Source organism: Odontesthes bonariensis, chromosome 15 (genome assembly GCF_027942865.1).
Source record: "Odontesthes bonariensis isolate fOdoBon6 chromosome 15, fOdoBon6.hap1, whole genome shotgun sequence".
NCBI lineage: Eukaryota > Metazoa > Chordata > Actinopteri > Atheriniformes > Atherinopsidae > Odontesthes > Odontesthes bonariensis.
The window spans coordinates 17,631,315-17,766,786 of record NC_134520.1 but is presented as its reverse complement, the minus strand read 5'-3'; the positions used below and the strand labels follow the sequence as shown (position 1 = coordinate 17,766,786).

General features: G+C 41.6%; 10 protein-coding genes across 15 annotated transcripts; 5 read left to right on the top strand and 5 right to left on the bottom strand.

The window, feature by feature from the left end:
- Positions 1–11,426: 11,426 nt before the first annotated feature.
- On the bottom strand, positions 11,427–19,067 carry lpla (lipoprotein lipase a). The gene is made up of 10 exons (XM_075485291.1): positions 18,788–19,067; positions 17,743–17,948; positions 16,684–16,863; positions 15,984–16,095; positions 15,204–15,446; positions 14,345–14,587; positions 13,570–13,690; positions 13,192–13,374; positions 12,966–13,073; positions 11,427–12,779 (listed from the first exon to the last, which is right to left on the bottom strand). The coding sequence occupies exons 1-10, from the start codon at positions 18,888–18,890 to the stop codon at positions 12,728–12,730; spliced, it is 1,551 nt and encodes a 516-aa protein (XP_075341406.1). The 5' UTR covers positions 18,891–19,067; the 3' UTR covers positions 11,427–12,727.
- Positions 19,068–30,272: 11,205 nt separating this feature from the next.
- On the bottom strand, positions 30,273–40,844 carry safb (scaffold attachment factor B). The gene is made up of 21 exons (XM_075485289.1): positions 40,578–40,844; positions 40,149–40,245; positions 36,965–37,029; positions 36,658–36,861; positions 36,513–36,572; positions 36,391–36,424; positions 35,158–35,584; positions 34,761–34,804; positions 34,572–34,681; positions 34,310–34,459; positions 33,572–33,660; positions 33,363–33,406; positions 33,166–33,251; positions 32,899–33,041; positions 32,619–32,718; positions 32,197–32,393; positions 31,917–32,094; positions 31,600–31,673; positions 31,435–31,493; positions 31,253–31,310; positions 30,273–31,145 (listed from the first exon to the last, which is right to left on the bottom strand). The coding sequence occupies exons 1-21, from the start codon at positions 40,728–40,730 to the stop codon at positions 31,025–31,027; spliced, it is 2,493 nt and encodes an 830-aa protein (XP_075341404.1). The 5' UTR covers positions 40,731–40,844; the 3' UTR covers positions 30,273–31,024.
- Positions 40,845–41,046: 202 nt separating this feature from the next.
- Positions 41,047–50,878, bottom strand: malt2 (MALT paracaspase 2). Of its 2 annotated transcripts, none has more exons than XM_075485287.1 (17): positions 50,729–50,878; positions 50,137–50,322; positions 49,800–49,966; positions 48,010–48,134; positions 47,658–47,814; positions 47,382–47,569; positions 45,512–45,608; positions 45,249–45,299; positions 44,920–45,015; positions 44,632–44,835; positions 44,239–44,416; positions 44,059–44,133; positions 43,850–43,977; positions 43,614–43,763; positions 43,332–43,489; positions 42,026–42,163; positions 41,047–41,728 (listed from the first exon to the last, which is right to left on the bottom strand). In XM_075485287.1, exons 2-17 carry the CDS (start codon positions 50,271–50,273, stop codon positions 41,294–41,296), a joined length of 2,484 nt encoding a protein of 827 aa, XP_075341402.1. In that variant the 5' UTR covers positions 50,274–50,322; positions 50,729–50,878; the 3' UTR covers positions 41,047–41,293. The 2 variants fall into 2 exon arrangements, with proteins under 2 accessions (XP_075341402.1, XP_075341403.1); XM_075485288.1 differs by having other exon boundaries at positions 50,137–50,308.
- A 170-nt stretch (positions 50,879–51,048) lies between these two features.
- Positions 51,049–54,370, bottom strand: mrpl54 (mitochondrial ribosomal protein L54). Its single transcript, XM_075485285.1, has 3 exons — positions 54,142–54,370; positions 53,678–53,834; positions 51,049–51,750 (listed from the first exon to the last, which is right to left on the bottom strand). Exons 1-3 carry the CDS (start codon positions 54,266–54,268, stop codon positions 51,618–51,620), a joined length of 417 nt encoding a protein of 138 aa, XP_075341400.1. The 5' UTR covers positions 54,269–54,370; the 3' UTR covers positions 51,049–51,617.
- Positions 54,371–54,454: 84 nt separating this feature from the next.
- Positions 54,455–57,452, top strand: fam32a (family with sequence similarity 32 member A). The gene is made up of 4 exons (XM_075485286.1): positions 54,455–54,586; positions 55,834–55,978; positions 57,025–57,078; positions 57,207–57,452. The coding sequence occupies exons 1-4, from the start codon at positions 54,513–54,515 to the stop codon at positions 57,273–57,275; spliced, it is 342 nt and encodes a 113-aa protein (XP_075341401.1). The 5' UTR covers positions 54,455–54,512; the 3' UTR covers positions 57,276–57,452.
- Positions 57,453–57,536: 84 nt separating this feature from the next.
- fh (fumarate hydratase) lies at positions 57,537–59,568 on the bottom strand. The gene has a single exon (XM_075485284.1). It carries the CDS (start codon positions 59,495–59,497, stop codon positions 57,998–58,000), a length of 1,500 nt encoding a protein of 499 aa, XP_075341399.1. The 5' UTR covers positions 59,498–59,568; the 3' UTR covers positions 57,537–57,997.
- A 1,786-nt stretch (positions 59,569–61,354) lies between these two features.
- On the top strand, positions 61,355–67,938 carry hdgfl2 (HDGF like 2). The gene is made up of 16 exons (XM_075485278.1): positions 61,355–61,589; positions 62,101–62,177; positions 62,857–62,998; positions 63,297–63,482; positions 63,912–64,034; positions 64,121–64,189; positions 64,272–64,452; positions 64,573–64,654; positions 64,774–65,074; positions 65,178–65,302; positions 65,397–65,464; positions 65,567–65,637; positions 65,717–65,818; positions 66,605–66,761; positions 66,840–66,957; positions 67,095–67,938. The coding sequence occupies exons 1-16, from the start codon at positions 61,518–61,520 to the stop codon at positions 67,192–67,194; spliced, it is 1,974 nt and encodes a 657-aa protein (XP_075341393.1). The 5' UTR covers positions 61,355–61,517; the 3' UTR covers positions 67,195–67,938.
- Positions 67,939–69,135: 1,197 nt separating this feature from the next.
- On the top strand, positions 69,136–95,149 carry ap3d1 (adaptor related protein complex 3 subunit delta 1). Of its 5 annotated transcripts, XM_075485279.1 has the most exons (35): positions 69,136–69,440; positions 72,365–72,460; positions 73,835–73,915; positions 74,151–74,231; positions 74,365–74,472; positions 74,650–74,779; positions 76,338–76,477; positions 76,741–76,814; positions 76,929–76,978; positions 77,164–77,213; positions 77,577–77,625; positions 79,546–79,691; positions 80,061–80,209; positions 80,331–80,561; positions 81,369–81,600; positions 81,745–81,890; positions 82,101–82,242; positions 82,547–82,618; positions 82,707–82,782; positions 83,036–83,235; positions 83,462–83,535; positions 84,342–84,365; positions 86,422–86,587; positions 86,797–86,940; positions 87,401–87,454; positions 88,746–88,865; positions 89,146–89,307; positions 89,701–89,748; positions 90,222–90,242; positions 90,652–90,841; positions 91,066–91,154; positions 91,750–91,835; positions 91,971–92,092; positions 92,324–92,403; positions 92,487–95,149. In XM_075485279.1, the coding sequence occupies exons 1-35, from the start codon at positions 69,345–69,347 to the stop codon at positions 92,580–92,582; spliced, it is 3,825 nt and encodes a 1,274-aa protein (XP_075341394.1). In that variant the 5' UTR covers positions 69,136–69,344; the 3' UTR covers positions 92,583–95,149. The 5 variants fall into 5 exon arrangements, with proteins under 5 accessions (XP_075341394.1, XP_075341396.1, XP_075341397.1 ...); XM_075485281.1 differs by lacking the exon at positions 84,342–84,365; XM_075485282.1 differs by lacking the exon at positions 87,401–87,454.
- A 1,058-nt stretch (positions 95,150–96,207) lies between these two features.
- cdc34a (cell division cycle 34 homolog (S. cerevisiae) a) lies at positions 96,208–109,594 on the top strand. Its single transcript, XM_075485277.1, has 5 exons — positions 96,208–96,653; positions 104,391–104,477; positions 104,970–105,067; positions 106,534–106,668; positions 106,755–109,594. Exons 1-5 carry the CDS (start codon positions 96,471–96,473, stop codon positions 106,975–106,977), a joined length of 726 nt encoding a protein of 241 aa, XP_075341392.1. The 5' UTR covers positions 96,208–96,470; the 3' UTR covers positions 106,978–109,594.
- A 5,999-nt stretch (positions 109,595–115,593) lies between these two features.
- Positions 115,594–124,510, top strand: LOC142400414 (C2 calcium-dependent domain-containing protein 4C). The gene is made up of 2 exons (XM_075485276.1): positions 115,594–115,704; positions 116,587–124,510. The coding sequence occupies exon 2, from the start codon at positions 116,635–116,637 to the stop codon at positions 117,892–117,894; it is 1,260 nt and encodes a 419-aa protein (XP_075341391.1). The 5' UTR covers positions 115,594–115,704; positions 116,587–116,634; the 3' UTR covers positions 117,895–124,510.
- Positions 124,511–135,472: the final 10,962 nt, after the last annotated feature.

Sequence of the window (135,472 nt, the reverse complement as noted above, 5' to 3'; positions counted from 1 at the left end):
CGGCACACAATTGAAGATTGATTTAATACTTTAATCACAAAGTTCGTACCACCAGGGTTAATTAGATATAAAGTAAAAACACGAACCTTGCAGAATATGCAGACACACGGGTGGTGCAACACCACAAGAAACCTGACTTCATTCAAAATGAATGTGGGTATTATCAATAACCTGTTTGAAAAGATAAGTTTTGTTTTTTTCTTTATCGGGAGTGAGAGTGCTGCAGAGTCTTGCAGAAGAGGGAACTAAATGAATAAATGTTACTGTATCGACAGAAGTACACTATGTTTAGGTTCCAATTTTTAGGGCTGAACAACTCGGAGTTCTGGTTCAATCAGTAGGCTACATGCAGTCACTTTGTGGGAGGCAGGCTGGAGGCCATCATGTGTAGCAAATAAACTAATTTCGAGTCAGTCAACTACAGGTGGCCTTCCATAACGTTAAAAGATATGGGGGACCCAGTGAGGACATTTGGGGGGTCGTTTTCTCTGATGTTTACAGGACATTGGAGAGAATATGTAAAATTGAGACATGCTTTTACATCTATTTTTAAGAGAAAATTATAAAAATCATGCATTCTCCATTAACTTTCAGAAGCTGATCCGAGGTTATTGTAGAATGAACACAAATAGCCTTTTACTCTGTCAAAAGATGCCACTTACATTACCTATGATGAAGTTTAACTGCACCCAGTGAACCTATCTGGAACAGTCCAAGAGGCCTGACAAGTCAGAGGGCCCACACTTTTCTCCAAGATACTTAATATTGTTCATGGAAAGAGGAATAAAAAGAGAAATATAAGGTGCGAAATAGGCAGAAATTAATAGATGTGAAATGACCACAAAGCGTGAAAATTGTGACCATGTTATAACAAACATTTACAAAACAAAAAACAGCAACCAGGGACCATCAAAAAAGAGACTCAGTGGTACAAAAGGAGCAAATATGCAAAACAGCCAAACTGCAAAACAGCCCAAAGAGGGGGGGGGGTGTTCTAAAACCAACACATAGTCACAAAAAACAATCACTGATGACGCACCACTTTGGGACATTTTCCATGTCATTTTTATTCCAATAAGAATACTTGTGAAACTGTTATGGTTACATGCTATTTCATGAGAACAGACTGTAAACAAAGCACACAAAGAGGTGGAATAATAGTCAAAAAGATATCACATGACAAAAAACAACCTTAAAGAGACACAAAATGACCTTTTGAAAAGATCAAAATATCTCTGTGATGCATATAAAAGCCATAAATCATATCTGCACAGTTTGTGGTAATTTGTTGTTTCCCTCAGACACAAGTGGGAGCCTTTACTCATGTTAGGGTCTAATGTGTCATAAACCATTAGCATGCTTCAAAAACAGTTAAGTGACATTAAGGAAGGTGTTCAGATTTTTGATATCTTTCTTCAGACACAAAACGTTCTCTGGACCCTTTTTCACACATACTATCGTTGTTTCCAGCACCTCCAGCAAATTTGTGTAAAGTCCATTCAGTTGAAGGGCCCCTTTTTTATTATTATTATGGTGGTCAGACTTTTATGAATGTGCTCTGATGTGCTCTTTCCACTATTTTGCCACTTTGCTGAGACGTATCACAGAGTTGAAAGCAGGTTTTAAAGGCTTGAAATAGCTTTGCAATGAATATTACTTCATAGATATATGTGAATAGTTATTAATGTTAAAAGCTTCCTACTGGGATTAAGCTCCAGAGTTTACAGCCAGCAGTGACATGCTGGCAGCAGATCAGATCTATTTTTTCCACGTTTTTTTGTTGTCTTCATTGTAGTTAATTGAACGTTTGACAAAAAAATCTAATAAAATGCAGCAATGGTGAGTCTGACATAAGGTGTCTCTTTAAGACAAAGGAGAAATGTAAGTCTATAGTTCAGCAAACTTATAAATGTTCTTTTTTAAGAATTTTTCCTACTTTTATCTTTGGTCTGGAGCCTCAAAAGATAATCTGTTGAGGGTGCCTATATGGTTTCAACAGGGCTCTGCGTGCTAATTCATCAGGGGATTATGGGGGCAAAGTCATCCATAATGCCAACAGTAAATCTCTAGTAAAGAGGTTTCCCATCATTTTTGTTCTGCTTTTTTATGTTGCATGAAGAAAAAGTATATCTAAACCCCTCATCTTCAAAAAAGATTATCTGGTTGTTGTCCTCCTGTGTCCCTCTTGAGTGCTTGCATTCCTTTCTCAACACCCCTGGCTGTATAACAGGGTTTGTTTTTAACAGAGGCAGACAATGTTCCAGATCATCCAGCTATTTTGATATTGTTTTCACATGTTTGTAAAACTTCATCACCCAGAACATGTTCTCTTCTATCAATGATTCTGAACATTTGAGGAGATGATACTTTGCAACTCACAATTCCTGTAAATATGTGCATCAAAATGAGATATAATTCCCCTTACTTTGAGACTAGCAGCACACTGCTATTACAGCACTTTCTTAGTTTGCATTGCTTTAGAACTGTTGACCTTTGACCTATTCCAGGGGGGGCATTTTACCCTCCAGCCAAGCTGTGTGAAAGTACAGTTACATGCCGGCTGAAGATTATGTGCTCATAGTTAGAAGAGAGTTGGCTATGCAGCTGCTAATTTGGTGCCCAGAACTCAAGCACAGGATGCCAAGACAAACTGGGCAGGAAGCCGATGAGGTGATGGTTGAAATGCTACAAGATTGTTCTTGTGAAGGTCAGTTGAACAGTAACACTCTCATGATTACACTTAAACACTCCAAACAACTATCAGCTGACAGTGTGACAAATCCAGAAATATCACTGGATATGAAATGGAATAAACACCAAACTAAAATGCATTTTGATTGTTTAGGATAAAAACCCCTTTTGATGTAAATCCTGTAACTAAGTAAGTAGAACACGTTTTTCCTTTTTTGTGTCCATATCAACAATTGTTTTGAGCAGAAATTTAAACTGTGTCACTTGACAAAAATTCTCAAAACAGCTATCAGTGTTCAGTTTGTAGGTTGTAATATGGCTTCATGGGTGACATTGTGTCAGTGTATGGCAAAGGAGGACCCAGGTGCAGACACGGGACAAGAGCCAGAAGGAAACTTAAACGGGTCTATTATACATATAAATGAAAATCACAGCCAAGCTGGAACACTATAAACTAAACTTGTACAAACAAAAACACCTAAGAAATTACAAACCAGGCTGGAACAAGAACTGACAAGGGGAATCCATGGATGAAACAACGATGGGAAAAAATCAGGGACAGTTTGACAGAGGATCTGAACAAAGACTGAACGGAAGACTAAATACTGTGGGGAGAGTGATTGAATGGGAACAGCTGAGGATGATTGATACAGGTGAAGGGAGTGGAGCTGACGACCGGCAGCGACGAACTGAGGAAAGGTGAGGAAATGGGAAGGCTAGACTGAGGCCCCGTTTACACGATAGGAAGACGCAGATATTTTCCTGCGGTTTGGCCTCTCATTTACACCAAAACCCCATTTTTATCACAGAAAACAATTATTTCTAAAACCTCCGGCCAAAGTGGAGATTTCTGATAACGCCGGTTACGTGTTGCCGTGTCAACTGGGAGAAACGGCGTTTTAGGTTCTTAAACGTCACATTATGCGCCAGAAAATGCTTTCGTCATGTGAGCGCCTTATATTTACAGTTTGTTTGGCTACTGATCAGGATTATCATGGATGATGTTAAAGTTCTACTAATTTTTACGTTTGTGCAAACGATTTTGGCCTTATTGCATTTGCCACCCCAAACCTTCTTGCACAGTTCAAAATAGAGGAGCACCACTCTTCCGTGGCCGCTGTATCCACTGACTGTCTATATTTCCCTCTTATTGCCTTCAGTTTTGTTGTGATATTTGCTCGCGTTATCTCCTCCTTCACATGAGGAAAGTCCTCGATTCTGAGGATTTTGATTGGCTTGACGATTGATTGGCTTCGCGCTTGACGGCGTATTTATGCGGGTTGATGTAGGCTAAATGACAAGTTTTTTGAAAACGATGTTGTGTGCACGATGTTATTATTGAAAACGGGGGGGGGGTATTCGTTTCTCTAAATACCCGGCTATGTGTAAATGTGGCCTAAGAAAACTAAACAGACAAACCAGAAAAACACACAAAAATAACATGGATCATGACACATTGGCCCTCATTTATCAAGCCGTCGTAGAAAGCATCGTAGATATGAGCGGAGAACTCGTCGTACGCAGAGGCTCAAGTGAGAATCACAGAACATGCGTACCACACCAATCCCATCGTAAGACCGAGCGGCTGTTGATAAATCCGGCAGCCGAAATCCATCGTAATGATCCTAATCACGCCTTCTACAAAAGGGGACTGAGAGGCCGCACCTCTAGAATTTGCGACATGGATAGACGAAAGGCGGCAAAGAAACGCAACTACAACGAGGCCGAACTTGACACTCTCACAGCCCAGGTGGAGAAACACCGCCTGGTGCTGTTTGGAAGTATGAAAGCTGGCATAAAGAGCACCCAAAAAAAGCGCACTTGGAAGGAGATCGCCACGGCTGTCAACAGCGTTGGCGATGTAAATCGCAGACCGGACGAGGTATGTACTTTCCCCTACTGTGATGGTCAATAAAATGTGATAAACTCCAGATTAAATTAAATCTAAAATTGAACGATGTTTTTACTTTTTCTCCAATAAGATCAGGAAGAAGTGGTCCGATATGAAATTGGCCACAGAAAAGAAGGTCGCAGCTCTCCGATCCAGGTTTGGATTTGAGTGCCTTGGAGGAGAGGGTGGCTGGCCTGATCGGAGCTACGTCCTCATCGGGCGGGCCAGGGGGACTTGACACTGATGCAGCCATGCTAGAGCTCGAGAATGGTAAGAATGACTGCACACCCAAGACGTTTAAATAAAACAGTTGCTTTAATTTTCAACACAAATGAGGTTCCTAATCAAACTAATATTTTTCATTCACAGATGAATCTGAAGTGGCATCCGGGCAACCTGACCCGCGCGACGAAGACGCGGCCCCGTCAACATCCGAAGCCTCTGCCTCTGCCCCCGGTCTGCAGCGTCACAGTCTTTCCTAGAAAGACAAACAGAGATCGTGAAGTGGATGATGGCTTTAACACACATCATGCAATCTATCGACAGTACATTGAAAGACATAAATGAAACACTGAAGTCACAGAATAAATGCTGAAAGAAATCGTTGTTCTCCTTTCTTTTTTCCTTGAATAACAGAATGCTTACCAAAAGTCAGAATCGCTGAATAAGTTCCTCTCTCCTCCTGAGCGCTCTTGGCTGTGCAGGCTGGTGGTAGGGATCTCTGGGTACGGGGTCCTCTGGATGTACATCTGGAAATGGCACTCCCTTTTTTTGGGCAATGTTATGGAGAACCCCGCATGCAATAATAATATTGCATACCTTTTCGGGCGTATATAGAAGGGTTCCCCCCGCAGCCGAGAGACAGATCCACCTGCCCTTTAGGAGCCCTATACACCTCTCCACAGTGGCACGCGTGCGCGTATGCGCAGTGTTAAAGCACCTCTCCTGTTCGGTGTGAGGGTGCGCGGTTGAATAATGAGCCATCCCTCTTCCAATTACGGAGTTGTACTTGTTTAATTTTTTAATTTATTTAATTTGCGTTTATGTTTATGTTTATGTTGAAGTCAAATAAAACATGGGCCTTCTTTGAAGTGATAAGTCTGTAATTTTAACCTAGGGATTTGTTGCGACTTATGAGGCACGCACTAGTGACGCTGCTGTTTATGTATGCTATTGCAGTCACCGCAAGTCAAAATGGAAAAGTGCGTACACGGCCTCAGACCTGTCGTGGCGATTTCATCTTTCCTGCGCTCACGATGGATTTGATAAATGCCAACCTTTGCGCAGAAAAGAACGTACGCACGACCTACGCATGTTTTTCGTCTTACGCAAGTTTGATAAATGAGGGCCATTGTGACTCAAATAACAGATGACTTTGTTCCAGGTTAAAACATAGGTCCGTTTCACGTAGCAGGTTTAGTGAAAACTCTGAGTTGGTTAACCCTGAAATGAGGGAAACTGAGTTTTCCGTTTCACAAAGGGAGGTAACTCAACCCCGAGAAAGAGGGGTAACTCTAGCCTGTTTTACAAAGAGAGGTAACTTAACCTCTCGGTCAGTTACCGTAGTAACAGACTCTCTGAACCTAACCTGGTCGGGACCAGGTTTTATTCAAGAAACCTCGAGTTTCTTTCTGTCTCCGCCCTCTTTCAGCCACACACGCCATTTGATTTCCTCATTCATTCAGTCTTCAGTTCATTCAGTTCTTCTACTTCTAGAAGTCCATTAGGCACAGTAGGAGATGACTTTTTTCACGAACATGTCCTTTTGACAACGATCCCGTGGATGAAGGTGCAGCATTATTGCGCAGAGAAATAAATATTCGTCGGAGATGGTTATCAGACCGCGCATAGATTTTTGCATTTACAGACGATTATCTTTTTGAGCGGCACTATCAGAATGTGTTGGGACAAAAGAAAAAAAAGACATAAAAGACAAATAAATATTTGTATGAATAGGCTTAAAAAAGATATATGTAGGCCTATTATATTTTATAAAGACACTCGTGTCTTGGAGGTGGATTCCCTCCAGGGATTCCCTCAGCCACTTCCCTCCCGGAGGTGGTGGTGCTGGCCACCACCCGTTTTACGGGCATCTGCCTTCTTTCTGTTGGCTCAGTAGAAGTCTGTGTTAGTTTAAATAGGCTTAATTATTTAACAGAACATGATATAAATGATGACTCTAAATTGTCCTTAGGAGTGAGTGTGAGTGTGCATGGTTGTTTGTCTTGTTTGTCTCTATGTGGCCCTGTGATGGACTGGCGGCCTGTCCAGGGTGTACCCCGCCTCTTGCCCATTGACCGCTGGGATAGGCTCCAGCCGCCCCGCGACCCGACTGACGGATTCAGCGGTATAGATAATGGATGGATGGATGATATAGATGAGAAGACATAGTTTATGTGTGTGAAAACAGCATTATGTTGGGAATAAAATAACTGCACAGTCAAATAGCCACTTAATATTTATTTTACAGTGTAAAACATGATGAAAATGAGGTACCTCCATGCCGAGGTCTCACCTGTTTGAACAATGTTTTTATATTTCATCTTAAACTGGTGCGAAGTGCGCTTCTCCCCCGCGGGATTGCACCTAAATTAAATAAATGAATGGGCTACCATTCAAGCAGTTTCCCTGTGATATTATTGGGATTGCAAAGGACTACATTTAAACTTACACTTTTGCTGCTGCAACGGTGCACTTATTTCTGAAAACGTATTGAAACTCGCCCTATGAGCGCATTAAGATTTCCAATTCGAGGTTGGTGAAAAACGTAGCCCCTCCTCTTCCCCGTTGCCAAGGTGACTCGTCGAATCGGGGCTCCATTGATGCTGGCTTTTTAAAGTTGTGGTGCACGCGCTAAACTCAAGGTGAACCTACTCAGACTTGATTAACCTCACTCAAATCAGCGTTTCTGGAACCGAAAACTCAGAGTTTTCTATCTCGTTGATGAGACTCATGGTTGTGTTGTAAATAGGATGTATTTTTTTCCTAACCCTGATGTTTTTTAACCCAAATTAAGCAGTTTTCTAACCCTAACCAATCTAAATTATTGCCTAAAATCCAACTAGGAAGTGCATGTTTCATGTAACATGTTCTGTTTATCACCAAGTCAACGGGCAAAATGGCAATCATGAGGATGACGTGGCCTTTTGAAAAGAATTTGAAAAAACAATTGCTTTCTAACACTAACAAAATAGTTTTGATTTTATTCTGTAACCAAGTAATTTTTATGCATAAACCCAACAAGGAAGTGACAAAAGTGCTTGAAAAAACTGTTTTTCTTACTTTAAACTTATTTATGTAGTTTTTGTATCAATTAGTAGTTTTACTGTCGATGTAAATAATAATAAAACTATCAATAGTTTTACTATTACTGTATACAGCTGTACACAACTTTTTGTTGACAGCTCACTCCTTACATTTCTATATTTATACCATCTCATGTAAAAAAAAAATGTGTAAATGAATTTCACACTACTCGATCGTCTTCCTTTCAAAATACAGCAGAACATTTAACAACAAACTTTAATATTTGACACAATGATACTATTGGCTGGTTGAAAAGAGGATTAACCAATTCACTGTCAACCAGTTTTCATCTAAACTGATGCTCACTAGCTAGGCTACTGTCTACAGTGGCTACATTAGCTATTTTGCTAGCATAACAGGCTAATACTGAATTGTCACATAGTTAGATTTATGACACAAACTGCAAAGCTAATGCTATTCCCATTGGCTTCACTTGCTCTTCGTGCTATTTACTTCTTTATCAGCAGCCCTTTAACATATTTGTGGATGTGAACATCTTAGCTTTGCTTAGCTGCTAGCATGGTGGTAGACTCATGATACACTATCGCTATTTGATTTTTGTAATAACATCATGTAGCTTTTTAATACATTTCTGGACCACTGGACTGTGTTGATCATGATGATTGCAAAAAGAAGTGCAGCATTTCCACCCACAATGTGGGTTGAGTGCTCCTCTCTCTCTTGTAGACGTGCGTACACAAAGTTAAGATGTTGCTGAAGAACAGCTGGCTTCATGAGCAGTTACTATTCTATGAACATGACAACATCTTCCTCGAAAAGCAGTGACAGCATTTGTTTTTCATCTCCTGCTGCTGCAGGTCAGATACGGTCGCTCTCATCGTTGCAGGGAAAGACTTTTCCTCGGTGGAGAGCTGAAGAAACGAGTGAATCCAATGCCAGAGCTCCACAGCAGAGTTTTACAGGCTCCAAGAGAGGATAAACAGTAACTCTTTCACCAAGTTTGTTGACAACAAAATTCCTTCAAATTTATATATTTCCAAGACTTATTTTCGAAGCTTATTTCTAGGAATGGCAGATGATATGGTGTTGCACACATCAGATCCAGTGAATACATGGAGAGAGTAAACATTGTTGTATTCTCCAGGCAAATCATTTACAGAGAAATACATTTCCAGCGTTTTTTTCTTTTTTTTTTGAACATTCAAACCTTTGTAGACTTTTGGCTTTCTTGAACTCATACAGAGCCAGATTGTACATTACAGTTAATGACAGTTCAGATCAAAACAAGTTTTAAAAGTGATCTTTGTGGCTTCAACTTGTTAACCAACACAAAGTCATGAGGTAAGGTTTCCACAACAATCCCAATGAAAGCAACATTTTCTATCCATTGCTCTTTACTTTACTGTTTTGCAAGAGGACACCATGTTCCTCAAGTAGTTTTGAAGCAGTACTGAAGCAGTACTCAATGGTAAGTTCAAATGGATCATTGCACCAAGGGTTTTTTCATCTCAAATTTAAATATTAATTCTGGAAAATCAAGTGAAACATAAAATAAAGTCCTGAAAGAAAGTGACTTTGCTGTTGACTAAAGGGAAATAATTGAATTATCTTGTGAAAGCTTTATGAATCATGCAATCTTTATTTGTACAGAACATAAAAAGCAGTTATGTCTACAAGAAACATTTCAGAGAGGAGGATGATATATATTATCAGATCCCTTGAAGCTTTTTAGAAAGACGAGTTAAAAGAGGTAATCAGGCGCTTTTGTTCAGTATCCAAAAAATCATGTGAGAAAAATTAACAATTTTGCCTGTATGACTCAATCACCAGAGGATCAGATCAGCTCTGAAAATCAGCAGTCAGCTGTAGGTGAATGTGTCCTTTGAGGTTTCAAACTATAAAGCCATTCCAAAATAAACAGGATTGCAAGATGAGATATCCATCAGTGAATTTACTTCATCCAGATCCCAAATGTTGCTTTCCAGCTTTTCCACAGGCAATTTGAACAGGAACTAATCTACACACTCAAGGAAGACAGACATGGCAGAGACACAACATGTTATCTTTCTCAGTCGTACTATGGATTGGTTCAGCATTATTTAATGTGTTTTGAACAGGAGGCAGTTACAGTCCTGTAGAAGTGACACATTATTGAACTACCAACGCAGATACATGCCTCAAGGGAAGACACCGGAGCATAACCGTGCTACATCAATAACAACATACTTAAAGTGTCAGACTGTGGAGCATTTGTGTCACTGCTCATCCAGAGCTCCATCTGTTTTTAATGAGAGCCAAAGATTTAGTCAAATAGGAGATATCTGTTGTCATTTACATCATTCGTTAACTTGATACACATCAATAGCAGATGTAGATCAGAAAAATATGGTTCAGATATTCGACTGAGTACGTTAGACTTAGTTCTAAATCAGCTCAGGCTTTGAACAGCACCTAAGATCATGCTATTGTTAACACGCTTACATACTTTGTTGGTATGATTTATACTTCTAGGTATAGATATTTTAGTATCATCGAAATTAAGAAGGCTACATTAATCTCATAACCGCTCATCAATATGAAATATGACCATAGTCACAGGAATTCATCCTCCATGGATGAATGCGTGTAAAAATATCACCTCTTAGATTTAAAATAGGATATAAAGAAGTGAATGTGAGCATGAAATATGCAGAACGCATGAAGGCAAGAGAGATGCAAAAGGCATTTAAGCAACCTGAAGATTCACACTGTTCTTTGTTCTCTGTTTCGGAAACATTGTGTTTTAATGAAGTTGTGTTTGCTTGCAGCAAATGCTCCACATGGTGCGTGTTACTCTGTGTGCTAGAGCCAAGCTGTGCAATATGGGATTGGTTGTGTATTTTTTTTATTGAAACGCTCCAACCACAAGCATAGCTCAACACCCATTTCTAACTTCATAAACTAACTTCATAAAGTGGCTGTGGTCTGATCATTTCTTTCTGTCATGTTCAATAAATTCCTTCAATTCAACCATGAAATTGGCAAAAGGCTGTGCCTGGAGTGAAGAAATGAATCTCCTAAACTAAATTAGGAGCAATACAATTGGTTGACTAGGTAATTGCATGAAAAAAACAGGTGGGCAGGTGTTTTTGTTTAGTTTTGCTCAAAAGGCTAAAATTGCACACTTTTTACTAGTACTGGCAATAATTTGGAACTAAAGAACTATTAATATTTCGTGGGAATCAAATCAGTAAAAGAAAGAAATGCTCAACTGACTGAAGTTTCTTCAGTTTTTTTGACAGTATCCATTAGCATTTCACCTTGGTGTTATTTATATTCATATGATTGCTGTAAAACATTCAGAAACAAGTTAGTTGGAAATCACACATTTATGTGGATACCTTGGAGAGAAATCTGCTATTGGTTTGGCTCAAAATAAAAACCAAAGGCAAAAGAGTTAAACGTCAAAGGGCTTATTGGTTGTGTTTATCGTTCGTGACATGATCAGAAGTGCCTCTAACCACAACACAGGGCCACAGTCCTGTTGATTTCTGTATTTAGTTATTATCTAAAAGCAACAGTAAGGGATATCTTGACATGGGGTATAACTCTTTATTAAACCATTCCTAGGCTCTTTCTTTCAACATTGCACTGCATTTCACTTCATAAAAGTCAATGCACTTGACAGCTGGCATGAAGTTCCATCTGACTGATACTTCCAAAGCCTTGTCCAAGAAAAACACAAAAGGCTTCCATCAGAAATACAATGACAATGGAAGCCTGCCAAAATATATTACAGCTTCATATACAAATATATAAATGTACAATCAATAAATATGGTTATTGAGCTGTATTATAGATGTGATTTTATCCAGTCCATTACAAATTTCAAAGGCTTGTGTGCTGTTTTTAATTCTTTAATGTTTCAAAATAAGGATATGTTGTAGGCTGAGCTTAGTCAATGAGGTAAATCGCCTCAGGTGAGACATTGTTGACAATTCATGAAACCTTTAAGGAGGGCTGCCATTTCTGTGTCATTAAAAGAGTGGCTGTCCTTCAAAAAGACCAACACTAAAGAATGCAAATCCCTGTCGGAGTGCAAACTTAAAAAACTTTGACATGAAAATGGCTGCAAGGGACAGAGACTCTTAAAGTGACCAGTGACACAAAAACCAATGCAGTCAATGAACAAGCAAGGCTTCAAGAGATCAGGTATTAACACTTAACTTATATTCGGAAAAGAAAAAAAAACAACACGGTTACAGGTTAAGGTATTTACAAAGAATGCTGTGATTCTCCGTTCAGTAGATTGTAAAGGTTTCTTTGGTCCCTGTCGATTGTTGGCAATTAGTGGTTAAATAAAGACAAACATTGGACACAAAATGATCATTTAAAAACAAACACTCAAAGATGTGCCTTATCTATGCCTATCACTATGAATCATGTATACACAGCAAATAATCCAAGTTCACGTAGGCACAGGAAACGCATCATTCAGAGGCTCAAAATATATATCAACGTCGGTATAAACAGTACATATGGGATATAAAAGCATAAACAATGATTACAAAGCAGCAGAGGCTACTGAAAGTGTAGATTTGTGAAAGTAAAAACTGTGAGGACATCATCAAACAGAAACCAGTTATAGTTTTAGCAGCAGAATTTGCAGGGAGACGTGAAAAGTCATGAGTGGACTGATTTATAGCACTGTGGATGAGGTTACGTTGGTTGCACAGAGAGTTCAGGGAAAATGCAGAAAGAATGAAAAAAAATAAAATCAGGATTCATCGGGTGTCCAGTTATTTGCAAAAACTTCCCTGGTGTTACTGTGTGCCATCCATCTTTGGCTAGGTGTGCCGGGATGGATGACATGCACGGTGGAGGGCATCAAGCGCAACTTCAAGCGTCGTTCTGACCAAAGAGACTGCCCTGCATTTTACGTCTGTGCATCCTAGAGAGACGAAACGACAGTGAGCATGAGAGATAATGCTTCTGCTAATTCTAAACAACAATAAAAGGACGGTCACCGTAGGGTTTTACTGTCGTCATTAAGCAAACAACTGTGCAGATTTTTGAATGAAGAATGAAGGATTTGAAATTTGACGTATGTGTTTGCATGAGTGACGGTAACTCGAACCTTCTTTCTTTACGGCTGATGTTGTCCTCTTTTGACTTCACAAAGACAGAATCTTCCCCTCCCCTGACAAGGTAAGCAAACTCTCCGTCCTTAGCTTTGAAGATCACCCTGAAATCACGCACACACAAAAAATAGAACATTTTCATCAGACGTTTAAAATCACAAGACATACATACACGTTACCAGGTCTAATCTGTGCTTCTGTATTGGGGGGGTGAGAACTCACTTGGACTGAGTCTCCCCAGACTTGATGCGAAGCTTTCGGATGTGAAACTTGCTGTTGCCCCACCAGTTGGACCAGCTGAGGATCGCATCCTTCTCCCACCGCAGTTTCACAATCATCAGTTCGCCTATGTCCACGTCGGTGGTGATAAGGAAGGACAAGGTGGAGTTCCCGTTCAAGACTGGTCTGAAGGGTTAAAGGAAAAGAGGTTTTCGGAGTTAGTCAGCTCAGACCAGGCTGTACTTTGTGTGTTTGTTCACAGAGATGTGATGTATGCATCTAGCCTTAATAGTCCTTATTTAAAATCAAGATAGTTGGAAACATGCTGACACTGTCTGTGTGATTGTGGTTTAAACGTGATAAGCCATTTTGTGCACGTACAAGACAAAGGAAATGTCCTCCTTCTCAGCGTGGGTTCCGTACAGGGAAACCTTCATGGGCTGCTCTGTGAAGCTAAGCTGCTCGTTGCTGAAGAAGTGTGCCTTCACTTGGTAGTGGAAAACTGTAGGATGGGACAAAACACGCAGTTTTATATTCACTCTTCCCAACAACTTTCACACCGCTGCTTAAAGTTTACTTAACATAGACAAGCCTTGTCACAGTGCTGCATTTAAATACAGATTTGTACGAGATCCTGGTTGGCTTCATTCATACTGTATATCTGCTAAAACATCGGAAGCTTTCGCTGCAGCTGTGCATCTCAAGCATATGAATGTCTAACAATAATGCAGTTGCCTAGTGCTGAATGGTAATTCTTAAAAAAAGAAAAATGTTTCCATTGCCTCTCTGGTGTATTACATGTGGCAGTGTCACATTACTTAAGCACACCCACTCCCACCAAAATACCCATGACCTCCTCTGCTTGTGACCCCCTGAATACACACTACTCTTCGTACATGTGTGCTTGCATTAAGTGTTCACAAACTGTGAGTAGTCTGTTAGTATCTCCACTAACGCCATTGATATTACTACCAGTTCCAAGCAGCCACATTCATATTAAGGTTGTTCACCTACAGTACGGCGTAAACCGAGGATTGCTTTAATCACTGTATGTGCATGGTTTAACTCTCAGTAAGCAGGCAACGCATAACCAACCGTAAAAAATTTTTTCCATCATATTCCTTTTGAGGTGCGTCTCCATTCTCCTGATATTTACCTTTGTATGGCATCATGTCGCGAGTCTTGAGGTACATCTTTGTGCTGCGGGCAGTGCGCACCTTGTTGACGTTGTAGCCCAGCTTGTTGCAGCGGTTCTTCCTGCAGCTGAGGCACATTCCCTTGTTAAAGGCCTCTTTGGAATTGCAACGGTACGCCATGCTCTGGAACTGAGTGTTCACCAGAGAGTCAATGAACAAGTGGATGGAGCGCTCGTGGGAACATTTGACAAGCTGGTCCATATCTGCAACGCACCAAGAAAAAAGAAAGATTGAAACCCTTGAACGTTCTCTCAGATGGCGTCATGTCAAGCTGGAAAATTACTCCCTGATGTCTGTGCTTTTTACATGTTCACACATCGTGACTGATGCTAACCTGGAAGCCATTTCTCACTTAGTTCTGCTTTGCTTGGTTAAAACACAACAGCTGAAGGCGTGAAGCAGCGAGACATCAAGCCAGACCTTGTTCTCTGTGGCACATTATGAGTCTGTAGTTGTGTTTTGAATGCAGGGAAGCTTTTATAGAGCCAGAGTGTCTGTTGACTCTGTGTACTAACATAAACTTGTTATGAATTACAACATTCTACACCACTATAATCTGGGCAGAGATGTGTATTTATGAAGTGCGCCACACAAAAAAAAACCCGGAGATAATCTGCACCATCTGGTCTAAGTAATTAACAATCACAATATATCCATGCATGTTCCTTACACCCCACAAAAAACACAGTTAGTCTTGAATTTAGCATTTTTGTATGATTAGGCATGAACTTTGACAGTATTCATATTGCAAGCTAGCCGAGGCACTTAAGAAATCAGCATTTTAACTAAAAGTGTAGATACAAACAAAAGGCGGCATACTTTGGAGGCCCTTGATCCCTTCCAATGCAATCCCCATCAAGGTGTTCTGGATGTCGCAACCCGGCTGGAAGGTGCCTCCATTTGGGTAGATGTCAATGTGACCCACAGGTCTCTGGATGCCAATGCTGCGGTCTGGGGACCCCCTGGTGTTGGTATGCAGGACGTCCACAAACTGGGCATCGCCTCGGGACAGAGTGCTTTGGTCGTCTGCGTTCTCAAAAGTGGGACCAGCAGGATCCAGACCTGGTTACAAAAACAAAAAGAGGATTTGTTTTTTAATCATTGCTGCCAGACTGAAGAAAGATTGCATGGCTGAAGGGACAATAACATAACGAGGATCACTTCTAAGGATTGATTTACGAATGAAAAAAAACTGAAGTGTGTGCTTGGCCCGGATCCTTTCAGCCCTGTGAGGCTATACAGAACCACTGAAGCTAAAAAAAGAACAATGCAAGGCAGTCATTGTGGGCTCCTAATGGGTCGCTGCTCTCAGATCACAGTAAACACTCCATTCTTCCAAGCAGGTCAGAGGGATTTCAAAGCTGGATAAACTTCGTAGTGGCAAAAAAAACAAGATTGGAACTGGCAAAGACTGGCTGTATGCAAATACACAATGCAGGTCTGGAATTAAGCTAAATACATGCTTCACTGGAGTCAGGCTCCAGATTTAGCATTGGCTAAAACATTGTTATAACTGTAATAGTGCAGTTGCGTGAAAATGCAAAGGTTTATCTATGTCGACTGTTTGAGGTTTGCAGGTCAGTCAAAACATGTTTTTACCTGTGATCCTGCTGATCTTATGGTCAGTGAGGTCTCCGGCAATTCCAGCAACGTGTGCTCCCAGACTGTAACCCAGCAGATGAAGCCTCTCCCATGGCAACTGCAGCTCTTTCTGTAAGAAAACAGACAGGTGAGATGTGTAAGAAGAGCATTTTTTTTTTGTCATAATGCATGTTTAAAGACAATTTACAGGCTGTACCTGGCAATGCTCTGCAACAGAGTTTGGGACATTATCCAAAATGAGAATTATTTTGTGTAACTCCTTATTTTGCCAAATCTTTTGCAAGCTTTTAAACTTGAAAGTTACACAAACAAAGGGCAAACACATGAAAGCATTAGTCATGCAAATGACCTTTTCTGTCTTGAAGTGCTTCAGACAAAAGTTGGGCTCCACTAAACACTGAACCATGCAACGAGGAGCTGCTTTGAGCCACAGACACAGCTATAAAACACCTTTATAGCTGTTCAAAATCAAAACCAGAAGGAAAACATATCCACAGCAGCTGGGTTGAGTACAGTACATTACGTCATGAGTAACAAATATCAGACATTGCTCGAATGTCTTTGCCAGCATATTTAATATCAGTGCTGTGATACTTTGGTAAAGTGGGCCAAATCCACAAAGAGGATGTAGAAAGTCTGAGCCAGCTCTTAGTGAGCCATCAACCGGCTTAGGCACCACTTCTTCCATAGTATTTACCTGCAACCAGGTGACAAACTTGGCCACGTCACGGCCCACTAGCTTGGTGTAGGCTGCAGAGGTTGGGTAGTGCTGGTTTGCACGAGTCAGCCAGTCCACCACAATCACATTGGCAGTTGGCTCACGCTCATACAGAGCGGACACCAGCTTAGGCACCCAGCTCTCGAACATCCCCGTTACCTACAGGAGCACACACAGACATTAGTGAAAAGTGGCCTATACTTAATAAAACAAGAGCTTTATGTTTAGTCAATTTAGCAAAACATTGCTCACGGTCCACTTATATTGTTTTTTCGCACAGTGATTCAAGTAGTTTGGTTATTCCTTTGCCAGTTTTTTGGGCAAACTTCTTAAACTACAAACAATTTTGAACCATAGCAGGAACGAAATGTTCCTGAATTTGCTCAACTAAACTTTATTATATTCGGCTTTAAATTTGTCGCATATATTGCTTCTTCTTTTTTTAACATATGAGAAGTGAGATATTCTAGAAGTAATCCTGCTCGATCCAACTCTCAGCTAAGAGTCTGACCAAAGCTCAAGTTCTTTGCATTATTCCATGAACTGTGGAGAAATGTCTACTTTTTGTATTACATTCTCTAAACGTTTTATACTACTTGTACTTTGTTCATTTTTCACCATGCAGATTGGACCTTTTTTTTTTCCAAGTGTGAAAGTGTCTGCGTTGTAGTTTAACACCCCGAACACGGCAAACTTTTGAGTGAAGCTCGCCTACATGGGCAGACACAGGTCAGCTACAGTATGGCGTGATTTACTTTGCCCTTGGCCCTCACTCTGTGTCTTGTTGTTGGAGAGGAGCCAATGCATCATCAGGTTCAGATTTTACTGCATGACTGGCTTTAAATCACATTATAGGGGAAGATGCATGGCCCTGCTATCTCCACACTCTCAGCCCATTTTTCTGAACAAATGTATTTCTTGTTGAGCCATAATGTTTGAACTTTTCCCAATATTTCTGATAGTTAGTTGCATGATCTTCTCTTTCTTTCTTTCTTTCTTTCTTTAACATTACATCTGAGGATGTTTAGTTTAACATACCGTCCATCCATGTATCACAATGAAGGTCTGGGATTCTGGTTTGAATTCGCACTCTTGGATGGTCTCTGGCCTGCCGGCCACGATGTAGCACATGTCATCATCTGGGATGTCCTCGGTGCGCAGGGAGAACTTGGACACGATGTCAGTGTAATCTGTGATCCATTCAGTGGTTGTCGGCAGAGAAGCGGTGGTGGCTGTAGTGTTTACTGTTTCAACACACACCCACACACACACACGCGCGCGCACACACAGAGTAGATCATTAAGTTGTTGTGGCATGACAGGAATGCAGAGGATTGTTGTCAGGTGGGATTCTAACAAAGAAACATCATTATCAAAGTTTCCGTCAGAGCCACACAGCCGCCGTGGATCCGTTAGTTGCTTTCAGTATAAATATGCTCAGTTCAGCTTTTTATAAACTAAACAGACCGCTCATCTCAACAGAGATGAAATATAAGGTATGGCAGTGTCGCCCCCTTTTGTCTTTTGCGATTTTTTTTTACCGGCACAAGTTTGATGAGGACGCACAATAAAGAAGCTGAGTTTACCAAAATAAAAACACGTGAACCATTTAAAAAGTCATATCGGAAGGAAGTTGGTTCTTTTTAACGAGTCACGCCACAAAACGTGAATAAACTAAAAAAAATTAAAGATTTTCCATGGCGAAAGCTCAACCAATCATTTTTTTGTTTTGTTTTGTTTTAGTTTTCTTATCTAATTAAACAATGTAAAGAAACTGTGTTTACTTTTTTTTTAAAGAAGAAAAGTACTCTGTTTTCCAGTGATAACTATATCGTCTTTTCTGGTCTTTCCTCTGAACAAAAAGCTTTTCTTCATACACACATGGAGCTGAATGGTATGAAATGGGATGTAGACCTGCAGCTCTGAAGTCTGAAAGCTTCTGAGGAGGTTATACACGGCCAACGTGGAACAGCATGCATTAATTAGCTCATTTCCTGCGGTCTGTTTTCTTAATCCCAGCTGCATCACTTTAAAAACAATCTAAAACGGTGTAACTCATTAGGCTGAACAGAGGTCGGTCTTACCAAATACAGTTGCAGTGGGGGCTTCAGGATCTGAAGAAAAAGTTGCAAAGATTTTTCCCAAAGTTATCCAAACAGCCAAAAAGCAAATATTTTCCTTTCCCATATTATTAATGAAGTTTTGTTTTGTTTTGTTTTTTCAAAACCTAAAATGCACTGAGAAAAAAGTTCTGTGGAAGTTGGTCGAGTAGTTGTAAATCCACTTAAACCCAATACACCGGTGACAAAGTGGTGTGGACCTGAGGTTTAAGGGTGAAGTTTAAGGGTGAAGTTTCTTGTGGTCTGTCACAGCTACGGCTCCAAGTCATCTTTATGGGTGCCTTATTTGAATATCCAAACATGATTGGCTGGGGGTTCGAGGGAGGAGACTAAACTTTATCCTGGCTCTGAATAACTAAGAGCACATCATTCATCCTCCCAGAAAAGCTGGCCCCTGGCTGCACAGCAGAAGGTTTCATTTACACGGTGCCATTAGAGTCAGCTACCAACTGTCAGTTTGCTCGATAGATGTTCAAGGGATTACCGAAGGGCTGTCCCTCCATTTCCGTAGCAAAAGTTTCTCACGTTAAATTGATTTCAAGATTAAAAAATGATATGTGAATTATTGTGGACCCCCACAATAATTCACATATCATTTTGTGCCACAGTGTTAAAAGCATCCAAAACACTATATTAACTACAATACATAACAGCTGTAAAATCCATTTATGGTGAGGAAACGTCTTATCAGGACAGGCATTCTTACATTTCACAGTGTGTTTCTTCTGTTCTTGCTTTTGCCAATGGTTGCTGGTTTATCGTTTTTAGAGTGTTCAGTTCTTAAGCCTGTGCCATGATGGTCTGTTTTTAAAATAAAGTCCTAACTTTTCTCCGTGAAAGTTATTAGGCAACCTTTAAAAACTTCATTCCAGCAAAAATTGAAAAGCTGCAGGACTTTTCCTGTTAACCACAAAGACAAGTCCAGCTCTGACTGCACCTTTTTTCAGACTGACCTTTTCTACATTTTGTTAAGTTTCAGACACCTTTTGAAATAGATTGAATTCTTTCTTTTATTTCATCTTATCAGTCACAAAATGACAAAGCTAAAACAGGTGAAGTATTAAAACATGAGGAAATTAAAATAATTAAATCATTTAAGTATTCAGACTCTCGTAATAGGTTCTCAGTGAAAGAACCGTTTGCTGGAGTTCTGTTTCTTTTCCATTATTTACACTTTAAAACAAAAAAAAATCCTTTTGGCAGAGATGTTCAAGCTCAATCAGGTTAATTGTGTTCAACTCTCTCCATGGACTGAAAAATGTTTTCACTTAGGACCATTTTTCTACATCATTCTTTCCCGCTAGCTTGACACGTCTCCAAGCTCTCATCATCGAAAATCACCCTCACATCAACATGTTTGACTGTAGAGATGGAATTAATGAGGTGATGCTCAGTGATCGCAGCCAGATGTAGGAAGTCCGTTAGTCTGCTCTTCCCTCTTATAATAATGATGGTGACTGTACCTCTGACCTCAGTTAAATGTAGACATTTTCTTAAATCAGTTATTTTTAGATGGATGGATGTACATGTTAATGCATCAGATTAAGTTTAGAAGGTATTGGATGAATGATATCAGTTTGTCAGTTCTTGAAATAACAACTCACATTACTGATTCTTACTGTAACGGAATCAAATTTTGGGGTGATTCCATAGGTGGTGTGGGGTGAAAAGCCCTTACAGAGGCAACTGTACAGAGGTGCTTGTGCCATCCAGGCATGGAGTGCATTATTGAACAAACATACTTTCCCCAGGAACATGTTTTACATTATATACTGCAGTATTTGGGACATCATTCTGGAGCTGCTTTGGCAGGGAGAGATAAACAGCAGTCAGACAATATATCTGCATCTCTTGTGAGGTTCAGCATCAGTTTGTGACAAAACAACAGCACTGGAAAGTTCTGCTCCACCTGCAAAATGACACTAAGAATGACTCAAAAGTGACTACACAAAGAGATAAACTGGCAACAAAGACACAAAATGTACAATGATAGGACAGGAACTAATAGACAGAACCAAAAAAAAAAAAAATAGCACAAAACTAGTACGATACGAGCTAAATTGACAGCAGGGAGATTAAAAATGAGAGCAAGGAAAGTCTTTCTTCTTTGTGTGAGGATGGCAATGGAGAGGGGGAGGTGTTTTCACCCAGGGGCCCACTGTCTGATAATCCATCCATGCATTCAATGTAAAGACAAATCTGAGCTGTGTGGGTGTGTTATAGGGCCCCTTCTCTCATTGGTGGACCTATAGTGAAACTCCAAAACAACCTCAAAGCATAACCGGATTTCAAATGATTCCCATTTGCCTTCTCCCATGCCCTCTGATTGGCTGAAAATTTAAATGCAAATGTGAAATATCAGGTCTTGTGAAAAACAAAAAAATATGTCGAAACACATTGTGCATATTAAGGGGTGGCAGTTCAACCCTTTTGTGACGTCCTTTGGGGCACGGGGGAAGCTTGAGAACAGCGAACAAATCAAACACATGTGTGGATTATGAGCAGGCATGAGAGAAATGCGTTTGCCTGAGTTTTATGACGAATTTCACGCAAAAGCACCTGTTTGAGAATATTGTACCCTCTGTTATCTCCCCAGACTGACGCCATCAAACAAAGACTGACCCATTACCCAGATATCTAGATATTCAATCACTACTGTATTGTCATTGTGTCAACATGTTTCCACTTAATATATATATCGTGTTTAATATTTAAGTCTCACTAAATGAGATCTGCAAATGAACACAGAGGGGTGGTATGAAAATCAAAAGAAAAAAATTGAAGCAGGGTTTTTGTTTTGAGAATTGCAAGGTCCTCAACATCAACACTCACAAACTCCCAATGCAGTACTCACCCCTCGACATCAGTGAGTAATATATCTATGGCAAACAGAATAAAGTGATGAAAAATAGGACTTTTTCTTGAAACACTGCAGCTACAAAACAATGGGACAGCCATCAGGCATCAACCCCACTGTGGTGTTAGAAAAGATCAGCAATAATTCCAATCTGGACTGCATTTAATAAATTATAATAACAAGAGAAAGTATAAAAGTAAACGTGTGCTCTGTCAAAAATGAAAAATACCACTTATGTTGTTCTTTCGGTCCTCAGAGATACACATCACAACCAGACAGAGACGAAGCAAGCAGGTGCTGCAACCATGGAGGCAAGACAGACACTAACTTCTTCTTTGTGTTGTTGTATATGAGTCTCGACTGACGTACACTGAGCCGACATGGATAAAACTTTCTCCACCACTCAACTCTAAAATGGGTTTCCTCAGTGATCAACTGCTGCTGGTTTTGATTTATCTCAAAACAGACCTCCGTTTCTTTTATCATGTGAGTCCAAGTGTATTTTTGTACACTGCCTATGACTGTGTGTGTTTGCTTATGTGGAAGTGATTGTCAGGAAGGTGATGCTTGTGGCCTGACCAGCAGGCCCAACCCAGTGATTAGACAGAAGAGCAACGCCTATCCCTCAGCCTGTGATCTCAGTTTGAATCTCTGCTCCCACTGCAGCTACAGTGCTTGACCCACAGTGATAAGCGACTGCGCGAAAATGAGTAAATATCCTCTGTAACACACACCCAGACAACATCATCAAAATGACATTTAGTTTCAGATTGAGCTTTCTCAGCAGCTCGGAAGTTGCCATGACTCAGCAAAATAAAGAATGGAGTGAGATAAAGATGAGAGGGTGTTTTCTTTTCTTTCTATCTTGTACACAACTTGGTATGGTTCTTCCTAGGAGGAAATTAAAAGATCACTTGGGTGGAATCTTGATTTCCTGCTGGGAAAAATCCTCGCTTTTTTTTTTCATAAGAAGCCTGCAAGACCATAAGGCTGCACATTTTCTTCCCATTTCTCCACAGTCCCCTCTGCGGACTGTGGCATGCAGAGGTGCAGCTCAGGGCCGAGCCACACGACTGCAAACATCCGCTGGATGTTTGGCGTCAGCATGGTGTCTCAAAACTAGCAGCAAATATTTAAATTAATGATAAATACTTTCCATCTGCTTCCTTATCTGTCTTGTTTTTTTTTTTTTCCTCTGTCTCGTGTCTGCAGTGTTTACACGTGTTTACAGGATGTAAAAGTGCACTGGACCTTTCACATTCTGCAGGTGTCGCTACAGGTGTGATTTATGTGGTTGTGATAACGACACGCAGTCGCTCTCGGCCTTTTAAAACCTCTAAAAGTAAAATGTAAACCTCATAAACATGGTTCTACAAACTGAATACACTCACTCAAGTGTAACTTGGATCGAGTCTTTAATATAAAGATTCATTATGATGAGTCAGAGAGAGGGCTGGTTCTAGGAAAAATGGAAAAGGGGGATCAATTTCACAAGAGGTAGCTGACTGGATTTTTTTTTTCCTTGTAATTGTGTTTGAGTGGTACACCATGTGCGTGCAGCGTGTGGCTTCCACACTGAAAGGTCCGTTTCATCCACAGCCAGCAAATAATGGATGTGGCCGCTGTTGGTTTTCTGGTTATACAGATGACCTTCCATCCTCTAAACACATTGCATGTCTTTATCTTCTTTCCTCTTTTCATTCTCTCCGTACATCCTCCTTTTGTGTCCTCACTGTATCCTCATGCCCATCTGCTTTGTGGCGGCATGTGTACACGCATATGCATTCTTTCTCGCTTGATGAAGAACACATTTCTGCGTGTGCAAGGTCGCTCTAGAACTATTTTCATTGCCTTGTTGACACTCTGTGTTCTCCTTAATCTGACTGTCTCCACCTACTTCCATTGGCGAATCTTCCCAGACACAACAGGAAATGAAAAGACCTTCAGGAAACGTGTACCAGCAGTCTTATTTCACTCTTTTCTTGTGGCTAAAAAGCTAAAGACAAAAAGGCTCTAATTGGCTGCGTGTAGTTATTTATTTCATTTGCCCATTCAGCCATCTCATTACAAGAGTTAAATTAGCTGCTGAGGAAAAAAAGAATAAAAGCCTCCTCAGTGGGAGTTAAGTCTTTTACTAGTGTCCAACGAAGGACCCAATAAGGCCATAAAAGAGTTGTAAAAGGCTGAGGGGGAGACGTGTGTTTGTGTGTGCGTGAGGACGGTTGTATTTTATTCCTCTATTCAGTGGTGACATGAAGAAGTTGTACCGGCAGTTTAACGACCAAACTAATTGATGCATGGATTATGTGGGTGTTTGCCTGTGTGTGCGCCAATGATTTGGAGTTTATATGCCATATAGTGGTGCGTGGCCCTTTTATGAACCTAACAGTCATCATTTTACAGAAGGCAAATTAGACAGTGATGTGCAAAACCTGGGAAACAAGTTTTGTCCAAATGTTGTTTTTTTTGCTGGGTACGCATGAGCTCTGAATAGATTTAAAGGGAAAAGGGTGATTAAAGTGGTCCAGCTGTGGCTTGTTGTTGTTGTTTTTTTTAGAATTCTTTTGCAGAGCCTTTTAGATCATGCCTGACATGAATGTAAAAATTTATGATATCTAAGATCATGCCAAACCGAATTTCTCATGGGTTTTTTTTCACGTAAAATTTACAATATACACGTGCGTACATTATATGGTGCACATGAGTGTCAAATGCATGTCCCAATGGCTGACTAACAATCCTGCCTTCGTGCTAAATGTTATACAAGAACAAACACACTGTGGGGTTGCAGGCTGCACATGTGTTGTTGCGACATCTGTTGGCAATGTGTACGTCAGGCCCTACAGAGCTCCCACTGTCCTGTGCATACTTTAACCAGTACACAAATGCTCACACATATGTACCATGTTCCCACTGACTGAAAGCAAAAATTTCATGGATATGGATTACAAAAGAGGTTTTGCACATGTGTGGCTGGTTTATCTATGTGAGCAGAATGCAGCAGATCAGAAGGCTGAATGAGGCCTATATTTCATCTATGGAGGCAGCTGGTCATGCTGGTGTTCAGCCGGTTTCGAGGAGACCCGGGGCGCCGCGCACGCAGTCTGGTCTGACTGGAGTTTCTCAAGCCAATGATGTCCCAACTCAAAAGCAAGAGGAGGTTTCATAACTATTTGATTTCATCTCCTTCAGGGGATGCCAGCATCTGGGAGGCAGTGGTCAGATGAGGTTGCACATGTGGACAAACGGGCGTGTAGTTGTTGGGATTTAAACAATTAATTCACGTTGAAACTCATCTTACCTGAACTGAAATTTCAAAATTAATTAATTTGTCATGGGGTTATAAGTTGTATGCTGTTACTGTTGAATTAGACAGGACTACAGGTCAATCGATTCATTCAGCTTTGATTTCTTGACTCATAGTGTTTGTGTCTGCAGCTCCTCTAACAAAGACTTTTTTAGAGAAAGTAACAGCGCGTTCAGTTCTTCATTCTCAGAGCCTGACGACCCAGTTTGGCTGAAGCGTGTTGTCATCACTGCCGTGTCAGGAGACATGATTTGCATCATTGTTCTTACACCACTGTCAGACGGCGTGCCATGAGGTCTGCACGTTCAGCTTGACTGACTGTGAGGAGCTCGTTGCAACACTTTAAAAGGCATCATCATGAGCAGACCTCACTCACCTTTCTCTGCTTTTGCTTAAATTCCCCAATTAAAACCGACTGGAACCCATTTTTGATACAAACAACCGCAGATCTAGTCAAATATTTTCACCTCGACGCTGCACGGGAGTTTGACTTTCTACACTAAACTCTGTTTGCAGATCTTGAAAATGAGAAAAAAATCAAAGGGTGTCAAGTTAAAAGTGGTGAGTTCAGACTCTTGGCCACTCTTTATCTCTGCCAGACCCCATGCAGCTGCTACTTACATGACACATGTGGACCTCTTGCCAAACTGTCAGCTGTCAAGTTGCATTGGGGGTGAAGTGACCAACACGAAGGGACAAATGAGAGAGATGACATATGTGGTTCAGCTGCAGCGAGTTTGGTCGTTTTTAAAAAAACTTTAGTTTCAGAATACTGACTTGGAGCAATAAATGAGTGTCACAATACTTATAGCTTTCCTTTTAAGTTTCTAGTAAAGAAACATTTTACTTCATATGGAACTTTTACAACCCTTTGGTTCCAGTGCTGTTTGCAGCCACTGTATAAGTTGGTGCTCCTGTTTGCAGAGCTCCGTCTCCTCCTTGCAGACTAAGCTGCTGCTCTGAACTCCACATCTCCTGAAACATAATCGGGATGTTGTCTCAGCTTTGTTTTTCCTCTGCTGGCAAAGGAAGCTCCTGGTGGATCCAGCTGTGGTGATCTCAAGTCTGGAGCCTCTCAGACTACAGTAACATATAGAAAGGCAGTATATTACATTATAGCCTGGCATCAGCTCTCCTGCTGCGGAGTCCTACATGCGCTGCTTCTGCGTCAGAGGAGAGAGTCAAACCAAAACACTGAGACTGCAGAAGATTGCAATGACACCCTACTGTGTGATACGATGAGAAGTCCAACATGTTTGTTTCTTTTCTCACATGTAGAACTGTGTGTGCCTCTGGGACCTGCTGAAGATTTCAGTTTACCTACTCTGCCTCCACTTATGATGATGAAAGGAGAGATTCTTGCTTTTTAAGATTGAAAACTGTCAATAAAAATGCATTCCAGGGGGGATCCAAATGTAAAGGCCAATCCGTTTACTGTTTGAAAATTCATAAAGTCAAATTGATAAAACAGGGAACACTTAATCTCTACCTCATTCACGACTCCGACTGATTTAATTACGATACGATACGATAATACTTTATTGTCAGTTTTCACTGAAATTCATTTTGCATCTCTGAACAAGGCTCGTTTAAGGAAGGACAAGACAAACATGTAACATCACAGGACTATTGCACAATATTGCACATTACATACATACATCGCATACATACAGACATACATAAAGTGAGGACAATTTTCCATGGGGTGATTGTACTACATACAGCTCTAAGACTGCAGATTCAACAAGAGAATAGATTGATGTATGAAGGAATGTTTAAGTCTGTTGCGGTTGTAGAAGGGAACTCTAAAACGCCTATTTGAAGGTAATAATCTATACTCTTGGTGTAGTATGTGTGTGATGTCAGTGGAGATGCATGTGGCCAGTCTGAGCATACTTTTGTTGTGAGCTTCCTGGAATAAGTGTGATATGGGCAGCCCAATGATCTTAGAGCAGATTTTGATTTGATGTTGAAGTTTAGCTTTATCTTTGACAGAGAGGCTGTTATACCAAGCTGTACTGCAGTAAAGCATGACGCTCTGGATCACAGATGTAAAAAATAAAAAGATTATTTGGGCACTGGCACCAAAGGATCGTAACCTTCGCAGGAAATAGATGCGCTGTTGAATTTTTTTGCATGTGAAGTCTATGTGGTCAGTCCATGTCAGATTTTGGTCAATCATTACACCTAGATATTTGTAGGTTGAGACCTGAGTGATGTCTGAGTCATGGATTTTAACTGGGGGTAGTTGGAGATTGGGTGGTTTTCCAAAAATTACCTCCTCTGTCTTCACTGTGTTGATGATGAGGTAGTTATCATCACACCATTTAATTAACCAGTCCACATTGCTTTGGTACAGAGTGTGGTCATCAGGTTTTGTTTTTGTTTTCGTAAAAAGAGTCACTAACGTGGAGTCGTCTGAGTATTTCAGAAGATATTGATTAGGCACATTGGTGGTGCAGTCAGAGGTATACATGGTAAACAACCTGGGGGAGCTTATGCAACCCTGGGGAACTCCAACATTGGTGGTAATGGGAGAAGATAGTGTGTTGTTTACCTTAACCAGCTGGACCCTGTTTGTGAGGAAAGAAAAGTACCAGCGAATAATATATGGGTTTATCTCAAATTAGTTAATCATGGAATATTTTTCACAAATTTATGCAGCTAAAACTCAAATAGAGTCAACATAAAGTCATTGTGACTTAATTTTCTTTTTAACAGTAAGCGACAGGAAGCCATGATACAGTGTGCATGAAGTAATATATTATTTGAGCATGACTTCAGTACATGATTTGTCATCAGATCGCCCTTTTGTGATTTTATTGTTGCGATTAAAACAGATCGAGGACTGCATGCGGCTACGTTAATTTACCTCAAAGATGACTTAACATGACACTGACGATTCACAAAAAAGTCGGCTTCATCTTTGCAGCTGCAGGCGGTGAGCAGTGCACCTCTGTTACAGATGTGAAAATGAATTCAAATATCAAGGAGAAAGAGAGGCACAAAAGGATACCCCGGTGAAACGACTAATCAGTACAGAAATCAGAGAAAATAAACACAGGCATCTCCCCGAGGCCAGGAATCTGGGTAAATGATGTTTCACAGCGAGGGGCGACACCAAGGATCAGTAGGGTGTGTTTGGGGTTCATCTCTTTTACACGTTGACCTCAGTGCGACTCTGTGAACGGGCCCTTGCATACACAAGTTTCTGCCTTGTGCTTATGAGGCCTCTGCAACCATCCTGAGGGTCTAGCTGGTGTTTTCCCCTTCCCAGCGGTCGTTGTCATGTTGATTCGTGTTGACTCTAGTTCTACATCTGGTGGACTATTTGTAGTTGAGGAGCGGTCAGTCAGGACGAAAAGGGGCCCCGGTGCATGCCCCGATTCAATCCTCGAACACTTTCTCACGCTCAAGTCGTGTCCTCTTTGCCCCTCTCTCCTGTCTCCTTCCTTTCCTGCAGCCTGTCACATCAGGATGGATCCATGAGTTTCTGACCCATCTGCAGCAAGGGACTGCAACCTTCGTTGTTCACTGATTTTTGTGACAGCTGATTTTTGAGTACTTTTTGTCATTCAGGGTGTTTTGTTTGCAGTTGTGCCCGTTGACAGCTGCCAAACAAGTTTAGATCAGACTCAAATTTTAAATCTGAATCAGCTGTGCGAGCCTCTATTTATGACTACGTGGTTCCCTCTAGTGGACAGAAATTAATTAGAAAAACTTTGATTTGTAGGCTCACGTTCAGCACATGTAGGTTTTAATGTTATTAATTGGGGTTGATGCTTCCAAATTAGATAAGAATACACCAGATATCGTGGTTTGGAATATTATTTATTCAACTGGGTGAAAAATAAAAGCTTTTCTTTAATCTGTTTGATGAAGAACAAAGACGGGAACACAACGGTTACTTTTAATTGGATGCATTAACAGCTTCTGTTGTATGATGTAATAAATTGAATGTAAACTTCCACTGTAAACTGTTTTCTCAATAAAAGAACAAACTTTTCTCGAATAGATATAAGCTCCCTGATATTGAGTATATCCTTGATGATGAATAACGTGTCATCCTTAACACATACTGACAAGTGATCTGCTGACTCTCAGGAAAAAAGTATCTGCTGAAATACAGGAACTCACCTTCTCGAAAAAGGAACTTGGAGCCAGTTATAGATATGACTAAATGAAGTCAAAGGTTCTCATTGTCTTTAAATTGGAATGAAGGATCTATATTTGCAAGTCATTACTGAGTCAGAACTGACAGCAGAGGTGAAAAAAAATAAATACATATATATATATGACTGAAAATAGCACAAAGAAAAATACAAAAGGCACAAATAGTTGTTGGCATCCAGATGAATCCATCACAATGATGGTGGCTTTCATTTTTCTCCACCTTATTCTAAAACTGAGAAATTATACACACACACACATACTGTGTATATACTCTTTTACACTTATGTGATTGTGCAGCAAAATAATGCTATTGCTGGATTGTTTAGAGCTGGTTTTCTGTCTGCAGGACTTTCTCATGTTTTATTGGGTTCTTTGCACGTCAGTCTCTTAAACCTGTGGGTCTGGCACACAGTGATTTCCCCAGAAATCTGAACCCTTTCACCTTGTTTCTCGCCACAGATGAGAGAATCACCTGTTCCTTTATATCCACACAGATAAAGTCTTTTTTTAAACTGAACTGCCCACTTTTACAGCAGTAAAAATGTCCTCGCTTTTTCTTGGCCCAGTACTAAATATCGCAAGCACTTTGAGACGTTGTGCTTTGGACTCGATTCATACATTCTGTTATTCACCTTTCCACACAGCACGCCAGTCTTTTTTTGACGACAGTGGTACCCTTCTGTGAAAAGTACATATAGGGAAAAACTTTAAATACAGAAGTCACTGCGATGTACGCAGAGAACCAGGCTAACTGATTCTGTTCCGCTGCCACGTGGTCGGTAGTCGGTGCTCGACACGAGGCCTCTTCCTCTGTGAAAAACTTCTCTAAACCTCAAAGAAGGCGTTTGTTTCTAGCTTTTATGAACCTAAGTGAAGCAGAACTGCTCGAAGATGGATCTTCATAAATAAGACATTTAAGTGCTTATACTTTCATTTCCAGCATATGACTCATTAGCTAAAACTTGGCCAGAAATTCTTGATGTCCAACTTACACACTGCACTTTAAAATGGTCACGAACTGATGCCAAAGACATCCTTTTTCGATAGGTGAGGGTTAGGATTTCTGATCAGTCTGAAAGCCTTTTGTTTTCCTCACCAAAACTACAGAAAAATGATGAAAAATCTTTTATTGTAATTTCACCCTGTGCATTTTACATGAGACCAGCTGAACTGAGCATTAAAGTAACCAAACACTTTCAACTGAAAAACAATAACCATTCAAACACTTTAATGCACAAAACTGAAAAAAAAAAAAAACACATTCGACTTATCATACATTTCAGAATTGATCACAAATCTTACCTGAAAATTAGGGAAAAGAAAAAAAAAAAGTGGTCTAACAAACACAGATGATCAACATGTGACATTTAATTTAAAAACCCTTTTATCTGCAGCAGAACACGAGCGTCTGATTTTTAAAATGAATATCGACAGGAGCCTGAAGCTCTGAACTAAAAATATATGCAACGAATGCTCATCTAACTTCTAAAAAAAAGCTCCCAACAGACTGGGATACGGAAAGGGGCCGTGAGGTTAGGTCCATCAACCCGGGCGTCCGATAAACATGTGAATTTATTACTTCAACACAACTCTCCAACACATGCGCAGATTCATGCACACAGACAGCTGAGTTATACAAATGATGCGGGACCAAATGATAAATACAGGGCAGGAGATCACTACATCACAAAAAAAAAAAAAAAAGCAGAAAAGTCGTTTCCTTCAAAAATTGAAGTAAAAAAAAAAAAAAAAAAAAAAACTTGTTTAGAAAAAGAAAGAAAAATAAACATACAAAAACCAAGATGGCCACATACGTCTGGAAATGACCACCTGAAACAGTCCCACCATCGCATCTTCAAAGTGATCAGTAGCGCCGACCAAATGCACCCCCCCCTTGCAGCCCGCCGCCCTGCATCAGCTGGTTCTGTCTGTTCAGCGCTCCAGAGAGAGACTGCGACGTTCCCGTGTTCATGTAGCCTCCGCGGCTGAAAGACACAAAACAGACGCTCAATGATCAACTGTAAAAACTCTGCTTTGGCCGCTCTCATGTCAGAAAAGAGGCAATACCAAAGATCTGATTTAACCCGCTTACCCTGCCATGCCTCCTCCACGTGCCATGTGGCTCTGGCCTGGGATGGCACCGTCTCGGCCTGGAATTGTAAAACGAGACATCAGGCACGTTGGCAAAGACCACAACACTTGCAGCTACATGTTGCTGATACTTTGACAATATAAAATGTTGTGAACTCTTCAAATGAAACAACCCCCATCTACCTTGCCATGGCCTGTCTCCATCCATCTTCCTGTTGGAGTCCCAGTCACGACCACCCTCCCTTTAAGAAAAAAGAAAGTCATTTTTACCTCCTTCTCTTACGAGAGAGGAATCCGTGTCAGAAAACTTTGTATACAAACTTGACCAGAAGCCAGTGTGCTATTCACCTGGGATTCATACGCTTGTCATATCCTCCACTCCAGGAGTCTCTGCCTTCTCTGCCGTGTCTTTCTGAGAAGTGCTGCAAGAAGAGGCACAAGACACGTAAAACTCTCAGCGTGTTCCCATAAAAAAAAAAAAAACGTTGAAATTTACGTAAAGCTGCATCTTTGCCAGCTGTGCAATACAACAATAAACAAGAAAAGAAACAACTGTGTGAACATTCGTTAACGTTGGTCTAAACCAAACCAGAGACCCCACAGTCATCTGCTTTCAGTTTTATTCTAAAGACCGGAACCTATGGGAAGAAAACCTCGGCGCTCACCTGTCCATCTCTGTCAGTGCCCATACCACGAGCGTTGTCTCGCCTGTCCAGCCCCACGTTGTCTTGGAAACGGCTTCGCTCTCTGTGATCAATGTCCTGATAACGATCTTGGCGACCAAAGTCTGATCGGCCGTAGCGGTCGTCCATGGCCATGCGCTTATCAGGCCAGTCATCTTTCCTATAAAGAGAAGAAGAAAAAAACAGAATGAGGATCATTCAGTGAGCTGTCCATCATTACCAATTACCACATTAACTCTCTCTACACTGTATCATTGTATACCTGCCATCCATGTCATAAGGCCTTTTAACCGGGCGTCGGTCCTGTTCATAGCGCAGCTGCTCCTGTTGCCTCCTCAGCTCGTCGCGCTCCCTGAGGATTCTTTCTTGCTCGCGTCGCCTCTCGTACTCTATACGAAGCCTTTCCCGCTCCAGGAACTGGCGCTCTATGCGGTCTGCTTCGAGGCGCTGCTTCTCAGCCTGACAACCAAATCAATCATGACGACCATCAGCTGATATTTCATGGCGGAAAGTACATCTGAAATGGTTCTATGTAGTGGCAATGAAAGAATAAAGACATCTCCATTATACAAACTGAAAACATTACACCTGTTCAGCTAACTAAGGTTTGTACCCAACGAAGTGCGATGCAGGACTGTGGGCAGAATCCCTGATGTGAGCGAGACGGAAATAACTTCACTGTACCTCCAGCCAGTGTCTCTTCTTCATCAAGTGCTTCCTTTCCTCTTTTTCACGGAACAGACGGATCCGCTCGCGCTCACGGTCCGGACGGTTGTCACGATCACTGAAATATGAGAACAAAGATAAATGCCTCTTCAGTAAGTGACTGTAAAAACAACTTGTTGTATCCAATGTGTGCCGATACAAAAGACGAGCGAATGAATGGTCGCTGAATGAATCCCACTGTATAACATATCTATTGGTAATCTTTTTAATTCAAGCCGCCTCATGGTGTGATCCTTACGGAAATCTGCGTCTCTCCACCTCTCTGATCTCCCTCTCTCGTTGCCTCTGCCTCTCCCTCTCCCTCTGCTCCTTGATCTGGTCAAATGTCAGGATGTCTTTCCGCTCTTTACTCGACGAGGTGCGATCGCGGCTCTTTGTGCTCTGAAGAAACAAGACAAGTAGCAACAATGAAAAACATAAAATCAAAAAGAGACTTTTTTTAAAGTACATTTAGCATTTAAAGGGACTTCACTGTCGTGCTGTTACAGCGTGGACATTTACTTACCCTGTCCCTGCTCTTGCTTTTGGTTTTGACGCTGATAACAGGCTCTCCCTTGGACTTGTCCATAACTACAGTCCTCTCGTTTGGCCCTGTAAAAACAAACAATGCTGAATTATGTAAGAAAACTCCAGCAGGTTGGCCAGTGACCCTTAATTCTACAAGTTAACTCAATTATATAAAAAAGAAAAAGTCTCCTTTACCATCTTTTCCTTCTCCCTCAGTCTTCTCATCCTTTCCATCAGACCTGCAAACATTTGAACACAGTGTAGTTAACTCCTGGAAAATAGCCCGTTCACACCTCTCAGGTTGATAGCTCAACCTCTCTTTAAGTATACAAGGCTTTTTAGGTTTTAATATACAAACAAATATGCAACGATGACATTTCAAAGCACTCTGAATTCAGTCTTACTTGGAGTCGGTGGAGTGTCTCCTCTCGCTGCCAGGCTTCTTGGTGTCGTTCTTGTCTGCTGGCTTTTTCCCAGCAGGCTCATTTTTAGCCTAAAATGTTTAAATAACAACATTTTTACTTATAAAGGGATGAGTGAGCAGGTTCAATGTGACACAGAAAATGAAAAAGGACAACTTCAGATTTAACAGAATCTTGCATTGAACAACATACTGGAAGTCTTTTGAGGTAAGATGAAAGAATGGGACAAATACAGATATGTTCAGCAGTGGAAAAACTGCTGTTTATGGAAATAAACCCTCATGTTATTCCTTTATCTGGTTGTGTTTAATGATCAAACGGTGCATTCTGATTAAGGCAGTATTTCCCACTCTGGTTCTGGGAGTCTCCTGCCCCGTTTCCCTGCTCCGACACTGCTGATTTGATTAATTGTCAGGCTTCCGCAGGTCCTGATGATGAGCAGTTTGAATCAGATATGTTGAAGCAGTGAAACATCCAAATCACGCATGGAGGGGTTTCCAGGACCAGGAACTACACATGTGCACAGAAAACTCATCTAGCTTTCTTAATGTTTTCTTTTTTACTGTACGGGTCTGATTAGTATTAAGTGCCATCTTTAATCAGTCAGGTTAGCAGACCTTTTTAAATTTCATTAAATCCGGCACGGTTCAGGCTTCATACAGGAAAAAAAAGCTCAGATTCTCAGACCAATAAGGTGACCATCTGGATGACGGCACTCACCCGCTCCACAGAGATCATCCTGCCATGCAGCTCAGTCCTGTGGAGGTGGCTGATACAGTTGGTGGCCTCCTCTGTGGACGACATGGTGACGAAGCCGTAGCAGCGAGCGCCGGGGCTCTTGGCATTGGTCACGACTTTAGCGCCAACAACCTGCAGGAATTGAGAAAATGTCCAACACCATTTAACAGCAGCATTTGAATTAAACTGAACAAACAAACACCAGCACTTGTGACATTGGCAAGTAATGACTTTAAGTCCTCACCTTGCCGTATTTGCTGAAGAGCGTTTTCAGATCAGTCGCTCTGGTGGTGGAAGCCAGACCACTGACCCACAGATTCCTGCTATTGCTTGCTGCAGCACCACTTCCAGCGGCTACACACATGCACACAAATGATTGAGCACTCATCTTGTGAATCTGAGACGGTAACGGAAAAGAAACCGATTAACTCACCCTTTTCATCTTTAGACTCGGTCTTGGCATCTTTTTCCTCAGGGCTAGAGAAAAAGAATAAAAGCCATGAACATACAATAATGAGAACAACTGGAATCTTTCTAAGATACACGTTTGTATGGTCATCTTCTGTGCTTTGAGCAACCAACCCATCATGTTCCACAGTGTAATGACTTAACAGCAGATATAAGAACTAAAACCCTCTTAAAATCCCAATGCATTACTCTTTAATGGATAAAGTTGGATAGGTGAGTGTAAGAAACGACAGGTGAAAAAACAAAAGGAAACAAATGCACACTGCATTTTTACCTTCAAAGAGCATCCAAATTTTGCTAGCACAAAGGGGCCAATGCAACAGATAACCATTTTGGTTTCTAGTATACAGAAAGCAACAAACCTCTTTTTCTGATCATCGCCCTCTACAGAAGAGGACTCTTTCAGTGTCGAGGCTGAATCCGCAGCAGCGTTCTCTTCTGTCTTCTCATCCTCCTCCCCCTTCTTAGACCCCATTTCTGAATCAACAGTTTCACCCATGCCGCCCTGTTCGCTTACACTAACAGCCTGCGAGCTTTCGTTTTCAGTGTCAAATGTCTCTTCTGGGACGTTCTGTGCGTCCCCAACCTCAGTGGCACCAGTCTCCACAACATCCCTGTCGCTCTCCACGTCTCCAGAGGTGGCGTTGTCGGACTTGGCACCAGTGTTGGACACACTGTCTTCCCCTCCGGCCGCGGCAGCTTGCTCTTCTTCAGGGCTCATCTCGTGGCTCCCGTGGGGATCTTCTTTAAGTGGCTCAGATAAACAAGACCCGGCTACTTTGTCATTTTCTACGGATTTAACAGGAATAGAATGGCACAGAGTTTAATCACTTCTGAAACACATCAATGGTTAACGAGGAACTGGCAAGGCCTGGATTAGGAACGTCATGACCACTGGCCTGTGCTCTTAAAACTATGTATTAAAACCATGAAGTAGACCCTAACGAAGAGACTGGAAGAGAACCCAAAGGCAAGATGACAACCAAGCAACTAAGGGGGCTAACACTTTGGCTCATTTCTCAAGCTGAACCACTTCACTCTATTCACCTGATCCAAAGCAGAGAAAGAGTTCAGTGCTGAAGAGAGCCACAAGACCAGCCACGCAGCAGAAGGGGCTCGCTGCAGTCCGTCTTCTTTCAGCCTTTGACATTTCCAGTGTCCATTTATATTGATCAGAACTTCAACTCAAGTCCAGTAGGTTCAATTCCAGCCGTTTGCTGCATCGGCGTCTTTAACAAGTGGTGGTAGCTGATAAATCTTGAGGGATCTTCTTTGACTTGATCTTCTTGTGGCAACCTAGAAACACTGTATTCACCTTCAACAGCTCAAAGCTCCCTGACCATGAAATGTAATTGCTGTCCATGTGCTTCAAAGCGTTAACCACAGTTACTGTAGCACATGAGAACACAAAGGGTCACTCGGATAATGGTAACGGATGGAAAAACGATCATTTATGGTTAACCTCATTTCAACACAAAGCCAGCAATTCCCTTTGGGTTTCCAGTCTCTCAATCTGCTTGTAACTAAACAACGTGTTTGCATTTCCAAGCTCAACACTGTAAAAAGATCCTTTCATCAACTTTTCTCTACAGTACCTGTTTGTTCTTTGACATCGCCTGCATCCGAATCCTGAAACAAAGAATAATAATGTCGTAATGAAGGCAACCGCAGGACACACTTTGTTACATACTTCACTCCCAGTTGTGAGCAGACGTACCATTTTGGTCGATGAATTCGTCATATCTTCATCTTTGTCAAATGTCTCACATTGGTCCAGCTGTCAAAACACGAGTGAAGTCAAATTCAAATGTTTCAGATTAAAAATACCCATTTCAGTCAGCAATTTGAGCGTACAGTCTAACCTCTAGGGCTCTCGCATCATCCTCCGAGTCAAAAGCTCTGAATTCATTTTCTTCATCCAGCAAGGCATCTTCGTCTCGGTCAAAATTCTCCTCGTCATCCATATGATCCTCGGCTGGTATTCCACTGTCGTTCTCCGTTTCGTCCAGCACGTTCATGTCAAGAATGTCCATGTCCTGCATGTTCTCCTGATCATCCAGTTCCTCCTGATGAGGAAAAGATTTATAGCAAAGATTAACATATCACCCCAAACTATTACAACAGTAGTTAAACCTGGGAGAAAATAAACACAGATTTCTGCAAACTTACATGTCCATCACGGGAATCCTCCTCCATAGCACCCTCCTCTGCCTCATCATTCTCTTGCCTTGTATCTGAAGAAGATGAGATTCAGATACAGTTAGAGCATCTTGCAGGCAGCAATGAAAACTGACCTGTGTGTGCTATCTGCAACCTACGAAACTATAAAACACTGGGCTCTTAAAAGTAGAATCACTCAAAACAATGCATATGTCAGGGAAAACATTTTCAAGATGTTACAGATAGTAACGGAAAGCCGATACAGACTTTTCCAATAGGAGATTAGCTAGAGAGCAGGATGAATGATGACTAACACTGAACACTGCTTTAAAAAGACACGTCTCTTTTTTTTAGGACAAATAAAAAGGCTAAATTTGACATTACTTTTAAAAGAGTTTTATTGAAATAGATCAGCTCTGCTCAGTCTGCACCTATTTTAAAGTCCAATGAGACAGAACATTACACTGTGTCACCCAACAAATGGTAACTTTTCAAACTGAACACAGTATCAGAACGGCCGCGTAATCAGAAGTTTCATGGTGGACCGCTGGACAACTGGGGTGATAAACCACCAAGATGTAAGATTCACAGAGGAAAAGAAAAGTGGTGTAAAGAAAACAACTGGTGTGTGCCTTGATGAACTGGTCCACTGAGTACGATTAGTGGCCCAGAAAGAGGAGGAGGAGTGATTCAATGGGACTGCCGATGGTCAAATTGTACAGGATCAATCATCTATAAACACTTAAATCACATATGCACTGTCGGAATACAACTAGCTTTCAGCTTCTATTGACTCAATTCATTCTGCTCAAAGAGTCTGGGGAAGCCATTACTTTACAAGAGAAGAGATTCAAAGCTATCAACAATAGCAGCGTCGGCATTAAGTGAATCTTTCAAGTTAAATTGTTCAAGCTCAAACTGTTCCTGCTGTTACATAATAACACTGGTACTTTTGGCCGCGATACAAGGATGATCTACCACGAGATGGAGTCACATCCATAGGCGTCGATTACGGGGGGGACGGTGGGGACATGTCCCCCCCACTATTTATGATTTGAATTTTGTCCCCACGACTTTTAAAAATGTGCTCTGATGCGACCGAAAAAAAAATCCCCACATTCTCAACCGAAATCGTCGAGTCTAAATCATGCGATAGGCGCGCACGAACATGTGAAAACCCCAATTTGGTATTTAGTCGTTTGATTTGCCGACTGTGAGCCACTGTAGAAACATGAAGTTGTAAAATGACAGCGGAGTCGGTGCATTCCAATGACGTCACACCAGAGGTCCGTTTCACGAAGCAGGTTTAGTGAAAACTCTGAGTTGATTAACCCTGAAATGAGAGAAACTTTTACTCAATAAACCTTGAGTTTCTCTCTGTCTCCACCCTCTTTCAGCCATTTGATTTCCTCATTCATTCAGTCAGCAGAGCGAGTTCTTCTACTTCTATAAGTTCATTAGGCACAGCAGGAGGCGACTGTTTCCACCAACATGTCCTTTTGACAACGATCCCGTGGATGAAGGTGCAGCATTATTGCGCAGAGAAATAAATATTCCTCAGGAGATGGTTATCAGACCGCGCATAGATTTTTGCATTTCCAGACAATTATCTTTTTGAGCGGCACCATCGGAATTTTGTTGGGACAAAAGAAAAAAAAGACATAAAATACAAATAAATATTTGGCTTAAAAAAAATTATATAGGCCTATTATATTTTATAAAGACACTCGTGTCTTGGGGGTGGATTCCCTCCGGGGATTCCCTCAGCCACTGCACTTATTTCTAAAAACGTATTGAAACTCGCCGTATGAGCGCATTAAGATTTCCAATTCGAGGTTGGTGAAAAACATAGCCCCTCCTCTTCCCCGTTGCCATGGTGACTCGTCGAATCAGGGCTCCATTGATGCTGGCTTTTTAAAGTTGTGGCGCACACGCTAAACTCAAGGTCCTACTCAGAGTTGATTAAACTCACTCAAATCAGCGTTTCTGGAACCGAAAACTCAGAATTTTCTATCTCAGAGTAGATCAACTCAGAGATCAGGAATAGACTCAGAGTTGGTGGAACCTGCTTTGTGAAACGGACCCCGGGTAAACCGCTTTCCCGGCGAAACTCATTTAGAGCTACTTCTACACAAACAAAAATGCAGCGTTTCTTTGCAACTTCGCTGGTGGTTCTTCCAAGGATAACTTTAGAGGATATACACAGGATCGTGGAGTCACACTCACCAACACCACAGTCCAGGCTGAGGAAAGGGTACAAGTTATTTGTGGAGGAGTATATACACAGTTATCAAGGTAAATTGTCTAACGTTTTATTTTTATCAGTAGGCTACTCAATAGCCTTCCACATTCATGTTTTGTAATGATAAGCAAACCATATACGATCCATAGAAATCATCTGAAATATTGTCTGTGTGTGAAATGTGTGTTAAATATTTGTCATGTGTAGACTATAATATTATGAATATAATTTGCCATGGTGGCTATGAAGTCTCCGTGTGCAGCGTTAGCATTTTAGTATTAGGTTAGCCAAGGAAACGTTAAGCTAGTTATTTGCTTGTTTTTTTTTTAGCAACTCCTGAAAATAACATTCTGTATATGCTCAGTGTCAAATGTAGTTGATGGAAAGGTGGTAGTGAGAGGCTCGATGAGGAGGAATGAGGAGCCCCACAGACTACAGGTTTCTGCTTAGTTATAGGGCCCGTTGGCCGAAGTCTGTGTTTGTTTTGATAGTCTGTCCGGACTAACAACTGCAGTTGCAGTTGCACTTTTCCCCTTTCTTACAAACAGTACAGTAGCGTAATTAATTAACAGTAATTAATTCATGAATAAATACATACTTTCGAATCATATCATAATGATATAGAAACATGAAATTAAAGGATATATTTTATAAACTCTGTATGCGTTCATCAAAAAAAAGGGCCGCTTATTAAACATGACGCTGGAATCGATCTAGAATGCGTTACTTTTTAATGTGCTGGATGGTGGGTGGTCCGTGGGGGGCATAGAATGCATTACGTTTTTTGTCCCCACCACTTCTAAAACCAAACTGACGCCCTTGGTCATATCGTATCATATGTGTCATTTGCCCAGCAGGTGACTCTACAACCCCATCTCGTTCACACATTAAAGACAGATGTTTACACTGGGGGCTAAGTGGTGTCCACTGCGTATCACGTGTTGATTTTACCTTTGGTGGCTCGCTTGGGTGTAGCGTTGGTTTTTTTAGCGGTTGACTCCGGAGCAACGATGATCTCGTCTGGATTTCCACCCTCCTCCTCGATCGCCTGTTAGCGGAGGATGGTGCAGGAGATGATAATTTAAAAAAAAAAAAAAAAAAGGCTTGAGTAAAGTGCACAAATAACGAGGCCGTAAACTAAGACAAAAATGCACACATTTAGCGAGCGGTTTGACGCAAACGTCCGCGAACCGTTCGCACAACTGAGTTCGATGGCCTCGTTAGCTAACACAGCTAGCTTCGAGCTGAAAATGGCCCCTACTGACATTGCACCACTAAAGAGCGATTAAAATTCGGAAGTAAATCTTTAGCATGCCATGCAACGCACTCCACCGATAACTCCAATCTTTCAATGCATTAAATTTGACAGTAAATACAGACCTTTTTCAGACGCTCCGAAAGCACGCTCTTGACGCCAGTCGTGTCCAGGTTTCGTTTCTTCAACTCGGCCTTCAAGTCGATGACTCTCAGTTCCGACAGTTTGCGGACTTCTGCGCCCTCCGGAAGCTCCACATCTCCTGATGAGTTCGACATCGTTTTGCCTGCAAAATATCTCTCAACGTCGAAAGAATCCTTGTGATAAATGTAATTACTTGCACTGCACCACGAATGGAAGCAGCAAGCTTGCAAAACGACTGCAAAATGGCGGACGACACAAGTTGACGTAATCGCGCATGTGCAGAGACTCACACCAGAGACTTACACAGGTACTGAGAGGCTCAGATTCAAAGGCCAACGAGACCATCAAAACAGCAAATACACACTTATTCAGCAGAGCTACAAACATGATGCCTTCATAGTACTTTGCAAGATGTATTCAAGGTTACAAAAAGCTGGAAGCAGGTAACACTTTGTCTTTAAATATTTTATTTTTTTTGTTGATTCACAGTGAAATAACTTTTTCATTATAATACAGTATTACAAATTCTTACATAATGTTTATAAAACAAACACTCAATGCATAGTTAAGATATCAGTTCAACAATCCTCATACAAAGACATCAGTTTTGTCCAGCTTTACTAGAATTCAATTCACATCCCCACTTTTAGACTTAAATTGCTGCTGATGTCATCATGTAGTGATGGCTGTATGCTGCTTAGAAGGAATGGAAATTGTCACTGAATTTGTAGTTTGTGTCATTTACTTGGCTGTGGGGCAAGCTTTTGCTGGCAACAAGAGGTCGAGGGGTATCAAATAATTCTGGACACTCAGTCTCTTCTGGTACATTAGTCCTGGGTGAAGTCTGAAAATCAGTGAGGGAGACTTTGTGGCTAGTTTGTGCAGAATATGACCATGTATTTGAGGCAGAACCAACAGAGGTAAAGCCCTCAGCAAAGGAGGAGCACTCAGGAGAGTTCAAGGAGTCAAGGCTGAGGGATGAGGAGCCAGAGCAGTTGCGAGAGGCCCGTGGTTCATGGAGATTGAGCTTGGAGACCAGTGGTTTGCCCACAGTTACAGGAAGCCTTTCTTGTACCTCTTCGTCCATGTTAGAATAGATGTAATGGAGGCAGACAGTGAATGTGAGCTCCCTCTATGAAGGTAAAGAGGAGCAGAAAGTGTTTTTCAGCTTAGAGAAAAATATAAAATCTCATCCATAACAGACAATGGAAATATCTCTAACTAACTGTTAGACAACAATATATTAAAAAGGAAGAAACTTAAATCTCTTTAAATCTATATGAGGTCAATAAATTACTTACCTGACATCTATTTTTAGAAAACTAACCAAATCTTAAGCTTAATTCTTCACTGTGTCCATCACCTGTACATTGTCTACACACGGCACATATACAGTAGTTGTAGAGAAATTCTGAAAAAAACGTCTGACCGTGAGTCTCTGCAGGCCGCGGATGCGTGTGTAAAGACTGGGGCCCTCCGGTGAGGAAAGTTCCTCTTTAATCAACAGTAAACTGCCGGCTTCAAGCAGAGTCTGCTGATTACTCTTTTTCAGATCAACATCCACATCCTGTCAAAGGACCATGTAAACATTGTAAAACCCGATCACGCATATTTTATGCAAATGTTCTTTTATTATGTGCCGTTAACAAATTAAGCTCATCTTCAAACATTGTCTGCATTTTGAAAAACTGAAGGACTCCAGGGGCACGTTCTACGTACAGCAGGTCCAAGGTTAACTGGCTGATCCTGGTTTTATGTAGTTTGGTCCCAAGAACCCAGTCCATAACTGGATTAATGTAGCTGGATTCAGGCATCTGAGATGACTGCGTGCTCATGGTTACTGACTTCAGTATATCGTTGATGGAAACTATGATGAGCAACTTTATATGATTGGAGGAATAATGATGGGGAGGGCAGACACAAATACCTATGTTAAAAGGCATTGGATGAAGCTAATGTGGAAATGGAGGTACAGTAAGGAAGAAGATGCAACAAAAAGTGTCTGTCAAATTTAACATGCAAGTAATCCTTCTTTTACAATTCTAAACAAGAGGGAGAATTCGATTCTGTCAGAATTGTGTCGTTTTTTTTTTTTAGCTGTTCATCACCGTAACTTTGTGTGTCTTATCAGTTCTAGTCTCTCATTTCTGTTTTATATATATTATTCCTTCATATTTAGAGCCAGTCACAGCACAACAGAGACCCGGGGACAGGCTAGGATAAAATTCAAATATACAGTTTATGGTGTTGTTCAAACAGCTTTTTTTCCGCAAATCTTCAACTTAATTAGCCAAAGAGCAGTTAAAGTTGTTAATGTTTTAAAACCCTTTAAATCAGATATGAACGGGACAGAACCAACAGAAAAACTAGGGTAGGTTAAGTCGAGGATTTAGTTTGATCCTCACTAAAATACAGATCAACCTGGTTTTTCAGGTTATAGAACGGGTCCAGGCTCCGTCTTGGAGCTTTTTTATCAACAACACACTTATAAATCTTGATAAATGCTACAGTCATATTTAAGCAGATTCCCCAAATCGCCTTCACTGAAGACCCTCATCTAATCTAGTTTACTTTGGAAAAGCTGTCTGCTCCAAAGTTGGTTTGACTTTTCAGATAAGTTGCTGCGACAACCAAAAATCAACAACTACTGTACTTAAAATCCCTGATCACACCAAATAGCCCAAGGTCATAAGACATGGAGCGAATACATCCTCATGCAGCAGTAGCAAACACACCTCAGGAAAGTCGGTAAGCTGGGCAGAGCAGGAAACTATTTCTGTAGGTTTCTCAAGTATCCGAGTGTATATGACCATGATGTTGGAGAATTCTGCTGCAAACCCAAGCTGAACCTTCACCCCACAGTCAAACTGGAGACAATGGCTCTTGGGTAGATCTATAAATAAAGATATGTGGATTAAGGAAACTTAAGGACAAAACATTTTTTAAAAATGTGATCTACAAGGTTCAAAGCCTTTGTTGTTATGTTGAATAATTTCAGTGAATATGTCTAACGTTACCATGAGCAACAGCCCACTGCAGGTTTCGAGCTGACTGGGATGTAGAACAGTCGGACATCTGGATCTTATCAGTGAGAGAACGTCTTTCAGACAGATTGCTGCGTAGCTCCAGAGCCTGCCTCCCTCGAGTGAGCTCACAACGACCCATGTCTGGGAAAAATAAAGAAGCTTTAACATACAGTGAGCAGGATGTGACCAGTACTGCAAAATCGTCTCGTGCTAAGTGTGTGCTCTACCTTCAGCTACTCTGTCTAGCATGACAGTGACCTTCTCATCCTCACACACTCGCTTCTTGAGAAAGCTTATGAAGATGCCGTTGGACACGTCCTCTCTCTTCACCTCATATGCTTCAGCGTCAACACACCTGCAAGGAGAGGGCGTCAAAATCAAATAACGTATGCACATCAAATCAACTGGTACAGTTTGTTCAGGGTCAGCAACTTACGTGGCGTAACCAAAAATGATATTTGCCGTCACTTTGAGCATTCTGGGTTGTACGATTAATTTGTCGTTTGGGTTTCTGGAAAAAAGACAACATGAGAAGCAAAAAAAAAAAAAAAAAAGCCACAGGAGATCGTCATGGTTTCATTAATGTGAAAAAAAACAAAAAAAAAAACAGCCATACCTCTTGCGGCACATGTCCAGCAGGAATACATTGAGTCCCGTCTCTTTCTCCTGCATCCTGGTAAGTATATTCTGTACACATAAGCAGTGCTCGGATGTGTAGGAGCTTGGCGCATCAATGGGAACCATGAAACTGTTGCCATAGTTCTCATAGCCGTGACCAGCAAAGTACAGCAGGCCTACAAAAGCAATGACCAAGAAGTATGAATGGCACCATAAGCATACAATGACCAGACACGGTAAGCCTCTCAATGTCTTAGCTCATCTCTGGTCAAATTTTTCGGTTTTCAATAAGCCTTCAGTTAATTTCATACTAAATTTCATCTCGTCGTACACAGACTTGGCAAACATGCTCTCACTTGAACATTCGAACGCAAAGAGATAAAGGACCAACCATATACGCCCTTGTCAAGCAGCAGTAGGAACTCAGTAACAGCACTGTGCATCTCCTGCCAGTTAAGGTCGAGCAGAGTAACCACCTTGAAGTCCATTTGTCTGATAAGGTTGGTCAGCTCGTGGACATCAGAGATAGGAGCGCACAGCTGAGGGTGGTAGTGGTAGTTCATGTTGCCAATCAGAAGAGCAACTTTATCTGTGGCTGGGGAGAGAAAGATATGGAGAAATGAAATCGACAAATTTCATTTTGTAGATACGGTACCAGATTTGCTTGCATAAAACTTACCATAGAAATTCTTGGGTGAAGGGGGTAGACTGGCCATCTGTCGCAGTGGATTTGTTTCCAGTCTGGGGATTGGCCTGTCGACTTCCTGTGAATCTCCTAACACCATTATGAAAACACACAACTGAAATAAATGCCCATGTTGTGTTATCTTGCATCCAATAGGCGATGAATCCACAGCTGATCAAATAGCAGCAGCGTAAAGGTTACGTCAAACGTAACGTTCAAACACAAAGCAAAGCAGTACATCCTTATCCGTTCTGCCAAACAAAAATGTATAATGCAAATACAGAAATGAAAGTGCAGAAAAGAGAACCAAAACTGGAAAATACCTGGACTGCGATCCAGTTTCACCCAGGAGGCATCTGTGACTGAACCTGGGCCTGCATAAGGGGGCAAAACAGGAGTTATTAGTCATTGCGCAGAGATCAAATTCTGCTCATGTTTAAACCGATCACACAAATGTCTGTCTGTAAAATTGCATCACTTGATATCATAGTAATCACTTTAACGTGAAGATTATTGATTTTTTTCCCCTCACTTGCACATTTATATTCTGAATAAAAAAATGACAAATGAAGCCTCCGGGTCTCACCAATAGCGACTGTTGCCGTGTTGCTCCAGGCCTGGTGATACAGATTGAACACCTTACATCTGTACTCTCCTCTGTGTTTGGTTGTCACACACGGGATCTATAAAAGACATCCGCTGCATACAGTAAACTGAGACCACAGCCATTTACTAATCAACAGAGTTTTGATTGAAAATAACTAACGTGTACTTTACACTTTCTCGCTCCTTGTCAATAAATGAATAAATAAATAAAAAACAATAAAAACAAAAAGAGCAACAATGCTTTTACCCTCTAAGGATGAGAGAAGCTCAAGCTAACAATTTACTAAATTGCTATTTCTAAAGGCTTTGATTTTGATGCTTCTTCCAACTTTGTGTCTCTATAATGTGTCTTTTCGGCTCTTTGTGAGAATTGTTGTGACTGAGACTGTTTTCACACATGAATGCAGGAGACTTTCAGGAGAAAATGCAGCGAGTTTCGTCTGGACTTTTCTAAGCAGTTGCTGTTAGATAAGCATATCATAGCAGAAGGCTTTCAGCAGGAGACGCTGCTGCTGCTGGTCTTGATGTCCCGGGGATTTTTCCTACGGGGCAGGGTGGAAAATCTCTACTAGAAATTCAGAGCCAATGACGCAGACATTTCTGTTCTCACATGCTACTGCTCCAGAACATCCCTGGAACCTTTCAAGAATCCAGTGAATGTGTGAGAACAGCTTCAGTCGTGGTTTCAGATTTACATCAACCAACGGCGAATTTAGTTAGTAACCAGACTTCATACATTTAATACCTTTAGGATGAAATACAAGATTTTCCTCTTTATTGGGTATATTTATTTCACTGTTTATTTTAGTAAATAATACACTACAATTTAATTTCCATTTGGGATTATTAAAGTGCCTCTCAGTTTCAATTACAAGCCTCGAAAATGTGCACACATCCAGTCACATTTTCTTTAAGACTTTTGAAGAATTGCTAAAGATAAAGGCTCACTACATTCACCACCCTGGACTGTGAATAATTACATAGGAAGGTTCCTGTGTGAAATGTGAAATGATCGGGGAGTATCAAAGAGGCAGCCACAATAAGACCTGGTCGAATTCTCTAAATACTTATGAGAGAAGTCCAATGCTTCCTTTATTATTGCCTTTAGCATTGGAAAACACCACGGACATCCCAAAGTTTCTTGTGACTAGAACGTTCATAGTGACACTCATTTGTTTTAATACAGTCACAATAGGTTGGATTCATGAATAGGAGAGAACAGGAGGGTGAGTGTGAGCTACCATTCTTAATGTGGCAACAATTTTTATTTTACTTTTGTGGCTTTTTTGTGTTTGAATTACCAACTCGAGATTATTTCTTTATAAGGTCGTCCTAAAAAACAACACTTTAAGACAAGAGTGTGGAATCTGCTGTCATCCTCTGCACCACACTGTGTGCAAATCAGCATGAGCCTAGATCTGTTTTTCCAAGTGGAAGGACATGTGCACGGAAAGCTTTGGCACAGCAGTCGTTTATGAACAGAGCCGTGTGTCTAAATCAATTTGGGCAAGCAGACGGGCTTGACGCACTCAGTTTCTCTTTAGACTTTGGTTGCCTTTTTCTAAGTACTTATGAATTCCTCTTCTCATATTTCCACGAGGCCATGATATTTTTGAGAAGACACGCTAAAAAGAGTCCATCAGAATCATCCTTTGTTGTGATTTAGATTAAGATCAGATCACATTTTACTTGTAGATCCGTCAGAAATCTTGCTGATTCCAAACCATTCACAAGCCTTTTCTTGCCTCTGTATGTTTGCGCTCTTAGTTGTACATTTTTACTGCTTTACAAGATTCGATTAAAGGTTTTCATGCACAATAGTTTACAACAGTCTTTGGGAATAAACTTACTTTGAGAGAACATGTCTTTTGTTGAGGCAAAGGCACTTTGTTGTGGTACCACTCATACTGGGCAGGGGGATTGGCCACTGCTTTGCACTCCAGGTGCAGAGTATCCCCCTCAGATGCTGTCTGGGACTGAGGCTGATGAATGATACGCAGCCCACTCACTGATCCAGGAAACAGACTGCTGCTGCAGCCTGAAATGACAGAGATTTAGCCAGACATTATATCAAATGAAATCAAGAAAGAGCGGGAAAGAAAAGACAGGGAGGGGAGGACAGATACCTGGACTGGAACCTGCAGAGTGGACCAAGCGAACATGAGCCCATTGGGAGAAGATGTATTTTTCTCCATGGCTGATCCTGCAGATGTAGGGACCCTGGTGGGCTGTACCCAAAGGACACAGAACGAGCTCCGGCAAACTCCCTGCCTCATCCAAAATCTAGAGCAAGAAAATAATCAAGATATCCAAAAGACAGCCAATTAACTCATTACATTCACCACAGTAATCACAATGAGATGCAACAGTGAAATATTTAACCAGAAAGACAAGATAATTGCAGAAGATGAACCCTCCCAGGAATTAAACTGAAATCTTGACAATATTTTCCAAAATCACAGAAGATGTTGGAATTACCTCATCTTTGCCTCTGAACCACTGATAGCTGAGACCAGGGGGACCAGAGGCTCTGCAGGTCAGAACAACCCTGCTCCCCTCCATGGCCTGCTGGGACTGCGGCTGCACTGTGATCCGGATCAGCTCTGCCACAAGAGCACAGACACACAAAATGTGAACAATCACAGCCACGCACAAGAAGGAACAGAGTTCAGGTATTTATATTTAAATGTGTAGCCACAGAACGTGGTGAAGCACACAAATATATTTAACGTGTTAAATTGATGATCTGAAAAACATGCTCTATAACTTCTGCTGTTAACATAAAGGGAACTCTTCTCTTCCTGTTGTCTACAAAGAAACTAAGAGAGCGTTTACAACAGGAAAATACAGAACAAGAGGTAGGGTGCAAGCTGGATAGGCCACCCAGAGACAAACAACCATGCATGCTCACATTCACTGCGAGGGACAATTTAGAGACACCAATAAAACTAACCTCCCACTCTTTGGACAGTGGGAAGAAGCTGGAGTACCCACGGAAAATCCACAGATACATAGGGAAAATATGCAAACTCCACACAGATAGGCCGGTATTTGAAACAGGAACCCTCTTGCTGTGAGGCAACGGTGCCAACCACCACATCATTGCACCTTCTTCCCCTTTTGGAGCTGTCTCTTTTCTTCAATACATTACCAGCCTTAATAATGAAGGAATGTTTCATGTTATATCTTATTAGATGTTCACATCATAGTTTATGATGTGTGTGTGAGAATCTACTCGCATTGCAGCCCAGTTGCCTTTTCTTAAGTCCTAAAAAACCATCCTTCCTTAACCTCGTACTGTTTTTAAAAACGGTGATAGGAGGTGACCTTTTTTGACCATACTCAATACCTTTAGTGCATGTAGCAACCCAAACGGATTTGATGATACATGGACAAGGTGGTGATGGAGAGTGATACTTGAAACAGGTCTGGACGAAAATATATATAGGATCCAATATCTTTAAATATATAAAATAATGTTCAAAGATACAACCAGCAGACTGATCATAAGGAGAAATTTTGGCTAATGACACCATAAAGGCTTGAGGGACAGATTCATTGACTTAGTATCTATTGAGGGAAGCTGAATAATTTTGAGTGGGAGTCTGTTGGAACCAGGTGTGTTTTGGAGTCTGCCCCTAGGGGTCCTCTTCTTTAAGGCACTTGCGAACTGGCTTCACTTTGTGACAACACCTTTTATAGACAGACAAACGTTAGTCCCCGTGGATCACCATGTCAAAATGGCTACCTGTTCAGCAAAACTAAAAAATCTTTTGGTCTTGATAGTTTCTTTTTCATGCGATTGCTCAAAGGACAACTTTCCAGTTGACCCACCAACTTATATCAGAGCTTAAAGTTGAGCCTAAATAAAGGAATGACTGATGTGTTCTACCTAGGGATGGGGTTTCAGTTGAAACAGAAAGTAAGAAAAAGATCCTGAAATTGTTCATGACCTGACCTTTTAACATTCACACATACACAACCTCAATTTGCGTAAGTGTGACTAAGTGCTAAAACATTTAACATTGTTGTACAATTTAGTCAAAAAATGTATTCCCATACTGAAAATACCAATAACTGCCGTTTATATAAGCCTAATCAACTGATAAAACTGTCTCACAGAAAAAGTCTCACACACTTGTAACAGTGTAATACATCACCTCAAGTTTATCTCTGTTCCAAAAATTTCGCATTTAAGTGTCACTTACTGAAAAAACGTGCCTGCATAGATTTGCATTTTGACTACACTTAACCTTCTTTCTGTTTACCCGCGGTGGTGAGGAACTGCACAGCTTCCTGGTGGTCAATCTTCCTCAGGCAGTGCAGGAGGAAGTCCAGCGAGCACGAGCGCTCGGTCAGCCAGGCCAGGAGGGCTCGCGCGGGGCTGCCGGCAGCATCCAGCACCTGAAGTGAGCAGCTGGTCAAATCCTTTTCACTGCAGGGGGAAGAGTCCAATTGGCAGCAGTGTTAGTAAATGTCAGGGCAGCTGGAGTGGCCCCGACAAACCTGACAGCATTACGGAGATATATAGCGGGTCCTTAGTTAAAACGCTCAGTCAGTTTTGTTACTGTGCTCGAATAAAATGCAAGGCTTTCAATGTCTCACCTGCAGAGGAATTGTGGCTGCTGGGCCGCTGCGCTGGCTAACTGCCTCCATCCGCAGGTGGAGTTGTCCAACATCTTTGACAGCTTGTTAAAAAATTCTCCGTTGAGAGTGCCAATGCTCATTTTCCTCTCCTCCATCTTTGTATCTGTCACCACCAGTAAACCAAAGGGATCTACCGGGCAGAAACTGCCATCAAGTTAAAATAGCATGCGATCAATAGTCAGGCGCCCCCCCTTCCTACACCACCAAGAAGCAGTAAATCTAGACTAGACGATTCCCACACGAGATGCGAATAGCAGTTACAACCGCAGTGATTGTTGAATGAACGTCCCACCTCTCCGCCCACGGGCCTGATACGCCACAACAGATTGTAAACTTGACCTCGGGGTTCCCTGCATCAATCTTTATGAAAATCTCCCTGTAACTGTGTACCAATTGAAAAGAATGATGCCTCTTCTGTAAGGGAAAAAAAAAAAAGCGAAATCCGAAAATGAAATAAACTGCAGTCAGAACAAACTAAACACCAGAAGTTCGACTCGGAGCTGAGCTCCGCTTCCGCCATTAACCGCTCAACGCCGTGAAGTAAACTTACCGAGTATTTTTGTAAAAAAAAAAAAGGTCGCGTCAGCGCTCGAATCCCAGGTCTAGATCAAGCGATCTTTATGTTACGAACATGTGTGACACATTTAGACCCTGCCGATTTTCCAATCGTAAATGATTTGTTTCTCATTTCGGTTCCTCATTTCTGGCATCCCTAAAAGACACGAACATTTGCATGAAGCGCTGTCGCGACAACACCGCTCATATAGCCCATAATTAATCTGTGCTGAAACTAGTCTGATGGATGAATAACTCGGTAACAGGGGGCATACTCACGGGTTCAAATCATGGCGAAGACACAACACCGGGATATCAATTCAATTCTTTATTTGTTATACAAGTCAGCAATGAAACAATCAAAAGTGATTTATGAAAGGAAAAACGACCACGAGCACATTAACAGCTTATTAAACCCAGTGCAGTACAGTGACTCCCTCTTTTTTTTTTAATTTTATCTCACCATTATTTAGAAGCAGTTATGGGACTCAATCATATTGTACAACCTTTCAACCTTTTTTTTTTTTTTCAAATCATTTTAACTGGGCAAAACTGATATCCTGAGGAAGATGATCTGTTTGACAAGCGGACTTTGCAGTGACACTGCTCTTAAAAAGTCCTGTATCCAAAGCTGATAAGGAACTACCCTTCTCAGCCTCTTCGTGTTCAGCTTTGGCTAAAACTGCAGTACTTTAATGAGCTCATTATGTCTGAATTACCACTGTCACCACAGCATGTTCTCAGATAGCCCAATAAGTGAGCAGTGAATAAGAAAGAGTTGATCTAAATGTCATATTATTCAGGATATAGGTTCTGAACACGGATCACTTTCATAGTAATTCAGTCCAGAGTGTGAAGGATGCCGCTGTACGGTCCACTGAGGCCTACAACTTCTTCCCTCTATGTAGTCTGTTGTAACGCCAAATATTTTCCTTCCTTAAACGTTTCCAATACTCCCAGGTGTCGGACTCCAGCTCATGCAGCTTTTTGACATCTCCCACGTTCAACTGGAACAACCTGAGTGACAACGAAGAGGAAGAGGGAAATACACATGAAATACACGTGAAAATGATTATACTACTGCCTCAAAGCGTAATCTCCCTTTTACCCAAGAATTAGTCTGTCTCTGCTGAAAAAGAAAACAAAAGTACTGTGATATTTCCACAGTGAAGTATACCCGCTTCACATTGCTCTGCCATTCATGAGTGACTCCCAGGAACACCTATAAGCTGTAGTCAAAGATAACATCAATGATGGTGCTGAGCAGCACATGTCGACTGAAAAAAATACGAGTCTTTATTCAAAATAAACATCCTTTATTCTGCCACAGCCCCAGCTTTTTGTCATCTTTAGTGAGCTGAAAGCAGTTTTTGCCAAAAAGGAAAGTCTGAAATCAGAGACACATAATAGTTGCACACGTGTAAAAATGTGAGAACAACCCACTGAGGTTGTTGTTGAAAATGCATAAAACCGGTATACTCCAAGAAATCACACATGCAATCTACATTCGAGATTGAGCCTGATTTATTTCAAACTCTGGCATGGAGGGACCTTGTGTCCTTTTTGCCATTCACTTATCATTGAGCAAACATGTCCTGAGCTCGCCAAACACCTTCAGGAAAAAAAAAACAAGAGTGGACGCCTAGGAGTCTGTCAGGAATGTTTGCCAATACTGCCGATAAACATGAAGACAAGGACCAGGCCGGGTGGAACAGAGACGGGTCGTCAGGGCCAACGATGCCTTCTCTGCTGTCCTACAGGTGGTCAGAATGAGGAAAATAACTTCCCTTCCCCTGTTTCCAATGCATCATAGAATATAAATTTGAGGTGCTGCTTGATCACATTTTTTTTTTTACCCGTGCCGCCTGCGGGTAAAAGAAGTTTTGAATGAAACATGGATGAAGTAGGAGAAAGGAATCTTATCAGTTTTACTGGCAAAGCCCTGTTTTGAGAGGGACATTTTTTTTTTTTTTTCTTCCGGGGGGGGGGGGGGGGGGCAGAACATTGTGAGAAAAGATCGACCAGTATTACAGCCAGCAGCCACTTCTCAGCCAAGGAAAAGATTTGTGTGATACTACTGGAGTGATAAGCATCTCTGCTAAGTTTCATGATTTTTTATGTCTCTCATTCCCCGCGGCACAAGGGGGTATTAAACGCAGTTGATATTTTTGTTTTGATTTCTTGGTGTTTGTATGAATAATTCTGTGGTGGTTGTTGACATTGATACTGGATGAGTGCGCTCTGTGATGCAGCATCCTTGTAATAGGTATACAAAACTTTACACTCTCAAGTAATCAAGTCTCTTTAGTTAGTTCCTATGACTCAATAATTCACTCCTTAAAGGTGACTGTCTCTGTGAAGATGAGGTGGTTATATTAAATGACAACAGCAAAAAGCCCCTGGTGTCATAGTGAGATTATTCAAAGCTGTTTAAATCTCAGGAGGGTAGTGCTGAAGGCCTATGTGTAAATTACACGGCCTGCCACTGATTCGAAATAATGCGCTCGGGACAGATTGATCCGGGTTTCCCGACCACAGTTACGGCAGGAATGTTGGTTTTTTTCAGGACAAAGGAAGTTTTTCATGCGAAGAACTTCACAGAATCGAAAAATGAGAAAATAATTTGGTTCGGAGTTGCTTCGCTGCCCCATAAACACGGAGGTTTGAAGAGATTAATCTGCAAATTCAAAATAGAACCAAATAATGCATTAAAGAGAAGAAATGGTGGGAAATGGTCAAGCCACGGGAATCAATATCAGAACTATCAGCTGATATACTCAGCCCATTGGTTTTGTTGTTTTCAAAATGGTTGGGGGGAAAAAAGGAGAAAAATAAATATATATGCAAGCCGATGTTGGAGACTGGTGCAAAATGCCTCCAGGATGTTTTAGAGTCCTTGTAAGTGATGAGAACAGAGGACAAATATAATGATGCGTGCACTCACCACTCAGGATATTCCTCAGGAGGTTTCAGTTTGGGGTCTTCCCCTTGTTTGAAGATATTCGCCCCCACTGCATAAGCTGTAAGTCTGACAGGGTCTTTACACACTTCTGGACCTTTCAGTTCCTCTTTTACCATGCCTTTACCTTTTCCTTTGGCCGCTGAAAGGCAAAGAAAACTATCAGTATGACCATAACAATGTCTGACTCCGAACAGAAAACAAAGCACAAACCAAACGATTAAAAACAAGGCCACTAACAATATGAATATGAGATAATGAGACGTAATGACATTTGTTGACACAAGCAAATTAACCACCTAAGAGAGATGTAAATTCTCATATAGGCTTCACACATGTTTTTTTTTTTTGTTTTTTTTTAAATCACCACAGCCAACTGAAACGGGGCACTTATAAACGCAAATATGTTCAGCGTTTATATCCAGTGTGTGCATGTCCTTTTCACTCACCAACTTTCTTAGCATATCCACACGTCTGTATTCTGTTTAACATGTTCGTCCTGCTGAGAAACGTTGTAGCACTGCTTGAGATGCATTTTGTTGACGGTGCTATCCGAAATAAACAATAACCTAACATTTTTAATCTGTGTTACCTAAAGACGCAGAACACCATGCTACAGTTTGACATTCATAGTTCCTCCGACTTCCGTTTTTCCGTTTAGAATAATGCACTGCCCCCCTCTGGACGGGAGGACACACTTGAAGGCCAGACCGCTCTGTTTGTGTTGTTTCTCTTCGGTCCAACAGGTGGCAGCACCGAACAGCGTCTGTCTTTGCACATAATAACAAAGCAGAAGAAAACGACAGACGTGTTCTCGAAAATGTCTGAGTACGCCCCAAGTCAGAAGAGTGTCTTGAAATTAAAAGGCATTGGAGAAATTTCGGCTGGAAAAAAGTAAGTTTTGTATTGTTAGCATGTGGTAACAGTTGTAATTAACGACAACATATTTTATTCGACTTTATCATTCAAACGCTCGTCGAAACGATATTGAGCGTGTTCATGTTGTATGTAAGCCAGTTTGCTAATAGTTGAACATAACGTTTACATTTTCAATGTTTGCTTAGATTTAAATGACTAGATATTTGGTAATATTTTGAGTTTGATAAAGACATTTTACATTTGAAATACGATTCTCATCATTTCCAACATGGACCGTTTCAGGGAGAGCTAGAAAACGTTAGCTTGCTAGCATTAACTGCAACAAATCTGCACGTAGGTCACAATTCAGATAGTTTTTTTTAAATGTACCGACAGATAGCTTCAAAAGCAGGTACTAAATACTGCAAGGTGAGTCCATCACAACTACTTGGATATTCAGGCTCATTTGTGGCTCAATTCGATTAAAGTCCTACATCTTAAACCCATCCTACGTCAAGATAAGTAAATATTATCACGAAATATTTATTTTAATGACGAAATGAGCTGTTCTACGTTCAATATGATTGTTAAAGTATGAATGAAATGCATAAATGGGGGCTGTCGTTGGTCTGTTTTGATATGCTATGTTGTTGGCTTTTTATTCTCAAACGTGCAGGCTCCATTGAAACATTTGTCAGGTGTGGGAGACGGAGTTATTATTTGTATACTGCCAGTTGGATTGATTTACTGTGTAACCATTCATTGTTAGTTGTATCAATGGTTATTACAGGCATTTCAGATAAATAGTGGATGTTACGTATAGAGCTTAAAAAAGCTAAAATGCTGAAGTGAAGAGCAAGTATCATAGATCTGGATTGAAGAGACGTACTTAAGTAAATAAAGCTAGTTATGTCACTTTTCTATAGTTTGGGGAACAGTTCACATGTTGTCTCCATAGACATTTATCTCTTTCTGTCACGGGGCCGATTACACAAAAAAGAAATAGAATGTATGTGTCAGTTTTCTAAATGATGTTACAAAGTTCTTTACTGAAAATACATCAATTATATTCAGTAACTGTGTCCTTGGCTGGTAAGTATATATCAAACATTTCCAAAAGCTCAAAAAAAGAAAAGCTCAAAGAAGGGATTTATAAGAAGTTCAATTATAAGAGTGAAATTCAAATAACCTCGAACTTACTGTCTAAATTCAGTAGTAACACTTATCCACAAAGTGGCAACTGACTTGTTTTTTCCCCCTTTTTTTTCCCCCCATTAATTTAGGAAGAAAAAGAAGGACAAAGACAGCAAGCATCGCTTGGAGCAAGTTGTGACCAACCAAAATGATGAAGAGGTGAAAACAAATAAGGCATACGTTGACAAAAGGACACCAGCACAACATGCTTTTGACAAGACGCAAGAGAAGAGAGTAAGTTGTGGTTCTTTAGCACTTAGAAGAAATAGTGATTCGATCTGAGTGGACAATACAAGCAGTAATTGGCTGTAGAAGTAGGGTTCAGTGGAAGTGGACGATTGTCTAAATTTTTCTTTGGGGGGGGGGGCTTTGTAACCACAATTACCATTGGTCTGTCACTACGGAGGCAAACAACGTACATGTCAGTCAATCAAGAAATCATTTTGCATTGATTAGAAGTAAACGGGGAGTTGTGAGAACTTAACTTCTCTGAAATATTAATCTAATCTTAATATTAATGTTTAGACTCAGAACAGACATACAAAATGTTCCTGACATGTGGTATTCGTAGTTTGCAATGATGACTACCAGTATTGCTTCAGCAGAACAGAAATAATCAGTTCTGTGAATGCGATCAGTAGATTATTAACTTATGTGCTGTTTTAAACTTTGCTGTTTCAGTGAACTACTAATTATATTATCTCTAAAAGAGATGTCCAGCAGTCTTCATCTTACCTAATCATCACATAATACTGTTTCAGAGTATAGATATTTTAGATTATGATATAATATGTAATTATGTAATGTATAAAATGTATTATACTATAGAATTTCCCTTTAGGATAAGTAAAGTATTTTCATTTTATTTTTGTTTCAAATATATAGCTCAGGAACTGCATTGATGGTGTTTCATCCTAATATCTCCCAGTTGTTGACATTTCCCAGTGTGTGTCAGTGTTTATATGCACAAAGGACAAAGGTCCTTATTTTGAAAAGGTGCATGTTGCAACAGTATCTGCTGTGGAGCATTTACATGGCAAAAGAACATAATGAAAACATATATATATATTTTTTTTAACAAGTTAACTGTGAAATGGGTAAACATCTCCCTTAAAACGTGTTGTTTATAAAGTGACTCACAGCTTTAGCGGGCAAATGTTTGAACACCTTTAAGTCATACGGTGATTGCGATGAGTTCTGTTGGTGTTTAATGGGTGCAACATGACTGTGATAATGTACATCTTTTTACCCTTTGAATTCAATTGTTCTTTCCCTTGCAGCAAATGGAGCGAATTTTGAAAAAAGCATCAAAGACCCACAAACACAGAGTGGAGGTGAGCCTGGTGCTTTATAAAGCTGCCATCCACGTACATTAAATCGCAAATTGTGCTTTAATGTTGAATCTATGTTGCATATTTTAAGAGAAAGTTTGCAAAATGTCCTTTCTTTTTGTTGGTTACAGGACTTCAATCGCCACCTTGACGCTCTGACGGAGCACTATGATATTCCCAAAGTCAGCTGGACCAAGTAGACGAGCAGCAGATGTTCACTTTGGCTTCTTCTTCTTTCTTTTAACTACTTTTTCAAAATGTATGCCCTTTGTTTTTGAATTGTTTGTTTTATAGCTTCATGTTATTACATTTGAAATTGGCATTCACTCTTTAGTTGGACTTCCTGGTGTGAGTAATAAAGGTTTTAAGTACCGGTATGAATTTGTTTTTGCTGCAGTTTCTCGCACTGCACACACTCCTAATGATGGTCTGCCTGTACATGCTATGAATGAAGAAGGAAATCCAAACCAAAATGCATTTATTTAAATTAATACATAATCACAGAGAACTGGAACACTGCATAAATGGCACATCTTGTAAACCCCCAAAACAAAGTTTTTCCCAAACCGTGTGAAAACAGATGACACAAGAGTTGTGATGATGCCATAAATGACACAAAATCAACTCCTAAAACAGATCTGTGGTGTTGAGCAGCAGCTTTAACTACTAATGACACTAGATTCCCTTATACATCACAACAGTTTTCAGCTGAACGCCGTTTTAATAAGGACATGACAGTGAACTTGGAGCTTTAAGTATACAAAAGAGTACGAAGTAGCATCAAACAACAGAGAATTCTCTGAGTTTCTATTAAGAGATATTCAGGATTTGGAAAATGTTGTATTCATACAGTTCGACAGCTTTGATTTCATTGGAAACCCTCCTCTCTCATCATTCTTTAGTGTTCTCAGGTTGTCGGTGTTCACTTTGGCCCCAGCATTTCACTTGGCTTCACCCACTGGTCAAACTGCTCTTCGGTCAGGTAGCCCAGCTCCACGGCCATGGCCTTCAGCGTGGAGCCCTTCTTGTGAGCCGTCTTGGCTATGGCCGCTGCTTTGTCGTATCCGATGTGAGGGTTGAGCGCAGTGACCAACATGAGAGACTCGTTCATGAGCTTGTTGATTCTCTCCGTGTTGGCCTCGATGCCCACCACACAGTTGTTGGTGAAGGAGACGGACGCGTCGCCGAGTAGCTGCGCAGAGTTCAGCACGTTCTTGACCATCATGGGCTTGAAGACGTTGAGCTCAAAGTGTCCGTTGCTGCCTCCGACAGTGACCGCGACGTGGTTCCCCATCACCTGGGCTGCCACCATGGTCATGGCCTCGCACTGAGTGGGGTTCACTTTGCCAGGCATGATGCTGCTTCCAGGTTCGTTCTCTGGTAAGATGAGCTCTCCCAGGCCGGATCGGGGTCCTGACCCCAAGAAGCGAATGTCATTGGCGATCTTCATCATGCTGACAGCCACTGTGTTCAGGGCTCCGCTCAGCTCTACCAGAGCATCATGAGCAGCCAGAGCTTCAAACTTGTTGGGGGCTGTGATGAATGGCAGGCCGGTGAGAGACGCAACAGTCGAGGCGACTTTCTCAGCAAAGCCGATGCGGGTGTTGAGTCCTGTCCCGACTGCAGTGCCTCCCGCTGCCAGCTGGTACACCCGGGGCATGGCAGCCTTCACTCTTTCGATGCTGTACTCCACCTGTGTGACGTAACCACTGAACTCCTGTCCCAGCGAGAGAGGTACAGCATCCTGGGTGTGTGTGCGCCCGATCTTGATGATATCTTTGAACTCTTCAGACTTAGCAGCCAAAGCATCATGCAGAGTCTGCAGGCCGGGCAGCAGGACCTGGTGGACCTCTGTGGCCACAGCAATGTGCATGGCAGTGGGGAAGGTGTCATTGGAGCTTTGGCTCTTGTTGACGTGATCATTAGGGTGAACTGGATCCTTGGAGCCCAGTTTTCCTCCCATGATCTCAATAGCCCTGTTGCTGATCACCTCATTGACGTTCATGTTAGTTTGAGTTCCAGATCCAGTCTGCCACACCACCAGAGGGAAATGATCATCCAGTTTACCAGCTGAAACCTCATCTGCAGCCTTGACGATGGCATCTGCTATCTTTGGGTCTAGGCCGTAGTCCTTGTTCACCTCAGCAGCTGCTTTCTTCAGGATACCAAACGCCTTGATCACTTGGATTGGCATTCTCTCACTTGGTCCCCCTATCTTGAAGTTCATGGTCGATCTGACAGTCTGGGCACCGTAGTACTTGTCGGCCGGGACCTTGAGCTCACCGAACGTGTCCCGCTCGAGCCTGTAGTCGGAGCTGGCCATTCTGGACGTGCAGATCGGGAGTTTAGAGTTGACGTAGAGTCTCTGCAAAGTCAGGAGGTTGCAGTTAAACTGCTGGGCGCTTCTTAAAGACCGAAACATGGCTTCGCATTAGAGGTGAATCCGGGGGGAGGTCAACGCTGCTTTCCCAGTGTAACCTGTTATTGGATGAGTAGGAAACTTGATCAGCGGTCAGCCAATCGCGGTGAGAGAAAGGCGGGATTTCCGCTACGGCTGCCCTATCGAGTGGGAATGATTAGGCCGCCACATCCGGCTCTGTGAAGCATATCAAAATGTTGCATGACTCTATTTCCGATGTTACAACGAGGAATAAGTTACTTGAAAAATAAAACATGGTTGTTTTACATAGATTTATCATTTTGAAAAATGTATAATCCTTAAAAGTAAGACATTGACTTGACATGTCTGATACAAAGTTGATTTTTGTGACACAAGAGTAATATTTTTACAATTATTTTTATAATATTATTTATAATTATTTTGTATGATTAATATACAAATGTATTTAAATCTTTATTGGATTAGGATTCAGGGTAATTATTATTTTTTGACTGATATTGCCTTTCCGTATGTGCAAGCTGCCAGTTCCACATACACCACATTGACTTACAACTGGGCAATTATACTCCTGAGACGCTACCTCTCAAAGTTGCTCTTTTAATACCCAATAATGTTCCTGACCTGTTACAAATGAAACTAATTAGCGACATAATATTCCTCCAGTTTTTTCTTTTTAGTACCACTTACTCTTCAGGTCTTTTGTTGTCTCTGTTCCATTTTTTTTTTTTTTTTTTACATGTTGCCACCATCAAATTCAAGATCAACTCATAAGCCTTTTATTTTTATTTTGCCCTTGAATCTTTTATAACTTTTTTCTTAAACCATGTACATACCAAATAGATAACACCGATGAGCATTTTGACTCCTTGAGTAACAAACAACATCTGTACTTTGAGTGTACTTGTATTTTAAAACTTCTGATGTCCTGCATACTGCAACATGACATGAAATAACCATCCCAATACAGCTTCACTCTCCACTCGATTGGAGTTTTGACAAATTGTGTTGGATTTGAGGTGCCAATCTGCAAACTATCTTGAAATGTAGTAAGTCCCTAAATATAGATTATATGGCATTTCTTGTTGTTAGAAACATACTACACTGGATTAAGACAACATAATCTTTTCTGGATACTTTCCAATCACTTCAAACCCCAATAATTACATCTATTACTGAGAAAGAATGATGCAGCCATATTATTTAGTTCCACAAGTGTTACTTTTCCTTTTGAACTTCTGAAACCACTTCCAGTGCAAATAAAATGCATTGTCCCATTAGTCACTTGCATACTTTGTTTTGCATGTCGAATGACGTTACTTTGCATTGGCTCAAGCTGCAAGTGATACGTACTGTGTGCTGCTGTTAACAAAGCCTCAAGGAGGACTTTGTTCTGCTCATACAAGAAGAGCACTTATACTCAACTTTCATACCACAAACGGAATCATTTGTAAATTATCATAAAAAACCCAACAAAATGGATGAATAAAGAATAACAAAATCGGAAACATATACACATTCTGCATTTATAAATTGTCGAAATGACCATTTGTGGCCATAAATGTCTGCAAGCGTGCTGTATTGTTACTTTTGTATACATCGATGGAGCCATATTGTAAAGATGTGCCAAAGTATAATAAATTAAGCAATTCTTGTCAATGAGATTAGAAACAAATTGCATATTTTCTACAGTGCAACCTGTGCTTCTTTTTCTTTTTCTCATTATTATTATTATTATTGTTGTTATTATTATTATTATTATCGTTTGTTTTCTCTCTTTAAACTATGTTATCAAGCGCAAAGTCTCCTATTTTGAAGCCCGAACATAAACTCTGAGCGGAAGTAGTCGGTGTTTTACGTCTATCTTCGCGTCGCCGTCTCTTCTCGCGGTAACGTTGGTATCGGTTAGTATGCAGCTAGCTTGCTAGCTAACTCCATCGTTTCCAGGTTTCGTGTCGACCTGAAAACATCATACCAAGAGAGACACGGTACTGCTACGCATCTCGATACTTTTGAAATCCAGGCTGCACAGAGAAGCGGGACAATGCCACACAACTTTCAGCCAGCAGACCTGGTCTTCGCTAAAATGAAGGGATACCCCCACTGGCCAGCTAGGGTAAGCAGGCAACGTTAACAGCAGACGGAGGGGCGGAGGAGGAGGGGGTTGGCTGCTATACATGGGACGCTGGAGAAGATTCTCTGTGTATCCTTGCACTATCTAATGAATATCTAGAAACATACACACAGCTTAATCTCTGCTGGCTGACGGGAAGCGTTTTAGGCCCACAGACAGTGTACAAGTGGCAATATTTGCATGAGATGCTGCTGGCCTAATGTGCAGAGAGACATATTCCAGCGAAGCTAACGCTGGTGATTTGGAAATGACGTTTGAGAGAACTTATTTTCTGGACCATAGGCCCCCTCCTCTGCGTATTTTATTTTTTATTTTTTTTACTGTATACAACAAATTTTTAATATTTGAAACCGGTTTACACGCTTTGTTTTTATATGCCCCCCCCCCCACAAGTTTCTAGGTATTGAACTACCATGCTTGAATTTTGACGAAATGTACGACATCTTTCCTGTTTTTCTCTTGGTTTTTACTTGAATATCTATCCTGTATGCAGATTGAAGATGTGGCTGATGGAGCAGTGAAGCCTCCGCCTAATAAGATCCCAATCTTTTTCTTTGGAACTCATGAAACGTGAGTACAATTAGTCATCGTCCCCATTTGTTATTTTTTTAAATTGCATTTTGTTGTTTGTTTGTTTTGTAGTTGAAGAAGTCTTTGTGTTTGTGCCATTTTGTGGTGTATCTCTTCATGTGTTGTATGGGATCAACCTGTCAGGGAGGAAAGTCTCCAGTGTGTTGCATTTACATGATGGACCAAGTGCTCCGGCCATTTAAAGTGCACTGTACCGTCTTGGATGTAATAAACATTTTCATAAACATTAATATTTTTTTTAAAAAGTGCATAAAATAAGAACTTTAGATCCTGGTACTGACTGAAATCCATTAACCATGTTTTATTGTAAGTTTTATTGCCTCCTCGTATTTTTTAGTTTAAATGCTCATCAGTTTGCAGCTCATAAAACTGATTTTGTTGGACACCTTTGCTCACTGAACTCGTGTCTTAAGCTTGTTAATTCCAGTCCGTTTGAGAGTCTTGTGGGTTTCAAAGAGATATGTTGACATGTTTGACAAGATAGCACCTGCAGCTTATTAATCCACCACTAGGTGGCTCCCTGTGCCCTTCCAAAGTCTGAAGCCATGGTAAATCCTCTTTGATATAAGCGTAAACATCCTGATATTTCAAGGCTTCAATCATAACCTAGCTTTCAGTTTGGTAAGTTGAACCCTTTTCTTATATCTGTCTTTCACAGAGCATTCCTTGCAGCAAAGGACCTTTTTCCCTATGAAAAGTACAGAGAACGCTATGGAAAGCCCAACAAAAGGAAGGGATTCAATGAAGGTTTATGGGAGATCCAGAACAATCCACATGCCTCCTACAGTGCCCCACCTGTAGTAAGTCATCTTAGTATCTGAAATCCTGAATATGTTGAAACACATATGTTTTTTTTTTTTTTTGTCTCCTTGTTCAAAGATGTAACACAAATGATCTTGGCTTACTTTACTCTGTACTGGAAACTTTTCTGCATGTCTTCCTCTGTCTCCCGGCTTTGTTCAATTGTCCAAGTCAAACTGATAGACAGGATTTGAATGGTTTAGATTTGCTTTGAAGACTCCAGTGATTATCTTCTTCTTATTATTATTGTTGTGTAAAGTGAAAATGCACATTAATCCTCTTTTTGTGTGCCTAAAGCCACCCAGCTCATCTGACAGCGAGGGAAACAGTGCAGGAGGAGGAAGTGATCAGGAGGAGGAGGAGGATGAAGAGGATGCACCGATTCCACGGAAGGCTGATTCAGGTAGTGAGGATGACTCCGATTCGGCAAGTGACGACCGAGGAAGGGGAGGTGGAATGAAGCGAAAGCCTCAGGCTCCCAAGGTAAGAAAGTGTGCTGACATTTGGTGTTGTTTACAACCGCTGCAATGACACAGCCTGCTCAGTGATTTGATATTTGATTAACTTCTGTTATTGACTTATTGAGCTGAATAGCAAATGGTATTCTTGGTCACAATCATGTGAGGGGGAAAAAAAAAAAAGATGCTCTCGGCACGATTCTCAACTGCAGCACCAAAGTTACCATAACAATTTCCCCGCATGAATGCATGTTCAGAATCTGTCTGCTTAAACAAGAATGTCAGCAACGGGCTGCCAAAAGGACCAATAATTCCGTCTAGTTTCTCTCTTTATCGTCATGAGTTTCCATGGCAATGGCAAAATCACGAAGACCCATGGTGAATGGAAGTATGACAGGTGAAATTGTTAATCTCAAAGGAAAGGTGGCCATTCAATAATCTTTTTCTGTCGTAGCGACCCCCTCCTCCAAAAAAGGCTCGAGGCTCCTCCAGCGACCGAGATGAAGAGGAGAGTGGGTCCCCTTCAGAGTCGGAACCCACGCCATCAGAGTCTGACTCTGGCAAAAACAGTGACCAGGTAATAGCGTACACACGCATATCATAGCGGAACGCCTCGCCACCGAACAGTTTGAAGATCTTTTTTATTTTTTTTTACCTCAACAGGATTTTACTCCAGAGAAAAAATCTGGTGGTCGCGGTGGAAAGAAAGCAGGAGGCAGAGGGAAGAAAAAGGTGAAACTTTAGGACACTTTGATTGTTTTACGGTCATGAAATGTTCTGTCTCTTATGGTGTGTTTTTTGCGTGATGCTGCAGAAGGCTTCGTCAAACTCGGATTCAGAGTCCGGATCGGGGTCGGAGAAAAAAGTCGTGGACAGTGACTCGGAGGACGAGAAGCCTCGTCCAGCGGCGTCTGGTTCAGAATCTCAGTCCGGCTCGAAGTCCGAATCAGATTCTGATCCACCTCCTCGGAAGGGCCCTCAGCCTCGCAAGAAAGGTGCGACTTTAATGATCTCAGCTTCACCGAAAAATCCTGGAGATGCAGGGAGATTGTGATTCGAGAAAAGGGTTTTTAGCCCCTTCTGTTACTTCTGCCTTTTTTCCCCCCGATTCACAGAAAAACCTGCACCAAAGCCTCGCGCACGGAAGCCCAAACCTGCACCCAAACGAGCACCTTCATCATCCTCCGACAGCGACAGGTCAGGCCGCGATAGGGGGGGTGTCTCTCTCACCCATGAGAGCTCCGCAGATTATTCTGATTTTCTTGGCACCTTGAAAGTCATTGTGCATTTGTGTGCGTGTGGTTTTTCATGTGAAGTGACAGTGAACCCGACCGCATCAGCGAATGGAAGAAACGCGACGAGGAGCGCAAGCGAGAGCTGGAGGAGCGACGGAAAAAAGAGGAGGCCGAGGAGCTCCGGCGGCTGCGTGAGAGAGAGAAGGAAGAGGAGGAGGAGAAAAAGAAAAAAAGCAAAGATAAGGTTAAAAAAGAGAGCAACAGCGAGAGCAGCAGCAGTTCAGATGAAGGCATCGATGATCACCCTTTGAAGAAGTCCAAGAAACCCCCTCCTCCCCCGATCCCCGCGCCGTCCGACTCTGATTCTCCACCACCAGCGGAGGTAATTCTACAGCTTGAATTGGAAATTTGGGAAATGCCCATGATTACATTTAGCTTCACACTCAGATGACGCCTGCAACTTCTCGCTCTTTTTACATCAACAGTCGAAGAAACCCACCAAGAAGCTCGACAACCAGAAGAAGGCAAAAATAAAGAAAGAAAAGGAGAGGAAAGAAAGAAAGGAGAAAGAGAAGAAAGCCAGGCGGTCAGAAGAGAAGTCCAGAGCGAGGTGAGTGCAGACAACAGTGTACAAACGTCATTAGAACAGAAATTAATTGAATATCGAAGGACACAGATGACAGAGTTCCCACTCTCTCTCTCAGGTCAAAGCCTGAAAAACCCAAACGCAGACCCGAAAGGCTGCCGGAGAAGAAAGTAGAAAAGAAAAAGGGTCGGTCGCACTCACTGTTTCCCCTGTTCTGCTGCAATTTTCAAAGACTGAAACAAATGTCTTTAATTATGGTATTATTATCTGTTATGTCTATATTTCCAGAGCCATCACCAGAGGAAAAGCTACAGAAGCTCCATACTGATATTAAGTTTGCACTCAAAGTGGACAACCCAGTAAGTTGCACAAGATGCAGCTTCCCTTCTTGGCATTCAAAAACTCTTCCCTAAACTTTTTTGTATTTGTGTTTTCTAGGACATCGAGCGATGTCTACAAGCACTGGAAGAGCTGGAGGCAATACCTGTCACCAGCCAGATCCTCCATAAGAACGCTGAAGTTATCGCTACCCTAAAAAAGGTGCACTCTTTGACTTAGGTTACGAAGTCATCCTGCATTAAGGCAGGAAAGCTTTAAACGAGCCATTTTTCACCCACAAACACCTGAGATGTTCGGGAGATTGCGCGGAGAGTTTGCCCCGGAGGTTTTTTCCGTAGTTCACATTCTCTCCAAAAGCGAGATTCTTTCTTATGGAGATTCGACCACAGCTGTTTGTTGTCTATAGCGTGACCAGAAGGCAAAAAGTGGGGTGTGAAAATTGCTTTGAATTACGGCACTTAAAGACTGGCTCATTATTGTAGTATTGATCAATACAACTTAGATTTTGATGTACCATAACATTGACAAGTCGCAGGTCGTCAGAAGAAAGTAAGAGGCAGTGACTCCGACAGCCTTGGTACTCACCTACTCGCTGTAAATTCTCCCAGATGAGCTGCTGTGTTCCCACACGGTCTCACTCTCTGATCAAGCAGACTTTTTACTCGAAGGGGCTGGGTGGTAAATCTCTGCCATAAGTCCAGAACAAACGATGCAAGCCTTTGCTGTTCTCATATGACACCCCTCGGGAATAGTTTCAGAGCATTTCAAGACTCCAGTGCACGTGGTGAAACGGCTAAAGTTAAATTGCTGTGTTTTTGATGCCGTCAGACTGGGCATTGCAGGTAAAGGTATGTGCCACTGCCATTCGACATGTTGAATCGGTTGGATATTATTCACTTGTTGAAAGGTTTTGTGCATTTACAAGATTAGCATTCAATGGATGTGTTGCGTAATTGTTGTCTCTTTGTTTTTTTCTCTTATTGACAGATTCGGCGGTATAAAGCCAGTGCTGCAGTGATGGAGAAAGCCAGCGAAGTCTACAACAAGCTGAAACTTCGCTTTGTGGGCAAGCCAGAGGTGGCAGGGAAACCTAAAACGGAGAGCAAGGAGGAAGAGAGCGATGAGAAGATGGCGGAAAACACTGGTAAAATGCCACTTCTCAGGTTCTGAAATGAGTTTTCTCCCCGCAGGGCGTGCATAAATCCTAATTTGTCTTTTGCAGAATCCACTCCAGTGAACGGGGAATCGGATGGGAAAAAAGATTATACAGAGGTGGAGGAAAAACCCAAGTCGCCTGCACAGGAGGAGAACAATGACGATACAGCTTCAAGTCCAAACAGGTGAGCATCTTACCAGAGGCAACGTTCAGTGTCTTTACTGTGACGTGCGCCACTGACGGGACATGCGAACAGGTGTGCTTTCTTTTCCATATATTTTTCACCGTTGCTTAATGTGTGTTGTTTTTTTTTGTCTGTAGGTGCAGCCCACACAGTCCAGCTGAGCAACAGCCTCACACGTATGAGGAAGCGGACAGCTCCATTTCGGCGGAGACGGAACCACCTGCTGTAGAAAGCTGAAAGACTCTTCACAACCAAACGCAGCGGACCAAGTGCTCAGAGACGGCGGCCTCTGTTTGATGTCATACAGCGCTCCTTACACAACAACACACACCCAGCCTTTCCGACAGCTTCTGTTACATCAGTGTTGATGTTTTGGACATTTTTGTGGTTGTGTGATATCAAACCAGTGAGCCCCCCTACCCCCTCCTCTCAAACTGTTTGGTCCATTGTTTCTCACCGTAAAAAATGAAAATAAGCTTCATAGGTTAATAGTTTGTGGCACCGCGCAAACTTTTTTTTTTTTTGGTTTCTGAAATCTACTTCTTTTGAACGACACTCAGCCCGTCCTGGATCCTCACCTCAGACACCTGCTCCTGGCTACTTTGTTCTGTCCACCACATGAACTCGTACTTTGGTCTGTCATACTGTACGTACATTGAGTGATCACATTTTTTTTAGCCCTTCTAACTGGACTTTAGGCCGGGTTAGCATGAGATGGAACTTGATTCTCACGGGGGAAGAAATGGAGTCGTGCAGTTGATCCGTTGCTTTGAGGATTTTGTGCAGCCCTGACATCTGTTTGCTTCATTTTATAAAGCCTGCCAAACATCACGAAGGCCTCTTGTCTGTGTGTATGGCATTGTGAGAGTGGCGGAGTACTGTGTATGAGACGTTTATGTTGAATATTTTTTTAATTATATGGCCTAGATCCAATTAATTTAGTCTGAAATTAAAAGAGTCACTTAAAAAAAAAAAAAAAAACCTTGTTTTTTCAGCTGAGGTCCACCTACTTTTTTATCGCCCTGTTTTCATATAATTACAGTTTTGTCTAAAGATAATTGCTGTGGACTTAAACACCTTGCACTCTTCTCTCTGGTGTCTACTTTAGATAACTTGCATAATGAATCGGATAACCGTACAGACCCCAAAACTGCCCTTCAAACCTATTGAGATCTCATGTAGCTGCAGCCTATATCGACATGTTCCTATCCTGTGCATACAACACGTGTTTTTAGTGCAATGTAAATTGGTAAAGCGTTTCTATCACTTAGCCGAGACTTAAATAAAAATCTCGCCATGGTTTTGTTTCTCTTATTTCCTACCGAGCAAAAGTCGCTTTAAATCCAATTCAAGGTAGAACTAATAGTGGAGAAAAGGATGGATACTCTTAAAGTCTGTTTGCTATATTTCATGGGAATATAAAGAAGAAGAAAAAAAGTTAACTGCCTGTATTAAGAAAACTTTTGGAGTGATAATGGAATATTTTTGCTAAAATAAGGTGAAACTGGAAAAAGGGAAAAAAAATATCTTCTACATTTTATTGTGAAAACTAGCTTGAGATATTGCAATATTTGTGATTTATTCTCCAACATTTTGTCTACTGATCCTGTAAATTGGTACATATTCAATTAGGTGATTTGCTTTTTTTTTCTTTCTAAACCTACAAGTTCAGGAAACTTAAAATAATAGACATAATTTAAGCAATTGACAATTAGTGTTCTTTAAACGTCGTTTTCAGTTGCTCTTAAACCCTGCATTTTTTTAAAGTGCTTTATTTTTGCCTTGTGCTGCTATTTATTCATCTATTTATTGCTGTTGTCAGTATTAACATTTAATAAAGATAAGGATTCAACGTAACAAACCTGGCAGCAATCATATTGAACTCTCTAAATGTAACTTAGCCTCATTTTGCATTAAGTAAACGTTGAAAGTCGGAAAACTAGTGAAAAATTATGTCTTCATGTCGATGTTCAGCCATGAACGTTTACAGTAATATCTGTTGGTCTGAGTGTCATTATTATCATTATTATTATTATTAAGGAGTGAGTGTGTCAAAAAACAGATGACTCCTCTGAACTGGGGGCACTGGACCTTTAATTCCACTGATTCCCACATGAGAATCTCGCATAATACTCCAGTCAGCTGACTTTAGACGCCATTTTGTCAGCCATTTCCTACACTGATCCATTGCCAGCGTCTCTGCACAGCTCAGGACGCCCCGTCTGGCCTCAGCAGCTTCATCTGCCTGGGCTCGGTAAACAGCAGCAACCCTGCACACACGGTACCCGGGTGAATGAGAGACAGTCTAGCGGGTCGGTCTGCACCCACTAGACCTCTGCAAGGCGCCTGGCCCCGCAGGACCGAAGCGGTACAAGTCACAGACAGTCATGGCTTTGAAGATTGTCAAAGGGAGCATCGATCGGATGTTCGATAAAAACCTCCAGGATTTAGTACGTGGCATTAGGAATCACAAGGAAGATGAGGTAAAAACGACAGCACGCCATCGCCTTAAACATTTTAGGACTCTCATTCATTCGTGTTTTTGAGTGAACTCGCATTGCCCTCACCGTTATACCGCGACTAGCTAACAAGCGTTAACGGCTAACTGGGTAAGTTAACGTTAGCCCAGTCATTGCTGCCGCCCGCTAGCGGTTAACCAGACAGCCGATGTCACACAGCAGTTTAGGCTGCTGGTTTGCGTTTGCTTAACGAGAGATTACTTAAAGCCAGCTGTTGGTAACTTTGTAGAAACATATCGGGTGTTAAGCAACGAGCAGGGTTGTTGGTGACAGCTAGCCAACAGTTGGAGGAAGCTGGCTGCAATGAATCACAGTTTACCAGGAAATTACTCTCCAGTTTAAATGAGATCAAACCGGAGACACTGAAGGATTACTGAACCAGGCCAATAAGACAGAGGCTCCGGGAACCAAAGGGGTCCCTCCTATATATTAAATGTGTTTTTGGAAAGTCTTCCAAAAAATATATATACTCAAAACAATTATAGAAAGAGACATAGAAAGGTTACAAAACCACCGCAGTAAGAGATCTAAAATGACCAGAAACTCACATGAACAGCATTGGAGACACACACAAAACTATTACTAAATAAAAGACAGCTAAATTAACACGAAAAGACACCCCGTACACGATCTTAAAGAAAAAAAACAACCGTAAAGAAACGCACTGGTCACATGAGGATGTGAGGACACGACCAGGCAAAAAATAATGGAAAGAATATGCAAAAAAAGACCTTAATCCTGAGTTACATTATCCATTTTAGACAGGCCAATTCTTGGTTATTTATTTATTTATTTATTTATTTATTTTAGATATATGCTAATATTGGGGCATTCTTGCCATTCAGTAACCACCTCTGAGTTGATCATCATATGCCCATTTGTGCCAAGTTTCCTTTCAGTTTTTGGCAGGCGTTGGTGATGTTATGGCTGATCAGCGTGTGCTTACATGCACAAAGTGTGATAAGAGGACGAATTTTACAAATCGGTCACACTTTGAGCAGGTCGATGCAAAATGGACTCCTCTGCATGTAATACCGAAGCTATGTCTCGAATGTACATGAAATGAATTAACCAGCAGCTTGTGTTCAACATCCCATGAGCGGCTGATGATGTCATCCATGCCACAGCTTTGTGGGCAATGACAGCTCATCACAGCATCAGAGCTGAGTGGGGGGGTGGAGCAGGAGGGGCACTGTTGGGAGCAGTTTTACATACCTCGCATCAACTCGTTTTCCCTTTAAGGCGGTGATGTCCAACCTTGTTGATGCCTTAAAGATGCTACGTTAGGGTGGGCGTGAACTAAAGTACGTGGGTTCTGTTGCTGTGCACGGCTGCTACGAGCTGTGGGCCAGGTGTGAATTGTAGAGGTGGGGTGTCTAATCTAAGGCAGGCTTCTCCAGTTGATTTCGTTGCCAGCGTGGCAAATTTGTTCAGCTTTCCATCCCATCAGAAGAACAGTGTTTTAGGAGGGGCCTAAATTGGAATAAAGAAAACAAGCAGGCACTTTATCAGCTGTGCTGTTCAAGGCCATCCTCGGTTGATCTCCTGATTCAGTGTATGGTTCAGGACTGAGCGTCAGAAGTAACCCAACCTGAGCGGTCTAGATAAGGTGCTGGTTGCCTAGTCAACAGTGGACAGTTTGCTGAAATATTAATACTCTGCGTGCATACTCCCGAGTGTGTGTTGACTTTCTTTTCCCGTCCAGCCCACATTTTCTCAGGCTCTCTGTTTGTTTTTCACATGTGTGCAGAGTCTTTGCACGATTCATTCATTCGCTCTCCCACGCCTTTGGAACAGACTTGTCGTATCGCAGAAAAGTGCGAGGATGTCTTAAGCGCCGTTTTGACAAGGTCGCTATCGTTCTAGAGCCGTTTGGCCTTTCCCTCCCTGCCTGCCTCCGGCTCAGTATGTGCCTGTGGAAGAGAAGGTTGCCCGTGTTGGCCTCGTGTCAGCGATTCCAGTTATTTCAGTAGGTCCTGAATTGGTAATTGAAGAAGAGTGTGATTGAGAAGCATTGTGTGCGTCTGGTGATAGTATATCTGAACCCTCCCTGCCTTCTCTCCAGTTCTGTGAGCCACAGCTTCCCCCTTAGCAGCAGCAGAGCTCAGTGCCCCTCCTCCTCCTCCTCCTCCTCCTCCACCTCCTGTCCCTGTGCTGTCTCATGACTGCACACACATGACCAGCACACTCTCGCACTCTACACAGCCATATGTGTGTTTGTTTTGCAAGGTTGCTCCTCTTAACATTGGTTGACTGATTTAATGCATTAGAGGTCGTAACTCCGCCGGCTCTGCCCTGCTGAATAAAATACACCCTCGGCTCTCAATGTTTCAGGTGACACGCTGTATTGTAGCAGTGGTCATAAGGACAGCTGTTTCCTTTTCTCGTTTATCCAAGTGTGATCCTCCTGGAGAGGTTCAAATGTTGTTGGGTTTTTTTTGGATGATTTTTGCCTTTAAATTACCAATAACCTTTGTACCTACATAACTTATTAGCAGCTGCGCTGTTGGAGTGACACAAATGAAACTTTTTCACGTGGTGTTTGCTCACATCTTCGGCTCTTTCAGCATGGAGGATTAGACTTGATGACTTAGCATAGCGTATTTATTTCAATATTCTTGCAGTACAGTTTTTGACATCAGTTACTGTAAATTGAGTTTGCCCCATGAATCAGTGCCCTGTGTTGGTAGCATTAGAAATGATATATAATGGAGAGACGGCCAAACCGCTCATTCAGTTCATCCTCTGCCGGCTATAGAGTAGCAACAACACTATAAGGATTTTCCAGCTTGTTTCTGGTGCTCAGTAGCAGCCTTCTACTCCGGATATTGCTCTACCTAATCTGATCTGGTGTCTGTTGTTTTGTCCTCTCCCTTGTCTGTCCTTAGGCCAAGTACATCTCCACATGCATCGACGAGATCAAACAGGAGCTCAAGCAAGACAACATCGCTGTCAAAGCCAATGCTGTGTGCAAGCTCACCTACGTAAGACCTCCACCCTCCACATATTCACTGGCTCTGTCTGTCCCATCTGCTCTGCACACACTCCTGCACATACAGATGAGATGCAGGGCGAGCTTGTTGGTCTAAGCCCGCCCGTGCTTCTCGTGGTAGAATACAAAGGCGTTGCGGCTGCTTTGAGGCATTTATTGAAAATGATATGTGGTGTTTTAACGCTAATAAATGCAGTTCTCAATGCTCAAGAGTTACTAGAGAACAGAGCCGCTAATCTCATCTGATGTTTGGGTTCATTTTTTTTGCTGCACACTTGGATAGATGGAGCCAGCACAACAGGACGCCGTGCTTTTCCTCCCACCGAGGCATGAAGTGCACCTCACATTCACAGATTCAAACTTTCTGGATCAGTTGCTCATTATTGTAATGCTGTTAAAACGCAAACAATGCGTCTTTCCACCCAATGTAAGGGAGACAGTGAGCTGCAAGATCATTTTCATTGACACAGCCCATCTTTCTTCTGGGACAAGTAGCATATTCCTCCCTGTGCAGCCAGCTGGGAGACAAGTGCACATGTACGGTCTATAAAGTGCAGCAGAGAAAAGAGCTGCGGGCGTTGATTTTTGCATCTGCCGTGTTGGATGAAGCGGGATATGCTGCAGCTCCTTCGTAGCTGGATTTTATTTACGGGAGAAAAAAAAACAACCTAAAACCTTATCCAGTAGCCTCAGTGCACCTCATTTTGAGATTCGTTTGAGCGAGAGAAGATCCCATAAGTTGGTGGAGTTTTGCAGAATTATCTCAAAGTTGGTATTTTAAAGGGAAGAAGTAACAAAAGCATGAAATAGTCTCTGGTTCAACGACCCTAAAACATATTTTTTTATTTACAGGTGATATTCCAGAAAGGCTGTCTTTTTAAAAACAAGCCATTCAGAAAGCGGGTGCCAGCAAGGCTTATTCTACTGAAAAGCTTCCGCTATTGCGAATCAGTCCCACTCACTTCAAATGTGACATCTTGTGTTGACGTGCGTACAAAACTGTGGCTGACTGCAATGATAATTGAAGGAGCAAGACATTAAACACCCATCAGATTCAAGCTGAATCATATCCCTTTGTTTCTGCGGAACGCAAGGCTGCATATGTGTGTATTACTGTATGTTGTATGTAGCTCAAGATAAAACGAAGCCTGAAATCCAGCGAAGGACAATTCCTGTTCAAATGAAATCAGTCTTTCTATTTTTAGTGAACGTGCACTTTTGGGCTCAGATGTATTACTTTAGTTGGCATCTGCACTCACTGTGAGGGTTTATAGCTCAATTCTGTTTCCCTGTGCTCCGCTGGGACAGTTTAGAGCCCCGCTCCTGTTGCTCTACACCGTCTGCATCTGTCTGCTCTGTGTTACAGCTTCAGATGCTGGGCTATGATGTCAGCTGGGCGGCTTTCAACATCGTTGAAGTCATGAGTTCCTCGAAGTTCACATACAAGGTATGACTGGAATTCCGCTATATATGTCGCCGTTGCAGGTGTCGCAACACGACAATGCTTGACTAGAAAGTATCATATGACACACCTGTGATGCTTGCAGAGGTTAAGGACAAGTTTGTGATACTGGGTTAAGTCTTCACATAAAGATTCCCCCTCATGTTGCACTGGGAATGCTCGCAGCAGATTGTCTCTGAGCACCTGCTGCAGGTTGATGGATGTGTTCTTTCTCCCGCAGAGGATTGGCTACTTGGCTGCATCGCAGTGCTTTCACGAGAGCACAGACGTCATCATGCTGACAACCAATCAGATCCGAAAGGTCAGAGATGTGCTTTTTTATTTTGTACATCCTGTGATCTTTTTTTTAATTTATTTATTTATTTTTTAATTTATGTATTTTATTTTTTTCTGTCTCGTTGACTTCTTTTCTACTTTTACCATTTCTCTCTCAGGATCTCAGTAGTCCCAACCAGTACGACACAGGTGTTGCCCTGACTGGCCTCTCTTGTTTCGTGACCCCTGACCTTGCTCGGGACCTTGCTAATGACATCATGACGCTGGTGAGTCTGGCAGAATATGTCAGGATTACCCACAGGGCTTATTCTCTGGTACCTTTTGTACCAAAAGGTACAAAAATGTGCCTTTTGGTACATTTTTGACCTGCTGTTGCTGATTTATTTATTTATTTATTTATTTTTTTTAATTTTTTTAAAATTTTTAATTTTTTTCCTCTTTAGATGTCCCACACTAAACCATACATCAGGAAGAAAGCTGTGTTGATCATGTATAAAGTGTTTTTGAAGTACCCGGAGTCCCTACGCCCAGCCTTCCCCAGACTCAAGGAAAAACTGGAAGACCCAGACCCAGGTATCAAGAAATTCCACTGTGTCCGTTTTTAGTCAATTTAGTTCATCCTCTCTGCAACTTTGGTTTGGGCTGCATGTAATTTTCACATTCAAGGTAAACCATAAATGCAGCTGCAACTTCCCGGGGACGGACGTATGCTGTCATGTGTCATCTGACCCTCCCCCCACGTGAATTATTCAGCAAAGAAGAATATAAGATATTAGCGATGCGACACAGCCGGGGCTGTCGGACAATTAAATGGAAAGAATCAGCTCACAGGATGCTTTACTGGCTTCATGCCATGAACAGTATTCATCAGAATTACAATCCTGTGGAAAAAAAATGGTATCGCCTCAAGGATACTAGTGTTATTTCCAAGTCTATAAGGGGAGTATTTCCTTGCATGTAGTCAGTCCACAAACAGACGGGCAGGTGCTTCAGATCCGGCTCAGGTGTTATCAGTGGAACTCTTCTCTCTGACAGGTCAGACGGTGCAAAGACAGACAAATAACATCCTCTGTGGATACTCTCGGGGGACAAGAATTTTTATTTATGTTCACCATTCGCTAAGCCGAGAAAGTCCCATTGAGTAAAACGATCTGTTATTCTAGGCAGTCCTGTTTCAAGATGGTTGCACAGTTTTAAATTGACGTGTGGTGGGGCAGGGATTCAAATGTTGAAGCGCACAGAGAGTAAGAGTGAAAAATAGGGGGATACAGGCAATACCAGTACAGCAGTAAAGACACTGGTCAGCTAAGTATTTTTGGCTTGAATCTGGCCAGGACCACAACAGTAATTGCAGAGGTACGAAAGTGATGATAGGGGTCTACTTCAGTGTAAAAGCTGTTGGGAGGAGACGTTTATAACCGCTAAAGCCAGTGGATGTGCCAAAATGATGGCTTTTACGATAGCTCCCATTGTCCCGAGGCTTGGCAGAAGAGCTGTCCGGAATGATAAACGCACCGCAAAGATCACTGTCTAAAGAGGAGAGGAGTGACAACTTTGAGCAGACTTAAACTTCATTAGGTTTGTGCAACATTTGGCATCCTTCGTGTGCAGAGGAAATGAGTTCATCGCCAAAAAAAGTTTTGCAAATATAACGGTACCCGTGGTGCCTGTATTTAAAAAAATCGTGAATTCAGACAAAATGTTTTTCACGCTACACAAGATACAAAAACCTTGCCGTTTCATTGGACGATGGACTGATACCGAGCGGGCGGAGCCCTCACTGCTGCTGAACACTGTAACTAGATCCGTTGCCAGCGGCGTCGTGAATTATTAACTTTGTCAGAATTTATACTGAGTGGGTCGAGATTCTGAAGGGGCTCCATGATATAAAAGCTTCTATTTTAAAATTGTATTTCAAATGGGATGTGAGCCGAAGAGAAATCTCTTTTCATTCATCTTTTGTGTTTAAGAGTGCGCTGAACATAAAACACTCAACAGTATTATTACTATAGCAGTTTCTTTAGTATTTACTGTGTCGTCTCGCATCATTGTTTGAACTTGATTCACATTGTGTCAGTAGCACAAAATTCTGTTAAGAACCTGTTTTACGCATTATTTTCCCCACTTTCAGGTGTCCAGTCAGCAGCAGTAAATGTCATCTGTGAGCTCGCAAGGCGAAATCCCAAGAACTACTTGTCTCTGGCCCCACTTTTCTTTAAACTCATGACCTCTTCTACAAATAACTGGGTGCTCATTAAGATCATCAAGCTGGTAAGTCGGCAGGAAGCTTCCTCTGCGAGCAAATTAGTATTAAAAATGTCAGGACTGTGTTTTCACAGATATAGATTTGTTTCGTTTGATTAGTTTCATTGAATTTCACAACACACAAGCCGCTCTTTGTGACCATTCAAATTCTTTTCACAAAATCATGCAGTTTACGTTCAAGTTCACCTTCTTTCAAAGTCTTTCAAAATGTCACATCTCATCGCTGCGATAGTTTCTTTTTACAAAAGGATCCCGCTGCTCTTTTACAGTTTGGCGCTCTGACACCTCTGGAGCCACGGCTTGGAAAGAAGCTCATTGAACCTCTAACAAACCTAATCCACAGGTAAGATGAACAACATTAGTCCCCCCCCACACGTGGTAAAAGATGTGATGGAAAAACATCAACAGTAATGTGCACTTTCTCTCTGTTTTGCACCCGGTCCTCCTCCACTCACAGCACCTCTGCCATGTCTCTGCTGTATGAATGTGTCAACACTGTAATTGCAGGTTGGTACAGAGAATCTGTGGGAGTTAGATCTTAAGGCTGTTTGACTATTGATTTGATCAGATATTTAATTCTAAAGTTTTAGTTTTATTAGTTTTATTCACATTCAAATTCCACCGTTTTCCTTTCCCAAAATGTTCCTAATCTAATCTCATTGATGTAATTGTGCCTTTGTCATGTGTTGCAGTGTTGATCTCTTTGTCCTCTGGGATGCCTAACCACAGTGCTAGTATCCAGGTAGGCCTCCAAATTCTTGTCGTCTGTCCGCACACTCGTGTGGATAGACGCTGATCGTAACCCTTTCCACTCCAGTTGAATCATAGTGCATGCTTTCACGAGTCTGTCTGATCAGATGCATCTAAAGTAGAAACCCGGCGGCTGTTTGACGGGCAATAAAAACTCATCGTTGTTCTCGGTCCACGTTTCAGGGCTCCATTTCTCTCACTGTTGTTCGTCTTGTTTCGGTTCTTTGAAGTGTGCTTGTATGAGGAGACAAAAACTGGTGTGGAAAGGTTTGAAGTGATCTTAATGGTTCTGCCCTTCTCCCCCTCTGTTTCTCTCTTTTCTTTCTTTCACCCCCCCCCTCTCTCTCTTCCACAGCTCTGTGTGCAGAAACTGCGAATCCTCATAGAAGACTCGGACCAGAACTGTGAGCCCTCTGTCAATGCCTGCAGTGTGTCATTTTCTCATTGTCTGTGTGTTTCTGACTGTGGAACAGTCCATCCCTTTAGACGACAACAGCTTAGACCCCCTGACTCTGGATAACTCGAACATTACTACCTTTTCCCTGCTCAGACTGCCATTGTACTGAAGTAACTGCCGCTTTCTCACAGCAAACCCTAGTTTGACTTTTAAAATGAACCACTGGCAGTGGGTTTTTTTTCCCTCCCAGATTGTTGTTTTAATATGAAATGACTAAAAGCTGCCAAGATGCTGTTATTTAATATCAGGCCTGGTTCCATAAATGCATTCCTTTGCCCACAACCAGTTTGGAGCTCAGTTTGCTATATTCAGCCATTCGAGTTATCTGGAGCTTCATGTATAGATAGCTGTGTGTTTGTGGAGTAGTCTGTACACCTTCTGGTAGTCGTAGAGCAGAATGTAAACCTACAGTTGAAGGTTTTGTTTGTACTTTCACTGCACCTCTTACTGGCTTTCAGAAGGGCCATTTCAAACGGTTTGCTTTACATTCGCAAACCAAATTCTGGGCCTTTTTATCCAGAACCTAAAATATTTGTTCAAAATGAGAATCAGATTCCTCTCCCGATCACAGTGGGAATCAGGAGTGGGCATGCGCTAAACCAGTACAAACAAACAACCCAACTGTACCTGACTGGGGCGTGGAACTGGTGCTGTGGTCATAATGGGTCAGTATGCTGCTGGTGAGTTGGTTTTGAGGTTCAAAAGTGGTGAGAACAAGAGAGACCAAGGACCAAGCCGGTTCTCTTCTGGTCACACTTTAGACGCAGCATTTATCTGTGTTACGAATAAGATTAATCGGTGAACTCAGGAACCCATTTAAAAACTGAATGGAATAAATAATGATAGAAAGTGAATAAAGAGGGAATAGGCTGTGTCGGAAGTTTCCACTTGTTTGAAAATATCGCAGATGAGTAGAGCTTGCGGAGTTAAAGTCGATGACGTACTTTTAGTATCATGCTTTGAGGCTTTTGATGTGTTGCTGGGTTCTAAAAGAGGAAAATGAGTCATCACTTTTAGTGTGTTGATGCAAGAGGCTTTGTTCCTTGGTGGAGGAGAGCGGTTGTGTCAGAGGTGTTTTAATGAACAGGAGTAGCACTGTGAGGGTAACACATTGCTCTACCGCAGGTGTCTTTTGCCCCCCCCCCCACTATAGAATTAGTTTAAAGGTGGTATCGGTAATTGTTTGCCGTTGCACCGAGTCATTTCGGAAACGTCTTCACTGCTGTGATCAGCTTTGCCTCAACCCAAGATGTGATATCGATTCAGAAAGCTGGGGGGCATTAGTCTCTGCCAGATTAGATGATGGACAGAAGACCGTGCTTCAGCAGATTTCTGAATCTTTAAAAATTAATTTGGTGAGGGAGTAGCTGCCAGCGATACAACAAAGGACAAAGCGAAACAAAACTGCCGCGTCCCGTGTGTATGTGTTTGTGTCCTTTCCATTGTTCTGTGTGTTTTGTGTTTCTTTCCTTTTTGTGTTTTTCATGGAAGTCCTGAGATAATTTGAGAAAAGGAATAACTAGATCATATTGATATTACATATTGATTTATAGACGAATATTTTCCATGTACCAGCAAGGTTTTTAGGGTGAATACATGTCGGAACTTTCAGTGCAGCACTGTAGGACTGAACTTATTTTATTTAGTCAGTACCAATACTTTGGTCTTCAAAACAAGCAGTTTTTCTGCAACCCGACATTGTACCAGTTTTGTTCCCACAGGAAAGTCAGATTTATAAATGATGATGTGTAGATGCAGGGAGCTCTTTAAATAGATTCAACATATGAGATGCAGACATCACAGCGTTGCATCGTATATATGCTATTATGTCCACTGAGGCCATGTGTGTTTTTTATCGTTACGAAAGTGAAGTACCTGGGCCTACTGGCCATGTCAAAGATCCTGAAGACCCATCCCAAGTCGGTGCAGTCTCATAAGGACCTCATCCTCCAGTGTTTAGATGACAAGGATGAATCCATTCGTCTCAGAGCCCTGGACTTGCTGTATGGCATGGTAAGGAGTGAGGCAGAAGCTGTCTAAATGTGTACAATAAGTACAACAGAAAAAAAAAAAACGAATTTGTGCAAGTTGCATTTCAACTGCACACGATGATGGTTGTGTGATGACAGTTTAATTGTGTTTCTATGTATTCATGAAATTTAAACTTGCTATTTTCCATGTCAGAATAAATGTGATTAAGAGTTTTTTCCAACGGAATCGTGCTTTGAGATGTAATAATTGTGCTCTCTTAGTTCTGACGTCGGGTCATGTTTTTAAAAAAAAAAAAATTTTTTACGTTCTCTGATTTATTTATGTATTTTTAACAGAAGTGATATTGTAATATTAAACCATCTCCTTGGATTTGGTTTCTACTATTTCCAGGTATCCAAGAAGAACTTGATGGAGATTGTCAAGAAGCTGATGCTGCATGTAGACAAAGCAGAAGGCACCACCTACAGAGATGAACTGCTCACCAAAATCATCGACATCTGCAGCCAGAGCAACTACCAGTACATCACCAACTTTGAATGGTCAGTTTTACTGGTTCATGGTCATTGTCCCGCCTTTCAGTCTCGGTTCTCTAAACTCTCCTTGATGGGTTTTCTCGCTTCTTGATTTTGAAACCACCCCTTCTCCGTACGTGCTTGACAGGTACATCAGTATCCTGGTGGAGCTTACCCGATTAGAGGGCACGCGACACGGCCACCTCATTGCCTCTCAGATGCTGGATGTGGCCATTCGGGTCAAAGCCATCCGGGTGTTTGCTGTTGCCCAGATGGCGACTCTGCTGGACAATGCCCACCTTTTGACTGGGAACATGCAGCGAAACGGCATCTGTGAAGTATTGTATGCCTCAGCGTGGATCTGCGGCGAGTTCTCTGAGTGAGTTGATATCTCCAACTGGGATGCGCCATGTGGGGATGGGTTCAAATAACTGGCTACCTCTTTGGAATTGTAAAGCGAACAAATTTCTGCTTGAAACTTTCACATTCTCATCATACAAATACATGATGGCTCATCCACTCTGACATCCCAGGGTCCCCTGCAAAATAAAGTGTGTGTAAAGATCTTCAGGAGGGTACCAACAAGTCTCATGTTTAAAGACTTGTGACTTGTTGTTTTACACACCTGAAAATAAATATTTCACTGTGATATTTATACAGTATTTGGTATCAAAGCTGCCTGTTGAGGAGTGTTTGCTGTTTTTTTTGTTTTTTTTCTGGCAAAAAGCAGGATTAATGAAGGGATTTAACTATTAAGGTAACCCCTACAGTCGTTTAACACAGCAGCAAGTCCATGTTTTAGGTTTGAAAGTCAGTCGTAGTAGTTTTCCTTGTCAGATAACCCTGAATGACCTTTAGAATCAACAGTTCTACAGTGTGATCAGAAGAAGCTTAAACATCAATACATTTGTCCTCAAAAACATTTTCAGAGCTGAATGCAGAACAGTAATTACAGTTGGTTACCAGTCGCCATTTCCCACCAAACAAACGACCAGAAGAGATTCGTAGTTTGAGAGGATTTGGCTCTTAACTGGACCCAGGGTTCCCTGCTTTTATCTTTCTACCCATCAAAAAAAAAAAAGGAACTGATATTAGAAATGATTTAGGATACTTTCAGAGAGCAGGGAATGTTTTTTCCTCCTTTTTTTTTTTCAGTATTTACAGAAATCCTCCCTCCTCCTCACAGACACCTTGAGAACCCAATGCAGACGTTGGAGGCCATGCTGCGGCCAAAGGTGGCCACCCTGCCGGGCCACATCCAGGCCGTGTATGTGCAGAATGCGGCCAAGCTGTTTGCCACCGTGCTCAAAAGTCAGGAGGGGAACACGGACGGCACGGCCGCGCAGGAGACCAGCCAGCTGATGATAGACAGGCTGCCGCTGTTTGTCCAGAGCGCCAACTTGGAGGTGCAGGAGAGGGTAAGACGTATAAGGAGTGAATGGGGCACACCTGAGCCGAGCTAGATCTTCCGACTTTTAACACCGTCCAATTCGCAAGGCTACAGACGACATACAATTCTGATAAGCCACCATAATCCATAACGCCTCATCCTGTGTTCTCAGGCGTCCTGCATCCTGCAGCTGGTCAAGTACATCCAGAAACTGCAGCAGAAGGATGTCGAGGTAGCAGAAGAAGTCATTGCTTTGTTTGCAGGAGAACTCAACCCTGTAGCCCCCAAAGCACAGAAGAAAGTACCTGTTCCTGAAGGGTGAGTTGGCTCGGGAAATTGAGAACGCCCATGTTAAAAACAATATTGTTAGATATTTCGTACTGTTTCTAATTTATAATACAAAATATCTGTTTTAGTACTATTGTGCTGTACCTTCAAAAATGATTTAAACTTTAATTGTATGGATATTGAGTGTTTCTTTGAGTGTAAATTATTATTTTATTTTATTTTATTTTTTTGTGTGTGTAGTCTGGACCTGGATGCTTGGATCAACGAGCCTCCATCTGAAAGCGAGTCTGAGGATGAGCAGCCGAAGGCAATATTTGCAAAGGAGGAGCCCAAACACTCCCGTGCCCGTCACACAGAGGTGGACGAGAAAGAGCTGGCACGGGTAAGCGTCGGTGAACTGAACAGAGCGACGGAGCTCTGCTGCACTGCAGATTAGCCCACGTGTTCGCAATTTATCTCGCCCAGTGCCACTTGTAACTGGAAATGGGTAAAGATGTAAACATGAAACGGAAGACATGAATATGTTTAATGTAGTCTCTCGCGTAGTCATTTCAACAAACTATTGATCCGCTCTGAGTTTTAGTGTTGTATAGCTTCTCATGTGGATCCCTGTCCGTGCTAGAACTGAGGTAGGCGGTTATTCATTGATTAATTCATGCTGCTGTTTTTCATTTCCCCGCTCCCAGAGGAGAGAAGCTAGGAAGCAGGAGCAAGCCAATAACCCGTTCTACATCAAGGCCTCTCCATCCTCTCAAAAGGTTTTTTTTTGTCCATCTTTCACCAGTCATTTAGTCGTTTTTGTTTGACCGCAAAGTATTTACCAGATTTTCTAACACATCTGTGTAGGTGTGTCAGGAGGCTCCTGGAGTGGAGCACATCCCAGTTGTGCAGATTGACCTCAGTGTGCCTCTCAAAGTCCCAGGTAGAATACACTGTCCTTACTCATGACTAATGCAGTATAGACATAATTACAGTTTTACCAGAAATAAAGGTATATAAAGTAAATGTTTTGCCACACATCGGGTTCAACGTAGTGTTTATTTTTGCCTTGATCCACCTTTACAGTTTCTGCGCCTTCCTTTTGTTGTTTGCACTTCTTGGAAATTCCGATTCGCAGCATGTTTGCTTTCTGGTTTTTAAGCCACGTGTCGCTGTGACTTGCGTCCGCTCCGCAGGTCTGCCTATGTCTGACCAGTACGTGAAGCTGGAGGAGGAGCGCCGGCAGAAAGAGAGGGCAAACAAGAAGAAGAAGGACAAGAAGAAGAGGAAAGAGAAGCGCAGCGGCCGAGGGAGGAAGCACGATTCGGGTCCAGAGAGCGAGGAGGACATCACACCCGCGCACATGGTCGACATTGTAACTGAGGAGATGCCAGAGGTGGGCTGGCATCAGGAAAGCTTCTGTCAGACAGAAACACAAAGATGGTTTTGATATTTGATGTCGACCCGATATGTGATACAGGATAATAGTGCATTTCGACAAGAATCAAATGCCATGATTATCCCTCATTTTATTGGTTCTTTATGTCTGAGACGACAAATATTTAACAAATTTAACACAATATCAACTCTGCTACATTGATTGTACCCTCTTGTTGCCTCAGAATGCCTTACCCAGTGATGACGATGACAAAGACCCCAATGATCCTCACAAAGCGCTGGACATCGACCTGGACAAGTGAGTCTACTGTATACAGATCCCAGTTCTGCTTAAGCTCACAAGCTCATCAGCTTAATTCCTGATGTTAAAGTTGATTTTTAAAAACCCTCAAAAACAATCACTCTATCAATGGAATTGACATTTTCAGCCCAAAGTTTTAGCCTAGTATTTGTTTCAGTTTTCATTCCTGATCCCAGTGCCAGCAGAAGTTTTTAAACCGGTTTAGGTTTTCCACATTTTATGTTTAGGACTTATCTTGAAATCGCTGGTTTATTTTTATTTTTATTACCTCCTCATTCTACACACAGTGTCTTCCACAACTTTTAATCTTACCTGAGTAGCTCTCAGATCTGATGAAATAAAGACTGAGACGGTGAAATACAATTCCCATCAGTGTGTGTGTGGGTGGAAGAAACCAGACTATCGCCTCATTGATACCATCCCTACAGTCGAACATGGGAGTAGCAGAGGTGTCCCAAGCATGTGGGATCATTTCTGAGAGGAAATTATCGTCTTTAATTACTTTGTAACAGTTTGAAATTTTTTTTAAAAAAAAATTGTCCATTGTGTAGATTGTCAAGGGGCTAAAATCTATTGAAAACATTTAAAGATGACATGAAACCTGATTTTTAAAAATGTGGAAAACCTGAAAGTATCTGAAAACGTTCCCTCTGCGCTGTTATGTCCTGAGCTTTGTGGTTACAGCGCTGAAGTCAATGTGACTTTGCCCTTTCCTCCCTCCCACTCCTTCTCATGGGATTCTGCTTTCTGCTTCCTCTTTTCCTGCCTCCACACACCCAATCACTGCCTCTGTGTGTGGGCAGTTTGGTGGAATCGGCTGGGCGCAGGTGAGTAGCACCCCAGCCACAGGACCCGGGCCCTGACTCTAACCCGTCTGCCTCTCCGTCTCTCTCCTAACCTCGTTTGGAGTTTACAGTAGCTGCTTCCTCTCGTTGCTCTTCTTCCCTTGTATCCTCAGTAGCTCTGCTTTAATCGTAGCTTTGGACGGATACAGGTCGTTTAGGCCATTGGGGTTTAGGCCGCAGTCGTTTAGGCCCCCCTGCAGTCGTTTAGGCCGACAGGAGTCGTTTAGGCCACAGGGAGCAGTCGTTTAGGCCAGGCTACCTGAGCAGCTGAAATCTTTATTACTGTACATTCGTTAATATAAGATATAAGTCAGCTCTACTGGTCTGTGTGTGGAAAGGTTTTTTTTTATTTAATAAATGGTGATTTATAAATTCATAAAATTGTGGAAATAATCATCCGCATTGCCACATTCATTGGACAATAATGCTGTATAATACAAATTCGGTTAGCTTAACAATGCTAAATCGCGATCATGCTAACGAGCAGAAACGGACATTTTAAAGAGTGCAAATACACACCAGGAGCAAGAAAACACTATCAGAAAGGTAAGTAACATGTACACATTCATTTCACATCAGTATGAACATAACTTACATGTCAGTGACTGCCGCACCGGTGTAAACATGTCGAGTGGTGAACGTGAAGAAAGGAAGAGGAACTGAACCGTCTTCAAAATAAAACGCCCACTTCAAATAATAACGAATGTACAATAATAAAGATTTCAGCTGCTCAGGTAGCCTGGCCTAAACGACTACCCAGGCTCCTAAACGACTCCTATGTTGGCCTAAACGACTGCGGCCTAAACGCCAATGGCCTAAACGACCTGCTCCCTTTTGGACATGTCATCTCTCACCGTCCCTTTTCTCTTTCCCGATTGTTTTTATTTTTTCTATCTAAGCTTGAAAATATCAGCATCTTTGTTTCTGAACAAACTCTGATTGATCTTTCAAAGTTAGCTGTTGTTAAAACAAGCTATTGGAAAATTTAAAAAAAAATCTAAATTATAGACCTTTTTATTTATTTTTTGTCTTAGTTCTTGGCTGCTGATGTTCTCAGGTCTTAAATCTTTTGCCAGCTGTCCTCTCGAAATAGACGCCTAAATTTTTAGCACTCATTCTCAGAACCGATGATCAGCATCAGCATGCTTTTGGAAGACTTATCCAGGGGATAGATACTGTATTTATTTTGCCTACACTTCCCTGGTTCTCCTCAGTGGAGCTCAGTAGATCAGGCATACCTTCAAATTCCCACAAACTGGTTTTGAGTGAATAAGCGTTGGAACATCATGCACCCTTAAACCAAATCGAGGGTATTTTGATCGTTTTGATAAGTTGTGCTTTAAATTTGTTTGCATCTAAATGCTAAGAAAGTTCCTTTTTTTTTTTTTTTTTTTTAAGAAGTTCATGAGTACCCCTTGTATGTGCCAGACATTCATAAAGCAATTTTTCTTTTTGCAAAACTGCACTTTGAACCAAGCTCTTTCTGGCTTCTCATGCGAATTAAAACTAAAATGAGAGCAAAAATGTAAACCAAGACTATTTACGCGTAGAAGCGCAAACTTGACATAGGATGTACATTTTGAGAATCAAGTGACTTGAATAAAGACGTTAAAACGTGTAACCCAAGTGGGGCGTCCTGACAAAGGGTTGTTTTTATGGAATATAGCCAGCAGGGGGCCACAGAGCGTCCTTTTAACTCAGAAGGGCCAAACTTTGAGGAAAAACACTTCAAAGCTCATCCGTTCCGTATGGTGGAATGCTTTAGGATGGAGGCCGACTGTCTTGGAATGCCCATTGCTTCTAGCTCCACTGGAGGAACGAGAACACATTTTTTTGAATGAGTCCCAGCTGCTTCATATCGCAGAAAATGTAAATGGTTATGATGGACTGCTGCATCTGTAATGCTACAAATTAATACTCAAAGAATGCAGGAATGCCAAAAGTGTTCTTCAGATCGCGGTATTAAAACCAGGTTGGACCATAGTTGCATCAAGATTCTTGTGAGAAAAAGTGAAACTGTGAATTTTTCCTTGCTCAGGCCGCTCGCGGACAGCGAGAAGCTGCCCGTCAGGTCGCACCGTGCAGCAGAGGCTCTGAAAAGCCCGGCGGAGGACGGGGAGACGGAAAATGCCTCACAGGAACCCAAGAAGAAGAGCAGCAAAGAAAAGAAGGAGAAGAAGAAGGACAAAGACAGGGATAGGAAGGTGAATGGTTTTCTTTTTTTCTCCAATACTTAGATACTCACTATTTTCTGTCGAGCTCACGAAACTGCTTCTAGAATTAAGCTAAATCGGGTTTATGGAACGGCAGCAAACAGCCGTCTACCTCTGTGTGATGACTCAGTGGGAGAGCATGCTCCTCAGCCTGCCCGACTGACACAGGAATTCATTTTTTCCGTCCCCTGCTTTCGCAGAAGAGCAAAGAAGAGAAGAAGAAGAAAAAACACAAACATGACGAAAAGGAGGAGGATCTTCTCGGGGGTCAGGCCGACGAGCCCGTGGTCCAATCAGAAGACACGAGTGAAGTGGCAGCGCCGCCCACTTCTACCACGGCCGAGGTATGCCTCATAACATGTTGAAGCAAAGCTGTCTCCTGCCTAGCAGGACAGTTTGGTAGCATATTTTCTTTCACTCATAAACCCCCGACAAAGCTATCTGATCCTAAAACTCCCGATCAAAAACTGACTAACATTACGTACAAGCTGCAGTTTCTGTTTTTTTTTTTTTTTTAAAAAAAAAAAAAAAAAAAAAAAAAAAAGTTATTTACAAATGGAGACGTTTGATCATCTTCATTGACTCAACACTTCCATTGTTTCCTCCCAGCCTCTCTTTCAGTCAGCTCTAGTGATCAAGTATCAGTTTTCTCGTAGCGGCCTCTTGCCAAATACTTGATTTATTCATGAAATAGTGCAGTGTAATCTCTGTATCAGTTTTCATGAATACTACTAAGATACAGAACCTGTTTGGCCCTCACCCCTCTCACCTCCTGCCACTCCTCTCCCTCCCTGCCTCTTCTAGGTTTCGGATCTGGATTTCTGGCTCTCAAACGCTCCAGTGCCCTCTAACACCCAGGTTGAGTCGCCCCTCCCTCTCTCCATGTCCTCCTCAGTTTACACATTCCTCTTTCATAACCCTGTGTCTCATGGACCTCCCTCCTATATTAGATTTGCTGTTCACCTTGTTGAAGTAGCTTCTTCATGAGCACTACTTTTCTTTTTTTTTTCCCTCCCATCTCGCACCTTTTCTTTCTTTTTTTTTTTTTTTCAATATTTCCTCTTATCCACGACTCTAAATGCTGTTCCTCCTGTTTTCTGGCATGTTTGTGTTTACACAGTGTGTATTTGTCACATTGTGCCAGTGGGTCTCCCTAGCTTTTGCTTTCTGGATGTCATGTCAGTTTTGAGGTCAAAGTGGGTATAAGGTGGTCACAAGTGAGCAAAAGTCTAATGTTGATTGTTTTGTTTTTTTTGTTGGCGCCCCAGCTCCATCGTGACGTCTCCTCTGACTGCTTCCTCGGTGGTCATGTGGTGTCCACCTCTTCTTTGTTTCTGTTTGTTTTTACAAAGTGTCGGTGTATTTCAAAGATAAACAAAAAAGAAAACCCATGTTGTTTAAAAGAACTCTCAAAGTGATTGGTTATTGTTAAAAGTGCGGAGTGGTTTAAATCTGCAGAGCAATGTTTCAGGAAGAGTATCATGTCATCAAATCATGTCACAAGGGCCTGAAACGCATTTTTATATATATACATATAAAGAAAAACGCATATGCGCACATTACTTTTCTTTGTTTCTGAAGTATGTGAAATGGCATCCTGCTGGTACTTCGACCATACGAGGCAGCTTTTGACATTCATCACAGATGTTGCCACAGACTGAATGAATCTTCATTACCTTCATATGCAATGATGTGTTGGTTCTGTCAGGTGTTTGTTCATTTGAATCATTTAGGCCAGCAGCCCCAGAGACTTTTTTATTTATTTTTTATTTTTTCTCCGCTGGCTGTCACACTAGCATAACGGATCTTAGAGTTGCATATAGGCTGTCACCAGGATCCTGTACACTTGGTGCAGTGGATCCAGTAACCCTAAAACAATCCGCTTGTTTGTCAGGTAGACTTGTTTGTGGTTTACCTATTTGACTTGATTCTGCATGCGTCTTGATGTTACAAGTCCAAATCACGTTTGTAGATTCACAGAGCTTCTATAGGTGGTGTTGTTTTTTTTGTTTTGTTTTTTTGACACGCTGTGTGATCTCCCTGTCATCACTTTGCTCTCCTGACACAGAAGTGGCACACCCTTCTCCATGTGTTACAAGCTATGGTTGCTAATATGTTAATTAGTGTTTTTTTTTCTGTGTCTGAACAGGAAGCAGGAACAGCAGCAGCAGCAGCAGCAGCAGAAGCAGCCCCAACCCCAGAGGCACCCTCTGGTACGGCGCCAGACTCCGAGCCTGACGAGCCCAAAGGCACTGAGATGGAGGAGACTGTGAGTCCCCACTGATGTGATAATTGCAAGGTTCAAAGTTTGGCTGCAATGCTCGAGATTCCAGTTCGCAGTGCTCTGACAGGATGCAGCGCATGGGCAGTTTTCATTCTGACAAGTTCGTGTAAAAGATGCGCCACAGATCGGCCAGCTCCTCTGGCCTCTGGAGGATTGCTTCTTCCAGTTGCCGTGCTTCATTTCCGGTTCATTCACGTGTTGAATTTGTAAGGATTTCTATTCATTTGTGTCTGTCTTCCTTCTATTTTTTTTTTTTAACCATTAGAAGTCCTCCAAACACAAGAAGAAGAAGCAGAAAAAGGAGAAGGAGGAGAAGGAGAAGAAAAAGAAAAAGAAGCACCATCACCACCACCACCACAGTGACGGAGGAGGAGAAGAGTCGGTGCAGAATGGCACCGTCGAGGAGGAGGAGGAGGAGCCGCTTCCGGTCAGTGTTGAACTAACAACCCAAGTGTGAGCTAAAGCAGTGTGTACACAGATCTTTGTTACACCCTGGTCGGTTTTCATGTTTTCTATAGTGGTGACGTGATAATGTATTTGGACCCTCGTTTCATCCTGGGCTTCTCAACTAGAGGGTTTTCCCTCTAGTCACTGACTCAAATCCACAAATAACTTAATGCTGCATGAGGGCAGAGAAATTTATAATCCTTTTCTCCAGCAGCTCTGTTGAAATCCACTGACGACAAACACACACACACACACACACACACACACCATTGCTTGTAGCACATCAGCTTCGTAGAACGAGCTCCTGTTGCCCGGATAGCGCTCTGAGTGGCAGAGAAGGCCTGACGTGACCTGAGCTCTTCTCTCCTTTCAGCCCATGTCCAATTACTGCCTGCTGACTGAGAACTCCTACATCAAGATGGTGAGTGACTCTGATGGGATACTGCTGCTGCAGGGCAGCCTTTTCTTCTTTTTGTTTTTCGTTTATTTGCTTGTTTTAATAGATCTGTCCACCATTTGGTCTCAGTTTAGTCGGAGCAATTGATTTTATTTCTTATACCCAAAGATTACAGCACAAGCATTTAGGTTATGATCAACAACTGGAGGTTCTTTGTTGTGGTATTGAGTCACACCCATGTTTCTGCTATAAATTCATAAGAAAATATGACTACAGATTAAAAAGAAGTCCAGCTCGTGGAGATCTGTGAATATTCCCCAACACCTTGAGTGAATTATCTGTTATTTATTTCTTATTTGTATGTAAACAGAATGTTGATGATTATGTTTAGGCTCTTCATATTGTGGGATTTATCTTAGGAAACGGATAAAAAAAGAAAAAAAAATCCAAATATCCGACATATCCAGATTTCTCACTTTCTCTGCTTCTCTTCAAAGATGATGGACGATGCTGATCAGGTATTATTGGTTAAAGTTCCGTGGGGGACGGAACATTATAAAAGCTCTTTCTAGATGTGTTTCTCCTGTCGTTGTTCTTCACAGGCTGTTCTCTGGGGCAGATGCCTCTGTAGCTCAGCAGTGTTGCTTCAGTTTTTTTCCGAATGATTCTGTCCCTGTGTTTATCTACCTTTTGTCCAGGCTGGTTCTAGGAAACAGTGATGTGTGCTTTAATGTTGGGGTAATCATCTTGATTTACCGTGTTTCCTGAATGCTTTTTCTGTCTCTTAATTGCTTAGTTCTGAAAATAGAGAGGAGAGGAAATTAGGCCGTACCACTTTGAAAAATAGTTCCCACTTCTGATAGAATTTTATTTTTATATATATATTTTTTTTTAAATAACAACCAAAAAAACCTTTTCCCTCTGAAGGTGTACGACATCCAGGGTAACCTGCAAGATGGCAGTCAGGTGGTGGTGTCTGTTATATTTGAAAACAAGTGCGACAGCTTCCTCAAATCCATGGAGTTCAACGTCCTGGATTCTCTGAACTCCAAGCTGCAGAGGCCAGAAGGCTCGGGTCCACACGACGGCCTCACTGTCCCCTTCCAGCTTCCTCCTGGTCAGTGATTTGTTTTAAACCGAAACAGCGTCCACACAGCAGACGTTTTTGTTTTGTTTTTAAACCATTCTTAAAACGAGCTAACCGTGCATTGCAGTGTAATCCTTTAGGTTTCACTTAAAATGATCCGATTCAGATTAGTTGTGCACGCCAGCAACTATGCTGTCCTCTTGTTAGAAATCAGGTTTGATTACTTACCATCGAGCTTCTCTCTTCTCCTCTAGGAGTGTCCAACGAGGCACGGTTTGTCTTCACTGTGCAGAGCATCATCATGCCACAGAAGCTGAAGGGGACTGTCACCTTCATTGTCAAGGTTGGTTGCAAAACACACACTTTTCCATGTATATTTTGCCGCTAACCCTTCTTTGTTTAGAGGTTTCCTACATGCAGTTCAAGTCATTTTAAGTAGTTTATGCAAGTGAGATTATGGGGAGGAAGTCATTGACTGGAAGGCAGTTTTGGGTCTAGTTGTGCAAATGCTTGATTCTTTCCAAAGGCTTATCAGTAAATGACCTAGTTAAAAGGTTTTTTTCTGACTGCGTGCACAGCTTTTTTGTTTACATCTCAAAGTCCACATTACGAGGAGTTATTTCTTCCCACAGAGGATACTGTTTGTGTGGTGCCTGAGCCTCAGATTATCATAATCTGCAGCTTTCACACCAATGTTATCAGGGAATATCAATATAAATCTTTGTTGGGGGGCTGAATAGTGCTATCGGACCTTTTGTGTTTTCAATTTAGATACATTTTTCAATATCACGAATAGTTTTAGGCCTATCCAAAAAACTGTGACTGCTGCTGTGTAAACTTGTGAATATGACATCATGAGATGAGGAGAACGAGGGATCCCAGCCTCCCTCGGATGTGGTTTTTAACATGGGTCTCGCTGTATTGTTTCGTTTCTGCAGAATGAAGACTCCTCCACTCATGAAAAACTGGACTTCAAACTGCACTTTACCTGCACCTCCTACCTAATCACCACTCCTTGTTACAGGTTGGTGATTTGATTGTCTCACACATATGATATCGGCCATATTAATAACTCTCTGGTCACTTTGGTAAACGTGACAGTGTGCCACACCCTTGCAGAATATTGAATATTAAATGAGTTATTTTTTTTCTTTACCAGTGATGCATATGCAAAGCTCCTGGAGTCGGGAGACCTGAAGAGCAGCTCCATCAGACTGGAGGGCGTTAACATGCCCTTCCACCATCTACTGGCCAGGATCTGCTTCCACCACCACTTTTCTGGTACACAATTTTGATGTCCTTTGAGTGCCACGTTTGTCCTAAAACATTAAGGCTTTTCATATACAGGAACTGCATTACAGTTTTCCAGAAGTTAATTGTGTTTTCCAGTGTTGGTATGATGATAAACTTGCAGCAGACGATTCAAAATTTGGTGTAATTTTACAACCACAAAAAAAAAGCTAATATTTGTATGATGTTACTTAAGCCTTTGCTGACATGTTCTCTGATTAGTTGTGGAGAGGATCGACTCCTGTGCCTCCATGTACAGCAGGTCTATCCAGGGTCACCACGTCTGTCTGCTGGTCAAAACTGTAAGTGGACTTTTAAATGTTCACCAGTGGATTTACACTTTCATACTTGTGAATTCTCACTTTGTTTGCGCTCTCTCTCCCAGGTTGCTCAGACGGTGTCCATTGACGCTAAATGTGACGAGCCGACGCTGCTTGGGAATGTGCTGGATGAGATCAAGCAGACCTTTTCTCAGTGCTGATTGTGTCCGACAGCCCCAGGGTGCCCCCCGACCCCTCCATGCCACCCACTCTCCCCCCCAACTGAAACACAACGTGATCCTGTTACGAAACACTGCGGCTGGCACTTCCAGCGTCGCCCTATTTATTAGTCCTCAGATTTGCAAGATTTCTCTCCTTTTACTTCTACTTCAGTGCCCCCTACTTTTGTTTCTCCTCTGCACTCTGAGCTCTATGGTCACTCCTTCGTACTCGATGTTGTTTTACGGACTCTCTGTGTACATGCTTTCGTCTTCTCTGCAGTGCACTTTCTTTTTTTACTTCCTGGTTTTCAAACAACCACCGTGTTCCACCCTCTGACTCAGCACTGAGCTTTCTCAGTGCTGAGTTTCTGGATGCCTCTTGTGTTACCTTACCCACCCTCCACTGTTGGCAATTCAGTCTGTGACAGTCATGTAATGTAATGTTGACAACTGGACTTTTGCTGTTAATGGTTGAACTGTATTTTTATTGTTTGAAGTTTTTTGGGGGTTTTTTTGTCCTCGTTTGTTTGGGGTTTTTCTCTTCTTTTTTTTTTTTTTTTTTTTGTCTGAAGCCTGTCTGCACCTTTGCCTCACCCCCTTCTTTCCGCTCTCTAAACACTAGTGCTGCTCGTCTCCAAAGGCCTGGAAAAACAATGGGACCGACTCTTTTTCAGACTGGTTTCTAGCCAGGGGGGGGTCCACTTAGCTGTTCACCCACCACTGACCTGATGCCTGGAGAAGACCAGACACCGGACAGCTGCATTGACCATAGATGAAACCAAAGCTAAATTCACTAAAAGGCAGGGGTTTTAAACTGGTAAACAGCTGTTGCCCTACTTGCCTTTTGGCGAGGCTCAGAGCAGATCTGTTGGTGTTAATCAAACAGAGTTGTTGTGCGGCACCACTGGTGATGAGTGCGCCGGTTTTGCTCTGTGCCTTAGCCCTGAAGCCTGACCCATTCCAGCACTTGTTAAGACTTGCGGAGTTCCACTTCTCTCCTGAGAATATCTCCTCTCTGATCTAATTTTGCTAAGCTAAAGACTGACCCCCCCCCCACTTTGAACATATCATTCCTTCGACGAATAAAAACATTTGAAGACGGGAGAGTAATGGCACGAATTAAACAAGAGTGTTAGGTGTACAGTGTTATTTCTGTTTCAGCAGAGGACCGTTTTCTGTCAGGTTAAAGACCCCTTTATATTCACCTCATCTTCAATTCACGGATGGTTTAGTTCTGTGTAGGCACTGTGGTGCAGGAGGCTCTACCTTCTGTCACCACTTGGCTAACACACTGACAGAATAATCTAGCATAAAGAGATCGGCCCATGTCACATCTGTCCTGGCTGCGCTCTCTGAAAAAGTCATCTTGTGACTAGTTCAAGGACCATGTAGTTGAACTATCCGCAGCCGCTCTGTCAGATTGAAGTTGGCAGACTCTTGTTTACGCTTCCTTTGAATCCGTATGAGTTGATTTGGCTTTCACTGTGAGAAAGCCCTCCACTCTGTCTTCACGTGAACTCGGAAAATGTAAGCGCCCGTGCTGCTTTGCATTTGCATCACAGTGGCTCCACCCACCTGACGAGTATCCAGACAAATCCCCGATGTTTCTTTGCCCTTCAGAAACTGCCTTTCCATTTTTTTTTTTTTTTTTTTTTTTTTTTTTTTTTTTTTTGGTGCATTAACATGTCACGAGGAGCATGGAAGGCCTCCTCTCAGCAACCTCTCTGAGGTAGTTGATGCTTTAATTTGCGTCAGTCATGTTTGAGATCATTGTCCCGTCCAGCTAACCTCGTAGTAGCAAGATAAAAACTGACTCGGTAGCGTCTCTGTTCATATAAACTGGTAAGGCCCCTTTTACATATGTCTGCTATTGTAGATAACTGTGATGATTATGTCTGTGACCAGAAGGTCAGGTCAGCCATTCCACTAGATATTCAGTCTAGTTGCAGAGTCTGAATACAGAGGTGATCAGTTGTTTTTCAGGAATGTCAATAGACGATAATTATGTATGTATTCCTTGTTCCTGAAGATGACTGATATCAGTGAATCCCAGAAACGACTCGCCTAATCATCCATTGTCCTTATTCTGACCATTCTGTGCATAATATTAGATTAAAGTTTATATATTGCATGATTAGGAATGTACACTTTTTATTTCCCTGTTTGTTTCATGGACATGTTTAAACAAAAATTGTCATTCCATATTGTCCTCTTTTCTTTTTTCTTTTTCTTTTTCCCCCCCTCAAGAATTTTTTTTTTTTTTTAAAGTTTACTTGACCGTTCTCAATTTTCGATGGTATTGTGTTTTTATCCATTCTAAGTTCAGAAAATTAAAAGAAGTGATATCATTGAATGTTTTAAATTATTAAACACAGGGGGAAGGAAGGGGGCTGCAGTTTAGTGTTATGAAACTGAGGGCGTGGGGCTCGGAGGAATCAATAGAGCGGGCCACATGAAGCAGTGTACTGAGAAGCAACCCACTTTGTCTTAATTCTCTGTTGGTTCAGTTGTAGTGAGTTATTTACAAAGTTTGGCTTGTGACATTGAAATATACTCTCAAAATGACACATTTTTAATGTTCATGTCTTTTTTTCCCCTCCATATTCAACAACTATCAAGCTTACAATGTACAATGTCATGATTTAAAGGGGACTACATAAATTATCTACACTCCCTTTAAAAAAAAAAAAAAAAAAAACTAATTAGAAATAAAAGCTGTAAGAAGCTTCTGTAGTCTTTCTTTGTGTTCCAAAAAAAATGTGTGTTTGGAATTTGTTATACTCTTTACACGGGGAAAATTATACTTTATGTACTTTAAATACTTAAATACTCAAACTTTAAGACTATACAGCAATTATTTCCTGCTTTGAACTTCAATTCCCATAAAGCTTTGCTCAGTAGTGCCAGTTACCGAGACCGCTGCTGACTAACAGCAAGCAGTTCAGACAAGAAAAGTTAAAATGATTAAAAACCTCAGAATTTAGTTTTTGTATATCTAATTTGTTTGAACGCAAATATTGCTTTCACGAGCTTTTATGGTTCACACACGAGTGAGACATCAGGCTAGGTTTCACAAACGTCTCTGCTGGGATGACTGTATTTCCTGTTTAGACTTTCAGAATAAGACGTCAAGATGAAGGCGTTTTCTTCCTGAAATGACAGTAAATGGGGGTATTGCCACGATATAAGCATCTGAGCAGCTCAAAAATAAAGAAGTAGATGTTTAGTTTACTCGAACACGTCAAAATTGTTAGCCCAAAAATATTTAGGGGTTGTAAAAGAGTGGGACTAATGTCCAAGAATGAGACCACAAAATATCAATGGAAGACAAACAATTATCCCAAAAAGACACACTGCAAAATTAGACAGCAATTAGACTTTGCTAAGTGACCACATCGGGAAATTGAACAAAGGATCGGGAATACATGCAAATTACCTGAACCTCACAATGAGCAGTGACAATTTGACAAAACTGGACCACGTACAGATATACCATTATTCATTTGTATATGCTGAGTTCTATGGAAACAAAATGAAACGATACCAAGACCATGAGAGGGGCTGTATTTTGAAAGCTGTAACCGGAAACCACGTAAAGCAAGTCTCCGACTTGATTGGAGAAGGTTTAGATGGTCGGCAGAAACTGAGCTCCCCGGGATTGTTCACAACAACAGAGGAAGGCGCACCAGCTCTGACCAAATAAAGCCCAGTCGTCGCGATTTTAGATCCTGTTTTGAAGACATACCAACGGAAACTAACGTCAACGCGTTCCTTTGCGAAGGACTTGGTTCTTCTACGGGTAGCTGCTGTTTGTACCGACCTAGCTTTGTCCTTCGCAGTCACAGCTGCGGTGGGTTGCTGATATATTAATACTAATCGTAGTGGAATATGGCTCAACATGGACATCATGTAGCCAGTTCCCAAAAAGCACTAATGCTGGAGATGAAAAGTCTCCAAGATGAGCCAGTCGAGGGATTCAAGATAACTTTGGTTGACGAGTCGGACATGTACAACTGGGAAGTAGCGATATTCGGACCCCCAAACACGCACTACGAGGGTGGTTATTTTAAGGTGAGTAGCTAATGTTAGCTAGCAGTAAATCTATTGTTCTTGAGCGGGTTAATTTAGTTTTCGCTTTTAACGCATAAAGGGTAGCCTGCGGTTAACTTAAGCCCTAATGTAGCTGTTAAATGTAGCTCATAAACGGCTAAAAGCTGGTACCGTTTAGTAAGCTAATGGTTGGTTGTTCCCTGTTTAAGCGTCTCTGTGAGGGACCCAGCTCTTTGTTTAACTTTAAATCAACTCTACTCAGTCAGACTGTCATTAGTTTTAGTCGTACATGCTTCCCCACAGAGAAACTTTTCTTTTTGCTACGGCTTATTTTCTATCAAATACATATTTATTTACCCCTTTCGTGACCATAAACGGATGGTCACATTTGCTAGGTGTTTTTTTTTTTTAATGTTGCTCTGTAACAAAAGGTCGGCGAGTTTACAACCGCCTCCAACATTAACACTAAACAGACAAGCTGACTAACTGGTTCAATCATCGTGCTCATCATCACAGTTACGGTTGGGTTGGATTATTCTGAATTTGTAGCCATTTTACTGAATGAAAATCGCATGGAAACTTGGTAACTTGAATGGATCACTAAAAACGATTAGATCTTGTCTTGAAAAGTCATAGATTACTTTTGGATGAATTAATATTCACTTTTACACACAAACAAAAAAGGACCCTGTCACATAAATCTACTTTTCGTTTAGACATCTCAGAACATTTTGAAATTAGATGTATTTCTCATATCCAGATTTTTACGGTTGGTCAAATCAAATTGGGCCTTTTGAAAAACAGAAATGACATAAACTACACATGTAAATCAGCAGGAAAAGCCAATTATCATTGGGATGTCATTAAGAGATTAAGGCACTGTTAACAAAACTGGAAACTTGTGAGGGGAAGCTTACTCGATAGTGTAGCATATTTCAGCATTTATATTCGGATGAATCAAACTACCCTTCCACAAGCATAGCGCTAACCCATACAAGTGCACTGTTTCAGTCCTTTACATCGTCCTGGTCCCATTTTACATGTGTAATTGAGTCATTCTTGACAAGGCGGCAACATCTTTTTCACATGTGATTATGCCTGATAACGATGACTTATTTCTTGTCCTCTTGATGAGCTCAATTTCATTACAGGTAACTACCCAGCCCTGTACATTGAATACATAAGCTCATCAGCTTGCTAACTAATTCAACTAATTTGTGTTCATCATAAATCAGGAGCCCAGGGTTGAGCGGGCCGTTTCTTTACATATTCAGATTTACTCATAGGAACCAATCCCTAATGCACAGTAACCTTGCCTTTTGAAATGCTGATGTATCCAGTCTTGTCTTGTCTGTTTTCTGGAAACTCGTTGGCAATTTTGTTGTCTGCGTTACTTCCTCCCTTGAGAGCGAAATGTTTTTGTTTCACAAATGTGTTGTTCCTGTTTAAGCATTGGCGTTTCTTACAAAAGGACTTGAGTTTTAGGCAACCTCGGTATTCTTCAGTAATTATTTCTGTAATTGCTCACCTCAGACCTTTAGGCGACTGACTGTTGATCCAGTTTTTTTTTTTTTGCCCTTTTACAAGCTGGAGCTACAGTATTTGACTCACTTTAGATCCCGCTATAAGCTACACACCTACATTGTAAATACACATGCTATACCCTCGTGTCTGTTGCCACAGCAGACAGTCTGCTGTTTATTTGTCCCAAACTAAATGAGAATGTGAACATCAGCTTGGAACATTGCAACACATTGAGGGGATTGTTTGAAATTCTGCACTAATGTGGTTATTCATCCCGTGGAGCTCTTTGATTAATCACTTTGTCTGGCAAAGTCTAATACACCCTCGGTAGTTTTGCTTGAAACTTGGCAGTTATTGTTACTTTGTTTTACATGAAAAGAAAAAAAGATGGCCAGCCTTTATTGAAGTGGCTTCAAAGTCCTGTTTTAGTGAGGGGGGGGGGGGGCAAAAACTATATAGGTCATGGCTTCCAAAGAAGATTTCAGGTTTTGTAATGGTGGCAAACAAGCAAATTGTACATCTTCTTATCAGCTTGTTCTCATAATGCTGAGCTATTATTTTTCCAATATAACAGATAAACTGCAATTTATCAGAAACAACTGCTCACTGTGTTTGGATTATCAAACATACTGCGAAGGTTCTGCTTGTAAAAACAGTGCAGAGGTTTCATTGGTATAACTCCAGTTCTTGAGAAGCATTTTTTCCTCTGGTCTTTTTTTTTTTTTTTTTTTTTAAAGCCTGTGAACACCGAAGGGTCCCGGCCAGGCCACTGTGTAGATCCTGTTCAGTGTGTCAGTGTGGGTGCTGCGTACAGGATTCCTTTGTCGGGCCAGGAATGCACGTCCCGGCTGTGAAATCCACCGCATGGTTGTGACTCATTGTCCTGATCCAGGTTTCCATCCAACCAGTTTGCCTCATTCTAACAAAAAGGAAAAGAAAAAAAACGTGCTTTGACCAGGTTACCCAAACAATCAGTTATGACAAGCTGCATCTGCCAGTTCTTGAGAAACGGAGCAGGTACTGCCATTGCACGAAACCTGGCTGAGTCAGGTATTTCTGTCACAGGGGTGTTGTTTTCAGAGTCGCATCATGACTGCATGCACACGTTGGACTGGGGCATGCTGAAATGTCATTCAGGCCCGATTAGGTAACTGACCTGGATATGCAGTGCATAACAGCACTTTCAAATTATAAACTGACCATTGAACCGTAGGTTTCACATGCTTCCCCCGTTCATTCTCTGGATCCGAGACATCTCAAACTTGCGTTCTGTCATTTCACACGAAGTGTCCATCTGGACTCTGAGCGTCTGATTACTGGCAGAAGGCCAGTTTGACTGATCCTGGGATATGTAAGCAGACCTGCTGAGCTGGCTACTCTGAGACCAGACCTCTTTGATTTTATTTATTTATTTATTTATTTATTTATTCCCATAAAGGAAATGGTTGCTATAATATTTAGCTTGTGATCATCAATTTGTGATCATTATAAGTAAAAGTTTTGGTTAGACTTGAGAATTTAACTCGTGGTTGGGCATTGTGCAACATAGTGAAATAAGTACTCTGTATTCCTTTCAACAACATCGGACATTAATGACTTCTGTCTATCAGTCTGTTTAGCCTTAGTGGAGCTCCAGCTCCCATCATGATCTAGTTTTTAAATGTTTGTCTGTTAGCTGAGGAGTGGTTTGTTTCTGATTTGGATCTCTTTTACGGATTCAGCTTTGTCACAAAATGATCAAATTTAGATTATTACAGCTTTTTTTTTTCTTTCTTTTTTTTTTTTTTGCTTTAAAAAAAAAAACTTTTATCAGTGTAATCCAAATCAAATAACTGTTCATTAAGTCAAAGGTAATTACTGTACTCTTTCCAGTAGACCTGTGCATGTCAGGAGACTGCACAGGTCTACTGCATGCGACCAATAGAATTTCTCGCATGTTGTGCTTTTAAAATTTGAACAAATGTAATTTCTCTATGAATCTTTGGTAGCAGTTTTAAACTTTTGCCAAAGCTGCTTAGAAAATTCATTATTGGTTACTATTCAAGAAATATGTTTTGATTAACTGTAGTTTACACTGTATAGTATCACATTACGGTTGCCACATCTGGGGTGAAATCGCACCAAACCCATCACATCCATCGTGGCTCTTGGCTCTTCACATTGCTCAGCTTTTCAGGGTTATTGGATCAACAAGGACAGTCATGAAGTCTTGCACAGGGCTGTGAACTCCACTTAAGAACTTTGACATTGTTCCCTCTGTAACGTCAGCGAATGTCGGTCCACATTTGACTAAATTCGTCCTCCTTCTCGGTCCTGTGTGACGCACCAGAACAGGAGAAAATGTGTCAACTGTATGTCCACAGTTATGAGGTCATGTGTTTGTGGTGGCAACGTATAGCAAGAAATGATCCCGTATGTGGAGTGAGACTGAAATGTACCGCTGTTGGGACACCTGGAAATAAGTTGGAAGGCTGTTTAATCTATGATGCATGAAATCATAGTGTAAATGGAGTGGCTTTGTCAACTGACAGAGTAGGTTTTCACGGCTGATGTGAAAGAGGGGTTTTGCTCTTCTGGTTAGGCACAGGCTGTACTGTCTTGTTTAACTTTTGACAGTCAGTTGACAGACACCCAGTCCTGTTGGGCAGCTATATTAATGGCTGCTTGCCTTCCTTCATTCTCGGGTGCACAGACTCAACATTAGCTTTGGAGGGGAGGTTACAGGCCCAACCTGGCCGAATAGGATTCGACTGGGCTGGGCCGAGCTCAGCTGCTGGAGTCATGTTTCCCCCTCTGGCTGTGTCACATGGAAAAAAAGAAGAAATACTGAACAGCCAGAGCAAGATCAGATGGAGCCCTTTCTTGCAGTGGTCACCCTTTGAAAGGAGAGCCTGTTGTGAGCAGAGGTGAGTGTGAGGCCCCAGCAGACAGTTTTAACCGTCCCCCGAAGCGCTGGGAGTATGTTCTTTTCCTTCCTGTTTAGGCCACCAATGTGGTAATCATATTTCTGAAACCTGGCTCTGTGCTCTGTGTTTGAAATGTCAGTGTGGCTAGATGTAATTTTCTCCACTTAAGGTCCTTTTTTCCTATCATTTGGAGTAGTTGTGTTTGCATGTGTGTGGATAGGGTCTGTAGAGATTGTAAAGAGGTGCAAAAGGAGAACAGAATGATTTGTTCTTTTCAGGGTCTTTTCATTGACCTGGTTTACTTCTCCTTGCTGTCATCTCCTACAGGGTGGGCGTGCTCTCTCATTCCTGTTCTCTCCTGAATGCTGTTTTTTAGGTCGCAGTCCAAGAAAGATTTTCACAGAATGAGGAAACTGAACTTGCATTCTGTATTATTGGTAACAAGACAAGTCTTTCATAAGTCCCCCTCTTTTTTTTTTTTTTTCTTCTCACACTTGGCAGGAAATTGGCTGCACTCATGTCTGCTGCTTAAATGGGTTATCCAGAGTGAGTTCCCTTCGCACCGTGGACTCTATGCTTTCTGTGCTCAGTTCATTTCTGAGGCATGACATGCAAATCATCACTAGGCTGCTGCAAGAAGTGCACAGGTTTGCTTGTTGTGATGGGCAGAGGTCATGTCTTAGCAGCTGTATAAATATACAGGATGAGAGAAGCACTTTAAAGGCTAATGCAGTTTGAGTATATTTATTAGCAGGGATATATTTGAATGTCTACCATAGACAAGAGTGATCTGTTTTAAAAAGCGTCATTCTTCTCTTTTAAGACCTTGTTGCTGTGTCCTCGCTCTTCTTCCCCTTTTCCGTAGTGTTTCTTCTCTTCTTTGTGCTCGGTACTGAGACAGGAGACGAACTGCTCGCTGCTGCAGATCAAATGAGCCAGCCGAGCAGCCATCACTTCTTTACCCCGTCCTTGAATCCATCCACACTCTGCTGCCTGCTGTGTGAGCAGGTCAAGAGCGTCGGCTAAAGCTGAAATGTAGAATTGTAACAACGGGAAAGCAGTGGAAAGCCTCCCGATAAGCTGCGTTGTGAAATCATGCTCTTACCTTCTTATTTGGGATCAGTTTTTGTGCTTATCCTCGATGCATATCCCCACCTTCCTGATCTACTGTTAGCTTGTGCTCAGACTAACAGGATAGTGATGAATGGAGATGAATCTTTATTGGACGCACTGTCTGGATGTGTCATTGCGTAGGCCTCCCAGCAACAAGGGAAAGGGTGAGATGAGTTTTGGGTCACATGTGTACAGGCAAGGCAAACCTTTCTGTTTTGAGGAGCTGAGTGAGTCTAAGTCATTTTTTCTTGAGTATCATCAGAGCCAAGTTGCTCTGGTTTCAGCAGTTGGCGTAGTCTGATTCATCTAAATGTGTTCCAACATGACCAAACGAGTTGTGAAATAAAGTGTGTGGCCCCCCCCAGCAGCTTCTTTTTAATCCACGGAAATTCTTGTTAACAAAAAGTCATCTGAACCTGTAATGTCTTTTCATTCTTGCCGTTTGGTGAGAAAAGCTTAAATACTTCGCCCACTGGAAGTGTTGCCAGAGCTTTACAGCAAGCCAGTTGTCCCCTAGTTCTTTTTCTGAGAAACTTTGTTTGAATGTTTTCTAAAAGTAATGCTTAAAGACTTCTGGTGTCAGCCGTTGTGGTTAATACAAAACATGCTCATTGGCAAACATCCTGTCTGTGACTGCCTGCAGATGAGATGTGGGAGGAGGGAGAGTTAGAGGGGCGGCTTTCTTATATTAAAATAAAAGGCAAAAATCTCCTTTGTCTCATTTCTCAGCCAGTGGACAGATATGATGTTAATGCTTTCATTGTTTTGAAAGAAAAAGCGAGCGGTCGCTGTTGCTGCATGGCCTTGCTCCCCCCTCCTCCACCACCAGCCCGCTGGCTGCTGCGTGCTGCACTGTTGCCAACCTATTATGTGTTCAGTGTTGGCTTGAACTCTGCACTCTGCCTGTCCACCAGCTTTCTGCCAGTCAAACCCGTGGATTTTTTTTTTGTGTACGTTTCTTCTCGATTGTGCCTTTACAGGTCGAGAACAGATTAGTTCTGTTGGTTGTTGATCCCCTTTCATCGTCTGTGTGATAACAAATGCTAAATCTATGCGTTTTAATGCAGAGGTCATGACACACTGACAGCTTTTATGGCAAGAATCTGTTACCGGGTCACTTATGGGTGTTTTGAGCACTTGGTTTCAACTATGCAATGCAGTCAAAGAGGACTGAAGCTTGAAATATTACAGAGCCCAACCCCCTTTATTCTCCTGTGCTTCTCCCGCTGCCACTCCACCCCTCTGCTCCCATGCAGCTGCCACCCGCCCCATCTCTTCGGCGAGAACCAGCTGACCATGCCGAATCAGCAAATGTGAGCCTGTGTGTGTGTATATGACAAGGGGATCAGGAGAAGGTTTCCTGCTGAGTGATATGCGTGTGTGTAATCGGTCCAGTCGGTGTGTGCTCCCCCATCGTCCCCGGCTCTGCCATGGCACGCCTTGTGGAAAGGGAGGAGGGGTCCTTTACACAGTACATGTGTGCGGTTGTGCTTCAGTGTTAGGACGTGTAATAGCAGAGCACAAGTGTGAGTAGTGGATTGTTTTGGGCTGAAGTGACAGCTGGAAAGGACATGCACAATGTCTTTATACCACCAACCCCCTCCCAGCCGCCGGTGTTTCTCTGAGCTCTACACACTTTGCAGCTGAATGCACTTCAAGCCTCCATCCCTCCCATCCTCCACACCATATTGCATTACAGTGTCATTAGCCCCTCAATGCCTCCTCAGAACGGTTAGCAGGGACTCCAAAAGTTGCTATTTTTATACCTGTTTAATTTATATTTGAGCTAATCAGCACGATTGTGGAGGCTCACTCAGCAGCCTGCTTCTTGACACCAGTGCTGCAACTATAAGAAAAGCTTTAAGAATACAGCCCCCTCTCTCCTCGTCAGCCGCCTGTGCTTGTGTGTCCTTCTGTGGCCGTTCTTTGCATTATGCCAGTCAATGCCCCACAAAGGCAGCTGTACTTGTCAGTAGAAGAGCAGTTTTAAGGAAAAGTATGAATTCACTACACATTGTAAGAAAATGACACAGAGAGTTGACTTTAATCAAATCCAGCTGTCTAACTGTGGTTTAAGGAATCTGTCTGCGTAATCAGTGAAAATGTTTCCTAAACGGTTATAGTTTGGCGGGGAGTAGTCTCGACCTGTAAGTTGACAACTGAGAGGGGTAAATAAACTTCCTGCCACGTTGCTAATATGTCTCCTCACCCCCAGGCTCGGATCAAGTTTCCTGTTGACTACCCCTACTCTCCACCTGCCTTCCGCTTCCTCACCAAAATGTGGCACCCCAACATCTATGAGGTAATTAATCTAAGAATATTAAAGTCTTTGGTATAGTCTGTCCAGTCCTATTCTTTAAATATTTAAAGAGTGGGGTTGGGAACAGCTTCTTCCCAACCCCACAGGAAGCTGTTTTTTTTGTTTTGTTTTTTTGTGTGTGTGTGGATTTCATGTAAAGATTCACTTTCTGATAATGAAGCATATATGTTTGTGTGTGTGTGTGTGTGTGTGTGTGTGTGTGTGTGGGAGCAGTTTGAACTGCTGGATGTTTAATACTCACAGCTGCATGCTGTCACTGGCTGGTGTTTACATGCCCTGTGCACAAAGGTTGCTGCCCAAAATAATTCTACAAACACTGTAATTAGAAAATAAATGAAGAGGACTGTGTCTCTGGAGAGATGTACGCTAACACTGGCTGAGACGGACCCCCCTCCCCCCACATAATGTTTTTAACTGTATTTGCATGGTAAATGAAATGTCTGAACATAAAGGTGTATTGTGTTGTGTTCCTAGAATGGGGATGTGTGCATCTCTATCCTGCATCCACCAGTAGATGACCCACAGAGCGGCGAGCTGCCGTCAGAGAGGTGGAACCCCACACAGAATGTCAGGTATTCATCTGCTACACAGGCAGCAGTCCTCTGATGCAGTAATCGCTCTTTTAGTCTAATTGTAAACTGATGTTTTATGTTTTTAATGGTGTTTGACTTGAATTCACATACTGATTCACACATTCTCTTTGAAACGATATAAAGAAGACATGGTGCTCCTACTCCGTAAGTGTCCGTACAACAGCTAGAGCAACAAGCACCTGTTGGTTTTAAAAATGAAGAAAATGATGTTGATCACCTGTTTGATGTTGGACCCTGGCACAGGGAAACGCTGCTGCTGAGGGTAAATTAGTCCTGAAAACACTTCAGTTTCAAAGGCAGAGGAGGAATAACCTGTGCTGATCAACAAAATGGAGGCTCTGAAGTTTCTTTCTCGAGGCCTTTCTATAAATATTTCTAAGTTGATTTTAGATTCTTAATTTTTTTTTACAAATATAAATTTTTATTTTCACTGGGAAGCGGTTAGTGAAGCTCTAAAATATTCTCAAAAGCCAACTACAAGTTGCTATGATTCGTCTTCAAGAGAGTTGGTGACATAAGACATTTGCGTATTTTAGGCATATGGTGTTCGCTTCTCTAAAATTGTTAGAACCTACCGTATGTTTTCAGTCTGGATTCCTGCTCCTAAAGCAGAAATGTTTAGCACTGACACACTCTGCTAACCTTCAGGCGAGAAGCATCTTGTGGTTCGTCAGCCCCCCCCCCCTTCCTTTTTTTTTTTTTTTTCCCCCCAGATATTTACTGGACTTGTATTCATATGTTTATCCCCTCCAGCTTTCCCAGTCCTCCGTCTTTAGCTTTACCTTTGGTGCTGTATGCACATGGACATACTCTTATAATTTGATATTATAATGAGTCTGCTAATGCCCTGGATCCGACAAACAGCGAGACAACTAACAGTCCCACATTATGGCCCAGGGAAAGAAGAGCTGTTGGGAAAAGCTCGTGAGAGATCATACACTATAAATCAAGATATTTCAGAGCCGTGTTTGCTGGATACAGTTTGAATCGTTTTAGTCCCTCCAGCTCTCCCATTTCTCTCCTGAGTTTAATCAGAATCTCTCCTTGCTCTGTGGATGCAAGCTTTCAGGAATGGAGCCTCTGTAGACCGAGAGCTGACAGCAAAGTCCCACATTTAAAAATGGCCTTGTATTTCTACAAGAAGTCAGTGTTGAAAAATGTTTGAAGCATGTACTGTACCACCCTGTTTTTAAGCACCCTCTCTCTATACTAGTCTGTCTTCAGCAGTATTTGCAGATAGTGTCTCTAATGAGCAGTTTCTGGAGCCAGAGTCAAATGTTTACAGTGATAGAATTTTTTTTTTTTTTTTTTTTTGTCTAGGGGCTTTTCTTTCCATCCTCTTTGACCTGTACTCTAATTTTCTCGTCTTACCCGTCTCTCATCCTGGATTGCTTTCCTCTATTTAAATCTCTCCCCACCTTTTCTCTCGTCTGCATCTCTCCCAGGACCATCCTGCTCAGTGTCATCTCCCTATTGAACGAACCCAACACATTCTCCCCGGCCAACGTGGACGCGTCCGTCATGTACCGCAAGTGGAGGGACAGCAAGGGCAAGGACCGAGAATACATTGAGATCATCAGGTACCACGATCGATAAAGGCACAGTTCGTCAGTGCAGCTGAGACGCAAAGTTCTGGTGCTGACATTCTTTTCTCTCCGTCTCACAGGAAGCAGGTGCTGGCTACCAAAGCTGACGCAGAGAGGGACGGCGTCAAGGTTCCCATCACACTGGACGAATACTGCGTCCGCACCCAAGTCCCACCCACAGACGACGGCTCAAACCTCTTATACGATGACTACTATGACGACGAGGAGCTGGAGGAAGACGACGAGGATGACAATGAAGACTGTTGCTATGATGAGGACGACTCTGGCACCGAGGACTCCTGACCACGCCTCCCTGTGATGTCACCCACTCTCTCCTCCACCACCCGTGACCAGTTCTTATTCTCTTCCTCACACACACGCCTCCGTCTTCTGTTATGGACTGAACTTTACGTCCCTCCCCCTTCGCCCTGAGTCCTTACATAGCACGGGCACCCTGTCCACCCTCTGTCACATGTGCAGTCGCAGTCTGCACACTAAAGCTTGATGCATTGACGAAAAGGAAGTTGCAGAGTTGTTTTTTTTGTCTAACATTTTCTCTTTTACGCTTTTCATTTGTCTGAGTAGAAGTTGCACACAAACGGCGTAATTCGATACTTTTGAGTTTTCTTCATCTCCTTGTGCTCATCTCCATTGATACCCGTTCAGATTCCCCTAAAAGCTCATCAGCTCCCAGACCCATCTCTTCCATAGATGCTGAGTGGAGCAAAGCTTTCTTATTGCTCGAGAGCGGTCACTTCTTTTACATCATCATCAGCAGGCAGGAATGTAACATCACAGATCAGATCACTGTAAAACAAGAGTGAAGTATTTGCAGGGGAAGCCAATACTGGAAAAATGGCGTACAGCTTGTGTTACAAAAAGCTGAGTCATTTCCGCCTGAGCCATGCGTGGGACCTCCAGTTAGCAGGCTGTTTGAAGCCCTGCCACGCTTCACCTCTGACCTTTTAAAGCCACAGGGCTCATGCTGCTACCAACGGGGAAGTTATCAGTTTCCAAAAGCCGCTCGCACTCCCTTGTGCCTTCCTTTTATCCCTAATGTCCCAGATCTGAGTGACTGGCTGATCAAAGCAAAAAACCCCACCGGCAGACATACAAAAGTGACGAGAATCGTTTATTTTTTTTATTTAATTCCCTTTTTTTTTTCTTTTTTTTTTCTTCTTTCTTTTTTGTCAGGCTTACAGTATAAATTGCAAACAGCGCCCTACTGATGGAATAAGTCTCTACTTATTTCTAGCGGCGCCTGTCAGATTTGTCAGGGCCGTGAGTGAGAAAGGTAAGATCCAACAGCTGATCTAAAGAATCTGGATGTAGATCGAACATCCTCTACTTGCTGCCACACAGCCTTCATCGTACAAGCACGTGCTACCAGTGGCCTGGATGCATTAAACATCTAGCTCAGCTTGCTGCTGCTCATGAAAAACCAACGTACTGTATTTAAAAAAAAAAAAAAACTATGCAGACAGTGCTTGAACTTCCTTTAATATGCAGTGCTTTAAATGTGGCAGCACAGCTGGGTCTGACAATGAAGTTTCGATGTATCTGTGAGGGCTCTAGAGAGACTGTGAGATCAGTTAGAGATGGATGTGTGCAGCTGTATCCGTCTTTGTTTGTCTGTGGTTTGTGGTTCATATTTAGAGTAGCACAAATATCCACAGCAGAGGAGTTACGTTGAACGCCAACTTTCACAGCGCTCGCCCCCTACCGGTGGCTGCATGCGTCACCCCCCCCCCCCCTTACTCTGAAATGCTCGACTGGACTGCAGCAATCTTGACTCACCTGAATCAATGAACTCTGCTACCTCAGAGGAGATCAGGTTACAGTGCGTATGAATCAGAGGACTGGAAACTGGCCACATGAATATGGGGGTTTTGTTTTCAGTCAGCTGAGCGCCATCAGACGCCCTCTGTTGCTCTGTTGCACACTTAAAACACATTACCGCCATCCAACAGTATTTTCAAGGAAAATTCTGAAAATCACTGTAACCACGTTTCCGTTGTGTGAACATTTGCAGATTGTTTCAGAGATGTTTGGAGAGGATGCTCAAAACGGGAAGGATCTGGGACTGGGCTCAACTCCGAGCACGAGCAGGAGACTTTGGTTCTTCACTAGCATGCTGATATGTATTCGTGGTTTTAGATCTGCTATAAGGGTTGGGATTGTGTCCGAGATATAAAAAAAAAATAAGAAGAAAAGTAAGGTTCGCTAACTCAATTTTATCTAAATCTGTCGCGTTGTGAATGGGCTGAAGGGGTTTGTGTTTTTACGCTTTTCAACTTTGACGTCATATTTTTATTTCCAAAATTTGTGGTGTGAGCTGCATTGTTTTCTTATTTGTATTGAGATTATTGACTCGATTAAGAAACCAGGGTTGTTGACAGATTAAATATAGAACCAATTTACAGAATTACTTTTAAAAACAGGAAAGTTGTATAGAAACCAAACCATGCTGTAATAATGACTTGGCTCTGAATGCTCTACAGTGAGTTTTCAATACTGGATAATAGACTGATGTCCTTTATATGACTACTGTTTTCTTATCATCCTTCCTCCCTACTCGCCCCCCCTTAAGTTCTCTGAGCTGTGATTGGTGGCAGCGTCACTGAGGGAAAACCCAGCAGTTAAGAAAACAACAAGAACCTCAGGAAAAAAGAAAAGAAAAAGACAACCACCAAACGACAAACAAATCCTCCTTCAGCTGAGTGCACCTGACCCCGGGGGGACTCACTGTTGGCTTCAAAGGACTCTTTACAATCTCTACCTTGATATGCACATGTGGATATTTTGACGATCACTTGATGTTTTTTTTTTCTTTCTTTTTGTTTATATTTTCTTTTTTTTTTTTTTCTTATGGTTTGTAAATCTATTTAAAATCTGAAATAAAGCTCTTTATTAGATATTGGCTGTTTTTTTTGTTTTGTTTTGTTTTTCCCCCAGTTGGTTAATTTCCCATCTTTCAGAGGCTTCGACGTCTGATTTGGTTTCTGCGTTTTCTTTCAAACCCTGAAATCAATAACATTTGAATGAAACTCGGGGTTAAGCTCCGAGAGGTAAGACTTGTGTCCTTCCTTTTCCGTTTACTGTGTTTTTAGGAATGCACACGATGAGATGTGCACCCAGTAGTCGCCCTGCTGTGCTCAGAGGGCTGGTGGAGACTCAAAAGGATTTTCTGATGCTTTCTGTGCCACTGATGGGAATTTGAGGGGAAACAAAACGTCTTTAAATGCACACGGTTCCCTCTTCCCTTCTTGGAAATATTAATCTTGGAGGAAACAAAGGTAAGACACTTCTCAGCGTTTGCGGAAGCTTTTAGTTGAGCCCTAATTAATCAGTTTTTATTGCATTTTCTTTAATGTTAAACTTTAACGCATCACATTCAGCAGGGCTTCATGTGGAGATTTGGTATTTTCTACTTAATCTTCACTAAAATGAGGATTTGCTGGATATCTCTGTCTTTTTGTTCAAGAAGTTGAACATTTTAAAGTGTTAAACAGGCAAAACAAAACATTAGACAGATATAATCGTTAATTACAAGTGACCTCTTACTGGCTCTTGTCGACACTGGGGAACTGATTTGAAAGCGTTGGCTTTGCGAGCTAATAATAATTTCCACAAAAGCTGAACAACAAAGATGCTCACAGGAGGAAGGCCGGGCTGTTTGATGAAAGCTGCACATGTAATGATATTCGTGCTTCTTTTGAGAATGATCAGATTGACATGCATGTGATGCGTGATTGTAACAATGTGGTCAAAATTAAAGTCACATGTCGGGAGAGAATAGCCACTCGGCTGAGTGAAAGAAGAAAAAGAAACCGTTGCATTTATGATATTAGTGTCATATTAGCGACATCTGGTTTCGTATTCAACGTTGTCAGATTTTGTTAAATCTTTGCAGTGAATCCACAATAGAAAGTTAGTCTTTGTTTAAATATGAACAAATACAGTGATTCCTCCCATTGGCTTTGAGCAACACAATTTCAAACATCTACTACACACTAAGGCCAAGTCTCTGTGTGTTGGTGGCCGTCCTTCACCTTCTTTTTATGGCTCACGTCAACTGTAGTTTCACAAGTAACTTTTCGACATCTGTCTGGATGGCTGCTTCGTATTCTTTTGAAAAGTGCTGCATACAGTATTTGATGTAGAAATGGTGATTCACAATTCCATAGAAAAATGGTTTTCTTTAGTTCTTTCCCCCTTTGTGGTAGTAGAAGTGCTCAAGGAGCAGTAAAACAGCCCAACATACAGTAATATCCTACTTTCTTTTGCTTTTTCAATTAAAGCTGGGACTGACTGGTTTCCCACCTTCATGGAAATGCATTACAAATATCCTGCAAAGTGCCTTTAATTTTTTTCATGTCATTAACACAACACTTGTTTGGATGATATGCAAATTTAGTCCTTTACATAGTATTCCACTTTGACATTTTTAAGCATAACATATATATAATTATAGGCGTCTGTTGTCTGAATTCTGTGTTTATGCATTATAGCACATCAGGGGTCAGAGTGTAGGACTGGATATTTAGCATGTTCAGGGTCTACTGTTTACACTATAAAAAAAACTATGCGATGTCTTATTCTGTTTTGCTGAGACGGGGTCGATAGACTTAAACCTCAAACTTGCTGTTGACACTAAAGTTGCAATCCCTTGACTGAATGAAACTGGTTTAAAAAGAAGGCTGTTAGTCTTAGCAGATTCAACCGAGCGGTCGACATTTAACTGGAACTCCATGTATCTGTGTTTTTCCTTACAGCTGCATTCAGCGAACACAAAAACGGAGGTAAGAAAGCATTTTTCTGTGATTAACTGCACAAACAACAGAGTTCACCAACCTGCCTCCAAGGGAGTGTTAGTCTTATGTCCAACATAAAACCCCCCTCATTTGCTCTATTTATATTGTATAATTAACTGCACTGTTTTATTGTCCACCTAGAGGACAATTGTCTGCCATTACAACACAACCACCTCATATTTGTCAACTTCTTCAGGAACTCTAGACACATTATTTCACAAGCTTGTACTAGTTTTCTGTTCTACTTTAGTGTGTTCAAACAGACTGAAGAGGGTATGTGATGAGATTTGAACCCATCAGTCACCTTCATAATCAGAGAGATGGATAAAAAAGCCCCCCTTAACCCGAAAGGAATCTGCTTAGTTTAATCTCAACACCTCTAGAGGGCAGCAGTAGCTTGTTTCTTTTTACAGTGAGCTCTTTGTCAGTGGCGCTCAGAAGCTTGAGGAACCACGGAGATGCAATAGATTTTCGAGTCTGAATACTCCTGGATATGAATGTAATTATGTGGTTTGATTTTCCAATTTAACAAGTTGTTAAAGTGCCGCTCTTGTTTTCTCAGCTCACACTTCTTTGATTTTCTTATCGACAACATAAGCTGACGAGGCTTACCTGCTTTTGTTGGCAGAAACGTCCTACCCAGAGGAATAAAGGAAGAGATATTGATATGGGCCATATAAAGTAGTTTATCTTATCAACGTGCCAAACTGTGACTGTGTAGATAAACTGGCAGGAAGTGCCGTGTCCCTGCATGTCGCTCCTGCACTCCTGAGTTATGGGGTTTATTTTATCTCCATATTCTTATTTCCCCTGCCTTATGCAGGTCCACCTATGGCCGCCTATGATCTGCCTCCTGAAAATGAAAATCATTCATCTGTAAAATGTCTTGAATGCGATTTCATCTGACAAAAATTATAGATCAATATACCATGTTTTGGTGCTTGAGGCCAGTTATGAGTGCACACAGCAATACGCTGCCCTTTCCTGGATCATTGTCATCCCCCCTATCCTTTAACCAGTCCTCTCCTAAGCCATCCCACCAGTCTCCCCTCAGAGGAATATACCATATTTGCGGCAGAGTCCATCAAATATGCTTCCTGTGGTGACAGGTGTGACCTTTTGCCCTGCGTGTGTCCAATCCAAATGCCAGGTCAGCGAAGCAGAGAAAGCAAGACACTCAAATGTTGCTGGCATTTGTTGAATTGCTCCCACCCCCCCCCCGCGTGGTTTCGTTCATACTTTTCACAATGTTATTGTCTGAGTGGGTGAGGTGCAGCCTTTATAAACTGACTGCTAGATCGGAGCCAGATGCTCCACTCTGCGGCAGCTTTACTCTGTGACCAGGAGTCACATGGGACGAGTTGCCCCTTCCGCTCCAACTGGCAGTCCAGCAGAAAGCTGGAGACCCTCAGCTACTGGAAGGCAGCTGAGTCCGAGCCCTCTGAGCAAGCTGGGAGAACTGCAACCGACGAGAGAGGTGAAGAAATGTGAGAAAGCGGGGAGATGGTGGGGGAAGGGTGGGGGTGGTCCATACGTCCATGTATGAGATGTCTCCAAGGCAACAGAAGCTGTGAAGGTGGGAACAGGTTGGCAGGCAGGAAGAAAGATGGATGGCAACAATAAGAGGTCGTGGGGTAAAAATGGAGCTTATGACGTGTCGGGCCTGTTCTTTTTTTCTTTTTTCTTTTTTTTTTTTTTTACCCTCCTTTGTTCGGTCATAATGGGTGACCATCCATGTTGAGAGTAAATGCAGACACAGACACACACTGCGCTAAAGGAACATGTGTTCAAAACCTGGAGGCACACCAGACTTCCTCCTGTGCTCGTGCTCAGCCTTGTTTCTGCATCCCAGTCCCAGTTTCTTCCGGTCTTTCCTGGAAGCCACTCATACGTCAGCCATGAGAGTCATCCAAATCGAATACTTTTTTTCCTTGCATATATATCATTGCCCCGTTTCCTGCCTGTGTGTTGGTACGTCCGTCGCGAACAAGCGAAGCACAGACACATCCACTCAGATCTGTTAGTCGGAGAACGAGTGCACTTTTGAACATTCTGGTTTGTCGTCGTAGCTTCAGAGTTCTTCTCATTTTCAGACAGAGTTGTAGAGGCCATCCCCTTAATGAGAGCAGAACAGACACATTAACCTTTTCTCTGAACATTCTCTGAAACTCGGGTATCAATCTCATTATTTTGTAGAGGAAGCTGTTAACAGTGTGAGTTAGGATTCCCTGGCAGGTGCTGTTTCAATTTAAATAAACTTCTTACATTTTTTTACACTCATGTTGGCCTTTTTGATTATTTTCTTCCTTTTTTTTTTAATTTTGTGATGGCCAGTACTGCCATACGACATTATGCTAATAGGTAGATTATTTAAGTTATCTGCAACATGGTTCAAAATAACAGTGGTTTCTACATTTTTTTCAGCCTGTTCAGCAGCTTCAGCACGTTTTCCAGTGTAGCTTGACGTAGACACAAAACCACTTTAAACCAGACAGCTAGACAATGTATTGAGTAAATGGCATACCTACTTTATTTTCTTGTCATATTGTGAAGAACATCTCATACAGACTCAGTGTCAGCATCCACCCATCCAGGCAGTTCCTCTCCAGACATGTTTTGCTTGGAAAGTGTAACAAGTCGAGTGTGTGACGGGTGCTGAGCAAAGCCTGACTGCTGGCCTCAGATGACAGACCACAGTGGGTGAGGCTTCATCCGTGCCGCTGCAATCCATATGTTAAATGGATCTTTCCACAGGTTGATTACATTCGGCTGTGACCTCGGAAGACAAACTGTGTAATTATCTTCTCACGGCTCTGACACGGCCCTCTTTCGGGCAGAGCAGTAACGTCCTGGTTACAGGACAGGATATTCTTCTCTGTCGAGCCACTTGTTAACACACGTGTAAACAGACATGGGTGTGTTCGTATACAGGCTTGTGTGCGAGTGTCTGTGTGTGTGTGTGTCTGTGCACCTTTAATTTGAGCGTCTCTGAATGTCAACATCAGTGTCATTCATTTGTTTGAGTATGTGTATCTTTCTGTTTGACCTAAAGTTAACTACTCCTCGACATGAGAGATCTCACACAAGCAAAGTTTGTTATAAAGTCTGAAATTCCAGTGGAAGTCAAATCCAGCAGGTCATTAAAATCTGCCGCCTGTGTTTTGTCTGTGAGCTCCTCGTTACCCCCTGACAGGAAGAGGCAACAGCATCCACAACAGGCCCGGCAGCTCATTTCCATCAAAGCGAGGCACAGCTACACCTACACCACCAGGTCTGTTCATGGTCAGTTTTAGTCAACCACTTCTTTGTAAAGCTGTCCATCACTGAAATCTGCACATTTCTAAGATTTTCCTCACCAAACAAATGCGGTTCAGTTATAGACTGTAACTGATCCGTGACGAAACAGCTGCTGTGACACTGTCCGTCCACAGGTTCTGTGGCACTTGAGCTCGAAACCAGGCAATCTGGACAAATAAAGTGCTTTTTGTCCTGCAGATCAATGAAGTCACGGGGCCCATCCTATTTTAGACAAATGTATTTGTTGCCATAGCAAAGTTTCCAAGGGAACCAGTCAGTTGGTTTAAGCCCGAAAACAGATGCAAAAAAAAAAAAAAAAAAGGAAGACTTGAATTGAACTACACAGCACACATGTCAAAATGCTCCACATGGCATTTTCTGCTCAGCTTCACATGCTGTCCAGGTCGAATAGGCCTTTCTCTATAAGTAATGATTTACTGGCACATAAAAGCTTAAAACCCTTGAATGAGGCCAAAGCAAACAATAAAAATATCAAGTCTCTCCTAAATTTTAAAGATTATTTCATACCCTCTGACGTTTAAGATGCAGTAGAATGAAAACCAGGAACATATTTGTGTACCGGGGAAGGACAGAAAAATGTGTAAAACTAAGTATCTTTAACACATCTTTAACACATTTTATCTATCAAAGCAGCCCGGGGGAAACCATGTAAGACCATTTTAGATGCAGATGCAGCCAGTGTATTTCTAGCTGGTTCTGCTGGGAATGGCAGAGTTTGATCCTATTGGTCAGCTGCAGCTTTGTGCCGTCGATAAAAGGCACGACAGGAGCTCCGGAGCAGAGACCGTCTGAGGGCGCAGAGCAGCGTCGCCGCGGAGCGCACAGGGAGAACACCTGTTACTGAGGGAGCAGATGCAAAGGAGCGCACAAAGAAGACTGCGTCCTTTTCTGTAGCTCTGTAAGTACATTATCCATGATTATAAGTAGATGCAATTTTTTTTTTTTTTTTTTTTTTTTTACATTATACTGCACCGCATTTCAAAGTGACTTTAGATGTAAGAGGTTTTGGAAAGAGATTGGAGCGTAAAAGACGGAAGCGTCCTCGCACCTGTTGAGCTGCGTTTTGTTTTGTAACTTTTAAAAATATTTCTTGTAGATAAAGCAGAACCATTCTTAACCGCTTGACGAATTATTGTCATTAGTATTGAGTAGCTACATTTTCTACTTTATAATGTAGCTAAATGACACGATGTGCATCTCGTGTTGCTAAACACCGGAATTGTTATTTTGAAATAAAATATAACCAAACATATATTTTCGTGTTACGGGAGAATGGAGCCTCTATGATTTCTCATAAAGGATGTGACTAATATTTCTAATAAAGAATGAAAAGGTATAAGTATATTATATTTTCTTCTATTTCCTGTATGAAAAGCAAATAGGACTGAAACATTTTTAGACATATTTTTATTTGATACAGATGAATTCTAGTTGATTTGGTCTCATATTTCAGCTCAACGATTTCACGTTGCCTGTATAGATTGGTCAAATGAACTGTAGCTCTTCAAAGAAAGCCTTTATAAAGTTGTTGTGCATCTATTTTTCTGAGAAATGTAGTTTCTTTACAGTCCGTAGCTCTAAAAGTTTAGATTTGGTGTATTGAAACCATAATATTTCACCTTTGCCCTGGCTTACTCCTGTTAGTACTTCATGTTTGATCACAGACTACGTTTCACCGCTATGCACTCAGGTGATATTTTTATCCCTCTTCTGCCTGTGGAGTGACACTCCTCTGATCATTCATACCCCCCTCTCCACCCATGTGTGTTATTAATTGCAGACGCACCTGACTGAACCTGCTCCACACATCCCACTGTCTGGTGGGAACATGTGGGTTCTGGATAAGATCCGTGGGTCGGTGGAGACCGGTATGCTGCGACAGGGTGACGGTGGAGACAAGAAAGGTGCAGCTCCAGCCTACAGTAATGTCCTCACTCCCGACAAGATCCCCGACTTTTTCATCCCTCCGAAGCTGGTTAGCTGCCCTCCGGAGCCTGAGATTCTGCACATAAAACCCAAAGAGGGGCTGCAGCCGCCTACTTCCGAGCAAACCGTTGTCAGCGGAAGGAAGATCAGCAGCCCAAGAAGCCCTCGTCTGGTGGCAAAGATCGCTGGAGACACAAAGAACTTGCTGAAAGCAGCAAACCGTCACATCATTCAGATAGAGAGCGCTGATGATGTTGTGGCTGGAGACACCAATGCAGACCCCCAGTCGCAGACAGCAATGTCCCTGCCTTATGTTCCCAAGACTCAAACATCGTATGGCTTTGCAACACTGAAAGAAAGCCCCCACACCCGCCGTAAAGAGTCCCTGTTCCACTGCGAGATTACCAGTCCCATCACTTCTCCAAACGCACAGAGGAAGACTCCCGGCAGAAGCAGTGAAACAGGAAACCACCTGAATCCCGGTGACTTCAACACCTCTCACATGAACCCTTATCGATACTTCAGTGGTGGAGAAAGTGACACCTGCTCCTCGGCTGAGTCCTCCCCCTTCAGTTCTCCTCTGCTCTCCCGCTCTGCATCCCTGCTCAAGATCTTCACTCATGAGACGCAGGCCAAAGTTGTGAAAGCCAAGCGGACATTCGCTCGCCACAGCTCCCTCTCCACCGATGAGTGCAGTTCAGCCGAGCCCAGCCCCAACATCCAGCGGCGGCTTCACGTCCCTTCCTTTCACGGCGGTGCAGGAGCGTCCGACCATGGGCTCCAGCGAGAGCACACAATCAACCTGCACAAAGGTGGGACAGTGAGAATCAGCGCCAACTACGATTCCAGCACCTCCCGCCTGCTCATCCGTGTCCTGGCGGCGGAAAGTCTTTACGACAAGCACTTTGACATCAAAAGCATCAACTGCTGCGTGTCGGTCTACCTGAACCCTGGCAAGCTGCAGAAGCAAAGGAGCAACATCATCAAGAACAGCCGCAACCCGGTCTTTAACGAGGACTTCTTCTTCGACTCCATAAGCTCGATTCAAGTGAAGAACCTCTCTGTGAAGTTCAAGGTGATGAACAAAGGCACCAGCCTTAAGAGGGACTCATTGCTGGGCGAGAGGGAGGTGCCTCTGACGAAGCTGCTCTCAGGGCTCTGAAGCTGCAGCACGTGGAGGTTAAAGACGGCAAAAACCAAGGATCCTGCCGGTTTCAAACTTAAATTAGATGTTTGCACTGGTTTCTATATAATCTACTCTATTCATTTCAACTGCCCAAAACCGAATGGAAAAAACAAAGGAAGAGGAAAATGAACAATTACCAAGAAAAAAAAAGGAAACATTCAAGCAAAGAAAATGACCCTCCTGATCTACCCAGATGAAGGATTTATGATGATCAGGTTTGCCAAGCTCCCTCTCCCAATAATGTATGCTCATTATACCAAGCTGGGCTCAACAGCAACAGATGAATTTTACAGATAAAAGGTTTTCATTCTGAATGAATCTCCCAGCCAACTTCCTGAGCCAGGCCTGGTTCAAAGGTTGGACGACACCTGTGCATCAGCCCGTCTCGTGTCCTCGCCTGCATGTGGTTGTCGTGCGTGCCATGATTTTCTGATTGTAATGACAGAAACAGAAATCCACAGCAGCACAGGATTCTACATCAGCTGCACCATCTGCTGGGCACAGAGATGCTTTTGTGAATGAGTGCGAGCTTTGAAGTGGCACTACATCCTGATGTGCAAATGACCCTTTGATCTACGGGGTAGCGCAAGGGACAAATAGAGTGGCCACATTTACATGCACATCGGAAATAGAATTAGATTAGGACTGATTTAAGTCAGTAAAACTAAAGTCCATAACTGCCACGACCTGATTTAACATTGCGGATGACAGAAAATTATAGATCATATCCAGTATATATTGACCACAAAGCTTTTTTTTTTTTAGCTTAAAGTTAAAAAAAAATCATACTGAGCAAAATTAGTTTTCTTTAGTCAGCGGAGTCGTGTGAAACCTGCAGCGAAGGTTGAGCAAACAGTAAAGTATCGATATGCTAAGTCAAGTCACATGCTGATATGGTTTGATGGTGCAGCACAGAATCGATGGATGAAACCCCGTCCTTTACTTTTGTCTTAACCCTAAATATTTTACATTTGTCATGAAATTCTTAACCTCATTCTACGCCAAAACATCCACACCATACCTAAAGAAATAAATAAAACCCTCTAGTACAGTCTAGAATTTTTAGTATACAACTATGTTGGGCTATTAGGGCATGTACAGCTGGAGAAAGTGGCCGATATCCCAAGAGAAAAAAAACTATTAATAATTTACGCAAATACATAAATAAATAAGTAAAAAGAATGGGTATTATAAAGTGGTATATGATGGATTAGAGCTACAAATTGTGAATGGAAACCCACAAGAGACTGAAGAAGAAAAAATAGACATATTTTCACCTCACTTCAACTTAATCCACATTATGATGTTGTTTTCTTCTGAGGAATACCCAGTCCGAAGCATTGTTTCTTCAAAACAGGGATGCTAATTATAATCTTGTATTCATTCATTTGTAAATCTAACTGCAAAGCACAATTTGTTGACAGTAACACTGATCAGACAATCCACTACAGGGAAAATTAGAGGCCAACCAGGTGTAGTGTAGCGTCTGTAGTGTACGAGTTGAATTAAAAAAAAGAAAAATCCTAAAACAGCCTGGCCTTGTGAAATAGCATATAAATAATTAGCCAAGTATGGTATTTACACATTTTATTTTTGTTGTTTCAAGTTAAAATTGTGTGAGAAGAGATTCAAATTGATAGAAATGACAAGTGAAATTTGCTCCAAATGAATACTAAGTGGTTACAGTTTGTAAATCCAGTATTTCAAGGAAGTAAAAGGTACACTGTGGTCAAATCAGGGAAATAAAATGTTACTTTATTATTCAGTTATTCACAGCGGTTATGTTGTAAAGCCCATATAAAACGTGTCCACATCTCCACACAATGTCCACACAGAGGAGGCAGCAAATATCTATTTATTCTTCACACCTTGGGGCTCATTGGTTGGTGTCTACATATCCTCTGTTCAAAGGCTGCAGACAAAAGGTCCCAAACACAGCAAAATAAGAAGAAACAAGGAGAATATCAGCACAGGACTGTGTCTCTGTGGAGAAATCCACCACCACACACTTTTAGTGGGTCATAAGCCATAGGGAAAACTTAGCAAATAATTTAGGGAATATACATGATAGGGAATGCCCAGCTCTTGTTCTTTTAAGTGATATTTATGCGCCATGTCATAAGATCACAATCAATTCATCACTCAGATATCAAAGAGTACAGTTTCTTTGATTTGTGTGGGTACAAATCAACTTATCTGCAGTAGAAAAGTCAAAATAACTTTTCATCTGTATTAATATTAGTGCAACATTCCAACATTTCTTGAAAATGTTGAAGTAAATCCGTAAAATCAAGTTAAAACCGAATATTACTCTGAAAAAATGTCTCTAATACAAAAATATAGGCAGCGATAACGGAGTTCATTATCGGAGTTCATGAGCGACAAAAGAGCAATGTTTGCATTAGAGATAAGGGCCCTAGTTTGTTTATTAGATATACTCGTTTATTTGGCTGATGAGGTCTCTTGAGCCCAATGAAGGAACCATGTGGATGTTCCAGCTGCAGCCTGGCGACATGCTCCATCCAGTGTGGGCAGCTTAAATTAAATCTTGTGCAACTAAGCAACGGGTACCTGCCAATATTATTGTCACTCTGGCTCCAAACTGGTTGGTCTGCTCTTACGTGCAACCAGGCTTTAGCCTTAGTCACAGCTTTGCCAATAGACAAATGACTGTGTGCATGTAAATGTATTAAATGTGTCACAAGGAGATTAGAGCAATGGTGTCACAGTGAGTACCCGCTGCATGGCAGAAACATGTCACTGGCGTTTGCATGGCGTACTCAAAGTTTTATGAAACCCTAAAGCCTTACTGTGTGTGTTCAAGTGAGATAGAGAGAGCGTGTGTGTGTTTTAATTAGCATGATTTGGTGTCCGGTTGTTAGTTTTCTATGTACAACATGTAGTATTTTGTAAAATGCTTTTGAAATCCCTCTAAGAGTATGTTGGATTTTTACTGTATTCAACTGCATACTGTAAGTAGTTTCTACATTTGTCAGTGAAATGCTAATTATGCACCGACGAGCGAGAAGTGCTGATGAGCGACGGTTCAGTTTTAATGAAGCCCAGGGGCAGAAGCAGAGCTGTCAGACGAAAAAGACCGGCGACACGGCGGTGAAGAAAAACAACATAATGTGCTTTAACATGAACAGCGGCCCTCTCCTCTTTGGGTGTTCTCTGCTGTCCTTCTGAGGAATTAGAAGAAATTGCAACTGATTGCAGCCTCGAGGCGAGCGACTTCAGAAAGAAAACAAGTCAGAGACATCACAGTGATGCAAATTACTGAGGTTTCCAAAAGCTTCCTCTGAATTTCCTGAAGGGTTACTCTCAGCTGGCGTTTGTCGCCCACTTGTAGCGCCGCTATTGATATGCTCGATGTACTTAATATACAGTGACACCGCTGGTTGTTTTGTAATTGTCTGAAAGTTGGTGATAAGCTGTAATTCCTGCTGCATATCTATGAGAAATTACCTGTAGACTTTTTTTCTTTTGGATAAAATATTTCAGATGTGTTAGTGTTAAGTTTCAGTGGTTTAATATTGTGCATTTATGGATCTCCTTGTGCTCTTATTCTAGTTGAAGCTTTGCTGCAGCCACAAATGTTTATAATAATGCACCTTGATGTGTTCTGCAGATTGTGTCTTGTTTCTATAACTTTATATTAGTGCTTTGTCAGTTCACTCCAGGTAATTGGCATATCGTTTGATCTTAGTTTGATTGAAACACTGAGGTTATCTGACTGTTCTGTCGTCAGTCTGGGAGGAAATGGTCGTGCAGACCCTTATTATTAAATGTAACGTACTGTATCTGAGAGAGACCATCAAAGAAAATGCAAGTTTTTGTTTTGTTTCTTCTTAAGTAAATTAAATAAGTTGGAAAAATGTAGTTTTAAAAGGGTTCTTTTGTCCTTTTGTTAAAGTGGATTTGTGTAAAGTACTTATGAGTAGTGTCTCATCTTAGTCTGGAGAAGCAGGGGGGAATCTTAATGGGTGAGCTAGGCAAAGAGCTACTCTGGAAAGGGGCCGTGAGAAGAGCGAATTGTTTGCCATTTAAAACAAATTGAACCTCAAAAAGAAAAAGATTCTTCCCTGACTCTTCAAATTGAGAGCCCTGTGTGGAGTTGAGACACTGACAACTCATAAGTATTACATGCAGCACCACAATAATAAATAAATAAATTTAAAAAAAAGAAATATTTGTGTATCCTGTCAACCTTTAACACCTTATGTGACCTCTAAACATGGGGTCATTTATGCGTATCTGTTCTATCAGGTCTTAATAGGTTTTATGTTTTCTTTGATAAGAAATAAGCTTTTTTTTTTTTTACCTAAACACACAGAAAGATATCTGACGCAAACCTCATCTCGGTCACATCTATATTCTCGTTAAATGCGTTTCAGCAACCATAATTTATTGTTTGAACTGGTTATTTCTCTTATGGTCTATTTGAGCTGAGCCAGAAACTCGCCGCGTCTCACTAACAGAAACATATTGGATAGTTGTTTCAGGTGAAAAGTCCCAATGAGCCCAGTTGACCGATTGACAGTCTCTCTGGGATTTTTCCATGAGTGTTTTCAACAACCAGAGTCATTCACCTTGCTAGCAGGTTAGCAGTCTCAAAAGTTTCAGAGGTTTGTTGTGAAATGATACGCTGTTACTCGTTGTAACACACAAAGTGTTGATCCTCTGTATTGGAGACATTTTCAGGACAGAGAGCATCTTTTAGGTTGTTTTTTTACGCTGAGGTTCGTTGTATTGCCATTTTTATTTCTATGGGAAGATTTATTTTGATGTTGAGCTTCACAGGAGTTTAGACATTAATTTTGATGGGAGAGTTTGACATTTTGGGGAGCTTCAAAGGTCCGAAAGTGTCAACCATTTCTTCAAATGTGTTCTGATGTTGCCGCCAGCCAGTTGGACTAGAAAAGGTTTTTAACAGCTGGTGGTGCTTTGTCAAACTAGAGGGAAGCTCTGAAACACATTCCTCGGCTAAGTAAGTAGTTAAAAAATGATTCATTGTTCAAAGAAAGTGATTTGGATTGGTAGTAAAATCTCTTGAAAGTTAATTAATTCTGTTTCACCTCGGACACAAAGGTTCACTTCTCTTAACAACACATTCTTGCTTGTGAAGAAAATGCTGATATTTGGTCAAAAGCTCTTCACATCAGGTTTTAATGCACAGGGTACCACTTTATTGTCACTTTTTGACACACAGGGAACTGCTTTACAGCTGTATATTGCCATCTATCCTTCCGTGATACATCAGTGATTCATCAAATAGTAGTCGTGATAGGACATCGTTCTGTAGTGCTGGGTTTAAGATGAAGGGGGATCAGCAGGCAGGAAAAGGATAGGTACCCGTCTCCCAAGCATGAGACTAGTATTTGAGTCCAACCCTGGAAAATTTAAAGTTTTACTTTTTTATGCCTTTGTCTTGATTCCCAGTCTTTATTTTGACATACTTTGCTGTACTACTGTACTACTTAGTTATGCATTCAAATTAATTTGTTAAGGTTCAGAAAACATCATGATTAGATGTTAAAATACACACAAAAAACAAACACTTAAAACATAATTTATTGCAAAATGCCTCACCAACAATATACACATTGCCATGGCTATGCGTCCCGAGACTGTTACGCTACCAGCTAGGGAAACCCTACACCTCTAAAAGTGATGCTTTGGCATCCTCTGTGTTAAATAACCAGGGCAGCCAGCTCCTGACTAAATGTCAGTATGTGATTCGTTGTGAAATGGAAGCAGGTTGCTCTTGAGAGTCCTATATGAAGCTCATTTTTGTTTTGATTGGAATTTTTCAAGTTAAGAGTTAGTTAAGGGTCATTTATTTGTTTCAAATTCAGCTTTTTAACAGCTCAACAGAGAATCAGTACGTGACAAGTTGGAAATGAGAAACACTGATATGATTTTTATCAGTGCTTTGCCGAAACACAGACCCAATACTGTATTCTGGTGGCTGAGCTGATAAAAGTGATTAATTAACACCTTTTAAGGACTATGAATGCATCAAACTTTTGGACACTTTGGACAGCACCTGTCAGGTTATTTTTCTGTGGAATATTTGATCTTATGGGGAATTATCAGCATTAATTTCCTGCAATTAACTTTCTCAATATCCAACCTGCTGCGATCTGTATAATTCTCCATTACATAGCTATTAAATGAGGTGTTGGGCAGAGGGGCTTTACTGATGGCAATTTAGATAAGAGAAGCATTAATACCTGTATGTGTATGTGTGTGTTAGAGAACGAGCTGGTCTGTTGGATATTGTGTTTTATTGACGGTGACTTAATTCTTATTGACATGTTGAGATTTCCTTTAAATATATTGTATATATGCTGGTGTTTTCCCTGTCTTGACAGGTTTCGTTCAGACAAATTAAGCTGAAAAATGCCGATCCCATACTTGACACCTAAATGTTTGATTTCTCTCCAGATGTAGATGAACAGTGGAAGCTGGTTTCCATGTCCTCTTGTTGTTTTGAGTGTTTCTGGTCTGTGAAGGTGATTACAGTGAAGCAACAACCACTCTTGTTACTGTGTTAATGGGTGAAATATTTTAATTAAAATTCAATGAAATCTCTGATTATGTTGTTGTTGATTATTATTTTAATTGTGATCTGATGACATTTGTACCAGTTATAAGGATTACTACACTCTGAATGGACTGAGTCCCCTGATTTGTTAAAAAAAAGGAGATAATTATTAATAAAAAATGTTTTAAAGACAGATCAAATTCAGCTACTCTTCCTCTGCAAAACTTTTAACCACAGCTTTGGCAGAAAAGTCTGTTCCAAAAACAAATATAAATATTTTTTCTTTGACTTCTGGTGCCAACAATCCATCATGTGCTGGTGAGCTCAGGAGACATCAGTATTAAAGATGTCAGGCATGCATACTTATACACTCAGGCCCTTGACACTGACTGGATGTAAACACACAATTATCCTCTCTTAAGCTGTGATAGTAGCAAGTACTACCTTCATTCATTTAATTCAACACAGATAGAAAGGACTGTAGTTTCCTAATATGAATTTGACAGTATAATGCAAAAGTAAGAAGAACTAAAACAGTAGTTAAGAATAAGACATAATCACTCAGTAGATATTTGGTCCAGCAGGTCTAAATCATTTATCAGATTAATTTCTGGTAAACTGAAAAAAAATCCTTTCTATAACAGACACATGTACAAAAACGATGATTTTCAGTGTCTTCCAACCCCATTGAATGTAGAAAATATGAACAGAATTTAATGCCAGCAACACAAGCATTTTCACTTGATAGGGGGAAAAAGTGATTTGCTTGCTGCATTTTTGTAAAAAAAAAAAAAGGGAATCTGTGTCCATTCTTGCTGAATACAAGGTTTCGGCTGCTCAACAGTCTGTGGTCATCTCATTCTCCTCTTTGTAATGTATCATACATTTTCAGTGGGAGATGCATCTAGACTGCAGACAGGTTGGTCAAACACACACACACACACACACATTGTGTCTATGAAGCTACACTGATAGGAGTCGTGCAAAATGAAGTCTGGCATTGTCCTGATGAAATAACTACAAAATATTTTTGCCTTGATGAAAACTATTTGCCTTGGTTACATGTAAACAAGGGCCATAAGGGCCAAATTGTTGCCACTTTCTGAAAATTACTGTATGCGTTCCCGGGAGTTCTTCATGTGAGTAAAGGAAACTACGTATAATATCTGATGCATTAGCATGGGGTCTAACATTGCGCTGGTTTTCAGTTTAGGTCCGTACAAACATTACAACTCCTACTGCTATGAGTGTGTTGATGTTACCGTTATTCTTAAAAACGAATTATCGAGGCTTTTAATGTGCACACTTCTATTAAGCAACTATTTTTTACACGCAACAGGCTGCAAAGTTGGCAGCAAGTTACAGGTCATCTATTTGAACCAAAAACACAACCTCATTGATGAATACATTCACCTCTTTTATTCAGAAATGTCCAAAGAGGTGATCTCAGAATCAGTGAACCCATCAGATTCAAAGCCCTTTCTTGTGGTCTCTTCCACCACCTCGTTCAACATTTGAGTTGAGGTGAATATATATCCACTATTCATTATTAAGAATGCCATACGAGCAACAGTCACACAAACCCTCTTTCTGTCGCTCCCCACCATCACTAATTCCTTACCAACGAGTGCATGCACACCCAAATAAATGATTAGGTTCCCTTTGCCAGCTGCACGGAATGCTGCCGCTGCATGTGATGGAGAAGAAAATGTTTTCCAATATCCTCCATCTGCCATTGTTCATTTCCATCCCCTGCAGAATGTCTCTCGCAGCTTGTAAATTGATTTATAATGCTGTCTTCTCCTGAGATTGGGTGGAGGACGGCAGAAACACAAGTGCAGGCTGAGCTTCTTAAAGTGGGTTCATGGTTCTGGGTGAGACGTAGTGACACATCGTGAGAACATATATTCTCTGGGGCAAATTTGATTGGGACGATTTTCATCCCCTGCTTTCTTGACTTGAGAGAGGAAGGTTTAAGGCTGTTATTGGCTTTGGGATTACTATGGCAACCACAAATAAGAGCGCTCTTGGTGTGAAGGAATGAGACCAGATACGGTGGGCTTATGCATGTCTTGCGGGGGGTTGAATATTGCTGTTAAAATTGCCATCCTATTTAACTGCAGCCCACCCTGTGAAATCTTTAAGCAGGGGTACTCAAAATGTTTCGCAATGGATGGTTCCTGTCACAGGTGGGATGTTTTTGTAATGCACCGAAACATTGGTGGTACTGAGCAAGTCTACAAATATTACAATTTCAGAGACAGACTCTTCTGACAACGTAAAGGCCCCAGATTCAGTGCTTCTGTGAGCATTTTCACTTATTACACACATGATTAACTGCTAACATTAGCCATACATTATAATGGAAGAAGTGTCTTCGGGGGGAAAAAAAACGTCACTCTTATCATTATTCTGCTAATCCAGTGAGTGATATGATTTATTTCACAGTTCTGATGTGCTAAAACTTAAGGGAAGCAGCGGGATTGCAAATAGAGCATTGCTTAAAATCTTTATGTTGGATTTTTTAGATCATCTCAGATGTCGGAGCTACAATTTCAGAACAAAGAGCCAATGCATAATTAGGTCTTAACCCTTAATGAACTGAATACTTTGCAATAGTGTTTTCTGAGCCTCACAACTATTAAGCACAATACAATGTTACACTTTTGCAGAATGTCAGTGTTTTCTTCACTTTTCTCCCCCAAAATCAGCTTTTACCTTTCATCAGTCTACTGCCCATCATCAGTTCTCTACATCTCCTTTATCCTGTATATGTTTGGGAGTGTCGAGGAGACGTTATACTGTAAATTACAGGTTGTATAAAGTTGCTTATTGTTGCACTAAGTATCTTAAAAGTCCACTTAATGCCCTGTACCTCAGCTGGTGATGTCTACAGAGAACAAAGTATAGTTGACAAGTTGCTCAAGCTGCTTAAACCTGCTGAAACACACTCAAACTAACATGTAGAATGCAGTATGTACATTTTGCTAACAAGGACAATGGATTGCACAAATTTCTGAAATGTTTTGATTGAGATGTTTGCAAACTCATCACTGGGCCCATACCCAAAGAACATCCTACAACATTCTTACCTCAAAGAGCCCCAGACATGTCTCTGTTCAGTACGCACTGCAATACGGATGCCTGATCCTCTGATGCCTGAACAGAGCTGCTTCTTTCGTTCCATGTGTTTCACATGGACATTATATGATGTTTGTAAAGACTTAATACAACTTTAAAGGGAGGGTTGCAACAGTGTTGTCTCTGTCGGATAATGATATCAGGCAATATTGTGGTTTCTTGGTAGTATTCAGGTCATTTGAAACCTTTTTTTTTCAGTGGGACTGCATCTGGTACACGTCTGACAGAGCTTAAAGGAGGAAAGGTGATTCTCATGAAGGTGAGATTTTCTGTCCATTTTCAGTTTTGTCTTCAAGAACAGATATAGACACTATGATCATCAGTGTATTTAGTTGCTTATATACCATGACAGCTGTACATCATTGCAATCCTATTTGAGTTTTCATGTTCTGAGAGTTCCCAGCTATTTCAGGTTTCTAAACCAATGATGTGCATCATCTCAACATTTCCAAGCAGTAAAAATGTTAATGCCTTTATGCCTAAAGAGCTAAGTGTTCTTTTTTCCACCCATTGACACTTTATGATGAATATGAAGGGTTTTGAAAATATGTATTTGGTGTTCTTCACTTTGTGTTATCCAAAGGGATTTGCTTAAAAGACAAAGTGTGGAGGAGCCATGGATTAATGATATTTTAATTGGAAGGTTCCCACTCCCACTCCTGAGCTACAGCCATTCCATTTTAATGTCAAACAATGTTTTTTTCCTAATCCTAAAGTTGTTTCATTGCTTCAGCATAACCAAATTGTAAGGGTGAAGACAATATTTAACTGAAACTAAATACACTGAGGGCTTAAAGAAGACTGAGATCATGGTGTCCATGCAAAAGAAGATGAAAAAACCAGCTGTCTCTCACTGGACTCAAACTGGAGTCACCCAGATAGAAGTGTGATGATTTGCTTCTCGGTTCCACATTCACTAATCAGCCACAACACTCAAACCGCTACAATGAAATCTTCTGGTTCTGCTGGGAAGACCCACATCCTGGCATTCACGTGAATGTTGCTTCAGCCTTTGTGTTATATAAGCTAGTTTATTTGTTGCATTCCTGCTGTGTTTGTCGCCTGACAACCAGCACCACTAATGATCAGCTGATGCTGATTTGTTGGCCAAGTCTCCAGTGAGCTGATCAGCATCTGCTCCCAGAGGCCTTCACCTGGAAGATGAACGACCACAGGCTCGAACGTCTCGATCGTCGTGATCACAGGAGAAGCTTCAGCTGTGAACTCTGTAAACCAAACCCACTGTCCGTGTTTCTATGGCAACCCAGGGGCCGTTTCTTAAAGGTGAAAGTGAAATCAAGTTTTATCTTTTTTACTTGTTTATCTGTTTTTCACAGTGTGACTTTTGAAAATGATTATTTTTTTCCAAGAAAAAAAACACATAACTTTACTATAAAAGTCATCAATGAATTTTTGATTGATTTATCAACACATTAAGGAGGCTTAGTTAGAAAGGAATTTTAAAGTACAGTTCAGTCTTAATCAGGAAATTGAAAGTTGACAAAATCTTTTTTTTGAATTAGCTGTAAAAGTAAAGCATCTCAGTTGGAGGTCGTTTGTGCCTGCACCAAGTTCTGTCTCATTATCAAATGTCATTATCCAGGACTTGAAAAATGTCACTGTTGCAGGAGTGTCTGTTTGAAGGATAGCAATGATGCTTTTCTAAAACTATTTGTGTCTAAAACCTAAACCTAACCAAACAGAAAGTGAAGACCAGTGAAATGCAAACTAAAGCAGTGCGTCAGACATGAGAGGAACCTGCGTCTCCTGACTTTTTCACCTCTTTTACTCCTACATGCTATTATTTGGTGTCCAAGCAGACATGAAAGAATAAAAACCAGAGTCAAAGAACACGAATTCGCAGGTTATAGTTTGTAACAGTTTCACATGCTGCTGTGATTGTGCTGCAAAGTAAGTCATCCAAAGCTCATGTTAACATGCAGTCTCATTTCACCACACATATCTTTATAATGCTGTCTGAAACACATTCAGCAGGGTTAACTCTCGCAGCTCTTTTTTTCAATAACAGCATCATGTTTGTGTATGGCGGTAGAGAAAATAACCCAAATAATAATTACTCTGGCGGCGGGCAGGCAATGGAAGGAAAGGAATAAAACTTTATTTAAACTAAACTAAAAAGTGCTGGAGAGGCAGATAATTCAAAACAGAAATCCAAAGCACGAGGCAGAGGGGCAAGACTAAATGTAACATGAGGTGGAATAAACACAACATAACGAAGACGAGGATCTATCAGCAAACATTGAAAAAACCTTTTAGTATATTTACTGAGAGGGGAAACAAGAAAAACAGATTTCCAGGACCAAGAATGGAGGCTGAGACTGAACCAAACAAAAGCTGAATGTGACAAAAACTACCAACAGAAACCATGAGTTATGACAGAAAGTGCAAATGGTACAAAAAAAATATTTGATCAATATTTGTCACTGGAAGATAAAAGACAGGAAATGTCCATTTCTGTGATGCCTGTTTTGCTTTTAATCCTGAAAATGAAAACGTTCATGATTTCCCTTTGTATAAAAAAACAATAAGCTGGATGACAGGAAATGAAAGCAGTTACATTAACTAGTCATTGAGGGGCTATTTTCCTCCCAAATCTTATGATATTACAGGAAGCACTGTTGTTTATTCTTTCTCAAAGAAGCAAATTATTCATCTCTTTAATCAAAGCGACAGGATCTTGACATGATGTCCTCGCCAAAAAAAAGCACCTGAAACAGTTTAAACTCTGAAACTCCAGTTCTCTTCCTCAACCTTTGCAGCGAGTTTGCTCTTAAAACCTCCATCTCCCCTTTTAACATCATCACAGGTAAAAAAAAACAAAAAAAACAGGACATGTGGCCTTTTTGATTGACACTTCGATTCTGGAGCATGAATCATCTACATTTCCTCACAGGCAGAGATGAAAGAGGCTCTTTGTGTCCGTTTGTTTAAACACAATGTTCAGGGACAAAAGCTTCTGTGCAGACCGAATCATCTCTTGTATGAAATTGTCAAATTTGAGTCACAAATACAACGTGAAAAATGTTTTAATTAGTGAGCCACGTACAAAACGATACAGAGACATCACATAGTCATGTACAGTATATCCAGAATGCTAGCTTTGCATTTCCACGTATATATCTATGAGTATCTACAGACAAATTACCGATAATTGTGATATTACGCGAGCCTGCCATGATCGTTTGGAATATTAGTTCTAAGAGCGTGAGTACATAGACGTAAATAGACTTCTGAGCAACTGTTTGGATCACTGGACACATCCAATATAGCAGTCTTCCACTGAGCTGAGCACTCTGTGTGGATGTTCGGAACAAAAACATGCTGCACTTTGAGTGATGGAAGAGGAGGATGGCGTGCTGACATGAACTTAAGACAAGTCATGACTCAGTCCTGAATTCCCATGATGGTGTGCTCACCGATCTGACATGATCGTTTAAGGAAAATAGAGATGGGCTGGGTAACCACGGGAGAGGCTTTAGTGCTTTTCCATGAACAAAGCTCAGCCGTTTGTTTACTAACCGGAATGCACTTTAAGAAGTGACTTTTACCAGACAGCCTCAATTTCCTGTGCGGCTGAAATCAGCGGTAGTGTTGCCCACGCCACAGCCAGCAGTGTTTGTTGTCCAGATTAATCAGCCCTGATAGGAGAGCAGGAATAAAAATTTATGCGTGTGTGTTACGGATTAGAAGGCATACCTTGGGGTTGCCATGGTGACTGGCAGGCAGCAGACACCTGTGAATTAACATTATTCCTGCAGCACCAGTATCTTAATTAGAGACGTAGGGGAAGATCAGGATGGCCGAGCGATTCATCGCGTTATCCCGGCCCTTTATCAACACGCTGCCTACATAAAATCAAAGAGAATTTGCTTTTAAATGAGAACATTTCGAGGAAACTGAAAGGGTGAGGAGCCCGTGCGATGGAAAATACTTATCTATTTTTTCATCCCTGATCATTTCTGGCAAAGCCACATCTGCTTTATTCATGTTTCTGGAGGAGTGGAGGGGGGCTATGATGCCAGTCGCAACATTAGAATCTCTCTGATCTTGCGGCCACTTCTGTTGACATTTTAACCAGTTGTTGACTCGATAGTGCCCCACCGTGACTCCCAGAAAGACTTCTGAATCATACTTTAGAGGGTTACCAAACAAAACACTCAGTTGGAAATATTTTGATGTGTTAAATTCTCACGTCGAGAAGATGAGAAAACTTCGTAAAATGCTGCTAGAATGTACATTTTTATGGAAGTTTTTCTGTGCCATCAGAGTTTGAATACGAATTTCTAATATTGAATTTTTACAGCATCAAAATCAGACTTTGAATTTGAAAAACCAACAGTGTAAAAAAAAATCAATTTCTAAAAACAAAAATCAGTGGAAAAAAATTCAATGGATGTTGAGTCTGGTTCTTTTTCCACAGAATTTTTTTTTAGATGTTGAATTTTTTTACACTGTTTGTTTTTCAAATTCAAAGTCTGATTTTGATGCTGTAAAAATTCTATATTAGAAATTCGTATTCAAACTCTGATGGCACAGAAAAACTTACCATAATTTTAATTTATTGTGAAGTCAAATGTTGTGAATACTTCTCTGCTGACTTGAAAATAGCAAGAAAATTATGGAACTTTTGGTGCAAATAATATAGACTGCACTGAGTAAATTTAGGTATAATTTAAAGCTGAGATACACCCTTGTATTCGGAGAGGCGGTTACATCTCTGCCAACCTTTAAATGAAAATACAGATCACTCAGCATCGCAAAATGAGACTAAAGTAAGACGCTTAAAGAAGCTAAAACTGTATCCGAATAAATGATCTTTGCTCATCATTTGCTGTGAGGCACTGATCCATTAGCTGGTGACCAGTCAAACTTTTTCACATGTCTTTAGTTTTTGTGCTGCCAGGAATCACAAAAATGAGCAGCGAGATGATTCATAGTAGGCACACAGCAAAGCACGCACACACACACACAGGCATGTTGTTCTTTACTTTGTGTGTAGAGGCTCAGTGTGGCTCAGATCAACCAAGCAGACTTTCTCCTCCAACACATGAAGCGCATTTCAAGATGGGTACAGGCTCAAACATCCCAGAACAATAACTTGTAAGTGAAATTTTGTTTGGAAAAATAGTGATAATTAAAAGAGATGCCTCTCGTGAGGTAGTAATGTAGACAAGGACCAAATATAAACAATGAAATACCTCATTTTAATTAAAATGCTGGACCAATAACATTGGCAGCCAGCTGTGAGACAAACAAGTGGCTGTCTGCACGGTGCGGGAAAATAAAGAGCAGCAGCCTCTGCTATCTGTCATGTCGGATAAAGTGGGATATGCTCTCTCTGTCCAGTAACCTTTCGTGGAGCCCTTGATTTTGAGTGAGAGTATCAGAAGATCTGTGCGATAGGGTGCAGTTTTGAATTAAGATGAGATGTCACTGTGATGTGATGAATATTCTATTAAAGCAGCCATATGTGGATTTTTTTGACTGGGGAGCCCCCTACAGGTCCATACAATTGTACACCTGCTTCATTTGAGCTCCACTCATTCATTTAATCATATTAACTCGGAGAAAACTGAGCAGACATTCGCAGACCACTTCCTCACCAGCCAACTACTCCAGTTTTTTGTGCGGGCACAGAGTCATGTCAAAGCCAGCCGAGAGCCCCAAGGCCTCCTCCTGGTGGGACGTGTTGAAAACACCTTCCATGGAAGATTTCCAGAAGGCCCTTTGACCAAATGTCCAGAACCATCTCAACTTTCTCCTTCTGATGCAGAAAAGCAGTGATTCTGCTCCGAGCTCCTTCCAGATGACCGAGCCCTTCACCTTGCTCATAAGGGTGAACCCTGCCACCCTTCAGAGGAAGCTTATTTCTGCCTCTTGTATTCGCGGTCTCATTTTTTCAGTTACTACCTTATGAAATTAGGTGAGATTTGAAATGCAGCTTGACTGGCAAATCGATAGCTTCAGCTTTTGAATCAGCTCTTTCCTCACCGCAACAGACTTGGTCAGTGTCCACATTGCTGCAAATGCTGCTTCCCCGTCAATCTCTAACTCTGTTCTTGCCCCACTCATGAACAAAACTCTGAGGTACTTAAAACCCTTCCAATACAGGCAGCAACTTACTCCCAAGTTGTAGTTGGAGTCACCCTTTTCTGACGGAGGACCATGGAGTCAGACTGGGAGGGGATAATTCACATCCCAGCTGCTTCACACCCATCTGCAAACAGTGCAGGTCTCCTAAACAGATGAGTTTCAAGCAGATTGTGCCTAGAAATGATGTCCATATAGGTTATGAACACAGCTGGAAAAAACGCCAGCCGAGTCCAATGACATAGGATATCGTTGTGTGGAGCAAGCAGTTTTCCAGAACTTCTTTCACTGAGTTAAATATGTATTTAAGCTAAAAAGACTTCCACAAATAAAGGACATGACAAAAACTCTTGCCCTGTTTTTCTCCAAGCAATCATGATACTGTATATACAAAGGGATCCAAGTGAGGACTCGTGATTGGTTGTGCCTCCTTTGGACTGAGATTCAGCTGCTCTAATGCACCATTAGGTTGTGTGCTGGACCTTTAAAGATAAGAGACAAAAATGTTTTTTAAACGCAAGTACAGTTCTCGTAGAGAAAGTCTCATTGGGCCAAAATACAAATAGATTAGACTTAAAAATCAGAAGCATACGTCATACAAGGCCTTAATCAAGCAGGTTTTAAGAATCCTGTTTATAACGAATGAGTTTGTGGTTTAAAACCCTAAAATCAGTTTGACTTGGTTGGACCTGCCGTTCCATTTTTCACTTTTATGGTGACAACACAAATGCAGGTTTGTGATGGAGGGAACTGGAGCCAGGAAACGCACATTATTCTGTGTACTGAAGAGTGAGGTGACAAATAGAGCCAAACAAGGCTTGGGATTTTGTTGCCAATGCAGTGAGCATGCTGAGACTGATATTTAAATGAAATTGTCGACCCATTGACTGCTAGGACTTCTATGGCTCGGCAAGTCACATGTAACACAGTGTTTACTGAACATGCATCAAGTTTTTTTTTTTAGCTAAACACAGCTTGTGTCTGTTTATGCAACCGTCACATCTTTAACCGATGACTCCATTCATGTCTGAAACATATTTGAATTTAAGACATTTAAGGTTTGGTAGCTTTTTGCGTTCGAAACTGCCAAACTGCATTATCCATACACAACCAGCAGGGAAAACACTTTAATTTTAGACTCTTTGTAGAGTCTTTCCACATCAAGTTAAACTTTTAAATGAATATGTATTTTGTGTGTGTATGTTTAGGTCATGCATCATTGAGTAGTATTAAGTGCAGGTCCATTTCTTCATTGAAGCCTCTGACATTTTCTTGTTCTCTTTGCTGCCTCCTATGCAAAGTTGATTCTATTTGAGATACTTTCATAGTATTTTCTTTTTTGTTGGGAACCATAAGAGACTCACCTTGTCAAAGAAAGGTAACACTCAGGCTGCTCTAATTGATAAAATGTCTTCTTTTCATCCCATTTATTCAGGTGAAAAACAGCTTCATCCCTGCTTATGAGTTACTGCACTGTGCCTTTTTACGGAATCTTATTTTCTCCAACTCATGTAATGAATTTCTGATTTATTCATCGACTTCACAGCCCTGTTCATGTCTGTATTGATCCCAGGTGTGACAAAAATGTTTTGTTACAATAAATTGTTAATCATTATCTTTGTTAATGATCTGCTACATGAGCTTAACCCTGGTAGAATGTCACTTAACATCCTCAGTGCTTATTGTAGAGAGGTCCACAGCAGCGACAGCACACTCTTTTTGTCGCTCATGAATAAATATACGATGAGCTGA

What these genes read in the sequence shown, in the direction of transcription:
- ap3d1 (XM_075485279.1), top strand. Translation starts at nt 69,345, where the DNA reads ATGGCTTTGAAGATTGTCAAAGGGAGCATCGATCGGATGTTCGATAAA. An exon ending in ACTGGAAGACCCAGACCCAG is followed by an intron (nt 74,780 to 76,337) that starts GTATCAAGAAAT and finishes CCCCACTTTCAG; the next exon opens with GTGTCCAGTCAGCAGCAGTA. An exon ending in TGGACTTGCTGTATGGCATG is followed by an intron (nt 79,692 to 80,060) that starts GTAAGGAGTGAG and finishes TACTATTTCCAG; the next exon opens with GTATCCAAGAAGAACTTGAT.
- hdgfl2 (XM_075485278.1), top strand. Translation starts at nt 61,518, where the DNA reads ATGCCACACAACTTTCAGCCAGCAGACCTGGTCTTCGCTAAAATGAAG. An exon ending in TTCTTTGGAACTCATGAAAC is followed by an intron (nt 62,178 to 62,856) that starts GTGAGTACAATT and finishes TGTCTTTCACAG; the next exon opens with AGCATTCCTTGCAGCAAAGG. An exon ending in GAAGAGAAGTCCAGAGCGAG is followed by an intron (nt 65,303 to 65,396) that starts GTGAGTGCAGAC and finishes TCTCTCTCTCAG; the next exon opens with GTCAAAGCCTGAAAAACCCA.
- LOC142400414 (XM_075485276.1), top strand. Translation starts at nt 116,635, where the DNA reads ATGTGGGTTCTGGATAAGATCCGTGGGTCGGTGGAGACCGGTATGCTG.
- malt2 (XM_075485287.1), bottom strand. Translation starts at nt 50,273, where the DNA reads ATGGAGGAGAGGAAAATGAGCATTGGCACTCTCAACGGAGAATTTTTT. An exon ending in AGCTTACCGACTTTCCTGAG is followed by an intron (nt 42,164 to 43,331) that starts GTGTGTTTGCTA and finishes GTCCTTTGACAG; the next exon opens with GATGTGGATGTTGATCTGAA. An exon ending in GCGGCCTGCAGAGACTCACG is followed by an intron (nt 41,729 to 42,025) that starts GTCAGACGTTTT and finishes TTACCTTCATAG; the next exon opens with AGGGAGCTCACATTCACTGT.
- mrpl54 (XM_075485285.1), bottom strand. Translation starts at nt 54,268, where the DNA reads ATGTTAGGTTATTGTTTATTTCGGATAGCACCGTCAACAAAATGCATC. An exon ending in TGGATATGCTAAGAAAGTTG is followed by an intron (nt 53,835 to 54,141) that starts GTGAGTGAAAAG and finishes TTTGCCTTTCAG; the next exon opens with CGGCCAAAGGAAAAGGTAAA. An exon ending in CCTGAGGAATATCCTGAGTG is followed by an intron (nt 51,751 to 53,677) that starts GTGAGTGCACGC and finishes GTTGTCACTCAG; the next exon opens with GTTGTTCCAGTTGAACGTGG.
- cdc34a (XM_075485277.1), top strand. Translation starts at nt 96,471, where the DNA reads ATGGCTCAACATGGACATCATGTAGCCAGTTCCCAAAAAGCACTAATG. An exon ending in AACCCCACACAGAATGTCAG is followed by an intron (nt 105,068 to 106,533) that starts GTATTCATCTGC and finishes CATCTCTCCCAG; the next exon opens with GACCATCCTGCTCAGTGTCA. An exon ending in GAATACATTGAGATCATCAG is followed by an intron (nt 106,669 to 106,754) that starts GTACCACGATCG and finishes TCCGTCTCACAG; the next exon opens with GAAGCAGGTGCTGGCTACCA.
- lpla (XM_075485291.1), bottom strand. Translation starts at nt 18,890, where the DNA reads ATGGGAAAGGAAAATATTTGCTTTTTGGCTGTTTGGATAACTTTGGGA. An exon ending in TAAGATCAGCAGGATCACAG is followed by an intron (nt 15,447 to 15,983) that starts GTAAAAACATGT and finishes TTTTGTAACCAG; the next exon opens with GTCTGGATCCTGCTGGTCCC. An exon ending in TCTGGGGAGACTCAGTCCAA is followed by an intron (nt 13,074 to 13,191) that starts GTGAGTTCTCAC and finishes GCGTGATTTCAG; the next exon opens with GGTGATCTTCAAAGCTAAGG.
- safb (XM_075485289.1), bottom strand. Translation starts at nt 40,730, where the DNA reads ATGTCGAACTCATCAGGAGATGTGGAGCTTCCGGAGGGCGCAGAAGTC. An exon ending in ACCCAAGCGAGCCACCAAAG is followed by an intron (nt 37,030 to 40,148) that starts GTAAAATCAACA and finishes CATCTTCTTCAG; the next exon opens with ATACAAGGCAAGAGAATGAT. An exon ending in TGGAGACAGGCCATGGCAAG is followed by an intron (nt 31,311 to 31,434) that starts GTAGATGGGGGT and finishes TTACAATTCCAG; the next exon opens with GCCGAGACGGTGCCATCCCA.
- fam32a (XM_075485286.1), top strand. Translation starts at nt 54,513, where the DNA reads ATGTCTGAGTACGCCCCAAGTCAGAAGAGTGTCTTGAAATTAAAAGGC. An exon ending in GAAATTTCGGCTGGAAAAAA is followed by an intron (nt 54,587 to 55,833) that starts GTAAGTTTTGTA and finishes CCATTAATTTAG; the next exon opens with GAAGAAAAAGAAGGACAAAG. An exon ending in CCCACAAACACAGAGTGGAG is followed by an intron (nt 57,079 to 57,206) that starts GTGAGCCTGGTG and finishes TGTTGGTTACAG; the next exon opens with GACTTCAATCGCCACCTTGA.
- fh (XM_075485284.1), bottom strand. Translation starts at nt 59,497, where the DNA reads ATGTTTCGGTCTTTAAGAAGCGCCCAGCAGTTTAACTGCAACCTCCTG.